Genomic DNA, 144,179 nt, shown 5'->3' with positions numbered 1-144,179 from the left:
TCTTTGAAGTAATTGGCCAGATCGTCAGCTCGGAGCTCAGTGGTTGGGGCCTGTACTCTTGGATTGAGTAGAGAATGAAAAGTGTCAAAGAGACGTTTCGGGTTATTGGACAGTGAGATGATGAGGGTGTTGAAATAGGTTTGTTTGGAGAGGTGAAGGGCAGTGTTGTATGTTCTAAGCATAAACTTAAAATGGATGAAATCTTCGTGTAGATTGGATTTTCTCCACAGACGTTCGGCGCACCTGGAGCACCGCTGCAGGAAACGTGCAAATAGATAACGTGCAGATAGTTGCCAACTTCTCTGGTTTTCTGGACTAAGCTTGTATTTCTGCTTTTGCCTCCTATGGTGACTCATTCATAACAGAATCACCCGCCATACCGCAGATCCTAGGGTCCTCAATAGCAGGAAAGAATTGTTAAAAAAAAAAAAAAAAAAAGTGTGTATATTTTTTCCTCTATATCTCTGAGGCCGTAGGGGGAATTTTTTTTTTCTCCAAATGGAGATAAAGCAATTGTCTGATCGTGTGGAGCAGCTCGCTGCGGAAGTGCGGGGAATTTCCGCCTACCTTGCTCATTCACATGCTGCTGAACCAAAGATTCCTACACCTGATGTATTTTTTGGGGATTGGTCTAAATTTTTGAATTTCAAAAATAATTGTAAATTATTTTTTGCCTTGAAGCCTAACTCGTCAGGGAGCTCCGCGCAGCAGGTTAAAATTGTCATCTCTTTGCTGCGTGGCGATCCCCAGGATTGGGCGTTTTCTTTGAAACCAGATGATCCTATTCTGACTAATGTGAACGCATTTTTTCAGGCCTTGGGGTTGTTGTATGACGAACCTAATGCCATTGATCAGGCTGAAAAGACCCTGCTGGTATTGAACAAGGGTCGTGATTCTGCAGAATTGTACTGTCAAAAATTCCGAAAGTGGGCAGTACTTACTACCTGGAATGATAATGCCTTGGCTGCTCTCTTTCGGAAGGGGTTGTCAGAAGCCGTAAAAGATACTATGGTGGGATTTCCTGTTCCCTCTGGTCTTGACGATTCTATGTCATTAGCCATTCAGGTTGATCGGCGTTTGCGCGAACGCAAGGCTGCACGAGAGGTGTTGCCACCTGTTTATCAAATGTCTGAACTTATGCAATGTGATAGAGATTTTTCCAGAGAGCAGCGTCAGGAGTTCAGAAGGCGTAATAAGTTGTGTTTTTTCTGTGGAGATGCCTCGCATATTATTTCTGTCTGTCCTAAACGAGAGAAACGCTTTGCACACACGTTTTCTGTTGGGGGTGTTCAACCCAAGTTTCTTCTGGCTATTACTCTGATCTGCTCCCTGTCCACATTTTCCGCCAAGGCTTTTGTGGATTCGGGAGCAGCCCTAAACCTAATGGACTTGGATTTTGCTAAACGTTGTGGATTTCCGATGACACCTCTGCAGACGCCTATCCCTTTGAGGGGGATTGATGCTACTCCTTTGGCTAAAAGTAAACCTCAGTTTTGGACCCAGGTGGTAATGCGGGTCGCCCCAGACCATCAAGAAAATTGCAGATTTTTGGTATTGCATAATCTGCATGATACTATTGTTCTGGGGTTTCCCTGGTTACAAATTCATAATCCAGTTTTGGATTGGAAATCTGTGTCTGTGGTGAGTTGGGGTTGTCGGTGTGCCTTTAGTGAGGCTCCGGTGTTTTCCACCTCTCCTCAGTCGCATGATGTTCCTGATTATTTGGCGGACTTTTATGATGTTTTTAGTGAGAATGAGTCTGCGTCTCTGCCTCCTCATAGGAGTTATGACTGTGCAATTGAACTGAGCCCGGGGTGTAAATTTCCCAAGGGTCGGCTCTTCAATTTATCTGTACCCGAGCACGAGGCTATGCGATCCTATATTAAGGAGGCGTTGGAGAAGGGTCATATTAGACCATCCTCGTCACCCTTAGGTGCCGGTTTTTTTTTTTGTAGCCAAAAAGGATGGATCATTAAGACCTTGTATTGATTATCGTGCCCTCAACAAAATTACTGTTAAATATCAGTATCCGTTACCCCTGATTTCTGATCTATTCTCCAGAGTTAAAGGTGCTTGCTGGTTTACCAAGCTTGACCCCAGGGGGGCGTATAATCTTATTCGCATTAAGCATGGGGACGAATGGAAGATGGCGTTTAATACTCCGGAGGGACATTTTGAGTACCTGGTGATGCCTTTTGGGCTCACTAATGCCCCTTCTGTCTTCCAGTGCTTCATGAACGATATTTTCCGAGATTTTGTAGATAAATTTTTGATTATCTATCTGGATGATATTTTGATCTTCTCCAAGGATTGGGATTCTCATGTGGAACATATTCGGACTGTGTTCCGGATCTTGAGGGAGAATTCCCTGTATGTCAAAGGATCTAAATGCCTTTTTGGAGTACAGAGGATTTCTTTTTTGGGATTTATTTTGTCCCCGTCAACTATTGAAATGGACCCGGCCAAGGTACAGGCCATTTACGATTGGGTTCAGCCCACTTCTTTGAAGGCCCTCCAGAAGTTTTAGGGTTTTGCTAATTTTTATCGGAAATTTATAACAAAATTTTCTAGTATTGCCAAGCCATTGACTGATCTGACTAAGAAGGGTGCTGATGTGTTAAATTGGTCTCCGGAGGCTGTTTCTTCCTTTCAGGAGCTGAAGCGAAGATTCACCTCCGCCCCGGTTTTGCGGCAACCTGATGTCTCACTTCCATTCCAGGTAGAGGTGGATGCTTCTGAGATTGGTGCAGGAGCTGTTTTGTCCCAAAAGGATCCTGTAACATCTAAAATGAATCCCTGTGCTTTCTTTTCCCGAAAGTTCTCTCCATCTAAACGTAACTATGATGTGGGGAATAGGGAACTGTTGGCCATGAAATGGGCATTTGAGGAGTGGAGACATTAGTTGGAGGGAGCTAAGCATCAAGTCGTGGTCCTCACTGACCACAAGAATTTGATTTACCTAGAGTCGACTAAGCGCTTGAACCCTAGACAGGCTAGGTGGGCCTTGTTTTTTACACGTTTTGATTTTGTGGTTTCTTTTCTTCCTGGAACGAAGAATGTCAAGGCAGACGCCCTCTCTAGGAGCTTCTTTGCTGATTCTCCTGTGGTGACCAAGCCTGCTACCATCTTAGGTGAAGGGGTAGTTCTTTCTGCCATCTCGCCCGATTTGAGACGTGCTCTGGAAGAGTTCCAGGAGGAAAAACCTGAGCGTTGTCCCAGTGGAAAGTTGTATGTTCCTGACCAGTGGAAGAAGAGAGTGATGTCTGAGGTTCATTGCTCTGCATTGGCTGGTCATCCAGGTATTTTTGGTACTAGAGATCTGATGAGTCGCTCTTTTTGGTGGCCCGCCTTGTCTCGTGATGTCAGGAATTTTGTGCAGTCCTGTGGGACGTGCTCCCGGTCTAAATCGTGTTCTCGCTCTAGTGGGTTGTTGATGCCTTTGCCTGTCCCCAAGAGGCCATGGACCCATATTTCAATGGATTTCATCTCTGATATGCCTGTCTCTCAAAGGATGACTGTTATTTGGGTGATTTGTGATAGGTTCTCTAAGATGGTTCATCTTGTACCACTCCCTAAGTTGCCGTCTTCCTCTGAGTTGGTGCCCCTGTTTTTACAACAGGTGGTTCGTTTGCACGGGATTCCTGAGAACATTGTATCTGACAGAGGAGTCCAGTTTGTGTCTAGATTTTGGAGAACTTTCTGTTCCAGGCTGGGAATTCAGTTGTCTTTCTCCTCTGCTTTTCACCCTCAGACCAATGGGCAGACAGAGAGAACAAACCAGACCTTGGAGTCATATTTGAGATGTTTTATTTCTGCTGATCAGGACGATTGGGTTTTATTTTTGCCTTTGGCTGATTTTGCTTTAAATAATAGAGCTAGTTCTGCCACTTTGATGTCACCTTTTTTTTGTAACTTTGGGTTTCATCCTCGATTTTCTTCAGGGCAGGTGGAGCCCTCTGCCTGCCCAGGTGTTGACATTGTGGTGGAGAGAATGCACCAGATCTGGGACCAAGTGGTGGATAAGTTATCTCTCTCCCAGGAAAAGGCCCAGCGGTTTTCAAACCGACATAGGACCATTGGTCCCCAGTTTAAGGTTGGTGATATGGTGTGGTTATCATCAAAAAATATTGCTATGAAGGTGGCTTCTCCTAAGTTTAAGCCTAGATTTATTGGACCTTACAAGATTGTGGAGATTATTAATCCGGTCTCTTTTCGTTTGGCTCTTCCTGCCACATTTAAAATCCATAATGTGTTCCATAAATCTTTGTTGAAGAGGTTTGTTGAACCTGTTGTTCCGGGGGTGGCACCTCCAGACCCTGTATTGGTTGAAGGTAACATGGAATATGAGGTAGAGAAAGTACTGGATTCCCGTCTGGCTAGACGGAGACTCCAGTATTTGGTTAAGTGGAAGGGTTATAGTCAGGAGGATAATTCCTGGGTCTCTGCCTCTGATATTCATGCCAAAAGATTGGTGCGTGCCTTTCATCGGGCTCACCCTGATCATCCTGGTGACGTAGTTGAGGGTTCGGTGACCCCTCCTCAAGGGGGAGGTACTGTTGTGAGTTCATTTTCCCCTTCATTACTGAGGCCCGAGGAACTCCCTCTTCTGGTAAAGAAAGGTAGTGAGCCTGATTATCAAACACCTGAGGCTGATGATGATGACTGGCTGAGTGGAGTTACTGACTGGATATAAGGCTGCCGACGCCCTTCTGCCCTGCTGGTGATTTCTCTGTGGGATCCTTGGAGACCAGTCTGAATTCCTGCTCCTCTAAAGCTAAGTTTGCTGCTCGGCCTTTTGCATTTGTGCTTTGACTTTGTTTTGCTTTGTTTTTCTGGATTTCTGCCGTTCCCTGCTGGGTGTGCTGAATTCCTTTAGCTCTGTCTTCTGAAAATACCTGAGTGCTGATTTAGTTTTTGAAGCCTAGCTGCTTCAGGGCCTTTTTCATATCATCTTGTTGGCTTATGTCTTTGATAGGGTTTTGGCAGATTGCAGACAGCAGCCTTCCTGTCCTTTCCTATCTAGGTAGTTTTGGGCCCTGTCTTTGCTCAGTCTATCTTTCTGTCTGTGTTAGTGTTTTCATCTTGCTTCATCGTCATTATATGTTGGGGGCTGCCTTTTGCTTTGGGGTCTGCTCTGGGGCAGTTTAGATTTCCCCTTTCTTTCTTTAGGCCTAGTTAATTCTCCGGCTGTGATCGAGGGGTCTAGGGCATCGTAGGAATCCCCCACGGCTACTGCTAGTTGTGTTGATAGGTTCAGGGGTCTGCAATCTGATAGTTGCCAACTTCTCTGGTTTTCTGGACTTAGCTTGTATTTCTGCTTTTGCCTCCTACGGTGACTCATTCATAACAGACCCCCGTCTCCGTGTGGTCATTCCCAGTTGCTAGCAACGCCCTATGAATTAATTTTGAAATCACTGGATCAACCGTGAAGGGTTAATTTATCCCTCCCTCGACAGCTTGGCGCCCAGTGGGGGCCCCCGAAGAGGGACGCCTCTGCCCCGGAGGACAGCAAGACAAAGGAACCTCGGAGCGGACACGGGTGCTGCAAAATTGGGACTGATCATCCCCCACAACAACCACGGTAAGTTGGCAGTTATACTGTTCAGACTGACTGTTGGTGTGGTTTTCCTGTGCTTGTTGCTGCAAAGAGGATCTGAGGTTTGTCCCCTGGTGGGGTGATTCATGGGTGGAATCATATAGAGGTGTAGTCCCGTTGGGGGCCCAGTGCTCGAACCGTACCGCATAAGGGACGGACACCCCGGATTGACCAGTGATTGTGGCTCTCTTTATAGTCAAAGTATCCTGAAATTCTGGATCATTGTTAGTAATCAGTCGTGGTGATGTGATCGAAGATGGGTAGGATACGTAACTCAGGTATATATAGATATATATATAACCAGAGGTGTCCGGAGGGATAATCTGAGACGCCCTCCTCCTTTCACTCAGTACCGCGAATTTTGGGCTTCCCAGAGGGGGATAGACCCAGTGGAATTGTGTGACGAAGGTGTTAGGAAGAACAGAGGAAGTGAATTCTGATTGTTTCTGTTACTCCTATGTTGAAGAAGAAAAGTCTATTATGACAGGGACGGGATGTATTGTAGTTCAAGTAAGTGACTGTGGTGTGAGAAAGTGATTGAATAAGAAGGAACTGAGATTAATGAGACTGTGTCAGGCAGAGAAATAGTTAAAAGAGATGATTTGAAAGATGAGGTCTCCCTGCTAGATGACAATTGTACAAGGAGACCGAGAGTCGCAGTCCCCACCTTTGCTATGCCTAATATTGCTAGTGGTTATGAGTATCCACCCCCTTCCATTACCAGATCCAGAGGAAAGGAAAAAAAAAGGTTTTCAGAAGACTTTAACCCGCTCTGTTCAGCAGAGAGAGAGAGAGAGAAAAAAAGCAAACAGCAGCTTCCAACCCCCACCGCAGCTGCAAGCACACAGTGTGCCCTTCAGCCCACACAGCAAACTCTCGCCCCCCCTCAGACTTCAGCTACTGGGAACCCTGCTCCTCAGCCCCTCCCTGCTAATTCTGGCGCTGTGCCCGACCCGAACATTTTCAGAGAGACTGTCATACTCCCGCTGTTTTAATCGGAGTAGATGGTAGACCCAATTAATATACTTTTATAAACCCCATAACACCCTTCCCCAAAGTTACTATTCAGTTTGTAATCTCTCCCACATGTCCAGTAAATTTACTAGGGGCAGATTTATTATCACAGTTCCGCTCCAGAAAACAATTTCAAAGTGATGGTCAGATGGTTCTTACGTTATATAATCTCTATGCAGATGAAGACAGTGAGGAAATCTGTATTTTGCATGCCTTTCCCACAGATGCCACAAGGGGCACAAAACAGTCCCAACCAGTTTACAGAGAAAAAAAATATATGAGCGAGTGTCTTTTGCCATTGTTAGCCTCCTCAAGCATCTGGCAGTACTGAACTGTCGGGTTTCAGCCTTGGGACTTCAGTTCTGCCTTGGTCAAGTGATATTCTTGGGTCACTGTCTCCTTCAGGGTGCCAGACACCTCGCAGAAGAAAGAAAAATAGCTGTCAGCTCCCTTCCTTTCCCAAAAGATGAAACTGAACTCCAGCGTTTTCTTATGCACTTCTTTTTGTCAACGGATACCGGATGCAACCCGCATAATGCAACCCCATTACAACGCCTTAAAAGACGGTATAATGAACTATAAGGAAAGATGGCAGTGATGAGGATTTTCTCCAACATGATTGTTCTCAACTTCTGATAGAAGAAACAGCTACTCCACCAAATGTCAGTAAGAATTCACTCCCAAATCCTGATCTGGTGTTATACACGGATGGTTCAAGCTATGCTGACGAGTTTGGTAGATTCCACACCGGATACGTTGTTACCACAGAGGACACTGTAGTGCACGCAGCTGCACTCCCGCCCTCACAGTCAGCACAAGAAGCAGAACTCCAGGCTCTGTCTACTGCATGTACTTTGGCCAAGAACAGACGGGCTAATATATACACGGATTCACGGTATGCATTTGGTATTGCTCACGATTTTGGGACTCTATGGGCCAATCGAGGGTTTATTACTACTGCCGGAACTCCAGTGAAAAATGCTGAAGCTGTCAAAACCCTCATGGACTCGATTAAATTACCTACTCAGGTGGCTATTATCAAAGTTAAGGCGCACAGTCCTAGGAACAGGCCACAGACTGTTGGCAACGCATTTGCGGATATGCAAGCAAAAGCCGCCGCTCTTTTACCCATTGAACCAACCATACCAACTATGGTGACCACACGCTCTCAGCGTAAACAGTTACAAGAAGCATTGACCCTACAAGAATCTGATGATCTACAACAGACTGAAGTTATCTGTCGGACCCCGCGAGACCACTTAATGATGATGCAGAGAATGTCTCCAAAGGAAGAGGTGAAGCAATGGAAGACTGATGGGGCCCGAATGGATAATGGTCTCTGGAAAAAGGACCGACTCGTGTGTCTCCCTAAGCGGATGTACCCTGCTATTGCCACATGGGCACATGGACCTACACATCGAGGAAGGAATCAGGCCCTCACACTGGTGCAAAAATTCTACTGGGCCCCGGTTCTCCAGTTGGCCGGAAGCATTCCCTGTTACCAACATGACTGCAAGGACCACAGCGAAGAAACTGGTGATGCAAGTCATATGCAGACATGGGGTTTCAGAAGTTGTTGAAAGTGATCAAGGTCCGACCTTTTCTTCTTATGTGTACCAAGAAGTTCTGACAATGCTTGGATCCACTGTAGCCCTCCATACTCCGTACCACCCACAATCCAGTGGGAAAGTTGAGAGGCTGAACGGCACACTGAAGGGACAATTGACCAAAATGATGCAGGAGACTACGGCTCCATGGCCAGAGCTCCTACCCATTGTACTATACCACATTCTACTAGGTGCTACCCCTATTACAAAATAAGGCCTGCCCCATATGAGATATTGTTTGGTACCAGGCCCCCAGTTGTAAATTTCCAGCCTCAGCAGTTATCAGAAGAAACTGACCGTGTTGTTCAATGTTATCCAGCTTAGTAAAAATCTTGCTAACACCCATGCTCTAGTTTCCTTTTCTTTTCCAGATTCAGCAGAAACCGACCCCTGTTATAACCTGAAGCCTGGTGATTTGGTAGTCGTGAAAAGGCATGTCAGGAAGCACGGGCTAGAACCCATGTATGACGGTCCCTATCAAGTCCTCCTATCACCCAACAAGCCAATAGCAAATAAGGGGGCATAATGTTTTGGTTTTCCGCATTTTCCATATTATTATTGGTAGAAGTTAAAAGTTAAAGTTAGAAGATATTCAAAGACTCAGATTAATACGATAAAGACAATGATCGTCATAAGGACAGTTGGTGGTCAGACACCTTCTCCTTTCTCAATCCAGCCAATTGATTTAAGGGAATTGGGGGCTGGATAGCTGGGATCTTACAAAGCTTGTTGCATATTGCTGCCTGTATCCTTGTTGTATACATGATACTAAAACTTGTTCTTTGGTGTATTCCTGTATGTATTAGGAAATTCTGCACTAAGACAGCTAATGATGATACCAAAGGTGTCGTTGCCCCTGCTCTTCTCTGCACCGATCTCAAAAGGCTACTTGATGAAGATGTTGAAGCCAAGCGCATGGCTGCTTTCAAAAGATCTCCACCACCGTTATCAAAAGTTGTTATTCGTGAATTGCAGTATTCAGGGGGGACGGGGGCGCCGCGACAGCCGTGACTCTTAACACGGCATCAGTCATGTGAAGACCAGTACCCCTCAAGCTTATGGCTTGGGATAGCACCTCTGATGCTGCATATGTGTTAACAAAATTTATCTAGGGGGGAATTATGAAGTACAGTATTCAGATGTACAGGACATCTTGTTCTCCGGGATCCATTTTTGTGCTTGCGACGCCATTTTGTTGTTTATGAGTTAAATTTTGTAACTTAACTAGAAGAAAGTTCACGGCTGTTATGAAACCAGACTGTTCCAGCTTGTGCAAGATATGAGATGAGACCCTAAAAGAATGTGCTATTGTTCTATTTCCTACGTCACGCAGCTAGGGACATATTCCGATTTTCTTGCAATACTATTGGCTTATAAAGTGAAGCATTACCATTATGTTATTGGTAGTTAGAACTTTGCATAATTAAGCAAAAGATTATAAAAGAAGTGACTAAAATAAAGGGGCTTGGTGATCTGCCTTGATCCTCCCATACAGAGACCCCCATCTCCGTGTGGTCATTCCCAGTTGCTAGCAACGCCCTATGAATTAATTTGGAAATCACTGGACCAACCGTGAAGGGTTAATTTAGCCCTCCCTCGACAAACCGTGTGCCGAATTTTGTCTCATTTTTCATCGCTTTGAAATCTCTTTGACAATCTCAATATGGAAGAGGCCAGGAGCCATTTGGTGAGCTGCATTTCTTGCTACATGTTCACAGACTTACCAGTGGAAAAGCCAAACTTCACATGCCAGAAACGCAAGCTTGTGTCCCTGTTGGAGGAAAAGTTGCAAAATCTCGAAGAGAGGTTAGCTACGTTGAAGATCATTAAGGAAGGTGAAGAGTTCTTAGACAGAGCAGAATTATCTCTTCATGTTACAGAAAGAGAAGAAATTCGAAGTGCACCTGAAGAAACAGAGGAATGGAAACATGTGACCCCCAGAGAAGCAGGAGGATCAGGAGGCAGTCAGCACCCATACTGCTCAGGAACCAGTACCAGGCTCTCACGCAGGAGAACCATGAAGAAATACATCAGGATAAGACTTTGCCCACAAACAGCAACCTTGTACGCCTTCAGAGTCCTCCTGGATGGAGAAAGAAAAATGTTGTGAAGAAGAAACGGAGAGTGGTGGTCATGGGGGATTCCCTGCTGAGAGGAACAGAGGCCGCTATCTGCAGACCGGACATAACTTCAAGAGAAATGTGCTGTCTTCCAGGTGCAAAAATTAAAGATGTGTCTGACAGGATATCAGGACTCTTCAGACCTACAGATGACTACCCATTCCTGCTACTACATGTGGGGACAAATGACACCGCAAGAAACGACCTGGAAACCATCTGCAGAGACTTTGAAGACTTAGGCAAGAAAGTGAAAGAACTGGGAGCGCAGGTGGTCTTCTCTTCCATCCTCCCAGTGGATGGCCATGGAACAAGGAGGTGGAATAAGACTCTGCAGGTGAACAACTGGCTACGTCGATGGTGCCGTCAGCAACGATTTGGATTTATGGATCACGGAGTGAATTACTTATACGATGGACTACTTGCTAGAGATGGGGTGCACCTTACGAAGACTGGAAAGCAGGTATTTGGAAGTCGCCTTGCTACACTTGTAAGGAGAGCTTTAACCCCTTACCTACAGTTGATGTAATATTCCGTCCATGTGACCCTGGACCTAATTACCATGGACGGAATATTACGTCACCGCGATCAGCGGCGCCCACGTGGTGAGCGCCGCTGATCGCGGCCGAGTGTCAGCTAATTATTATAGCTGACACCCGGCACAATGTGTCAGGGGCGGTCACAGACCGCCCCCGACACGTTAACCCCTTGTACACCGCAATCAAACACGATTACGGTGTACCGGGGGTTAAAGGGAAGCATCGGCAGGGAGGGGGCTCCCTCCGTGCTTCCCAGAGCCCCCCACGGCAGCGCAATGTGCAGCGCTGCTGCGGGGGGCTCCTTTCCTGCAGGTCCCCGGATCCAATATGGCGATGGGGACCTCCGGGGGCTTGCAGGAAGCTGGCTTCCTCAGTGCCTGCAAAGCGCAGGCATGAGGAAGCCTGTGCAGCGATGTCACAGGACAGTTATGTCCCCCCTGGGACATTGTAATAAAGTAAAAAAAAAAGTGTAAAAATAATTTAAAAAAATCGCTAAATAAATTAAAAAAAAAAAAAATATTCCCCAATAAATTCATTTTTTGGAAATAAAAAAACCCAAAACAATAAAAGTACACATATTTGGTATCGCCGCGTCCGTAACGACCCGCCCTATAAAACTGTCCCAATAGTTAACCGCTTAAGTGAACCCCTTAAAAAATAAAAATAAAAAATGAAGCAAAAAATAATGATTTATTATCATACCACCGAACAAAAAGTGCAATAACGCGTGATCAAAAAGACGCATATAAATATCCATGGTACCGCTGAAAACGACATCTTGTCCCGCAAAAAACGAGCCACAACACAGCATCATCAGCAAAAAAATAAAAAAGTTATAGCTCGTAGAATAAAGCAATGCAAAAATAATTATTTTTTATATAAAATTGTTTTCATTGCATAAAAGCGCCAAAACATAAAAAAAGACCTAAATGAGGTATCACTGTAACCATACTGACCCGAAGAATAAAACCACCTCATAAATTTTACCGCACCCGGAACGGCGTAAACGCACCACCCAAAAGAAATTCATGAAACGCTGTTTTTTGTAAATTCTGCGTCCCAATAAAAGAAATAAAAAGCGATCAAAAAATGTCACATGCCCGAACATGATACCAATAAAAGCGTCAACTCGTCCCGCAAAAAATAAGACCTCACATGACTCGGTGGGTCAAAATATGGAAAAATTATAGCTCTCAATATGTGGTGATGCAAAAACTATTTTTACAATAAAAAGCGTCTTTTAGCGTGCGACAGCTGCCAAACATAAAAACCGCCATAAATAGTAAATCAAACCCCCGTTATCACCCCCTTAGTTAGGGAAAAATAATAAAATTAAAAAAATGTATTTATTTCCATTTTCCCATTATGGTTAGGGTTAGGGTTAGGGCTAGGGTTAGGGTTAGGGCTAGGGTTAGGGCTAGGGTTAGGGTTAGGGCTAGGGTTGGAGTTAGAATTGGGGGTTTCCACTATTTGCGCACATCAGGTGCTCTCCAAACGCAACATGGCATCTGAGCTCAATTCCAGCCAATTCTGCGTTGAAAAAGTCAAATGGTGCTCCTTCCCTTCCAAGCTCTGCCATGCACCCAAACAGTGTTTTACCCCCTCATATGGGGTATCAGCCTACTCAGGACAATTTGCAAAACAACTTTTGGGGACCTATTTCTCCTGTTGGCCTTAGGAAAATAAAAATTTTGGGGCAAAAATATCATTTTTGTGGAAAAAAAATATTTTTTTTTTTCACGCCCGGGCGTTATAAAATTCTGTGAAGCACTTGGGAGTTCAAAGTGCTCACCACACATCTAGATAAGTTCCTTGGGGGGTCTAGTTTCCAAAATGGTGTCATTTGTGGGGGGTTTCCACTGTTTTGGTACATCAGGGGTTTTCCAATCGCGACATGGTGTCCGATCTCAATTCCAGCCAAAAACGTCAAATGGCGCTACTTTCCTTCCGAGCTCTGTCATGCGCCCAAATAGTGGTTTACCCCCACATGTGGGGTATCAGCGTACTCAGGACAAATTGCACAATATCTTTTAGGGTCCTGTTACCCTTGGGAAAATAAAAATTGGGGGTGAAAAGATCATTTTTGTGGAAAAAATATGATTTTTTAATTGTACCACTGTACGTTATAAACTTCTGTGAAGCCCTTGTGGGTTCAAAGTTCTCACCACATATCTAGATAAATTCCTTGGGGGGGTCTAGTTTCCAAAATGGGGTCACTTATGGGGGGTTTCCACTGTTTAGGTACATCAGGGGCTCTCCAAATGTGACATGGCGTCCGATAAGAATTCCAGCCAATTTTGCATTGAAAAAGTCAAACGGTGCTCCTTCCCTTTTGAGCTCTGCCATGCGCCGAAACAGTGGTTCCCCCCACATATCAGGTATCAGCGTACTCAGGACAAATTGCACAATAAATTTTGCAGTCCAATTTCTCCTCCTGTTACCTTTGGTAAAATAAAAAAAATTGAACCTGAAGTATTTTTTGTGTGAAAAAAAAGTTAAATGTTCATTTTTTTTAAATATTCAAAAAATTCCTGTGAAGCACCTGAAGGGTTAATAAACTTTTTGAATGTGGTTTTGAGCACCTTAAGGGGTGCAGTTTTTAGAATGCTGTCACTTTTGGGTATTTTCTATCATATAGACCCCTCAAAGTGGCTTCAAATGTGATGTGGTCCGTAAAAATAAAATGGTGTTGCAAAAATGAGAAATCGCTGGTCAACTTTTAACCCTTATGACTTCCTAACAAAAAAAATTTTGGTTCCAAAATTGTGCTGATGTAAAGTAAACATGTGGGAAATGTTACTTATTAAGTTTTTTGTGTGCCATATCGCTATCATTTAAGGGCATAAAAACTCAAAGTTGGAAAATTGCGAAATTTTCAAAATTTTTGCCAAATTTCCATTTTTTTCACAAATAAACGCAAGTTATATGAATGAAATTTTACCACTAACATGAAGTACAATATGTCACGAGAAAAGAATGTCAGAATCACCGGGATCCATGGAAGCATTCCAGAGTTATTACCTCATTAAGGGACAGTGGTCAGAATTGTCAAAATTGGCCCTGGAGTTAACGTGCAAACCACCCTTGGTAGTGAAGGGGTTAAGGAAACCAGGATGGATGAACACAGAACTTAAGCACATGCTAAAAAGGAAGAAAGAAATGCTTATAAAATGGAAAGAGGGAGGCATATCTAAAGAAGAATATAATGCTGTCTGCAGAACCTGCAGGGCACAAATCAGATTAGTAAAGCGGACAATGAATTGAGGCTTGCAAGAGACATCAAAAGCAATAATAAAGGATTTTACAACATGTATGTAAGTACCTGGATAAGAATGAAGTGATTAAACAGAGTCAGCATGGGTTTGTAACTAATAAGTCATGTCAGACTAACTTAATTTCCTTTTATGATGGAATCACTGACTGGGTGGATCAGGGAAATGCTGTAGATATAGTATATCTTGACTTCAGCAAAGCATTTGACAAAGTATATCACACAATCCTTATTGAAAAAATGACTAAGTATGGAATGGACAAGGCAACTGTTAGGTGGATTCATAACTGGCTTAGTGATCGGACCCAAAGAGTGGTCATAAATGGCTGCACATCCAGTTGGAAGAATGTCCCAAGTGGGTTACCACAGGGCTCTGTCCTGGGCCCTGTATTGTTCAACATCTTTATCAACGATTTAGATGAAGGAATTGAGGGTAAACTGATTAAATTTGCTGATGACACAAAGCTAGGAGGGATAGCTAATACTAGAGAATTGAGAGAGGATTCAAAAAGATATAAATAAACTGGAGAAGTGGGCAGCAACTAACAGAATGGTTTTTAACAGGGAAAAATGCAAAGTACTACATCTGGGCAATAAAAATGAAAAAATCATATACAGAATGGGAGGAATAGGGCTAAGCAACAGCACATGTGAAAAAGACTTGGGTATACTAATAGATCACAGACTGAATATGATTCAACAGTGTGATGCAGCAGCAAAAAAGGCAAATGTAATTCTAAGATATATTAACAGAAGCATACAGTCTAGATCACGTGAAGTCATTATTGCCCTCTACTCCTCTTTGGTCAGACCTCATCTGGAATACTGTGTCCAGTTTTGGGCGCCACATTTTAAAAAAGACATAAAAAAACTGGAAAAGAGCGGCTGTCATGATCCAAGGTGGATCTGACAAGTAAGTGTGCAAAAGTGAACTTTTTTCCCTTTGGCTGGGTGCCAAGGTGACGTGATTGCCCCCGGTGCCCATTAGAATTACTGCACGTGGTGTTCATTCTGAGCTGCCCGGTGGTGGTTAGTGGTATCGCACATTAGTGCCAAAGTGATGTGATTGCCCCGGTGGCCATTAGAATTATCACACGTGGTTTTTCATTCAGTTGCCCTGGTGGTGGTGGGTAGTATCGCACTTTAGGTTTAATGTGCACGTAATTATGAATCAGGTGTGGGGCTCTATAAATGAGTCTCAGGGTGTGCAATCACGGCTGGATTGATTGATTGTGTTCATTTGGGAAGGTAGCCTGGGTGAACATGGAGCTGAACATGAGTCCTGCGCAGTCAGCCAGAGGGGACGAGAGGCAGCTAATGGTGTCTGCAGGAATTGCTGGCATGGCGTGGAGGAGTCGCAGTTTATGGTGTTGGCGGGAAGTGCGTGCGTGGCTTGGTGGAGTGGCGACTATGGAGAGAGCTGCACTCGGCATGCTCGACTTGGTTGCTGAGAGCTGGACTCAAGCATGCTTAAATTCTTGGCAGAGGCTGACTCATCCTTGGGACTCTGTTATTGGACTGCTGCAACTGGTGATGGACTCTGCTCCAAGGCTGCACTATGGTGAAGGATCCGGGATCCGGGTGGAGGAGAAGATGCACACAGGTGGAGGGCTCTGTTGCTAGGAGCGCACGCAACAGAGCAAAGCTAAGTGGTGTTTCCCCTGTATTGTCTTTTTTCCTCATGTGTGTTGTTAGTGCAGTGGTGGGATTAGTCTTCGCACCGACCAAATCCCTAGTGAGGGTTTAGGGTCAGGGCGAGCAAGGGTTTTGAGGTACGCGTGCGGCGCCCGGTGCGGAGCCGGCATAGGGATCGTTAGGAGTGCAGGGACACTGGCTCAGGGGAGCTCAGGAGGTCTCCACTTCCCTATTCCCTATCGCAGGGCCCACCATTGTTAATGTTTCCCAGGTTCCCCCTTATTATTTAAATTCGCCTTACTGGAGGCGGGGTTTCCAGAATGTATTTATAACGTGCAATACCTAAATTCGTCGGTTGGAAGCGGCGTATCCAGCTGCACGTTTTATTATTTAAATTCGCTCCACTGGAGGTGGTGTATCCAGGGTCACGTGTGTTATGGGTTCGCTTTGCGGTAACTGCTGCGTCCAGACACACGTGATCGTGACAGCGACCAGAATGGTGACAGGTCTGCAGACCCTGTCCTGTGAGGAAAGGTTGCAGGATTTGGGAATGTTTAGCTTGCAGAAGAGAAGACTGAGAGGAGAATTAATAGCTGTCTACAAATATCTCAAGGGCTGTCACATTGTAGAAGGATCATCTTTATTCTCATTTGCACAAGGAAAGACTAGAAGCAATGGGATGAAACTGAATGGGAGGAGACACAGATTAGATATTAGAAAAGAGTGATCAATGAGTGGAACAGGCTGCCATGAGAGGTGGTGAGTTCTCCTCCAATGGAAGTCTTCAAACAGAGGCTGGACAGACATCTGACTGGGATGATTTAGCGAATCCTGATTTGAGCAGGGGGTTGGACCAGATGGCCCAGGAGGTCCCTTCCAACTCTACGATTCTATGATTCATCTCTTCAGAATGTAACACACAGACATCTATGGATTATTGGTTCCTGGTCACCATTTCCACTTTTCCTCCAATTCTACAATATTAGTACCTCTCTTTTATATGGTAACAGTATCCCCCAAAATAAAATACAATACAGCAATGATGCTCCTCTGCGTTCCCATTCAGTAGTAATTATGTCCCCTATTTGCCCAAATACAGTAGTATTGCCCCAATATGGCACCCATACAGTAGTAATGTCCAACTATCATGCCTTCATACAGATGTGGAATTCCTCTTTATGACCCTCAATATAGTAGTAATATTCCAAATTGTGGCCCTCATACATTAAAAATATCATCATATGTGGACCTCACTTAATAACAATGTCCTCCCATGTGGCCCCCATAAATTAATATTGTCCCTCTATGTGCCACTAATATTAATCATTTCCTCCTATGTGACCCATATACAGTAATATTGTCCCTTTCCTGGCCCCCATATAGTAAAGATGTCCCCCTATTAATACATTAATATTGGCCCCTATGTGGCACTCATCTGGTAAAACTGTCCACCTATGTGTTCATCATGAGTTAATATTGCCACCTTATGTGGCCCAGTAATAGTAATGTCTCCCTGTGGCCAACACATGAATAATGTCTCTCTGTGTCGCCCCCATACATTCATCAGTCCTTATATATTAATATTATATTAATCATATATAGATGGATGGAGCTGCTCCATGTTTAGTAGTTGCAGTTATCTGACCCATTGTGACATCACTGGTGTTCCGCTCCTCGTGATGTCACACTGAGATCTCCATTGTGACATCACTCGTGTTCCGCTCCTTGTGATGTCACAGTGAGATCTCCATTGTGACATCACGGAATGTGTGGTTATATGGAGTGACGCGGCAGGAAGAGGCTTTGTCTGACAAGACTCCCTGTGTGTTACACATTCAGCGATAACTCCCTGTGTGTTACACATTCAGCGATAACTCCCTGTGTGTTACATATTCAGCGATATTTCTCCAAGCTAAAATGCTCTTTCGATTTCTTCTAATCGTGAGTTTGCTATTAGCATCTGTGGAAGGCGCGCCTCTCATCAACCAGCGCCATGATTCCTTGCCCACGCATACGACCCCAGCAGGTAAGTACTTTTCCAAATATTCACATATTATGGGGTAACCCTCATTAGGCTGGGTGAAGGCTTACTTTTTGCGCCCTGAGTTGATATTTTTACTGATACCATTTTGGGGTAGATACTATGGGTTTTTTTTAATCGCCTTTAAATGCAATGTTGCAGCTGCCAAAAAATTTAATTCTGGCGATTTCGATTTTTTTTTTCTCATTATGCTGTTTACTCATCAGATAAATTTAGTTTAGATTTTAATAGATCGAACTTTTACAAATGCAGCGACAACAAAGGTGTATTTTGAATTTTTTTTTTTTAAGCGTTTAATTTTTAATAAACTTTTTTTCACTTCTTACTGTATTTTTACTGTACTCAATAGTCCTCTTTAGGGACTTGACGCTGCCACTGTCCGGCTGATTGTGCTATACATAGCAGGGGATAAACACTGCTATCTACAGCTAAAACCATGTTCTCCTATGAACGCCAGCTACAGGCTGACTTTCCCAAGAGGATCCTCACAACAAGCATGGGGTCTTCGGCAGACCCTCGGCCGTCATGGTGACCCATCGTTACCCCACGATCATGTCACGGACACGCTGATCAGCTTGTGATATGACACCCCCCTACTGGCACGTGTTAAATGCCACTGTCAGAGATTCATAGGATCTGGAATGCCACAAAGGACCATACATCTGACAAATATGCAGGTGGGGGCCCAGGTTACATATTTTCACCAGGACACTTCAGCCTCTACCTAAGCCACTGGATAGATCTCTATATTGTGCATTACATCTATTATATATTAATATGACATCATCCCTGAGACATAATTTAGCAAAACTACGGTCCCACAGTTTTAATCGTCTTGCTGGGTCCTACAGTCCAATAGACTATATAATAGAGTTTTTCAGCTGTGTATAAACCCGCCACAGCTTTGTGTTTCCATTGTATATTGCTGGAGGCCTGGCTGGACTAGGAGGCACAAGACCAGTTGTCCTGTAGTGATAATCGATTGCTGGTAAAACAGTGATTCTATTGAAAGAGTCCAGTAATTGACACATCGCTATAGTAAAGGTCTATGCTTCTACATTATGGTTCTCTCCGATAAGATGGCAAAAGCCTGGTGACAGATTCCCTTTATAGGACTGCTTCGATAATAATGGCAGTGAATTACAGACAAGTTATTGGATATATAGATAATATATATGTATTCTCTCTTCTTTTTCAGTGGATGGTATTGTTCCTCCAAAGATCCCTTGGAATAAAGTCATCATATGTGTTGTAGCTTTCGCCATCATCATATTCCTCCTTGGAACATTCCTTGGTGTCATCTGTAACGCCATACGTAGGTAAGTATTGTAAAGGATGATTTATATTGTACATGGGAGTCTGCAAAAAATTCCATCTTTATTACAGATGAGAGGCTCTGACAAAATTCTGCCAAATCAGCAGATTTTATTTAGAGATTCAATTCACAGCAAAATTATTCTTCACATATTGATTGTTCCTATTATGCTCTGGGGTCTCCCCAGTCCCAGATGGTAATAAATGGAAGATGTAAGGAGAAAATAGAGTTTATGTACAACCAAGCCCCTCTCCGGAAGCCCCCACTGCTCTCTGCCCGCAACTCCGGCCCAGTGTTGACTCTTGGTTGGGACTTGCATGGGCAGAGACCTTTCGGGGCCGCTTGTAGCCAAAGTTTCAGCCTAAAGGGAACACTTGGCCAGAGGTGCGGCACCATGGTAGTGTGGAAAGCTGGCCATCGGGCATAAAGCAGCGGAAGTCGGTCGGAGAAGTGAGCTCATCTTTCTGCCAGCCCTCTACTCTTCCACAAGCTGGCGGCTGCCGCTAGCTTCCACTTTGCTTTATTCGTGTGGAGTGAATTACAAAAAAATCTGTGTTCTCCAACATTCTGAGTTTTGTATGAGCAGAATTCAATTCCACTCAAATAAATCCACTCCTGTCTGATCTTCATATTACCTTACAACCCAGTACAATCCACACATATTGAACTTTCATGTACATGAGAAATTGTTGATAAATACCAAAATTGTACTGATTGCCAATGTTTCTACAGAATGGAAGAGACAAAATGAATGAAGAAACATATGAGTCTATATTTCATTCTGCAGAATAAAGATCTGTTACTTTGTAATTCACAATATACCTTCTATTTTACTTTTTTAAAGACATCTGAAAAAGGATAAATCCAGGAGAGATGCTGAATCTCAATGTTCTACTGATGGAGACAGAGAGACTCCTGCTGAACCTATTGGTGGTAAGTACAGCCTAACCAATCTGACACTAAAGCAGTTCTCCAGGATAAGAAAAACAGGGCTGCCATCTTCTTAAAAAAAAATCTGTGCCATCAAAATCTTCCGCTTGTTCATGGTATTGCAGCTCTACACCATTCCCTTCACTGGAGCTGATCTGCAATAACAGGCACAACCTGTAGACAGGGGTGGTCTTGTGTTTCATTTTTCGGATTATAAGATGCTCTGGATTATAAGACGCACCCCAAATTTTGAGGAGAAAAATAGGAAATTTTTTTTTTTTAATAAATTGGTGGTGCTTCATATATTCCATGCGTCTTATTGCTTACTGGGGGTGAAGCGGGGTCCCAGGGTCGCTGCTGGAGGAGACAGGAGTGGGGTGATGCTACAGGCAGCAGGCTGGGATGAGGCGGGGATTTTGTGCTGTGGGGTGCTCCGTGCTGTGGGGGACTCTGTGCTGTGGGGTGCTCCGTGCTGTGGGGTGCTGTGGGGTCCTCCGTGCTGTGGGGGACTCCGTGCCGCGGGGTGCTCCGTACAGCGGGGTGCTGTGGGGTCCTCCATGCTGTGGGGGACTCCGTGCTGCAGGGTGCTCCATGCTGCCGGGTGCTGTGGGGTGCTCCGTGCTGTGCAGGACTCCGTGCTGCTGGGTGCTCCATGCTGTGGGGTGCTCCGTGCTGTGGGGGACTCCGTGCTGTGGGGTGCTCCGTGCTGTGCGAGACTCTGTGCTGCGGGGTGCTCCATGCTGCGGGGTGCTGTGGGGTGCTCCGTGCTGTGCGGGACTCCGTGCTGCTGGGTGCTCCATGCTGTGGGGTGCTCCATGCTGTGGGGTGCTCCGTGCTGTGGGGTGCTCCGTGCTGTGCGGGACTCCGTGCTGCTGGGTGCTCCATGCTGTGGGGTGCTCCATGCTGTGGGGTGCTCCATGCTGTGGGGTGCTCCGTGCTGTGCGGGACTCCGTGCTGTGGGGTGCTCCATGCTGTGGGGTGCTCCGTGCTGTGGGGTGCTCCATGCTGTGGGGTGCTCCATGCTGTGGGGTGCTCCGTGCTGTGGGGGACTCCATGCTGTGGGGTGCTCCGTGCTGTGGGGTGCTCCATGCTGTGGGGGACTCCATGCTGTGGGGTGCTCCGTGCTGCGGGGGCCTCTGCCGACATTTTGTGAAAGGCCAGAGCCCCTGGCAGTAACATGGTTTCCTGTGTGGTGGACTCCGGGAAGATGGCCGACGAGGGGGGAGGCGCATGCGCAGATGGAGATCTCGGCACCAAGATCTCGGAAGATGAGATTTCAGCACTGAGATCTCATCTCACGAGATGAGCCCAGCAAGCGCCAACGTTTATCTACAGTGGGCGGTTGAGAAGGAGCAGTATACGTAATAATCCATAAGGCTATGTGCACACGTAGCAGAAAATTTCTGCTTGAAAACAGGACTCCCTTCCTAGAAACCGCGCGGTTTTTTTCAGCGTGTTTTTGCCGTGATTTTTGCGCGTTTTTGCTGCGTTTTTTGCACATTTTTCGTGCATTTTCCAAACGCATTGGACTAATCAGAAACGTGGAAAAAAACGTGAAATTAATAAGCATGCTGCGTTTTTTGCCGCGATGCGTTTTTTTCGCTGTAAAAAACGCATCAATGTGCACAAAAGGTGCAAAATGCATAGAAATGAATGGGATGCTTCTTTTTCGCAGTTTTCCCGCGGATGTTTTGGCAAATCCGCTGGAAAAACCGCGAAAAAAACGCTGTGTGTGAATACAGCCTAAGAAATGTGGAGAATATTTTAGTTAAAAAAATTATGATTTCTTTGATCTCTTTAACAGGAAGAAATGAGGATGGACCAATGGTCAATAAGACAGGTGACCTTGAGAACACCAACATTTCTTCTCCCGGTCCAGATTATGTCATCATCGATATTGAAACAGATAAGGATGTGGCCATCTCCTCTAACAGTAAGCCTGAGATGATGCCACCAGACAAGAGAGAAGCTACAGAAAACGGTACTGATCTACATAGAGAAGTGACCCCGGAGATTGCGACCCCACAAGTGGAGATGCCCGATATCGGGAACCAAGAGAACAACCTGTCTCCAGAGATCTTAACCATTCTTCAGAGCAAAGCGGAGGAAGGCTACCTAAATGACAAGATCATCAACATGGCCCAGGACCTGCTGCAGAGTCAGTTTAAGGGTTTTGATGGCCTGCAGCCCCCTTGTGCTCTTATGGTACCAAGATACAATGTACAGAAAAATGCTGTACAAATCCACTATGATGAGGGACCAATGGTCATAAAGACAGATGACCTTGAGAACACCAACATTTCTTCTCTCGGTCCAGATTATGTCGTCATCGATATTGAAACAGATAAGGATGTGGCCATCTCCTCTAACAGTAAGCCTGAGATGATGCCACCAGCCAAGAGAGAAGCTACAGAAAACGGTACTGATCTACATAGAGAAGTAACCCCGGAGATAGGGACCACACAAGTGGAGATGCCCGATATCGGGAACCAAGAGAACAACCTGCCTCCAGAGATCTTAACCATTCTTCAGAGCAAAGGGGAGGACGGCTACCTAAATGACAAGATCATCAACATGGCCCAGGACCTGCTGCAGAGTCAGTTTAAGGGTTTTGATGGCCTGCAGCCCCCTTGTGCTCTTATGGTACCAAGATACAATGTACAGAAAAATGCTGTACAAATCCACTATAATGAGGGACCAATGGTCATAAAGACAGATGACCTTGAGAACACCAACATTTCTTCTCCCGGTCCAGATTATGTCGTCATCAATATTGAAACAGATAAGGATGTGGCCATCTCCTCTAACAGTAAGCCTGAGATGATGCCACCAGCCAAGAGAGAAGCTACAGAAAACGGTACTGATCTACTTAGAGAAGTAACCCCGGAGATAGGGACCACACAAGTGGAGATGCCCGATATCGGGAACCAAGAGAACAACCTGCCTCCAGAGATCTTAACCATTCTTCAGAGCAAAGGGGAGGACGGCTACCTAAATGACAAGATCATCAGCATGGCCCAGGACCTGCTGCAGAGGCAGTTTAAGGGTTTTGATGGCCTGCAGCACCCCTGCGCTCTTTTGGTGCCAGGGTACAGCGTACTGATGAATGCTGTACAAATCCACTATGATGAGGACAGGGTGCACTGGCTGACAACCTGCTATAAAAATGGCCAAATCTTTGTAGCCGACAGCATCAGAGAACAGAATCTGTCTCCATCCATCTGTCAGCAGATTATCAATATGTACAGTGAAGTGGTCGACAATCCCCTGGAACATCTGAGGCTTATCGATGTGGATCAGCAGAAGAACGACTATGACTGTGGCGTATTCGCTATAGCGTTTGCCTATGAGCTTATGGCAGATGACGGTGAACCCACAGCTAAGTTCCAGCATGAGAAGATGAGGACTCATCTAATATCCTGCCTGCAGAACGGCAGGATCAGCGGATTTCCCAAAAAGGTCAGGGAGTGACTCCATGTCTATAAACGGCATGTAGAGTCTATGACGGTCCAAGAGATCGCCCCGACCTTCAACCGGACACGACCCGGGACAACAGACCAGTCTACGCCAGTAAGTAACCATGAACTTTTCAGAATACCCTCAATATAGTGAATATATAAATATGATGGGGGGCACGCTGCCATTATTGGGGGCATCTGATTTTCATTGTTTTTACTTTTTATTTAAGAAAGAGCATGAAGTGAGTAACTACGGTCGTCACATCCAGGCCCAGAGATGGATCGCATTGGACGCCCTCAAACTCTAAATCACGTAAGTTCCTTGTTACAGGGTTAATACAACGCCTTCTCATCTGATAATCTGTGTTTATAGGAACCAATCGGAGCTCAGCTTACATTCGTTAAGCAGCTCTGGTAGAATGAAAGCTGCATTCTGATTGGTTTCTGAGGGGAAGAAAGTCAGGATTCCTGTCAGACGTGGCGGTGAATCTCATTGTATCCTGGTGTTCTGTCTCTTTCTGTCTCACAATATTTATGTGTTTTCCTGTTTTCTGTTTGATATAGCGATGCAAGGACCCGATGCAGAACATCGCAGCAGATCGGATCCTCCATGACACCAGGCACGTGATCATCAACTCTGACAGTAAGTACTCAGGGCTTTTATGACATAAATTTAATGGAAAAACACCCTTATAAAAGAAGTCTCTTAAAGGAAACTTGAATAAACCCTAGACATAGAGGTAACTCTAGTGGTTTGGTTCATCTTTTTTATACATTACCATACCATTTAGAGGTTATAAATAAGTACTGTACATACTCGTGTATAAGCCGACCCGAGTATAAGCCGACCCCCATAATTTTGCCACAAAAAAATGGGAAAACTTATTGAGTCGTGTATAAGCCTAGGGGGGAAAATGCAGCAGCTAGTGGTAAACTTCAAAAATAAAAATAGACACCAATAAAAGTAAAATTAATTGAGACATCAGTAGGTTAGATGTTTTTCAATATCCATATTGAATCAGGAGCCTCATATAATGCTCCATACAGTTCATGATGGCCCCATAAGATGCTCAATACAAAATACACCCCATATAATGCTCCATAAAGGTTAATAATGGTCCCATAAGATGCTTCATAGAATAATATGCCCCATGTGCTGCTCCATAGAATATGCCCCATAAGATGCTCCATAGAATAGGCCCCATATGCTGCCTTATAAGATGCTCCATAGAATATGCCCCCATAAGATGCTCCATAGAATATGCCCCCATAGAATATACCCCATAAGATGCTTCATAGAATATGCCCCCATAAGATGCTACATATAATAGGCCCCCATAAGATGCCCCATAGAATATGCCCCCATAAGATGCTCCATACATTATGCCCCCATAAGATGCTCCATAGAATAGGCCCCCATAAAATGCCCCATAATATGCTCCATAGAATATACCCCATAAGATGCTTCATAGAATATACCCCCATAAGATGCTCCATAGAATACGCCCCGATAAGATGCCCATAGAATATGCCCCCATAAGATGCTCCATAGAATATGGCCCCATAAGAAGCCCCATAGAATATGCCCCCATAAGATGCTCCATAGAATAGGCCCCCTTAAGATGCCCCATAGAATATGCCCCCATAAGATGCCCCATACAATATGCCACCATAAGATGCTCCATAGAATAGGCCCCCATAAGATGCCCCATAGAATATGCCCCCATAAGATGCTCCATAGAATATTCCCCCATAAGATGCCCCATAGAATAGGCCCCCTTACGATGCCCCATAGAATAGGCCCCCATAAGATGCCCAATACAATACGCCCCCATAAGATGCTCCATAGAATAGGTCCCCATAAGATGCCCCATAGAATATGCCCCCATAAGATGCTCCATAGAATAGGTCCCCATAAGATGCTCCATAGAATAGGCCCCCATAAGATGCCCCATAGAATATACCCCATAAGATGCTTCATAGAATATGCCCCCATAAGATGCTCCATATAATAGGCCCCCATAAGATGCCCCATAGAATATGCCCCCATAAGATGCCCTATACATTATGCCCCCATAAGATGCTCCGTAGAATAGGCCCCCATAAAATGCCCCATAATATGCTCCATAGAATATACCCCATAAGATGCTTCATAGAATATGCCCCCATAAGATGCTCCATAGAATAGGCCCCCATAAGATGCCCCATAGAATATGCCCCCATAAGATGCTCCATAGAATATGCCCCCATAAGAATCCCCATAGAATATGCCCCTATAAGATGCTCCATAGAATATGCCCCCTTAAGATGCCCCATAGAATATGCCCCCATAAGATGCCCCATACAATATGCCCCATATGATGCTCCATAGAATAGGTCCCCATAAGATGCCCCATAGAATATGCCCCCATAAGTTGCTCCATAGAATAGGCCCCCATAAGATGCCCCATACAATATGCCCCCATAAGATGCTCCATACAATATGCCCCCATAAGATGCTCCATAGAATAGGCCCCCATAAGATGCCCCATAGAATATGCCCTTATAAGATGCTCCATAGAATAGGCCCCCATAAGATGCTCCATAGAATAGGCCCCCATAAAATGCCCCATAATATGTTCCATAGAATATACCCCATAAGATGCTTCATGGAATATGGCCCCATAAGATGCTCCATAGAATAGGCCCCCATAAGATGCCCCATAGAATATGCCCCCATAAGATGCTCCATAGAATATGCCCCCATAAGAATCCCCAATATAATATGCCCCCATAAGTTGCTCCATAGAATAGGCCCCCATAAGATGCCCCATAGAATATGCCCCCATAAGATGCTCCATACAATATGCCCCATAAGATGCTCCATAGAATAGGTCCCCATAAGATGCTCCATAGAATAGGCCCCCATAAGATGCCCCATAGAATAGGCCCCCATAAGATGCCCCATAGAATAGGCCCCCATAAGATGCCCCATAGAATAGGCCCCCATAAGATGCCCCATAGAATAGGCCCCCATAACATGCTCCATAGAATAGGCCCCCATAAGATGCCCCATAGAATATGCCCCCATAACATGCTCCATAGAATAGGTCCCCATAAGATGCCCCATAGAATATGCCCCCATAAGATGCTCCATAGAATAGGTCCCCATAAGATGCCCCATAGAATATGCCCCATAAGATGCTCCATAGAATAGGCCCCCATAAGATGCCCCATAGAATATACCCCATAAGATGCTTCATAGAATATGCCCCCATAAGATGCTCCATATAATAGGCCCCCATAAGATGCCCCATAGAATATGCCCCCATAAGATGCTCCATACATTATGCCCCCATAAGATGCTCCATAGAATAGGCCCCCAATAAAATGCCCCATAATATGCTCCATAGAATATACCCCATAAGATGCTTCATAGAATATGCCCGCATAAGATGCTCCATAGAATAGGCCCCCATAAGATGCCCCATAGAATATGCCCCCATAATATGCTCCATAGAATATGCCCCCATAAGAAGCCCCATAGAATATGCCCCCATAAGATGCTCCATAGAATAGGCCCCCTTAAGATGCCCCATAGAATATGCCCCCATAAGATGCCCCATACAATATGCCCCATAAGATGCTCCATAGAATAGGTCCCCATAAGATGCCCCATAGAATATGCCCCCATAAGATGCTCCATAGAATAGGCCCCCATAAGATGCCCCATAGAATAGGCCCCCATAAAATGCCCCATAATATGTTCCATAGAATATACCCCATAAGATGCTTCATGGAATATGCCCCCATAAGATGCTCCATAGAATAGGCCCCCATAAGATGCCCCATAGAATATGCCCCCATAAGATGCTCCATAGAATATGCCCCCATAAGAATCCCCAATATAATATGCCCCCATAAGTTGCTCCATAGAATAGGCCCCCATAAGATGCCCCATAGAATATGCCCCCATAAGATGCTCCATACAATATGCCCCATAAGATGCTCCATAGAATAGGTCCCCATAAGATGCTCCATAGAATAGGCCCCCATAAGATGCCCCATAGAATAGGCCCCCATAAGATGCCCCATAGAATAGGCCCCCATAAGATGCCCCATAGAATATGCCCCCATAACATGCTCCATAGAATAGGCCCCCATAAGATGCCCCATAGAATATGCCCCCATAACATGCTCCATAGAATAGGTCCCCATAAGATGCCCCATAGAATATGCCCCCATAAGATGCTCCATAGAATAGGTCCCCATAAGATGCCCCATAGAATATGCCCCATAAGATGCTCCATAGAATAGGCCCCCATAAGATGCCCCATAGAATATACCCCATAAGATGCTTCATAGAATATGCCCCCATAAGATGCTCCATATAATAGGCCCCCATAAGATGCCCCATAGAATATGCCCCCATAAGATGCTCCATACATTATGCCCCCATAAGATGCTCCATAGAATAGGCCCCCAATAAAATGCCCCATAATATGCTCCATAGAATATACCCCATAAGATGCTTCATAGAATATGCCCGCATAAGATGCTCCATAGAATAGGCCCCCATAAGATGCCCCATAGAATATGCCCCCATAATATGCTCCATAGAATATGCCCCCATAAGAAGCCCCATAGAATATGCCCCCATAAGATGCTCCATAGAATAGGCCCCCTTAAGATGCCCCATAGAATATGCCCCCATAAGATGCCCCATACAATATGCCCCATAAGATGCTCCATAGAATAGGTCCCCATAAGATGCCCCATAGAATATGCCCCCATAAGATGCTCCATAGAATAGGCCCCCATAAGATGCCCCATAGAATATGCCCCCATAAGATGCTCTATAGAATATGCCCCCATAAGATGCCCCATAGAATAGGCCCCCATAAGATGCCCCATAGAATAGGCCCCCATAAGATGCCCCATAGAATAGGCCCCCATAAGATGCCCCATAGAATTTCCCCCCCATAAGATGCCCCATAGAATATGCCCCCATAAGATTCTCCGTAGAATAGGCCCCCATAAGATGCCCCATAGAATATGCCCCCATAAGATGCTCCATACAATATGCCCCCATAAGATGCTCCATAGAATAGGCCCCCATAAGATGCCCCATAGAATATGCCCTTATAAGATGCTCCATAGAATAGGCCCCCATAAGATGCTCCATAGAATAGGCCCCCATAAGATGCTCCATAGAATATGCCCCATAAGATGCTCCATAGAATATGCCCCCATATGCCACTGCTGCAAATAAAAAAAAATGACATACTCACCTCTCCATCGCTGCTGGCTCAGGACCCGGAACCTGAGATATTCACCTGTCCCCGTTCCCACACTGCTCGCTGCTGTCTGCCACGCCGTCTGTCAGTTACGTTCGGGCAGCAGAGGGTGCGGCGCTCACTAACTACGTCACCGCGCCCTCTGCCTGAAAGACAGAGGACGTGGTAGGCAGCGGCGAACAGCGTGGGAACAGGGACAGGTGAATATCACATACACTTACCCCTTCCTGACACGGTCTCTGCAGCCCCATTCTCCCACGGTCTCCGGCGCCTGCCTTCAGCGGTCACGTGATACCGCTCATTAAAGACATGAATATGAGCATCTTCATGTCTTTAATGAGCGGTACCACGTGACAGCTGAAGGCAGGCGCCTGAGACCGTGGGACAAGCAGGGGGGCTGCAGAGATGCGCCGCGGGGGTCAGTATGGACTTTCAGCCCAAAAAAAGGGTTGAAAATCTCGGCTTATACGCGAGTATATACAGTATTTTATACAATGCCAATTTTGCAAGTTTTCCCACCTACAAAGAATGGAGAGGTCTTTAGTTTTTATTGTAGGTACACTTCACCTGTGAAAGAATCTTACAATGTGGTTTTCTGGATTTATTTTATGATTTTTACATAATTGATTTGCATTTTAGCATTTTATTGCATGAAATAAGTGTTTGATCACCTTCTAACCAGAAAGAATTCTGGCTCTCGCAGACCTGTTAGTTTTTCTTTAAGAATCCCTCCTACTCTACACTCATTACTTGTGCTAACTGCTCCTGTTTGAACTTGTTACCTGTATAAAAGACTCCTGTCCACACACTCAGTCAATCACACTCCAACCTCTCCACCATGGCCAAGACCAAAATGAAGTCTAAGGACATCAAGGACAAAATTGTAGACCTGTACAAGGCTGGGATTGGCTACAGCACAATAGGCAATTGGTGAGAAGGCAACAGCTGTTGGCACAATTATTAGAAAATGGAGGAGACACAAGATGACGGTCAATCTTCCTCGGTCTGGGGCTCTGTACGTGATCTTGCCTCATGTAGTAAGGATGATTCTGAGAAAGTTCTGGAATCAGATCACATATGAAGACCCCATTAATTAAAATATAAACCTTTACTAACCATTTATAAAAGGACTAACAACATACAAGACACACACTTAAAATGCTGGCAGGCGACAAATTGAAGAGATAAGTAGATGATGCTGGAGAGCCCCTGTGTAATCCCCTTTCCTGTCCTCCTGCCTAACAGCGGAGGTTGGCACCCCTGTGATACGACAATGGTGCCCTTGCTCCTCGGCGGCTCTCCCCAATTCCCTAGTATGCGCTATTCAGTGCTAGTTTAATCATCAATATATAGTGCCACACAAATTATACTGTATAGATGTTAGTGTGCTCCACCGAATACACAGACATATATAGACAAATAGGAGCAAGAGGGGGCGAGAAACAAACAGATTTATGAGCAGAGAAATGCTCCACCACATAAGCAACCAAACATCATCCTATGTTGGCGAGAAAGACGCTGCCACTCCATGACGGCTGACCCTGCGACACCCTGCGCTGCCCTTAATTTAGAAATAGACAATGTGTGCAGCACCAATACATCATAACTTGTAAACCGACCAGGTATGTCCTTAATTGCAAATGCATTAAACTAGAAGTGCCATGATACTCTTAGAAACCATGAGCTCAACATTCTTCAGGGTGATAAAGTAGCAATGGCGGAGATTCATCTCTATGTACCAGTCCCTTCAGTACGTTGTCATTCACCGGAAACCGGCATATGACAACGGTTCATTCATTCCATTTTCTGCAAAGGGGACAAGACGACGGCACCATATTGAAGGGAGGATAGATGGGGTCATGTATCGGGAGATTTTAGCCAACAACCTCCTTCCCTCAGTAAGAACATTAAAGATGGGTCATAGCTGGTTCTTCCATCATGACATTGACCCAAAGACACAGCCAGGGCAGCTGAGGAGAGGCTCCATGAGATGCATTATAATGTCCTGGAGGAACCTAGCCAGTCTGCAGACCTAAACCCGAAAGGAAACGTTTGGAGGGAGCTGACGCTCAATGTTACACAGCGACAGACCCGAAACCTGACAGATCTGTATGGAGGAGGGGGACAAAATCCTTGCTGCGGTGTGTGCAAACCTGGGAAAGAACTACCACATATGACCTCTGTAATTGCAACCAAAGGTTTCTGTACCAAATATTAAGTTCTGTTTTTCTACTGTATCAAATACTTATTTCATGCAATAAAATGCAAATTAGTTATGTAAAAATCATACAACGGGATTTTCTGGATTTTTTTTTTAAGATTCTGTCTCTTACAGATGAAGTGTACCTACAATAAAAATTACAGACCTCTCCATTCTTTGTAGATGGGAAAACGTGCACAATTGGCAGTGTGTCAGATGCTTATTTTCCCCACTGTATGTAGCGCCATTAATTCCACAACTTTTCTTACATTGTTATCACTGTCCCCATTGGGGCTTACAATCATAATTCCCCATCAGTATGTCTTTGGAGTGTGGGAAGAATCTGGAGGAAACCCACACAAACTCCTTGCAAATGTCTTTGGTGGGATTTTAACCTAATTTCAATATTCTACATTACAGGAAAACAGAGATATCCTCAAAAGCACCATGATCCTTATGCCTGATGCCGGTGATGAAGTAATCAACATGGGTCCAGATGAGGACGCAGTCACTGTGTGTACAGAGAAGTCTTTTATTAAGATTTTTAATAATTGTAAAAGCCCAAAAATGTTACACACAAAAGCGGGACTAACTCCTAGCCGCGGTCTACGGACCAAACATTGGGCATGGGCAGGGCCTTGGGGGCAGATCCCAAGTGCGCTCAACCATGTGAAATAGCTTACACTCAGGAACATTGAGGGATAGCGCTATCGGATAGCTCTACCTGTTCATTTCCTTTAGGAATAGAGCTATGGGATAGCTGCTCTACCCGTGCACTTTCTTCATGGATAGCGCTATCGGATAGCTCTACCCGAACAGTATTAACGACAGAGCTTTTTCATACACAAGGTAGGAGTGGCAGGAGAGGTACACCAGGTATTTATGAGCGCCCTCCCAGGGCTAGCGGGGTACTCGGTACCGGGTCCGTTGATCTCAATGGGAGTTGTCACGGAAGCTGTGACCCGGTCCGTGGCCCTGGGAGTCCATGGCAAAAAGGGGTTAGTGAACAATGGAATTGAGTTTATGAATAGTTCGTGACGCCACCTGTGGTGTTCGGCAAGTGAGATGTAAGCCGACGCTGCAGACAGATCCACTGGGACTGGTGGTGTGTTGCAGCTAAGATGGTGAAGCTCCCCACAGGTGGAGCTGTAGTCCCAGAGCAGTGTAGATGTAGGGGTAGAGGAGAGGCACAGGCGGTGTAGAAGCTGGTACCCAGATGTAGTGGTACAGGGTGTGCTAGCGCGGGAATAACTGGAGGACACCGGGGCATGTAGTTCCAAAGCTTTACTCACAGTCTGTAGTACACACAGGTGCCCGCCTCCGTGCCATGTCCTCCGGGTCAGGGGCTCAGTCAACCTCCAGGCAAGATGGAATGCTCCCTTCCAACACTCCGCCAACATGTGCCTTTCTGAACGTTTCCTCTTATAGCGCCTTTAAGTGAAGTACTCCCAGTACTGAGTTACACTGGAGTTCCTCCTGAGAGATGTTCCCATGAACTTTCCTTGTACAGCAGACAGCTGTAGCCTGCTTCGGGGAATCCTTGTTCCTGAGTCCCGGCTCACTATCCAAGTTGCTGTTGTGCCCCAAGTCTTAGATGGGAGTAGTGCATTTACAGCCCACTACTCCACCGGTGTCTGCTGCAGAACCATTAGTGTCCATACAACCTCGGGGACCGGGCCCCGGGCTTGCGCTCAGAACTTCTAGGCAGGGTTCTCCTCTAACCCACGTCCTCTGTGTTCTCTGTTACTCCTTCATTCTGTACTAGTCTTTCCTTCCCCTGGAAGATCAAGGTTCTGTTCAGTGTCTGTCTCCTTTCCTTCCTGTGCTAGCTGGCTCAGATCACTGAGGCAGCTGCAGCACTCCTTCCTCCATCCCTCTCTCCGGGACCTTCCTCTCCTTCCACTCTCTCTGACTTTACTGCCTTGAAATCCTAAACCTTCCCACTCTTTTATGTATTCTAACTCCAACCGCCTCCCAGCACGTTTCGTGTTCCAAGCAGGGAACCACCAAAGGTGCTCTGCTACACTCCAAGCAGGGAGCCGCAATGTGGCTTTGCTGCACTACTTTGTGGCGTGGGGTGCAGGTGTTGGAGTGTGGCAAGGAGTTCCCACCTTACCTGAACGGTGGGGCACCACACCTCAGGAGGAGGTGCAGTACCTCTTTGGCGACTGAAGCCTCAGGGGTGCCACATTTATGTTTGCTGTTAGTCTGCACATATGCCAGTCTGGTGCGTGGTTACACCCCATTGCAAGGTCAGTGTGGTGCGTGGTTACACCCCATTGCGAGGTCAGTCTGGTGCGTGGTTACACCCCATTGCGAGGTCAGTCTGGTGCGTGGTTACACCCCATTGCGAGGTCAGTCTGGTGCGTGGTTACACCCCATTGCGAGGTCAGTCTGGTGCGTGGTTACACCCCATTGCGAGGTCAGTCTGGTGCGTGGTTCATAATCCCAGCGCACGCCCGAAGGGCTCGCAATCACTTGTGTTCACTAAATGCTAAAACTGACCTGCCGTTATGACTCTACAGCTCATGGCAACACAAAACCCATTCATGCAATAAAAAGACAACAAAGTCATTGGCAGAAATGGCCGTGATATTTATTTAGGGTTGAATAAATTAATCCATAAAATCCTTCACATAACTTATTAAATAAAATTCACCAGTACTCCAACCAAATAAACAATCCACCCACTAACCTGGGCGATTTTCCCGCAAACAAATGTAGAATCGCGTGCCGACTCGGGTGGGGGTGGTCCCTTCCGGTTACGAAAAGACTGGAGTCAGACGCAGCTGAGCGTTCAATCAGGCCCTCTTTATTGGGTGTCTTCTCCGACATCCACAGCAATACGACAGCTCCTGCACACTGGCCTGGGCACCTGTCGCCTCCTTCTCCTGTTTGCCACGGCCCTCTAGGTTCTTTCACTGTGCCTGTCTAAGTCACCGGCCACAGCGCTTCCCCTGGTCGAGCCCGTCCGTCCGCTGCGACACTTACTACCTCTTCAGTGTTCAGCCGTTCGGTACCCCAGATGTCCTCTGTCTGCAGCTGTCCTGTCAGGGCCACCTCCCCTGACTGTCTCCATCTCCCTGGGACTCTCCCTCCTTTTATTCCCTTTCTCTGGAATTCCCCTTCTCAGCCCCTGTAACTCCCCCCACCATGACTTTGCGTTTCCTAGCTTCAGCTGCTGTTAGGTCCATTACTCACTGTCCTGTGTCTCCCTCTAGTGGCCAAAACTCAGTACTACACTGTCTTTAACTAATTCTTGCTGTTTTCCCCACTCACTTATACAAGTTATAATAAAACATTATACACCTCACATTTTACATTTTGTCTTTCTTCCATCAGACAGGTCCACATATCAGTCCACCCTCCTACACAAACATCACAACTAAAATAAAAAAGTGGAAGGGTGGGTGGGATCTTCTTTCTTCATCCAAAAACGGTTATGAGAGAAAACCTTAAAAGCAGGGCTTTTTATTTCTTCAAAAACAGCCCGCCAAAACAAACTGACCAGTCATAGGTCATAAAAAGAGCGCCAGAAAAACTGGCTAAAACTGTTTTATACATAGCCCAGATAAACGGACAAGTAGGATGACCTTTATTTGACCTCATTCTGACAGGATAAGAGGTCTATTACAACTTATAACCTATTTTGGGGTCTGTGTTGCCATGAGTCCCCCCCTCTATTTATTTTGTGCTCGGGGGGGGGGGGGGGGGGGGGAAGGGGGGGCTAACATGGCAACACAAAACCCATTCATGCAATAAAAAGACAACAAAGTAATTGCAGAAATGGCCGTGATTCGGGAAGGAGGGGACGGACCCTTTGGAATGTAGATCCTATCACCCCATTTTGTTAGTAAATGTGGTCTATAAAATACTATATATGAAACCCAAAGCCTGTATCATAGTAAATAATTCTGTATCTGAGTCTTTTTCATTACATAGGTGGACTCGTCAGGGGTGCTGTCATGTCGGACGCTGTTCACACCACAGCATCCGGCAGGCAGAGGTAGTTCCACCTCCAGCCACTATAGCCTCAGTGGCGCCGGCCTGATCTTCAGGCTCTCGGGGGTTAATCCTGCTGGAGACCAGGTTGGATGGTTAGTCACGCCCACGGTCTTTAAATAGTCATGCTGGCCTATGGGCGTCGCCGATTATAGCTTGTGTTTCATACCAAGTGGTTCCGGTCTGGAGTGGAGGTGTTCAAGAGAGAGAGATTCATATCTGGTGTCGTATGATCCGTCGTTATCCTTTCTCCTTCCCATATTTGTGTTTAGTTGTGCCCTGTTCACATTACTGTTTATTCCTGTGTGTGTGCGGCGCAGTGCAGTTTAAGTTCTCCCTGTCTGTCATTATTTGTGTGGGGGCTTTGGTGGTGACTTCTCACTGGGTGGAGGGTGGAGGGTTAAGTGCAGGGCTGAGCAGGAGATAAGGAAAGGTCGGAGGCTCAGGCATTTGCACCTTCAGCAAAAACCCTGGGTTGAGGGTCAGACAGGGTTTCCCCTAGTAAAGGGACACCACAGGGGCCCCGGGTATTTCAGCCTTAGTTGAACTAAGCCCCCGTGACATTATAATCGGCCCACATTTTTTCAGGAGTCCATGGATCCATTAGATTCCATAACCCGCCAGTTGGCGGCGCTGTCCATACAGGTCTCCGAGTTGAATGGGGCAGTTCAGCAGCAGGGCCTGGTAGTAGCAAAGGTGCAAACGGCATCTGCAGGTATCGGTGCAGAGCCGAAGTTTCCGCTGCCAGAACGATTTTCAGGCGATCGCAGCAAATTTGTCGTATTTCGGGAGGCCTGCAAATTATACTTCCGCATGCGGCCAATATCCTCAGGTAATGAGGCCCAGCGAGTAGGGCTGGTGTTGTCATTACTGAGTGGTGACCCCCAAGCATGGGCATTTTCCTTACCACCTGACTCTGCTACATTTCATTCGGTCGATAATGTTTTTTCTGCCCTCGGGCTCATTTACGATGACCCTGACCGACTGGCTCTAGCGGAATCTAAAATCCGCGCCCTCCGCCAGGGGGAGTGCTTGGCAGAAGACTATTGTTCGGAATTTCGCCGCTGGGCTGTAGACACACAGTGGAATGACCCAGCACTGCGGAGCCAGTTTATTCATGGGGTATCAGGGAGGGTGAAACAAGCCCTCCTGATGTATGAGACTCCGGCATCATTGGAGTCTGCCATGAGTTTGGTGATACGTATTGATCGCCGTTTTCGTCAGGGGGCACAGGAGACGCTACCTCTGGGGGAAAACAGAGGTGCAGGTGTGGTTGAAGTAGATGAGTCCCCTGAACCTATGCAGATTGCTGGCGTGGCACAGGTTCAGCCTCGCGCTCCGGGAGTCCGGAAGTCCGGAGCATGTTTCTACTGTGGTAAAGGAGGTCATTATGTTAACGTTTGCCCGGTACTACCTAAGAGGGTCACACCGGCGGAAAACTGTTAAGCTCAGAGGGTATGGAGGAGACCCAACTGAGCGTATGCATATCCTCCATGATGGTATCTCAATGTATGCTCCCTGCCAAGGTTATTGTCGCCGGCAGAGAGCTACCTATATCAGTGTTTGTGGATAGCGGTTCCGCCACCAATCTCATAGATGAGGAGTTTGCACACACCGCCGGGTTTAAGATTGAAAAACTTCCTCACCCCATACAGGTGGTGACCATTAATGCTGTTCCCCTCCCTCAAGGGGAGATTACTGTGTTTGTGGCAGAGGTGAAACTCCACATTGGGGTCCTACATTCTGAGTCGGTTACATGTAGCGTCCTCCGTAATCTCCCAGCTCAAATGGTCCTGGGTTTTCCATGGCTGTCCAGGCACAACCCGGTAATTGATTGGAAAACTCAGGACATAGTACAATGGAGTGGTTTCTGCCAAGACAATTGCTTGGCCACATGTGTGTCCGCCGTGACGCCCAGCCTGCCGGAGGCTTTGCAGGATTTCGCGGATGTATTCTCTGAGAAGGGTTGCTCAGAACTGCCTCCACATAGAGCCTATGACTGTGCTATTAGGTTAAAACCCGGGGCCAAATTACCTAAGGCCAGGATGTTTAATATTTCTGGTCCTGAGAGACAAGCTCTGAAAGACTACATCGCGGAGAGTCTGAGCAAAGGTCACATCCGGTCTTCGTCCTCGCCTGTAGCCGCGGGGTTTTCTTCATTAAGAAGAAAGATGGGGGGTTACGCCCGTGTCTGGATTTCCGAGAGTTAAACCAGATTACTATCCGTGATCCCTACCCAATGCCGTTGATCCCGGATTTGTTCAACCAGGTAGCGGGGGCAAAATGGTTTTCCAAGCTGGACCTCAGGGGGGCGTATAACCTCATAAGGGTCCGTCAGGGGGATGAGTGGAAGACGGCGTTTAACACTCCTGAGGGTCATTTTGAGAATCTGGTTATGCCGTTTGGGTTGACCACCGCGCCTGCCGTTTTCCAACATTTTATTAATGACGTATTTGCTCATGTCCTGGGGAAATTTGTGATTGTATACCTGGATGATATCCTCATTTATTCTAGCGATCGGGACACTCATTTAGAGCATGTCAGGCAGGTGTTACAGTTGCTCCGGGAGAACCAGCTCTATGCTAAGCTGGAAAAATGTTTATTTTTTGTCCAGGAGTTGCCCTTTTTGGGATATATTGTGTCTGCAGCTGGTTTTAAAATGGACACCGCTAAGGTGCAAGCGGTGTTGCAATGGGAGAGGCCGGAGAGTCTGAAAGCACTCCAGCGGTTCCTTGGGTTTGCGAATTATTATAGGAAATTTATAAAACACTTTTCGACTGTCGCCAAACCGCTCACGGACATGACAAAAAAGGGTGCCGATCTGGCGAACTGGCCTGAGGTGGCTATACGTGCATTTGAGCGTCTGAAGAATAGTTTTGCTTCAGCCCCCATTCTGGTGCAACCAGACGTGTCTAAACCTTTTGTGGTAGAGGTTGATGCGTCGGAGGTGGGAGTGGGGGCAGTACTGTCTCAAGGCTCGTCCTTGAGCGAGATGCATCCATGCGCCTACTTCTCCAAGAAGTTGTCGCCGGCCGAACGGAATTATGATATCGGCAACAGGGAGTTGTTGGCCATCAAACTGGCTTTTGAGGAATGGCGACACTTCTTGGAGGGGGCGGCTCACCAGGTCACAGTTATCACCGACCATAAGAATCTGCTCTACCTGGAGTCGGCCAAGCGTCTGTCTCCTAGGCAGGCTCGCTGGGCATTGTTTTTTACTCGTTTCAATTTTCTTGTGACGTACCGTCCCGGGGCTAAAAACACCAAGGCGGATGCTTTGTCTAGGTGTTTTCCGGGGGGAGAACCTCGGGAAGAGCCGGTACCCATCCTCCAGAAAGGGGTAGTGGTCCCGGCTCTCACGACTGAGGTAGAGGCGGAGATTGCCGAGGCCCAAGAGGAGGTACCACCAGGACTTCCCGCCAACAAATCATTTGTACCCCTGCATCTTCGGCCTAAGGTGTTGAAGGAACACCACGATTCGGTACTGGCTGGTCACCCAGGGGTGAAGGGCACCTTAGAGCTGGTATCGCGTCGTTTCTGGTGGCCCAAAATCCGGCAGGACGTGGTCTCGTACGTGGCAGCTTGCATCACGTGCGCTAGGGCTAAGTCACCCCGAACCCGTCCTGCTGGCACGCTACAGCCTCTGGGGGTACCCAATAGGCCATGGACAGAAATCTCCATGGATTTTATCACTGACTTGCCAGCCTCGGCAGGGAACACGGTCATCCTGGTGGTGGTTGACCGTTTTTCAAAGATGGCGCATTTTGTGGCGTTGTCCTCTTTGCCCAATGCTAAGACGTTGGCTCAGGTATTTGTGAAGGAGGTGGTCAGACTCCACGGAGTACCGTCTGACATAGTATCTGATAGGGGTACGCAATTTGTGGCGAGGTTTTGGAAAGCTTTTTGCTCAAGGTTGGGGATCAAGTTGTCACATTCATCGGCGTTTCATCCACAGTCTAATGGACAAACTGAGCGCATGAACCAAAATCTAGAACAGTATTTACGATGCTTTGTGTCCGACAACCAGGAGGAGTGGTCTACTTTCCTTCCTCTGGCTGAATTCGCATTAAATAATCACCGCCAAGAGTCATCAGGAGAGTCTCCATTCTTTTGTGTGTACGGTCAACATCCTCAGTTTTGTACCTTACGTCAGGGTGACTCCGGGGGTGTCCCGGAGGAGGATCAGCTAGGAGCCCAATTGTCATCAGTCTGGAGGCGGGTGAAACAGCGTTTGTTGAGCATGAGTGCCAGGTACAAACGGGTGGCTGACAGTAGACGCGTGCCAGGTCCGGACCTGTGTGTGGGTGAATGGGTGTGGTTAGCTACGAAGAACATAAAACTCAAAATCCCTTCTTTAAAACTGGGTCCAAGGTTTATTGGGCCTTTTAGGATTTCTGCCATCATTAACCCAGTAGCTTATCGGTTGGAACTTCCCGCGGAGTACAAGATACACAACGTGTTTCACAGGGCTTTATTGAAAAAGGTGGTAGGCTTGGTGGACACGACGCCGATGCCACCTCCAGTCATGGTGGATGGCGAGTTAGAGTTCGAGGTCGCCAAGGTAGTGGACTCTCGAGTAGTACGCCGTACTCTTCAGTATTTGGTGCACTGGCGGGGGTATGGTCCAGAGGAGAGGTCTTGGGTACCAGCCTCGGACATACATGCGGATCGGCTGGTCAGTTCTTTTCACCGTCGTCATCCGGACAAGCCGGGTCCTATGAGTCTTGAGGGCCCTGGGGTCCCTCGTAGAAGACGGGGTACTGTCATGTCGGACGCTGTTCACACCACAGCATCCGGCAGGCAGAGGTAGTTCCACCTCCAGCCACTATAGCCTCAGTGGCGCCGGCCTGATCTTCAGGCTCTCGGGGGTTAATCCTGCTGGAGACCAGGTTGGATGGTTAGTCACGCCCACGGTCTTTAAATAGTCATGCTGGCCTATGGGCGTCGCCGATTATAGCTTGTGTTTCATACCAAGTGGTTCCGGTCTGGAGTGGAGGTGTTCAAGAGAGAGAGATTCATATCTGGTGTCGTATGATCCGTCGTTATCCTTTCTCCTTCCCATATTTGTGTTTAGTTGTGCCCTGTTCACATTACTGTTTATTCCTGTGTGTGTGCGGCGCAGTGCAGTTTAAGTTCTCCCTGTCTGTCATTATTTGTGTGGGAGCTTTGGTGGTGACTTCTCACTGGGTGGAGGGTGGAGGGTTAAGTGCAGGGCTGAGCAGGAGATAAGGAAAGGTCGGAGGCTCAGGCATTTGCACCTTCAGCAAAAACCCTGGGTTGAGGGTCAGACAGGGTTTCCCCTAGTAAAGGGACACCACAGGGGCCCCGGGTATTTCAGCCTTAGTTGAACTAAGCCCCCGTGACATGTTCCCCCTTTCCCCGGCCCTCTTTGCCCTACAATACATATAAGATCTTCCTCTGGCATTAGGGGTATAGATATAGCGGGTCGGGTAGATACCATAGGTTTATATGCTGACGACAAGGTGATATTTATGGATGAAGTGGAGGAGACTCTGCCGCAAGTAATTGCCACCATAGACAGGTTCAGTAAATATTCAGGTTTATATATAAATTGGGAGAAGTCTGCCCTGTTACCCCTTTCCTCTCTCCTCGCTGTCTATTGTATCTAGTTTTAAATATTTGGGTATCTACATATCTCCTAATAGTGCGCTTGACTCACAAGTTAATATCCACCCACTGCTGGAACTAGTTAAAGTTACATTTGCAACTTGGAGCAAACTTCCGCTGTCTGTAGCCGGACACATTAACCTGATTAAAATGATATTACTCCCTAAGCTTAGCTACTCCCTTCAGCACAGTGCTGTAATGGTACCCTGTTGTGAACTCCCTTGCTCGGATTTCTGAGCTGAAGCTCCCTCTGCTCCCTCTGGTGGTTACTGAGAGTAGTGGAGCTGGCCAGGTGGATGGAGGTTCTCCACCTGACGATGATAATTGGGAATCTGGGATTGCTGGCTGGGAGCATATAATGGAGCTGGCTAGTCTTGAAGGTTGCTGGTGATTTTTTCCTATGTGTGCATTTGCAGCTCTTTTGTCCCCTGCCTGACCTGAATGTTCAGCCAAGTGATTCTTTTACTAATCCTTTGCATCTAATCTGCTTGTGTCTTTTTTCGCTTTGCTGCTAGGGTTCAGTGTGCTCCCTGCAGGGGGCAGCGCTGGGCCCTGCTTCATATGTTGCAGCTTGTTCACTTCCCTGCTATGTTAGTATCTTTTTGCTTGCTGCCAGTTTATACCAGAGTGCTGATCTAGCAGGGGTGAGATAATGTGATATCAGATTTTTTTGTATATCAGTAGTGTTGGACTTTTTCAGGGTTTTGTGCGTGATTACAGATAGTATCTTTTCTGTCCTGTCCTGTCAAGATAGTTTGGGCCCCGCCGTTTGCTCAGTCTGTTCTCTGCCTGTGTTTGTGTCCCATCTTGTCTCACCGACAATATATGTTTGGGGCTATCTATTCCTTTGCTCCGGGGCAGTTTAGATTTCATCTTTCTGTCTTTAGGCTTAGTTAGTCCTCCTGCTGTGACAAAGCGTCTAGGGCATCGTAGGTACACTCCACAGCTACTGCTAGTTGTGCGGATAGGATTAGGGGTCTGCAATCCGCTTAGTTACCAACCTCTCTGGTCTTCTGGTGGCTCAGCCTGTTCCTGCCATCCTCCTCAGTGACCCATTCATAACAGTACCCAAATCCTTCTTTGTGAATCTCAATTCCCATATCACGTCTTTTATATGGGGGGAAAACTAGACCCAAACTTAAATTGTCCACCCTACAAAGACCTAAAAAGAGAGGTGGGGTGGCGTTACCATATTTTTTTCTTGTACTATTTGGCTGGGCAGGCTAAAGCCCTAAGTAAAAGGATGCCGGGTAATTACCTCCCCAATTCTGAAAATCACCTGCTTCATGCTGCATGAACTGATTGCCCACTGGGTTTCCTTGAGTTGGAGAGGACTGATGTCCCTCGTCTACTACCCTTGCTCCAACTGGCGCGATTAGCATGGAGGCAAATTAAGAAAGTGATTGGCTTTAAAGATATTATAGCTGAAGTGCCCCTGTGGAATACTGATTATTTCCCTGAATTCCTAAATCACCCATCCACTGACTTTTGGATTCAACATAACGTCTCCTCAATGGGGGACTTGTGTGACCAGGGGACCTTAATGTCTTTTGAGCAATTACAGGTTGTGCATGATATCCCAAGATCCCAATTTTTCCGTTATTTACAGCTGAGATCGGCTCTTCAATCACACATGAGATGTAGGGGTGTGGGCTGTGCTATTTCATCTCTACCTTTGATATGAATCCTGGGAATCCCCAGGGTCTTATCTCCTCTTTATATACGAACATGCCGTCAGTGGGAGCAGAATCTGCTATAAGCTCTATTAAAGAGAAGTGGGAGAGACTCATCCCTAATACGCAGGGAGAGGAGTGGGAAGAGATCCTGGAGTCTCCGGAGTATCACCATCTATTAATAACAGAATGATACAGTTATATATAGTAAATCAATCATACTTGACTCTGACACGACTTTTTAGAAGGGGTCGATTTCAATCATCAGAATGTCCGCGATGTCACTCACCAGATGCGGATTTTATTCACATGATATGGCAGTGTCCCACTATTCTACATTACTGGAAGGAGGTGACCACACTACTGACATCCCTGGTGCAGGACCCGGTCCCTCTTGAGCCACTGGTCTGCTTGTTTGGGGTGAGGAGATTTGGGGTCACTATATCAGGATCTTTCTGCGCGAGACGCTGTTTATGGCACGGAAGGTATTGGCACTACGGTGGATGGGAAATTCATGTCCCTCCCTTAGAATTTGGATTGATTTGGTCAATTCGATTATTCCATACGAGCGCACATTATATCAAAATAGGGGAAATTTGAAAAGATTTGGGAGAGGTGGAATGCCTCTCATCTTACCCTGCAAGGCTGAGACATCACATGTGAGATAATAGGATATAGGAAGCCAGGCTGCGAGATAGTAACTACCAGTTCATATAGTTTAGGAATTTATAATTAGACTTTATTATCCGAGTAACATGATAAAGGCTTGTGAGATTTGATTGCTATACACGCTTCACAATGTATAGCCAGCTGTTCTTTGCGTATGCTTGGAGGGTTATGTGCATATTGCCTTGTATGTCAATAAGAGTGGGCAATTTGTCTGTTTTGTATTTCACAATGGATGGAAACATGTCTGCTCTACATAATGCTTACTATCCTAAGCCAATAGGTATGCTACACATTTTCTTTTTTTCTTGTTCTGAGGTTCAATAAACGAATTAAAAAAATAAATTGGTGGTGTCAGCATCATGGTTTGGGCCTGCTTTTCTTCAGCAGGGACAGGGAAGATGATTAAAATTGATGGGAAGATGGATGGAGCCAAATACAGGATCATTCTTGAAGAAAACCTATTGGGAGTCTGCAAAAGACCTGAGACTGGGACGGAGATTTGTCTTCCAACAAGACAATGATCCCAAATATAAAGCAAAATCTACAATGGAATGGTTCACAGATAAACGTATCCAGGTGTTAGAATGGCCAAGTCACAGTCCAGACCTGAATCCAATCGAGAATCTGTGGAAAGAGCTGAAAACTGCTGTTCACAAACGATCTCCATCCAACCTCACTGAGCGCGAGCTGTTTGCCAAGGAAGAATGGGCAAGAATTTCAGTCTCTCCATGTACAAAACTGATAGAGACCTACCCCAAGCGACTGCAGCTGTAATCACAGGAAAAGGTGGCGCAACAAAGTATTAAGTTACAGGGGCCGAATAATATTGCACGCCCAGCTTTTCAGGTTTTGAATTTCCACAAAAATTTAAAATAACCAATAAATTTTGTTCAACTTCACAATTGTGTCCCACTTGTTGTTGATTCTTCACCAAAAATTTACATTTGGTATCTTTATGTTTGACGCATGATATGTGGGAAAAAAGTTGAAAAGTCCCAGGGGGCCGAATACTTTTGCAAGGCACTGTAAATGCCCCTTCAACAGCCTGAGAACACCAGACCCCAGCTGTCTGCTTTAGCAAGGCTGGTTGTCAAAAATGGGGGGAACTGTACACCATTTTTTTAAATTATTTAAATAATAAAATAAAACGCATGGGTTCCACTCTATTCTTAATAACGAGCCTTGCTAATGCTGACAGCAGAGGGTTGCAGCTTGCAGCTGTTAGTTTTGCCTGACTGGTTATCAAGCATAGAGGGGAAAACACAGAAATTTTTAAATGTATTTACTTATTTATAGCGCAGGCGGCGTATGATGAATACTCCCATCAGCCGCCGCCAGCTCTCAGCTGAATACAACTCAACATTGTCCCCTGCTAGCTCTGATCGCTGCTCCAGAAGGGGAGAATAATGAGCGCTGTCTTCAGCTCCCAGCACCCGGGGAACAGCACGAACATTACCGCTGATTTCCAGGCGACCGATACGTTTGGTACTGATGGGCACATGGTTGCCACACATATGCCACAACTATTACACAAACAGACACTGATATCTCCGGTACTGTTTTTTTTTTTTTGGTACCGGAAATATCAGGACATGTGAAAGAGCCCTAAAGGGGTACAACAAGCAAAATTTGGAAACAGAAACGAGGGCTGGCTTAGCCCCCTTCACACGGCAATGGTTTGTCTATTATCAGATACAAAGAGGAAAAGGACTTGTCAGGACCGGAGTTTGCGGTTGAATAACTTTATTAGTAAGTTTCATAAAACTAAAGAATGTTTTCCCCCTCCCCTTTAAGTGGTGGAACAGGCTGTAAATCCTTTTCTTCAGGTGTGACTTTGGTTTCACAGATATTGATGCATAAAGGACTGGATCAAGAATCAGGTTTCTCTGGTGTCATCACTGACTGATCCTGGAGTCATCCCCGTGCCTGGAGGAATCTTTCCAGGGGGGGCGGGGTACAGGTTTCTCATATCGTAAAATGCCCCCCCCCACGCCTCCCTATGTGTCCTCCATACACCTGCGCTGAGTATCTGATGCACCTTCCAGGCTGTACAGATGCAGATCACTCCCTCAGGCTGATCCCGTCCCGGACAACTTATCACGGTGACAGGAGACGGCTGCGATGCTCTATACAGAAGCTCACGTTTCGCCACTGTCTTCAGGGGATGTTCCCACAACATGTTTTTTGTTTCTTGCTGCTGCAGGAATTTATTTTGTCAGTCGATCACCATATTTATTACATCCATGTGCCATTTTTGGGGGTTTTACTGAAAGCAAAGAAAAAAAGGTTTTGCATATCACAAACTTTGAACGGTTAAGGCATTAGTAAATACTTATTAAGCCATAAAATATTAAATATATAAGACATTAGACAGTGGAAAGAGCAATGAATGCTGGGAAGTGAAGAGAAAGAAAGTTCTAGTACATATAGTGCTGGCAGAACACTGATCAAGGGGAAGATATAGACGAAAGAGCATTGTATGCTGTGAAGTGAGGGAAAGAGCATTCCAGCACCTACAGTATCGGCACATGCTGAGCAAGAAGAACTGCCCTTTTGATGGTTAGTTATAGAGGAAAGAGAAATGTATGTTGGGAAGTGAAGGAACACAAGTCCCAGCACCTATAGTGCTGGAAGAATGTTGATAACGAGGAACAGGCTTTTTGATGATAACTTATAGAGGAAATAGCAATATATGCTTGGAAGTGATGGGAAAGACGTTCCAACACCTACAATACTGGCAGAATGTTAATCTAGAGGAACCACCACCTTGATAGAACATTACAAAGCATGAGAGCCAGGACACTTCCTGGACATATTATGCTGGTAGTTGCACCAAAAGCAGTGTTACCTTGTGGTTGGTGAGGACACATCTTATGACTGTATACACTTTAACAGACATGAGCGGACGAGTAGGCAAAGACCTGTCCCCACTACGTGTTACAGGATGGATCCTGACTGGCTCTGACAGATGGGGTTTCCTTTTTCAACCTCTTTAAATGCCAAAGTCACTACTGGCTGCAGCATCTAAGGGGTTAAACAGGAGTGATTGGAGCCAGCTCAGTTCCTGACCATTGCAGTGGAAGCGCTGCGGCCAATCACTGCCAGGCTTTCTGGGTGACGACATGCTGCTTGATCACCATACTGTAAATGACGCAGTGAGGCACCAGGGCCTCGTTCAGACACCCATTGTGTGTTTTTAGAGGAATAGCTTCAGATTTCCACCTTTAATGTCGCCAGTAATCTGCATAAATCTGTTAAAAAAATAAACAGAAACCTTTTCGGTTGGAAAAAGAAAAAGAAACAACTAAAATGTTGAGGTTGCATAAATCTGCACACCCTCACACTACTGTTGCAGTCCCCTGTGATTTTCTAGAAGCACTCAGTCTTTCTGGGTCTATCGGCGCGACACATCTAGAATTGCCGATCTTTGCCCGCTTCTCCTTACAGCACCTCCACATCTGTCAGATTGCGGGGGGCATCTCCTGTGTACAGCGCCTTCTTCAGGTCACCCATAGACTGTCACTTGGATTCAGGTCTGGGCTACTCCAAAAGCTTGACCGTCCTCTGGTGAAGCCATTCTTTTGCTGATTTGCAGGTCACTTAGGGTCGTTTTAGTGCTGACAGGTGAAATTCCTCTTCCTTTAGCTTTTTAGCAGAATCCTGAAGGTTTTCTGGCAAAACTGATTGATATTTGGAACTGTTTATAACTCACTCTACATTGACTCAAGCCCCAGTTCCAGCTGCTGCAAAACAGCCCCAAAACACAATGCTGCCTCCACCATGCCTCACTGTGGGTATGGTGTTCTTTTGATGCTGTGCATTGTTGGCTTTACACCTTTTAGGATTATGGGCAAAAAGTTCATCCTTGGTCTTATCAGCATATCAGGTTCCCCACACGCTTTTGGAAGACTTGATGTAGGTTTTGGCAAAACAAAGCCAAGTTTGGATGCTTTTCTTTGTAAGAAAATGCTTCTGTCTTGCCATCTGACCCCACAGGTCAGATATATGAAGGATACAGGAGATTGTTGTCACATGCAGGACACAACCAACATGTGCTAGAAATTCCTGCAGCTCCTTTAATGTTGCTGTCGGTCTCTTGTCAGCCTCCCGGACCAATATTCTTCTTGTCATTTTATCAATTTTTGTGGTCCGTCCAGTTCTAGATAATGTCATTGTTGTGCCAAATTTAAGCCACTTCTTCACAATATTCCGTGGTAGATCTGATGCCTTGAAAAAGTTTTTGTCCCCTTCTCCTGACTGATAACTTTCAGCCTTGAGACCCTTTGCTGTGTTGTCAGCTGTTTAAGGACCAGAAAACATCAGGAAAATCCTCCTAGAACAGCGAAACTTTCCCGGCATTAATCAGAATCTCTGTAAATGACGGCGGCCGAGCGCTGACTACTATGTAACATGGGGGGCAATGTGATTGGCCAATTCTGAACACAACACATCCCCAATTATCAGAGGGTGTTCACACTTATGCAACCACATTATTTTACTTTTGTTATTTTTATTTTATCCCTCAAAATGATTTCAGTTTGTTTCTTAATGGATTTGTATAGATTATGGGCGACAATGAAGGGAGAAAGTTGTTTTGTTTTTTTTAATTGATTCTTATTGGTAGGATTTTTTTCTTTTTTTTACATGTCAAAACCTTTTTGTGTAGCAGGGGGGGTGTAGACTTTTTATAGCCATTATAAGTAGTGATCAAAAAAATCACAGTCATAAAAAAATGTTTTGGGGGGTTTAAAAAATATCCAAGTAACAGAAACAAGAAGAAACGCAACTTTGTAAAAAAAAAATAAGGTTTAATATTTGAGAATAAAAATAAAAAGTATGTCGGCCTTCCTGAGCATAGTCAGAGCCATGAGAGCGGCCTCAGGCCTCGTCCACACTGTGCGTCACATGTGACTGATACTGCTGGATATTCGGTTCTCGCCTCAAGGAACAAGGAAACGATGATCCGTCTCACCCTGAGCAGCCGGGAACGTTCCCGCGTCCTGTCATTCCCACTGCAATTATGTAATGAGACGCCAGACAGAAACAGGAGGTGCGAGGTGAGGATCACTGCTGGAAATATCAGGGTGCACGGCCGCAGCCCGGAGGAGCAGATACCAGGTGTACCACCGACCACCAGGGGGCATATGCCAGGTGTACCACCGACCACCAGGGAGCATACAGGTGTACCACCGACCACCAGGGGGCATATGCCAGGTGTACCACCGACCACCAGGGAGCATACAGGTGTACCACCGACCACCAGGGGGCATACAGGTGTACCACCGACCACCAGGGGGCATATGCCAGCTGTACCACCGATCACCAGGGGGCAAATACCAGCTGTACCACCGACCACCAGGGAGCATACAGGTGTACCACCGACCACCAGGGGGCAGATACCAGGTGTACCACCGACCACCAGGGGGCATAAGCCAGCTGTACCACCGACCACCAGGGGGCAAATACCAGCTGTACCACCGACCACCAGGGAGCATATACCAGGTGTACCACCGACCACCAGGGGGCATATGCCAGCTGTACCACCGATCACCAGGGGGCATATGCCAGCTGTACCACCGACCACCAGGGAGCATATACCAGGTGTACCACCGACCACCAGGGGGCATATGCCAGCTGTACCACCGATCACCAGGGGGCATATGCCAGCTGTACCACCGACCACCAGGGAGCATATACCAGGTGTACCACCGACCACCAGGGAGCATACAGGTGTACCACCGACCACCAGGGGGCATATGCCAGGTGTACCACCGACCACCAGGGGGCATATGCCAGCTGAACCACCGACCACCAGGGAGCATATACCAGGTGTACCACCGACCACCAGGGAGCATACAGGTGTACCACCGACCACCAGGGGGCATATGCCAGGTGTACCACCGATCACCAGGGGGTATATGCCAGCTGTACCACCGACCACCAGGGAGCATATACCAGGTGTACCACCAACCACCAGGGGGCAGATACCAGGTGTACCACCGACCACCAGGGGGCAAATACCAGCTGTACCACCGACCACCAGGTGGCAGATACCAGGTGTACCACTGACCACCAGGTGGAAGATACCAGGTGTACCACTGACCACCAGGGGGCATATACCAGGTGTACCACCGACCACCAGGGGCCATATACCAGGTGTACCACCGACCACCAGGGGGTATATACCAGGTGTACCACCGACCACCAGGGGGTATATACCAGCTGTACCACCGACCACCAGGGAGAAGATACCAGGTGTACCACCGACCACCAGGGAGAAGATACCAGGTGTACCACCGACCACTAGGGGGCATATACCAGGTGTACCACTGACCACCAGGGGGCAGATACCAGGTGTACCGCCGACCACCAGGGGGCAGATACCAGGTGTACCTCCGACTACCAGGGGGCAGATACCAGGTGTACCACCGACCACCAGGGAGCATATGTCAGGTGTACCACCGACCACCAGGGGGCAGATACCAGGTGTACCGCCAACCACCAGGGGGCAGATGTAAGACATTTTGGAATAGTTGTCCAGCATGTAATAAGCGCATAGGGCTAGCTGTGAATGGTCCCCTCTTCCAGAAGTCCTCAGTCACTGACAGCTAGCAGCGCTCCTGACCGTCACTGACAGCTAGCAGCGCTCCTGACCGTCACTGACTGCTAGCAGCGCTCCTGACCGTCAATGACAGCTAGCAGCGCTCCTGACCGTCACTGACAGCTAGCAGCGCTCCTGACCGTCACTGACAGCTAGCAGCGCTCCTGACAGTCACAGACTGCTAGCAGCGCTCCTGACCGTCAATGACAGCTAGCAGCGCTCCTGACCGTCACTGACAGCTAGCAGCGCTCCTGATCGTCCCTGACAGCTAGCAGCGCTCCTGACCGTCACTGACAGCTAGCAGCGCTCCTGACCGTCACTGACAGCTAGCAGCGCTCCTGATCGTCACTGACAGCTAGCAGTGCTCCTGATCGTCCCTGACAGCTAGCAGCGCTCCTGACCGTCAATGACAGCTAGCAGCGCTCCTGATCGTCCCTGACAGCTAGCAGCGTCCCTGACTGCTAGCAGCGCTCCTGACCGTCCCTGACTGCTAGCAGCGCTCCTGACCGTCCTGTCACAGATGGACTCACACTGAACGCTGCAGCGTCGGGGATTTTTATTTCCAGGAACACTGCAGGTGCGCAGCTGAACACTAGAGGGCGCCGTCAGCTGAGAAGACGCTGCACCCCGCGGCCCGGCCTGTCACCATGGCAACACATGTTTGTGCCTCTGCAGAGGGCGGCGGCCATTTTAACTTTTCACAAACTGCCGAACAAAGTCGTCGATAGTAAGCGCGTCTGCGACCACCCGGACCCGTCTGTATCGCCGCATGTCGCCGATAATAGAAAAAAGAGAGTAAAGTAACCTGAGAGGCGAGTCACGTGACGGAAGGTAAATAGGAGTGACGTCACCCGGGGGCGGGGCCGTGCGTCACGGGGTCGGGCGGGCGGCGCAGCCTCTCACGCAGCGGACGGACGGCTCCATTCTCCTGCGCAGGAGTCAGGACAAAGCTGCGGCTCCCGGGAGGAGGAGAAGCGGAGGACGGGGCTGCGGCGGCCACAGGTGGGTCCGGGGACGGGCCCTGAGGCCGCCATGTCTGTGAGGAAAGAGAGTGGGGATGCCCGTATGTTACATGGATGTGGGGGCTCGGGAGACCCCGTGGGGGAGGGGCGGGTCCTGGGAAGACACTTCTGCAGCTTCTTGGATCCGTTCTTCACCAGTCAGGAGCTCTCTGCTGTCAGTGACTGGAGCCGGGGTCCTGCGCTCACAGCTGCGGGGTCGTTACAGTTGTATCCACTGCAGACAGATACATTGTACAAACTACTATTGTACTGGGTGCGGGTGTCACAGAGCCTCAGCTGTGAGGTGCGGGTGTCACAGAGCCTCAGCTGTGAGGTGCAGGTGTCACAGAGCCTCGGCGGTGAGGTGCGGGTGTCACAGAGCCTCAGCTGTGAGGTGCGGGTGTCACAGAGCCTCAGCTGTGAGGTGCGGGTGTCACAGAGCCTCGGCGGTGAGGTGCGGGTGTCACAGAGCCTCAGCTGTGAGGTGCGGGTGTCCTCAAAGCCTCGGCGGTGAGGTGCGGGTGTCACAGAGCCTCAGCTGTGAGGTGCGGGTGTCCTCAGAGCCTCGGCGGTGAGGTGCGGGTGTCACAGAGCCTCAGCTGTGAGGTGCGGGTGTCCTCAAAGCCTCGGCGGTGAGGTGCGGGTGTCACAGAGCCTCAGCTGTGAGGTGCGGGTGTCACAGAGCCTCGGCTGTGAGGTGCGGGTGTCACAGAGCCTCAGCTGTGAGGTGCAGGTGTCACAGAGCCTCAGCTGTGAGGTGCGGGTGTCACAGAGCCTCAGCTGTGAGGTGCGGGTGTCACAGAGCCTCAGCTGTGAGGTGCGGGTGTCCTCAAAGCCTCGGCGGTGAGGTGCGGGTGTCACAGAGCCTCAGCTGTGAGGTGCGGGTGTCACAGAGCCTCAGCTGTGAGGTGCAGGTGTCACAGAGGTGCGGGTGTCACAGAGCCTCAGCTGTGAGGTGCAGGTGTCACAGAGCCTCGGCGGTGAGGTGCGGGTGTCAGAGAGCCTCGGCTGTGAGGTGCGGGTGTCAGAGAGCCTCAGCTGTGAGGTGCGGGTGTCACGGAGCCTCAGCTGTGAGGTGCGGGTGTCACAGAGCCTCGGCGGTGAGGTGCGGGTGTCCACAGAGCCTCGGCGGTGAGGTGCGGGTGTCCACAGAGCCTCGGCGGTGAGGTGCGGGTGTCCACAGAGCCTCGGCGGTGAGGTGCGGGTGTCCTCGGAGCCTCGGCGGTGAGGTGCGGGTGTCCTCAGAGCCTCGGCGGTGAGGTGCGGGTGTCCTCAGAGCCTCGGCGGTGAGGTGCGGGTGTCCTCAGAGCCTCGGCGGTGAGGTGCGGGTGTCCTCAGAGCCTCGGCGGTGAGGTGCGGGTGTCCTCAGAGCCTCGGCGGTGAGGTGCGGGTGTCCTCAGAGCCTCGGCGGTGAGGTGCGGGTGTCCTCAGAGCCTCGGCGGTGAGGTATGGGGGAGGGGTGCTGGGGTCCCGGTCCGTCAGGGGCAGATGTTGCTCTGAGCCGGGGCGTTAGTGTGTGACCGGTTGGGTCGGAGGAGACGTCCACAACTAGGAGGGACCCCGACCTATTCTGCGATTACACCATTTGGAACCCCTCAGACTGTCAGAACAGGGGCTGCTTGAGACAGGCGGCGCTGTGCCCACCGTCCCATCAGTGGCGAGCCTCCGCTATCTGTCCCTCGATCTAGCGCTGGTCAGCGGAGACTCCGTTAATCCTGCGGCTTTTATCTACACTGATAACTTCTTATACCTGGAACACCCCTTAAGGGCCCCTTTAAGAGCGAGGTGGGGGGGGGTCTGCATCACCGATATATAGGCGCTTGATGAGTTGCATCATTTTAGCAGAACGTGTGACTTTTTTTGCTATAAAAAGTTGGTTAAAAAAAAGTTTGTTTTTCTTCTCTCCCCCCCCCCCCCCCCCCATAAAATTCAGTAACCCAGCTCTCCCATTTTTATAAGAACTTGCCAAAAACAAAGTTGACGAGTACCACAAGAACGGCCCTCGGTGTGATCGGTCGCAGCGGTGAACACGCACTGATAGAATGGCGGGCGCGGATTAATTGTGCAGGAATTCTGCAATCGTTATTATGGATTGTGATTTATTTTCCCGTGTTCACGCTACCCTTGTGACTTCCATCAAGCAATGCCGGATCTGTTGCATGACTGACCCCCGTTTTTGCGGGATGGGTAGCGTACCCTGCTCCACTCTTCCTCTTTGATGTGATGATATCTGCAATGGATGATCTTGACGGAGCCTCTGATGGTGACGATGTTCATAAATACGGTTTCTCGTGGGAGCGCTCTATGGCGGCACAGTCATTAGTGCTGATGTATAGGGGCTCAATGTGCTGCTTTGTGGGGGTCCGTGCATGCAGTTGTGCCATGTATGGGGATATAATGGCCAAAATTAATGGGATATTCAGTAAGTTCTAATACAGCTCTGCTCGTATACTGCGCCACTGATCTGCCATTGCAAATCACTCCTAAAGGATCTGTGATCACTGGGGGTGTTATCGAATTGGATTGTTCATCTCACTTCTATGTCATACTGCATGGTGATATGATCAGACATGACCTGGATGGATCAGAGGCGGCAGGTTGATGGTCTCACCGACATTTGTAAGGGTTGGCACCCAAACATGAATGTCTACCAGACCCTCGGGTGCCAAATTCCTAACATACTTTACGTATCAATCATTTTCAAGAGCTCTGCTTTCCATCAGTGAATGGAAATGTGTATAGAACTAATCAGGATCCACAACTTTTAACTCAAGCAGTAAAAATAGACCAGGGGAAGCCATAAAGGTGAGGACTCTCATCATCCCCAGTGATCTGTTATCAGGGGCAGGGCTGGTATGATGATGGGGGTGACGCACTCATTTATACCTTTTCTTCTCCGCAGGTCCTGAATGATCACAGTCCCATCATCACTTCTCCATAGCTGACGTTGGTTGTGGCTTCTATAAATGCGTTACGGGGCCAAGATGATGCCGGTGAGTACATGGAGGGGGGGGGGGGGGGGCGGTACGGATGCGGCGGTGGGGAGATGCGATGATCTCTGTATATATGATTATGGGTCGTTCTGTCCAGTGACCCCTGAGGGGAAGCCACGGTCAGCCACGCTGCGTTCTCTCATTGTAGGGCCCCCCCATGACCTCTGCACCCCTATAAGATTAGTGTTTGAGCAGTACAAGTGTGTCTGTAGTATCAGGTGAGACCCCCGACCCCTTGTTCTGCTGTCACCCGGTGTCTGACTGTGTACTGTGTTATATCTGGTTCCAGGCTTTGTAATGTAAATGGTCTGGGAGTGTAAGGTGGGAATGTGAATGTTACTCTGTGCTACTGTAGAACTACAAATCCCAGCATGCATTGTCTTTTATTACTATGGCAGCTGCGGACTCGTCCCGTACGGCTCAGGAATTTCTCCAGATGTATATGGAGAGCAGAAGAGAGCGATTGCTATAAATCCATCATGGTGGGTGCGGTGAGGTTATCCGCAGGTTACATGGGGGGGAGGCGCAGTTCATGTGCTGGAGGAATAGGTAGATATTATCTGACAGATCTGGGGCTGAAAAATGTCAGCTGTTCGCTCTGTTGCGCCCACCTGCCCTGGAACACTTGGAGACCACCCACTGATGTGAATGATCACTGTGTAATGCTTCCTGTCACCTCTGGGGGGGAGTGCTCCTTGGAAATTGACCGCTTGTAAGGTATTGCTGATTGCTGGGGGGGTCAGCAATGAGACTCCCTGTGATCAGTTATTGTCAGGGACCCACTACTATCTGCAGCCGTCTGATGAAAGCCTGATGGCGACAGATCGCCGGACACGAAACTCGCATTGTTGTTTTTGAGCAGAAAATTTGCAATCGGCCGAGCGCCAAGATCATGTTGAAAAATGCAGTGCATTGTGGGAGAGTAAAGGTCACTCCGGCAGGGACTGATATAATGCCGCAGCGGAGATTACATGTTGTATATTGGTTATCTCCAACCTGTCCCTCGCTGCCATTTTTCAGAACTACAATTCCCAGCATGCCCTGGCAGCTGCGGGCTCTTGGCTTGCTGGGAGTTTGTTTCTCCACCGGTTGGAGATCATCTTCTGCAATTTTCTGATACTTTTTTTATTTTTCCGTGCCTCATACTTAAAAATTCTGCTTGCTGTCAGCGAAAGACGAATCTGTCCACTTTGCAATGTTTTGCATTTCGGTTCTTCCCCTCTAAGAACTCTGCTTGCTGTCAGTGAAAAGTCGCTCCTCTCCAGCTTCTGACTCTGCTCGTCACGTCCAGTAGAGTTGGACACGGTCTTGTCTGGTGTTCAGGCTCCGAATGCAAAGAAGACAGTTTTGTTCTTCAATGACAGCAAGCAGAGATTTTTTTTCTAAATTGTCGAATTGAAGAAGAAAGCTGATCAGAAAGCTGCAGAACTGTGGATTACTGTCAGATCAGTCCCAATACAGGGAGCCAAGATGTTACAGGTCACCCCTATTCTCTCGGGTGCACCGTAGATTCCCCCCCCCTATGTGTCACCTGTGTTTTATAATCAGGTGACATCACTGTTGTTCCTGTGTACAGGTGGGGGGGGGGACTGCGCCCATATAACCTGTTATCTCCCCTCAGAGGCTGCTCACCCCTGTGGGATAATTACAGTAAAGAGACGTCTCCTGTTCTCAGTCCGGTGATCAGTAAATTGCTGCATTGGATCAGCTGATTGTCAGTAGGAGGATCAGAGAAGAGTCACTGTGTAATGGAGCCAGTGACATTGTGTCCTGATCTCAGGAGAAGTGGGAACAACAGGGGTAACTGCACCTGTAACACCCATCATCCATGTCCTCTACTACTCCAGTCATTACAGGAGAAGTGACTGCAGCAGCAGAATAGTGAGTGCAGCTCTGGAGTATAATACAGGATGTAACTCAGGATCAGTAATGTATGTACACAGTGACGGCACCAGCAGAATAGTGAGTGCAGTTCTAGGGTATAATGTATAATACAGGATGTAACTCAGGATCAGTAATGTAATGTATGTACATAGTGGCTGCACCAGCAGAATAGTGAGTGCAGCTCTGGAGTATAATACAGGATGTAACTCAGGATCAGTAATCTAATGTATGTACACAGTGACTGCACCAGCAGAATAGTGAGTGCAGCTCTGGAGTATAATCATTCTCTATAAAGAACTGCCAGGCTGCTCAGGTCACCCCCACTGTCCAGACTTATAGAAACACACAGGCCATTAACACCCAGAAACTTCTGAAGAACTTGCAGTCTTCATTGGCCCCTATCTCCTCCCTCTCATGTCCTGATTCTGCATTGAAGCATTACAATGAAACACTTCAAACTGCCCTGGATGAATTTGCACCCCCTATAAATAGAACACCACAACGCAGACGGCGACAACCCTGGCACACGGTGCAAACACGTTTCCTGCAGCGGTGCTCCAGGTGCGCCGAACGTCTGTGGAGAAAATCCAATCTACACGAAGATTTCATCCATTTTAAGTTTGTGCTTAGAACATACAACACTGCCCTTCACCTCTCCAAACAAACCTATTTCAACACCCTCATCATCTCACTGTCCAATAACCCGAAACGTCTCTTTGACACTTTTCATTCTCTACTCAATCCAAGAGTACAGGCCCCAACCACTGAGCTCCGAGCTGACGATCTGGCCAATTACTTCAAAGAAAAAATTGACCAGATCCGACAGGAAATTATCTCCAAATCCCCTCATACCATGCACTGTCCTCCCTCCCCCACTGCATCTAACTCACTCTCTGATTTTGAACCAGTCACAGAAGAAGAAGTAAGCAGGCTCCTTGCATCTTCTCGCCCAACTACTTGCACCAGTGACCCATTTCCGTCACATCTCCTCCAGTCCCTTTCCCCTGCTGTCACCCCTCACCTAACTAAAATATTTAACCTCTCTCTCTCTTCTGGTATTTTTCCCTCCTCATTTAAGCATGCCATCATACATCCACTACTTAAAAAACCATCCCTCGACCAAAATTGTGCCGCTAACTATAGACCTGTCTCTAATCTTCCCTTCATCTCTAAACTCCTGGAACGCCTGGTCCACTCCCGTCTTATCCGCTATCTCTCAGAAAACTCTGTTCTCGACCCTCTCCAATCCGGTTTCCGCTCTTTACACTCCACTGAAACTGCCCTCACTAAAGTCTCTAATGATCTGCTAACAGCTAAATCAAATGGTCATTACTCCATGCTAATTCTCTTGGATCTCTCTGCAGCATTCGACACTGTGGATCATCAGCTCCTCCTCACTATGCTCCGTTCCATTGGCCTCAAGGACACCGTTCTCTCCTGGTTCTCCTCCTATCTCTCCGACCGCTCCTTTACTGTTTCTTTTGCCGGTTCCTCCTCCTCTCACCTTCCTCTTACTGTTGGGGTTCCTCAAGGATCGGTTCTAGGCCCCCTCCTCTTCTCCTTGTACACTGCCCCTATTGGTCAAACAATCAGTAGATTTGGTTTCCAGTACCATCTCTATGCTGATGACACCCAATTATACGCTTCTTCTGACATCACGCCAGCCTTTCTAGAAAACACTGGCGATTGTCTAAACGCTGTGTCTAATATCATGTCCTCACTATATCTGAAACTGAACCTATCAAAGACTGAACTCCTTGTGTTTCCTCCCGCTACTAATGTACCTACACCCGACATTGCCATTTCCGTCTGTGGTTCCACTATTACTCCCCAGCAACATGCCCGCTGTCTTGGGGTCATACTTGATTCCGAGCTTTCCTTTGCCCCCCACATTCGATCACTGGCTCGCTCTTGTCATCTGCACCTCAAAAACATTTCTAGAATTCGACCTTTTCTTACTTTTGACTCTGCAAAAACTCTTACTGTTTCTCTTATTCATTCTCATCTCGACTATTGTAACTCTCTTCTAATCGGTCTCCCTCTTACAAAACTCTCCCCTCTCCAATCTTTCTTGAATGCTGCAGCCAGGATCATATTCCTCACCAATCGTTACACCGATGCCTCTACCTTGTGCCAGTCATTACACTGGCTACCCATCCACTCCAGAATTCAGTATAAACTTATTACCCTCACCCACAAAGCCCTCCATGGCTCAGCACCACCCTACATCTCCTCCCTTGTTTCAGTATACCACCCTACCCGCGCCCTCCGTTCTGCTGATGACCTGAGGTTAGTATCCTCAATAGTCAGAACCTCCCACTCCCGTCTCCAAGACTTTACACGTGCCGCGCCAATTCTTTGGAATGCACTTCCCAGGTCAATACGATTAGTCCCCAGTCCCCACAATTTTAAGCGTGTCCTGAAAACGCATTTATTCAGACTGGCCTATCGCCTCAACACATTAACCTAACCTATCCCTGTGTGGCAGAGCCAAAAGTTTTACCATAACCAGGTTCCCAGCATCATGTTCCCACATGCTTTATGCATCCATTAGCCCTCTGTGTCTGTACTGTTACACACTTAACATTATGGCTGGTCCATACAATCAGGGCAACTGTTACCACCCACCTTTCGTGTCTACCTCTTTCCTCATAGACTGTAAGCTTGCGAGCAGGGCCCTCACTCCTCTTGGTATTTGTTATAATCTACTGTATGTGATTATTGTTATGCTGTAATGTCTATTGTCTGTACAAATCCCCTCTGAAATGTAAAGTGCTGCGGAATATGTCGGCGCTATAAAAATAAAATTTATTATTATTATTATTATAATACAGGATGTAACTCAGGATCAGTAATGTAATGTATGTACACAGTGACTGCACCAGCAGAATAGTGAGTGCAGCTCTGGAGTATAATACAGGATGTAACTCAGGATCAGTAATGTATGTACACAGTGACTGCACCAGCAGAATAGTGAGTGCAGCTCTGGAGGATAATACAGGATGTAACTCAGGATCAGTAATGTATGTACACAGTGACTGCACCAGCAAAATAGTGAGTGCAACTCTAGGGTATAATGTATAATACAGGATGTAACTCAGGATCAGTAATGTAATGTATGTACACAGTGACTGCACCAGCAGAATAGTGATTGCAGCTCTGGGGTATAATACAGGATGTAAGTCAGGATCAGTAATGTACGTACACAGAGGCTGCACCAGCAGAATAGTGAGTGCAGCTCTGGAGGATAATACAGGATGTAACTCAGGATCTGTAATATATGTATACAGTGACTCCACCAGCAGAATAGTGAGTGCAGCTCTGGGGTATAATACAGGATGTAACTCAGGATCAGTAATGTATATACAAAGTGACTGCACCAGCAGACTAGTGAGTGCAGCTCTGGAGTATAATACATGATGTAACTCAGGATCAGTCATGTAATGTATGTACACAGTGACTGCACCAGCAGAATAGTGAGTGCAGCTCTGGAGTATAATAAAGGATGTAACTCAGGATCAGTAATGTAATGTATGTACACAGTGACTGCACCAGCGAAATAGTGAGTGCAGCTCTGGAGTAAAATGCGGAATGGCTAATAATAATAATAATACATTTTATTTCTATAGCGCCGACATATTCCGCAGCACTTTACATTTCAGAGGGGACTTCAGATGGGAATAATGCATGTACACAGTGACTTTGCTTCTCTGCTTTATATGTATGTCACTTCTATATGAGGTGGCATGTGGAAGTGTGCCAGGGTTCCTTCCCTCCTCCATTGATACCAGGCCTCCAGTGGTGTGTGTCCTCTGTATGGTTTGTATCCAGTTCCATTAGGTAATCTTGTGTCTTTAGATGGCAGATAAGGGACTTTGTGTAGGGCTCCTATAGATTGTGGCTGGCCACTCTGTGCTGTCAGTGTTTGTGTAGTAGAGCTGTGTACATAGAATGAGCCCCTCTTATCTGTAGGAGGAGATGGGTCCTGACACTTTGGGATTTCTGTGTACACAAGTAATTGGACAGTGACTACCTGTGTTCTGTGGTGACCACCAGGGCTGGTGCAGAGCAGGTCAGGGGCCACCTCCATGTCCGGGCAGATAAGGGCAGGATGGGTTATAAACCTGACATAAACCAGAGGCCTGAGGAGGGTCCTGGATAGAAAGGGGGGATGGGGACACATCACACCACCTCCTCCATATCTGGCCTATTGGCTGAATGGTTTGTGTTTTCAAAGGGGAGAGAGGAGAAAGTTGCTGGTTGGGGGGAGCCGGTCGGACTCCCCTGACGGAGACTTGTCAACCGAATAACAAAAGTGTTGGGTGTCAAAATGCAAACTGTCTGACCCTTTTCTCCCCCAACAGATACTGAGGCCCCCATACATATTCGGATGACCTTTGATATGTATGGGGGCTTTTTATGCCGATCCTCACATTGTGCATTTCTTGGGAAGGGTTACAGGTGTCAATTCTTGTCTAGTGCTGGCCCCTTAAATGTCATTGATTTAAAGGGATATTCTCAAGGTTGAAGTACTGGTGGGGGGCCGCCAGCGATCCTGAGACCGGAGACGAGTCCCGGCTGAAGGGAGCACAAGGTGATCTTGTGCACTGCTGCGCCAGTCACTTCTGATGGGACCGCCCGAATCCTGCATTCAGCTGAATTATTATGCATTTATATAGCGCCATTTATTCCATGGCGCTTTACAAGTGAAAAGGGGAAATATAGACAAGTATAATAAACATGTGTAAGACAAGGGACACACAAGTACATCAGGAGAGGGGACCCTGCCCGCGAGGGCTCAGTCTACAGGGGTGGGTGAGGATACACTAGGAGAGGGTAGAGCAGGTCGTGCGGTGGTTCAGTAGACCGAGGATCATTGCAGGCTGTAGGCTTGTCGGAACAGGTTGGTCTTAAGGTCCTTTTTCCGTTGATGGTGAGAGTCTGATGTGTTGGGGTACAGAGTTCCAGAGTAGGGGGGAAGCACGGGAGAAGTCTTGTATGAGGTTGTGGGAAGAAGAGATAATGACCTTATGTCAATGAATAGAGCTCAAGTCCTCATGATCGGCCTTCGCCCCTGCCCCAGGTTATGGGATTGCGGGGGCCCCAGCGGTCAGGCCCAAAGGAAGTCATCCCCTATCGTATGGGTTGTGGTTGGTTCATGATGCAAAACAGGAGCCATGATCCAGTGTGCCCCCATTATATGTAGTTTGGGTTTGTAGGTCCCTGTTTCCATCCATTGTATGCTGAATAAAGAGCGGTGGCACCAGGTGGAGGCGTCGCAGCTGAACCCTGAAGCCCTGATGCTTCACCTCCCTGATAACTTGTTACAATGTATCAATCTGGATTCCAAACTTACCATTGTGGATACATCTGTAACAAGCCGTTGGCTATCGGAAGTATCCAGTCTCTGCTGGTTCTTACCACCTGGATGTCAACGTTAGTGATCACATTCACTGACAGCAAGCAGCAACAAGATCTGGGGGAAAAAAAAAACAAAGGCCCTGATTCATCAATTGTGTTTTTTATTTATTCTATCGAAATGATGGATCCACTGCAAACATCTGAATACCAAAAGCCCAAATAGTGGAGTGAATGTGAAAAATGGTGAGGACCGAAACAGTGTGGGGAGCAAAAAAAACTAATAAATTTGGTGCAAAATTAAGAATATCTGAAAACCAAAATTTTAATCCCCAAAAATATAGGGGGTAAAAAAAAAACCCTGAGGAAACGGGGACAAACTCCAGGTCTATTAGAAAGTTGCAAATTTGGTGCAAATAAGTGACCGGACAGGATGTATCTGTGCTGTACATCCGTGTTATGGGGACATCGGGGGGGGGGAGGGGGGGATTTTCGTGTCTCTGCCCTTCTGTGGGCTATTAACCTTCATGGACTGTGCGGTGTATACGGAGCTGTAGAAGACGTCCCCACCTGTGGAGTTGTTGGATCTTCCCCATGTTTCATGGCTTTTCCTCCTGTGAATTCTGCGCTGCTCTTCAGTTTTCTTTGTGCTGACCTATAATTGATCTCCCAGGAGGCTGATTCATCCCTTTGATTCATGGCGGGGGGGGGAATAAAAAGCGTTTTCTTGGACAAACAATACCCTTCTTTATATGGGGCATCAGTCATGGGGGATCACAAATAAAAGGCGTTTCCAGCTCCTATGAAAGTCTACAGCTCTGATGGGGGTCGGTAATGAGCTGCGAAGTGACACTGAGGGATATAGCTGGAATTGCCGCCGTCTTGGTTGTCACCCAGCCTTGTTCTGCACCTTGTTTCCACTCCTTGCCAGATCTCTGCTACCTGGGGGTGAATGTAAGCATTGGTTTTTACATTTAGGGTCTGTAGGTTGGTTGCTTCTCCCAGCTGAGATTTGCGGCCACTGTTAGAACCCATTTAATGTTATTTCTCCAGCAGCAGTTACTTTCGTGTTGTTTCCCCCCCCCCCCCCCCCCCCAAGTGCCATTGTTTTCCCTGGTAAACACGTTTGGGCGCACACAATGGGTTTTTCCTTAAGTACAATTGAAAGGAAAAAGCTGTAATTTCTAATGGCATGGCAAACAATGGAGCCAGCTTTGCAGCCTGTCTTCCTGCGCTCCGCCTAGCTGAGCCGAGCCAGCGCTGGTATGAGCCGGGCGGCACTGGACCCGGTGTGCGGCTCGTATGCAGAATTAACATGACCAAATACATTCCTGATCTCCAGGCCCCGGCAGTCGCTGTCACCGGAGACTGCTTGTTTACCGGGAGCAAAGAAATTCTAGTCCGTCCTGTTGGATTGTTCCTCTTCGCATCTTCTCCCCTCACCCACCCCTGTAGATATACCCGGGACGTCTCTGATCATTGTGCCTGGGCGCTTATAATGTAAATTTGGGATCTAGTTACTCATCCTCCGGATCTAATCGGTTATGACTTCTCTGAAATCTGGAAGATGAAATTCCTGTGTTATAAAGTGATGCCAGGGTTTGATTAGTGGGGTTACTACTGTACCTCTGGGAGTGAAAATAGGGTAATGGGGCTCCCAGCACCCTGGCTTTGCATGGGACTGCAGTGCATTCCAGCTAAAGTGAATGTGGCACTTCTCTGGGTAACCGGGGGCATTGCCATACAAAGAGAAATTAGAGGGGGATCCAGTGCCTCAACCCATTTCATTCTCCATAGCATGGGAGGCGTAGAGGTTACATGTCTGCCGATCATAATTGTCTGTATCCTAGCAATATGTCGTTCATTTATAAGATGAAAATCCCTATGAGGGCTTATATATAATTAATGCGTGCAATTTAATTTTTTAATTTTTTTGCCTGCTATAACGTGCGTGCTGCACTGTCTTTTGCTGGATGCAGAATAAGTTAAAGGGAATCTGTTGTCAGGTTTTTGCTAGGTGCGGAGACCCTGATTCCATTGATGTTACTGTACTTGTTGGGCTTTGTGCCGCTGTTTCAATACATTCAGTTCTTTATTAACCCGTTATTACTAGAGGACTAGATATGTTGTGCCTCTTAGTCAACTGCTGTGTATAACCCCACTCCCACCATTGATTGGCTGCTTTCTGCCGGCTTTTTGTGTACCCTCAGTCAATGCTGTGGGCGGAGTCTACAGGGCTCTGCACTCTGAGCTCTGCTAGATCTGCGGCATTGAAAACGGATTTGTATGAAAATGACAGCAAACAGTCCAGTAAGTGACACATCGCTGGAATTAGGGTCTCTTTCCCTATATCGTGCTGCTCTCAGATTACATGGCAGAAACTTGGTGTCAGATTCCTTGTAACCGATAATCCATCAGTCAGCTGGTTATGATGGTCTGATGGGGAGTTAGTAACTCTCTTAAGCCTCTTTCACACTTAATTTTTTTTTGCATCAGTTCAAATCCGCCAAAAAGTCATCCAAAGCGGATCCGTTGTTAACTGATGTGAACGGATGGCACAGGATCCGTTTTGAGAGAGAGAGAGAGAGAGAGACAATTTTTTTTGTCCGGCACCCAGAAAGAATATCGGGTTAAATGAGTGTCGTTTTGAAATCTTTGAGGATGGTGACGGACAGGAACTTTTGGCGGATCCTCAAAAAAAACAGATGCAACGGATAGCAATCCGTCACAATCCGCCATTAATGCAAGTCAATGGGGGGGAAAAAAAACGGATCCTCAAAAAAAAATTGAGGATCCGTTTTTTTCAAAACCTGGCGGATTGTGACTGTAAAAAACGGAAGTGTGAAAGAGGCCTTATCTGTCTTTTTTGAGCTTCTCTACTAAGTTATGACCACAGAACACATCAAGCTTGAATGTGGAGGGAAACAAAGAGCCTGTAAAAACAGAAATGGAAAGTGGTGTCTGCTTCATGTTGTGCCCTTTTTTATTGCTATTTCTGCAGGATCTTTGTTCAGAAAAGATTTTGGCAGGGAGAAGTTATCTGTCCGTAGTAGCGCAGTAATAGGAAGGCTGGGAGGAGGAGGGGGCTGCAGCTGCAGGTTCTGTGCAGGCTGTGACAGGAAGCTGAAGTAGGGCGATGTCGGGATATCTGTACATGCTCACGATAAAGGACACCCCCCCCCTTCCCTAACCGGAGTTAGACCCGCACACAAATGTATGCCAGGACCTACTCGCACCAGTGCCCCATAGATTCCATTATTGAGGTGCTTGTGATTTCCCAGACCGGACCCCATCAGACCTGAATCTCCCCTCGTGCTGCCGGTAACATGATCAGGCGCTGATAATTGGGGTGGTGGTGCGTTAATCCTGTGATGTACCTCTCTCCTCCTGCACAGAGCTGTTCCTGGAATGTCTGACACGTAGATAAGGCTGTGATATGTACACAGCACACGGTGCTACTGTGACCTGTCCCCCTCCGCCCAGGACTTCATGTACTATCAAACCTGCAGCCTTATCCTAGTGCGTCCTGCTCCGAGGACGTGGCCCTGCGCCATTTCAGATGACCCTTTAATGGTCGGCTTTGTGACCGTATACCCTCCCGCATGGTGTAGTGGACAAATATGCAACCTGCACATATAATCTATGATCTGCTGATTAAAAAAAAAACCTAACTGCATACAATGGTGGCGCACCCTCCTGTGAGAAGGTTGCGGACCCGACATGTTTCAGCCTGGACAGCAAGCAGAGATCTTACTAATAGTGAAGAATAGTCGCGCACTATGACAATGTTGCATATCCTTCATTGTACAGTGATTAAATACATGTCTTGGTCATTGGAATCCCCCTTTCTGCTATGATCGGTGGGGGTCTTCCCTCTGGGATCCCAGAGAATGAAGGGGCTTCAACGCTGCTTTTGATAAGTGAATGGAGCCAGCTGCAGTTCCTCGGTAGGCCAGCGGAGGTGCTGTGCAGGGAAAACTTCACCAGTGCTGCACCCACTTCGTTCACAGGATCATTGGGGGTCTCAGACGTTACACCCCCGCTGATCATAAAAAGAGGACATATCTTGGCACAGAAGTACTTTTTGTTTTATTGGGGATGAGGGACATCAGTGAACACCACTATATTTTTCAGGCCAAAGTAGCCGGCCACTCTTACTCTAGACTCACTTATATCAGTCCTCGACTACTGACAAAGCAGTCTGATGCTGCCAGTATTGCCCATCTTCATATCTGTGCCCCCATTCTTGTCTTCAAATGGTCACCTGGAAGAGGGTTTTTTAGGGTTTTTAAAGGCCCTGTCCTTGTAAATAGGGGAATCTCTAACTTTGGGGGCTGGAGGGTGCAGGCTGGTGGTAAGGCCTCTGTGGGGGAGAGCCACCCAGCCGGATACAGGATTTCCTGGCTCTGCCGGCGTTGGTCGTATTTGGGCACCCCTTAGCCCATTTTTCCCATGTTTATGACATTATATATTTGTTATCTTCCGGATGAGGATTTTTCCGAGCCACATAGGGCAGCGATATACAGGACAGGAAGAACCAGTTATCGGGAGGAGGTGCCCGGCTCGGTGACTCATGCCGGCACCACTGTATCCTTGTTACTGGTTACATCATTGCCTGTAGGAAGATACAATGTGTTACTTTGTGTCACACCGCGTGTTACTGTGTGTACAGCCGCCCTACAATGTGCATCTCATGTGTCCTCCGGAAATCATACAGAGCTGAAATCATTGTGCTGCGGCCAGCAACAGGCGTCACTTGTAATGCCGCTACGCACAGGTGATGGCGCAAAACCCTCTGCCTTGGTGTATGTGTGTGTGTGTATATATATATATATATATATATATATATATATATATATATATATATATATATATATATATATATATATATATGTATATGACCGGGGCAACAAAGTAAACTGTGTTCCAAATTATTATGCAAAAAGTTTCGGAGTGATAAGGTTAGAATGTTTTTTGTTTGTCATTTACACTCATTGATGGTGATGTGTGTCAGGGCTCTTTATATCACTGAAAGCAATTGCAGATACCTGTGCACATTAGTTTGGCAGGTGTGTCCAAATAAAGGCAAGACTACTTAAGAAGGCTGTTCCACATTATTAAGCAGCCTACATTTTTTGCCAAAATGGGAAAGAAAAAGGATGTGTCGGCTGCTGAGAAGCAACAAATTGTGGAGTATTTAGGTCAAGGCATGACTACATTCAACATTGCCAAGACACTTCATCGTGATTATCGCACAATCAAGAAGTATGTAGCCGATTCCCAGCACACACGTGTGCGTGCTGATAAGGAAAAATTGAGGACTCTTTCCAACAGGCAATTGCGTCAGGTTAAAAGAACAGCTGCAAAAATGCCTTGTCATAGCAGCAGACAAGTTTTTGAAGCTGCTGGTGCCTCCAACGTCCCCCGAACAACAAGATGCAGGGTCCTTCAGAGGTTTGCAGCTGTGCGTAAGCCATCCTGTCGACCACCTCTATCCACTTCACACAAGCAGAAACGGCTCCAGTGGGCCAAACGAGACATGAAGACTGATGAGTGCCGAGCAACGCTCGATGGTCCAGATGGATGGAGTGGAGGATGGCTGGTTGATGGACACCCCATGAAAACACGGCTAAGGCGCCAACAAGGAGGAGGTGGAGTAATGTTTTGTGCTGGAATCATGGGGAGAGAGATTGTCGGCCCCTTTAGGATCCCTGAAGAGGTAAAGATGAACTCCATAATCTATGTGGAGTTTCGAAAACAGCACTTCCTGCCATGGTCCAAGAGGAAGAACCGTGCTTTCCGCAGCAAGATCATTTTCATGCATGATAATGCACCGTCTCATGCTGCAAATAACACATCTGCATCTCTGGCTGCTATGGGCATAAAAGAGGACAAACTTATGGTGTGGCCACCATCTTCCCCTGACCTCAACCCCATTGAGAACCTCTGGAGCATCATCAGAAGGAGTGTCTATGATGGCGGGAGGCAGGTCACATCTAAGCGACAGCTCTGGGAGGGGATTCTGTCCACATGCAAAACAACTGAAGCACAAACCATCCAAAAACTGACAAATTCAATGGACGAGAGAGTTCAGAAGCTTCTTTCCAACAAGGGTCCTATGTGCAAATGTAACATCACCGAGAAGAAAGTTTTGACTTGAAAACTGTTTGATTTCATTTTGTAATAAGCTGATAATGCTTATAACTTCACAACTGACCATTTTTTTTGTTCAAAATATAAATAAAAAGGTTAAACTCTGCTGTGCATAATAATTTGGAACATTAATTGAGTGTTTATTTTTAAAAATATACTGTTTTCATAGGCAGTTTGTTCAAAAACATTGCAATTATACTAAAATATTAGATGACTGGAAAATAACAATGCCTGCAATTCATATAGGTAATTTAGAGAAAATAGGAGGAAATATTTTTTGCATAATAATATGGAACACAGTGTAAAACCCTCTGCTGTCTGTGGCGCCCGCCGGCTGGCCTCCGTCTAAATTGTGCAATACTTTTTTTAAACTTTGTTTTTGCAGTTTGGGATTTTTATTTTTTTCCATTGTTGCATAACCTCTCCCACCCCAACAGAGGCCATAGGGTCCCTTCATCACTTGTATGGTGTCCAATGGCTAAGGTTGCTGCTTACACTGGAGAATGTCCCCCCCCCCTCATGTGCCATACACAGAGCAGATCCTGCTGTACATCCGGGTGCCTTCGGCTGCCGCCCCGCTTGCTCTCGCGGATCCCTTCGGTGCTGACAGTATCTGTTTGCTTGGCGCGCTCTGCTGATGGCTGACATTTCCATACGGCCGGGGATCTATTTATTCCCTTATTTACATGAGAAGACGAGTTGCAGAGAACACAAAATTTGTAGTAGATTTCTAGTTCTCTTGCTCCAGGGATTCCTCCTTCCTTGGTCCTCTGCAGATTAGAGATGGGAGCAGGGGCTGCGGGGGGAGACATTGGGACCCCATATGGTTCCCGTTCACCTGTAGGGAGACGACAGTATGGCGGTATTGTGCTCCATCTCTGCGGTATATTCATGGCTCTTCGCTGTCACTTACCTGCTTTTGTTCTTCTCTTTTCTGTTTTCTTCTAGATGTTTCTCACGGTCTACCTGAGTAACAATGAGCAGCATTTTAGCGAGGTGCCTGTCACCCCTGAGACCACCTGTCAAGACGTGGTAGAGTTGTGCAAGGAGCCCGGAGAGACAGACTGCCACTTGTCTGAAGTCTGGCGCGGCACAGGTATGGATCGTATGTATGAGAATGGAGCGTCCGTGGACGCTGCAGACTGTATAGGCCATGGAAATGCTGGATATATCTGGAGATCTGCAGCCGTAGACTTCACTGGTCGTGTGTCGAAGATTACCGACTGTTTCCATAATGATCAGGCTGAGTGCAAATGAATTGCCCTGCTCAGTCCCATCTCATCTCTCTACCTCTGCTCTACATTGATCTCTGATCTTTCAAGTTCTTTATTGCACTAGGCCACCAGGGATTCTGACATTACCCTCCATTTATCCTACTACATCAGAGCTGATAATAACTCCTGCACTACCTTGACTACCAGGGAAGCTGGCAGTGAACCCCTCCACTACACTAGACCACTAGGGAAGCTGGTGTATAACTCTCCTAAACCACTAAGGAAGCTTGCACTAATTTCTTGCACTACTCTCAACTACCAGGGAAGCTGGCAGTGAACACCACCACTACTGTAGATTTCCCAAGGAAGCTGCAACTGAACCTTTCCACTTAACTAGACCACCACAGAAGCAGGCAGTGAACCTTTCCACTACACTAGATCACCAGGGAACCCGGCAGTGAGCCCTTTCACTACACTAGACCACTAGTGATTCTGAAACTACATTTCAGCTATCCTAGACCACCAGGATCTAATACACTACACTAGAAAACAAGAGAAACTGGTATTCTGTCCTCCTAGGTCAGCTTATCTACCGATATAGGATACTGGTTAATCCTTCCAGCACACTACACCAGGAAAGTGGGCATTAACCCCGCTAGTACCCAAGGACACCAGGAAAGTTTGCATTAAGCTCACTAGTACCCTAGGACATCAGGAAAGTGTGCATTAACCCCACTAGTACCCGAGGACACCAGGAAAGTGGGCATTAACCCCGCTAGTACCCCAGGAAACCAGGAAAGTGGGCATTAACCCCGCTAGTACCCCAGGAAACCAGGAAAGTGGGCATTAACCCCGCTAGTACCCCAGGAAACCAGGAAAGTGGGCATTAACCCCGCTAGTACCCCAGGACACCAGGAAAGTGGGCATTAACCCCGCTAGTACCCCAGGACACCAGGAAAGTGGGCATTAACCCCGCTAGTACCCCAGGACACCAGGAAAGTGGGCATTAACCCCGCTAGTACCCCAGGACACCAGGAAAGTGGGCATTAACCCCGCTAGTACCCCAGGAGACCAGGAAAGTGGGCATTAACCCCGCTAGTACCCCAGGAGACCAGGAAAGTGGGCATTAACCCCGCTAGTACCCCAGGAGACCAGGAAAGTGGGCATTAACCCCGCTAGTACCCCAGGAGACCAGGAAATGTGGGCATTAACCCCGTTAGTACCCCAGGACACCAGGAAATGTGGGCATTAACCCTGCTAGTACCCTATGACACCAGGAAAGTATAAAATGGGTCTGGAAACCTTTTTTTCTGTTTTAGGTAGAACCTATAGTTCTGGGAATGCAGTAATGTGATGATATAGTGGTCACCTACAGATGACCATGTCCTGTCAGTGGAGCAAGGTCGGGGATGTGTCGGCGTGTGACATTGGTCGCTGACTGCTTCCCGGCTATTTTCGGCATCGTATGATTGAACACTTTGTATACACCCCATAAATCCGCATTATGCAGAGCCTTGGACGGGAGGGGGAGTTATGTGCAGATGATAACTGGGAAATAGTGCGTGTCCTGTTCTGTGGAACCAGCGGAGAAGAAAGGGCCTTTGTGTTGGCAGGTTTAGCTTTTGGCAGGATAAAGCACATTGCTCCATGCCCGTAAGTCTCTTTATTCATGGGAAGAATGTGAGGGCTGTGCTGGTGGAGCAGCATCTAGTGTAATTCTGCTCTTCCATCCACAGCTGATCAGTAACGATCTGTGCGATCCATGATGACATACATAATGTGTAGCTATCAGAAGGCCTATAAATAAATGCTCTGCAGGAAACACATGCTGGGCAGTGCCACGTAACGCTCCGCATCGGGTGCCCAGTGGGAAGGTCATCCAGTTATTCCAGAACTTGTAAGACATATAAGACTGCATTTACCTCCAGTCACACGGTGAGGACTCACAGGTAGCACAGCTGCTAGGTCAGGGTCTCGGCAGACATCTTGGAATTCGGCAATATCTAGGCCCTTCTGTAGCTTTTAACTATTTTTTTTTTTCTAAAAATATTTCAAAGTTTTCATTTTTTTTTCTTTTGTTTTGCATGTAGAAGCTGTATCCTAGAGCTCATGACGTGTTGTATGAGGTGGAGAAAGACGAGTAGAAATTCAGAGAGGGAAATGCCCTTTGCCACCATTATTTTGTGCTCGGTGTTGTTGGGGTGTGTACGGTGTGAAGTGTGTACGGTGTGCAGTGTATCCCCTGCCCCCTCCAAGACAGGAAAGACATTTGTGCAGCTCGTGTAGAAGTTCTTCCTTTGAACGTGCCATTAACTTTGTGTTCCAGAATGCCCTGTGGCCGACAACGAGCGCATGCTTGATGTTCTGCAAAAGTACGGCATGCAGAGGAATGAGGTCCGATTCTACCTGCGACACGAGCGCCCCTCATCTAGAGAATCCGGTGAGTGCTCCTCAATATAACTTTTTTTCTGTCTTGAGATCTTTCCCTTTTTTGCAGTTGTTTTTGCACTTGCTCCTTTTTCTTTTTGCACACATTTGCTCGATCTCAATCCCTTTATGTTTTGATTCTGCAGTACCGCTTATTTTATTTTGCACGTACGCTTTGTTTTTTGCGAGTGTGTTGTTGTGTTGTTGGATTTTGCCATTCTGCTTTTTTTCTTATTGCTCGTGCTTTTTTTTTTTTTTTTTTTTTATATGATCAGTCTACAATAATACAGTATATAGACGGAGGGGTAGAAAGGACATGCAACTTCAGTTTTTTTGGTTTTGTCTTTCTGTGGGACGGATGCTAAGAGAGGGGAGACGGAGACTGCAAAGCTCCAAACTAGTATGACATCCAGCAGATGTCGCCCCATGTACCAGGATAGAGACAATGGCTTTTTAATAGGCTGCAAAGCAAAGTTGGCAAAGTTGAACTTTCCTTTTAAATATTGCACCTCTATTGGTGCCACCCAGTAGTCACCTACGAGTGCTCAGTACTGCCCCCTACAGTTCGTTGTGTGCCGCGCTTTGATTTTTGCGCAGGTGGATGTGCATTGAATGTACAGAAACCTCTGGGTGTCAGTCATCCGTGTAGATAGGATCACCTGCCTGCGAAGCTGAAACTTACTTCCAAGTCTAGTAAGGGAGGCGAATGTTGCTCTGTTAAGATGCTCTTAATCCGGCATCCAGTAATCCATAATCCCCCCCGCTGCAGTGCTATAAGTGTAATACATCTTGGGGGTTTTATCTATGTACTTAGATAACATGTCCTTGCTTTAACCATTTTAGGAAATCTGCAGAGAGCCTATGATCCCAATGTGAAGCGAAATGGGGTGAAGGTTCCATCTGACCGGAGGATTGAAAATGGGGTAAGTATAATGGACGTCACCAGACCTCTGTCTGTTCCCCTTCCTACATGGGGGATACATTAAGCTGGTAGTGGGAGTTCAGCAAATAAGAAGAGCGCAGCAGTGACTGATTCCATTGCCTTAAATAGGTGAACGGCCCCAGAATGGACATGACTCTGGCTGAACTGCAGGAGATGGCAGCGAGACAACAGCAACAGATCGAGGCCCAGCAGCTAATGCTGGCCACAAAGGTACGTGAGTGCAGCAGCAGAATAGTGAGTGTAGCTCTGGAGTATAATACAGGATGTAACTCAGGATCAGTAATGTATGTACTCAGTGACTGCACCAGCAGAATAGTGAGTGCAGCTCTGCGGTATAACACAGGAGGTAACTCAGGTTCAGTAATGTATGTACACAGTGACTGCACCAGCAGAATAGTGAGTGCAGCTGTGGAGCATAATACAGGATGTAACTCAGGATCAGTAATGTGTGTACACAGTGACTGCACCAGCAGAATAGTGAGTGCAGCTCTTGGGTATAATACAGGAGGTAACTCCGGTTCAGTAATGTATTGTATGTACACAGTGACTGCACCAGCAGAATAGTGAGTGCTGCTGTGGCGCATAATACAGGATGTAACTCAGGATCAGTAATGTATGTACACAGTGAATGCACCAGCAGAATTGGGAGTGCAGCTCGTATAATACAGGATGTAACTGAGGATCAGTAATGTAATGTATGTACACAGTGACTGTACCAGCAGAATAGTGAGTGCAGCTCTGGAGGATAATACAGGATGTAACTCGGGATCAGTAATGTATGTACACAGTGACTGTACCAGCAGAATAGTGAGTGCAGCTCTGGAGGATAATACAGGATGTAACTCAGGATCAGTAATGTATGTACACAGTGACTGCACCAGCAGAATAGTGAGTGCTGTTGTGGCGCATAATACAGGATGTAACTCAGGATCAGTAATGTATGTACACAGTGAATGCACCAGCAGAATTGGGAGTGCAGCTCGTATAATACAGGATGTAACTGAGGATCAGTAATGTAATGTATGTACACAGTGACTGTACCAGCAGAATAGTGAGTGCAGCTCTGGAGGATAATACAGGATGTAACTCAGGATCAGTAATGTATGTACACAGTGACTGCACCAGCAGAATAGTGAGTGCTGCTGTGGCGCATAATACAGGATGTAACTCAGGATCAGTAATGTATGTACACAGTGAATGCACCAGCAGAATTGGGAGTGCAGCTCGTATAATACAGGATGTAACTGAGGATCAGTAATGTAATGTATGTACACAGTGACTGTACCAGCAGAATAGTGAGTGCAGCTCTGGAGTATAATACAGGATGTAACTCAGGATCAGTAATGTAATGTATGTACACATTGACTGCACCAGCAGAATAGTGAGTGCAGCTCTGGGGTATAATACAGGATGTAACTCAGGATCAGTAATGTGTGTACTGCTCACTATGATGGGGGTTTTGCTAATAACATGTTCCATGTGATAACTGTAGGAACAGCGTTTGAAGTACCTGAAGCAGCAGGATCAGCGTCAGCAGCAGCAGACCAGTGAGCAGGAAAAGCTGAAACGTCTTCGGGAGATTGCAGAAAACCAGGAGGCAAAGCTGAAGAAAGTGCGGGCATTGAAGGGTCACGTGGAGCAGAAGAGGCTCAGCAATGGCAGACTAGGTGAGCACCTATATGGATTCATTGCTCGTTGCTTCTTTTTCCATCTTTAGTAAATTTTGTGTAATTTCACCTGTTTAATAATCTTTTCTTCCTCTCCCATGTTGTTGCAGTGGAGGAAATTGAACAAATGAATAACATGTTCCAGCAGAAGCAGAAAGAGCTCATGGTGGCCGTGTCCAGAGTAGAAGAAATGAGCCGCCAGCTGGAAATGCTGAAGAATGGACGGATTGAGGGTTATCACGACAACCAGTCTGCCGTGGCCGAGCTTGATCGTCTCTACAAAGAGCTTCAGGTCAGTGATGGAGATGCGTTAATGTCCCATGGAATAGAGCTGCTGCTTCACCAACGCTTCTAGCCCAAATTAACGGGCAGTCATCCACGGCTTATACTAGTTGTCTACTTTGTGATTGGTGGGGATCCAAATTCTGAGACCCTCACATTATCCTGCTTTAGTGTTTCGTTCCCTTTGGGGTTTTTTTTGCACATTGAAAATTTGCTTCCATACACAGCCTGTGTCTGTCATTAAAGGAAGTTCATCAGATAGGGGGAGGAAAGTAGGACTCGCAGGCTTTCTCTGTGTGAGGTGGAGTAGCAGGATTCACAGGCTTCTCTGTGTGAGTGAGAGGAGCAGGACTCGCGGGCTTTCACTGAGTGCGTGGCAGGAGCAGGTCTCACAGGCTTTCACTGAGGGCGTGGCTGGAGCAGGACTCGCGGGCTTTCACTGAGTGTGTGGCTGGAGCAGGATTCGCAGGCTTTCACTGAGGGCGTGGCTGGAGCAGGTCTCGCAGGCTTTCACTGAGGGCGTGGCTGGAGCAGGTCTCGCAGGCTTTCACTGAGTGCGTGGCTGGAGCAGGTCTCGCAGGCTTTCACTGAGTGCGTGGCTGGAGCAGGACTCGCAGGCTTTCACTGAGGGCATGGCTGGAGCAGGACTCGCAGGCTTTCACTGAGGGCGTGGCTGGAGCAGGACTCGCAGGCTTTCACTGAGGGCGTGGCTGGAGCAGGACTCGCAGGCTTTCACTGAGGGCGTGGCTGGAGCAGGATTCGCAGGCTTTCACTGAGGGCGTGGCTGGAGCAGGACTCGCAGACTTTCACTGAGGGCGTGGCTGGAGCAGGACTCGCAGGCTTTCACTGAGGGCGTGGCTGGAGCAGGACTCGCAGGCTTTCACTGAGGGCGTGGCTGGAGCAGAGCTCAGGTTTCCCTTTGTGACCTAACAGCTATTAAACAACAATTTTTTTTCATGAAAATATTGAATTAAATTTGTGATAACTGTTGTCTCCGAGCTCAGTACCAGCCCTTCTTTTCAGTGGTGTCCTCATATACAGTGGCATGTAAAAGTTTTGGCACCTCTGATCAAAATAGTTATGAACAGTTAATAATGATGACAGAGTATACTCGTTGCTCGGGTTTTCCCGAGCATGCTCGGGTGTCCTCTGAGTATTTTGGAGTGCTCGGAGATTGTTTTCGTCATTTCATCTGCATGATTTGCGGCTGCTAAACAGCTTGAATACATGTGTGGAATGCCTGTTTATTAGGGAATTCCCACATGTATTCAGCCTGTTTACAAGTCGCAAATCATGCAGATTAGACAACGAAAACTAAATCTCCGAGCACGCCAAAATACTCGGAACACCCGAGCATGCTCAGGGAAACCCAAGCAACGAGTATACTCGCTCATCACTAACAGTTAAGCATGTTGAAGATGAAATGATCTCTAAAAGGGCTAAAGTGATAAATTTCCTTTGTATTTTAGGCAAAGACATGTATTCTCTTTTACATTTTAATAAATACATAAAGGAAAATGGGCCAATGCAAAAATTTGGGAACCATGCATTATTAGTACCTTGTAGCACCCCCTTTTTGCAAGTTTCACAGCTTGTAAACACTTTTTGTACCCAGAGAGTTTTTAACTTCTTGTTTTATAGATTTTCCTCCATTCTTCTTTGTAGAATTCCTCCGGTTCTGTGAGATTCCTGGGTCGTTTTTCTTTCTCTGCTATTTTGAGATCTAGCCACAGATTTTCAATTATGTCCAGATCAGGGGACTGTGAGGGCCATTGTAAAACTGTCAGCTTGCGCCTTTTGAGGTTGTCTGTTGTGGATTTTGCCGTGTGTTTAGGATCATTATCCATTTGTAGACGCCTTCAGCTTTTTACCTTCAGCTTTTTTACAGATGTTATGTTTGCATCAAGAATTTGTTGAAATTTTATTGAATCCATTCTTCCCTCTACCCGTGAAATGTTCCCCGTGCCATTGGCTGCAAAACAACACCAAAGCATGATTGATCCATCACCATGCTTAATGGTTGGCGAGATGTTCTTTACCTGAAATTCTGTGCTCTTTTATTTTCCCCACGCATACTTTTGAGCATTGTGGCCAAAGATTTCTATTTTAACCTCATCTGTCAACAGGACTTGTTTCCAAAATGCTTCAGGCTTCTTTAGATGTACTTTTGCATACTTCTCACGCTGAATTTTATGGTGAGGACGCAGGAGAGGTTTTCTTCTGATGACTCTTCCATTAAGGCCATACTTGTCCCGGTGTCTCTGAACAGTAGAACAATGTACCACAACTCCAGAGTCTGCTAAATCTTTCTGAAGGTCTTTTGCAGTCAAGCGGGGGTTCTGATTTGCTTCTCAAGCAATCCGGCGAGCAGCTCTTACTGAAATTTTGCTTGGTCTTCCAGACCTTATCTTGACCTCCACTGTTCCTAGTAACTGCCATATCTTACATTTCAAACTGAGGAAAGGGCAACTTGAAAACACTTTGCTATCTTCCTGTAGCTTTCTCCTGCTTTGTGGCCTCCACCAGTTCCATTCTCAGAGTACTAAGAAGCTGCTTAGAAGAACCCATGGCTGCTGTTTTTTGACACAAGGTTAGAAGAGGCTGGGTTTTTATAAACTGAGATATTTGCATTACCCGGCCTTTCCTAACGACTATAATGAAAAAACCGTAGCCCTGACGGGCTAATTAACGTCTGAAAGAAACCTTGGTCAAAATTATCTGAGAACACAAATCTCCAAGGGTGCCAAAAATGTTCATATGCACATTTTCCCTTTTGTAATTTTTACAATGTAAAAAATGACAATTTTATATATATATTTTTGCCAAAAAATGCAAAGGAAATGTGTTATCTTTAACGTTTAGTCCTTTTTAGATATCATTTCATCTTCAACTTGCTTAACTGTTCACAATAACAGTAATTTTGACCAGGGGTGCCCTAACTTTTACATGCCAATTTAGATTAAGACATGCCATATTAAAGGGATGTGTGACTATTCTACCACCCTGACAGCTATAACAAGTCAGGCATAATAATAATAATAATGCATGGTCACATAACTAGGGCGCTTCCTATTGACCGACAGCAGAGATCTTAAGAAATATAAGGAATTAAGTGACTAGGAAAATGGGATAAATGCTCATAAAAACATCAGGACGTCTCGGGTTAATAGTGGGATGGTTCATTGTCTGCGGGGTACCCCACTCTTTAATGGCTGCTAGCACCAGGAGTGGGTCTGGAACGTGTCTGCACTGTATGGGTGGGCTATTGATGTAATTTCTCCTGAATATAAGGTTTTTATTTGGACCCCCAGCTCCCACCGTGTTCAGATCAGACACTTTTTCACCCCCCAGAAAAACATCCAGAATTGGTGCAGCCTGTGTCGGTCTGGGAGATGGCCGTTATTCTTAGCCCCGTAATTGCTGGGTGCTCGCGCCTCTGTGGTTTGGCGATCCCACAATATCCCCCGTATAGGTAGATTTCAGGGTTTTTCAGGAAATGAAGCTGTGCTCGGCCTGGACGATTAGCATGCAGGGCTTCGCTTCGCCCGTCTTTTTGGAGCTCCTCCGTCTTAAGTGTTTGTCGTTGTGTGACTCCATTCAGTTGAGGAACAAGCTGAATCAGGAGCAGAATGCCAAACTGCAGCAGCAGCGGGAGAGCCTGAACAAGCGCAACTCCGAGGTGGCCGCCATGGACAAGCGTGTGACCGAGCTGCGGGACCGGCTCTGGAAGAAGAAAGTGGCTCTGCAGCAGAAGGAGAACGTCCCAGTAAGTGCCGCACCGTGAGAACATCTTGTGGTGACCCCCCCCCCCGCCCTGCGCTGCCTCCCTAATGAACTCCCACTCATTAATTAAAGGGACACTAAACCTGTAGCACTGTTCGCCTCCTATTAATAACCTCCCTAGAATAGATCCTGACGAGTTCCCATGCCTTCATTTACATATGTCCTGGTTAATAATAAGCCGCGCTCGTCTATAAATCAGCGCGGGTGTAGGGCGTGTGGCCCTGGGGATAATGTATTTGGCTATTTGCAGCCGTCCTGATATACCGCGGCGGGTTCACATGTCGGCTCGTGTGCTTGTGTTGTGCGGCCTCCACCTTGCCGCCTGGCAGTTCTTTGGCGGCAGTGTGTTTTTGTTTTTCATGCCCGGTGAAGGGCGAAATGACGGTGAACGGGCGCAGAAAGCACTGCTGTGAATGGCACCACATGCACAAAAGGCAACTACATCTGCTGTGTGATGTGTATGGGGCTCCTCCATAGACCCGTTCTCATATTTTGTCCCTTTATGTGTTAAAGGGGTTTACTTAAGCTTTAAGGTGGTATCCGGTGCCATCCAGAGCCGCTCACTTCCGATGTGGTGGTTTCCTTGTCGTCACCGCTCACTTTTGCCAGATAACCGCTCATAATCCTTTAATTTCTGCACATTGTGCTTCAGTTCTCCCTATTTTCAAGATCTCTGCTTGCTTTCAGTTAATTGCTGTAGACGGCTTTATTATCTGTCCAGTGGGAAAGTGATCATTGTGGATCGCGATGCTAGGACCCACTACGTTTTTCGGTATCGAGATCACCCCCATTCTATTTAGGCCTCAAGACTTTGCGTACACCTTAGATGGTCGTCCGATCCCCCTGAGAGGAATTTGGCTGACTTTAGTCTATGTATCAAGAGCATTTGAAGATAGCCAAGCAGCGCACTGCACTCGGTCAGAATTGAGCAGCAGGTCGCACGTGCAACCAGATGCCTCCGAAGAGAATCGGCTGAATGGCCACATTGCATAATACCCCTCTTCAGGAAATCGGTGGGGTTTCAAGCAGCCGGTCCCACACCGATCTAACAGTTACTTGTCCAGTGAATAGTTGGTCTACGTTATGAGAAGTTACCCGCCTGCAGTCCAGGTTGTGTACAGTTTGTGATTGAGGCAATACATAATTGCAACAAACCCTCAGATGTTCTTCTTTTTCACTGACTGCAAGCAGAGACCTTGAAATCAGATGTTAATTTCCCAGACCCTCACTATTAGAAACTTGCATAATTTTCCATTATGCAATGATTTCTCTGTGCTGAATCCGGGCTGAGAGGGTCGGGGGGGCCATCCAGAGGATGTGCGTCGTTCTGCCAGCTGCAGATGTATAGGCGGGGGGCACATACATTACTGGGCTGTCTGCCAATCATCTGCGTCCCCGGCTGACGGTGTTCTCCCCACTCTGAGTGCAGCGTAGATGTGTAATCAGCTTCTGATCGGTTATATTGGCCGGGTATTTGCCTGCTTTGCCGGCCCTCGCCCATCATGCATGCCGCCATCTTCTGCATTGTTGCCTTATTTTTTTTTTTTTTTGGGTTGAATACCTTGCCACCTCTCTTCAATTTAGATTTCATCTGACGGGAATATACCTCAGCAGGTAGCGGGCGGTTCCAGCAGAGTGGCGGCTGTCGGCCCTTACATCCAGTCCGCCACCATGCCACGTCTGCCTTCGAGGCCCGACCTGCTGGTGAAACCTCCATACACCGAGGGCCCTGCAACCACACAAGTGCCTGACGTGCCGCTGAAGTCCCAGACCTTGCCCAACATGAAGACTGCGTCCCAGGGCAAAGCGCCATCCGGTAATTATTCATCCTGCTGCAAATAATCCGCCCCGATGTTAAAGGGAAGGTATCAGCAAAGTGACACTATCCTGAACTCGTCCTGCAGAGACAACGCAGCTACGATATAGTGACCCTGTCCCTTTAATAATACCCGCTCTGCCGTGCCCACCCTGCGTCTCTATAGATCACATCCAGATGCACAATGGATCCAGTGTTTGTCTCGAGGCCCTCTGACAGCTGAAGTGCGCTTTGTGCTGATGTTCTTGTCTCCTTGTTTTTGCCAGGGGCGGGAATTCACAACATCAAACCTCAGCTGCAGCCTGGCACCGAATGGAGCGCTGTAAATGGCAACGGCCAGGGACCAACGAAGGGCGCCCCGAATACCACCACGCCAGGTGAGTCCCCAGAGCAATGCATTACAGCCTGTATGCCGCTCACAGTGGGGTCCACTCAGTGCAGGGGTCCGTTTTATGGCTCTGAATATCGGTGTCTGGACACGCCACAGCACGTAGTCTTCACTGATCGCTTCTTACTTATTACGCCGACCATAGATCTAAGTGAGGACGGAGGCTAAAAGTCAAAGGTTTGGGAATATTTGCACCCACTATATAACAGCTGGTGACCATAGATAGTCAGGATGGTGAGAGTCTGCGCCCAGATTCCCGCTGTCTGGTCACCTGTATCTGATCCCTGCGCTTTCCAGCTCCAGACATTGACCCGACTGTGAGGGATAAAGAAAAGAAGACGAGACCCAACTCAATGTTCGACTCCGTCCATCTGCTGCCGACACCACACAATTTTGGGACACTGAGGAAAAATCAGAGCAGCGAAGACCTCCTGCGAGACGCCCAGGTGGGTTTTCCATACTGTGATTTTGAATCATCCAGAAAACTCCCTTAAAGGGGGATACCACCAACATATAATATAATATGTAAAAATGTTTGAACAGTGGGATCTCCGGCCACTGATCCCAAGAAAAGGGTTGTGTTGGAGCAGTAGTGACCATGTGTGACCGCCGCTCCCACACACTGTGATTGCAGCAGTGCTCACACCTATCCTGCTGCTACATTCACATGGGAGGGACACAGGATCCCCAATCTGGGAATTTTGAGGGGTCCCAAATGTGGGACACACACAGATGCTACGTTTATCAAATGGGGCTCCCAACGATCATTCCTGCAGATTGGCGGCTCTAGCCCACCTGCTATCAACCCTCTGTAATGCCAAACTTATACATGGCGGTGAACAGGAGCGCCACCATGCAGAGAAAAACTGCGCCCCCTCCATGCTAAAGACTTATAGGGGTGTCGCTTGTGGGACCCCACCCAATTGATCTGTAAACAATGTCATATCCAAATGATACAGTATCACTTACCGAGGGTACAAGACCCCTTTAATTGGATAAACTGTTATTGCACAGAGCATGTTGCTCCGTCCTATGATTATAAAAGCCCCCTCCAATCCCTTTAAGAAAACAGCGCCACTCCTGTCCGCAGGTTGTGTGCAGTATTGTGGCAGAGTAGCCACACTGAACACAATCGGCGATCGAGAGTGATAGATGAAGGCCGCCATTGTAAATCCTTGTTTCATATAATTATATCGCTCTAAATAATCAAAATGTTTGTAACCTACAGACTAGTAAAAATGTGACGAAGGTGCCACCGCCGGTCCCTTCCAAACCCAAGCAGATAAACCTGCCTTATTATGGCCAAGCCGCTTCGTCACCGCCCGCCATTGAATCAAAGACTGACGTCCCAAGTAAGACCCCAGCTGCCGACAAGCAAAAGGGAGCAGCTCCGCAGAGGGTCCCTGCGCCTCCCAGGGAGGAGACCCCTCCTCCAGCCAAGACTGAGACTCCACCTGCACTGGCAGTGCGTCCATTCACACCACAACCAGTAAAGGAGCCGCCACCGCCGTTCCGCAAGCCTCAGACGGTGGCTGCCAGCTCTATCTATTCCATGTACACCCAGCATCAGAAGCCGGGCAAAAACTACAGTGTGCACGGAGCCCTGAGCCGAGCGCAGACCCGGCCGCACTACCCCAGCGGTAAGTCTACTGCTTTTCTGCCGGTAAATATGAACACTTCTGATTCAAGATCTCCGCTTGCTTTTAATGAATGGCTCCAATCCAGAGGCTGAGCACCTGTCCAGCTCAGGGTGTATTTACATGGCTTGTTCTTTGCTTTTTTATAACCCTTTACCTATATGGAAAATTTCCGTTTTTGTGTTTTGTTTTTTTGTTTTCCTTTCCTTTCTTTTTCGGTCCACATAGACGTATGAGGTCTTGGCTTTTGCAGGACGAGTCGTACTTTTGAATATCATTTAGTTTACCACACTGTGTATTTAAAAACAGGAAAAAGGTGTTTCAGTCCTCTTCCCCTTTCTCTTCTGACATTGTTTTTTTGGGAATTGTTTTCACGTTGTACATTGTGTGGTAAAATTGACCAGGAATCACGATTATCCAGGTCAGTATGATAACGGCGATACCAAACTTGTCCAACTCTTTATTATTTTACTAGTGAAATATAAAATATTGTAAAAAAGAAAAAAAAAAATTAGATTTTTTTTTTGCGGGAAGACACTGAGCTCTGCTGTCTCCATAACCCCAATTGAAATGGATGTTTGGGAAACAGCAGAGCTCAGTCACACCCAGCTGTTTCCGCAGCTTCACCTCCAGCGGTCAGCGCCTCTGTGGACCTGTTGAATCTAATGGCACCTTATCTTTTATTCAGTGTATGGTAAACCAGTGATCGGTGGAGGAACCACTCAGAATCAGCAGAACGGGAGCCTGTCCACAGACGGTACCCAGGTAGATAGTAAATCGGGCAGTCCAGAGCCCGAGACGGAGGTCCCCGCATCTGGTAACGAGACCCAAGAGAATGAAAGGATCCCACGTCCGCTGAGTCCGACGAAACTCCTTCCATTCTTATCCAACCCATACCGCAACCAGAGTGACGCCGACCTGGAGGCCCTCAGGAAGAAGCTCTACAATGCCCCCCGGCCTCTGAAGAAAAGGAGCTCCATCACCGAACCCGAGGGACCAAACGGCCCAAATATTCAGAAGCTCCTGTACCAGAGGACGACTCTGGCCGCCATGGAGACTATCTCTACCCCTAAACAGACTACGGTCACCTCCATCTCAGAGAATTCTGCAGAAGCGACCCAGGTATCGGCAGACATAGACACTGAGGTCTCCTCGGACACCTCTTCTACTCTACACGTCATGGACGTGGCTCCTCTGGAGGAGGATGTGATGATGTTCCCTGAGGACATTGATCTCCTGTCGCCATCGCTGGGTCCTGACAGTATACCTGAGGGCATTCCCTTTGAGGTTATCCCACCTCCTCCTGTGGAAATAGAGCTGAGTCCAGAGCTGCCACCACCTCCTGAAGACTACGTAGAGGAATACCCGCCTTATCCTCCACCTCCCTATCCCACCGCCGGAGATCAGGACATCGTGGTGGAGGATAGCAGTAACCTGAGCCCCCCGGAGATCACTGGGCAGTTCTCCCTCCCTCCAGTAAGTATTGGATGAGTGCACATTAGAGTGGGTCTAAATTATTCTCAGGATCGTGGTCCAGTGGCCACATCAGTAGTCCGAGATCACCAGACCAGCATCCCCGGGCCGTCTTCGTATCAGGGCGCCTGCTACGACCATGATGTGTGACAACGATGACGTCACACCAGGCCGACTAATCTGAGGAGGTGCAGGAGATGCTTCCTGGTCTCTAGTCCGGTGGCTGTGGTACCAGTGTGACCTCTGATCCAGATTCCTGCAAATCTTTTTCTCAATTTTTGTTTTTACAGCTTCTATGCAGATCTGTGTCTCCATGGTTACAGACTACAAACATCTTGTGTAGTCAGTTCCTGTGGTCATACTCCCCTACTTTTTATTAAAGGGGTATTTCAGACTTGGGCATTGTCACGTTGACCCGGAGTCTGACATAGGTGCGATGTGTAGACCAATATGGCCTATGGGGCAGTTTGGGAATACCCACTTTTTTAGGTTGGGCATAGGTAATGGGTGATAATTGTCAATGTAATAGGGCGCTTACATGTCACCTTTCTCATGTATAGGGTAAAAGGACAAACCTGAGGAAGAACGGCTCGGAGAGGATCAATCACGGCATGAGGGTCAGGTTTAACCCCCTGGCTCTGCTCCTCGACTCCTCACTGGAAGGAGAGTTTGACCTCGTCCAGAGAATAATCTATGAAGTAAGTGATGAGACATCCTCCATGGGTGTCATAGGGGAGCGACGGATCCTCCCACCATATGAATCGGATGTTTGTGATGTCGGACAGGTTACATTTCTACAGCAAGGTTTTTGGGACCATGAGAGAAGTTAAAAGTGCTGTGAAATTGCAAAGAAAAAGTGCAATTTTTTTTTTTTTTTTTTTTTTACCATGTTCACTAAACGCTAAAACTTGACCTACCAGGATGATTTAAAAGAAAAAAGAAAGTCGCCATTTTCTGATACCCGCTGCGTCTCCATTTTTGGTGATCTGGGGCTGGGTGAGGGCTTAGTTTTTGCACGCCGAGCTGATGGTTTTATTGATACCATTTTGGTGTAGATCTTTTGATCACCCGTTATTGCATTTAAATACGAAAAAGGAAAGCGGTTGGTCCAGCTTGAAGTCCATAATACAACGATATGAAAAAAAAAAATTTAAATCTTTATTTCAATAAGTTTGAAAGTGTGAGTGATCAGAAAAGAGAAGTGCAAGCGGAAAAGCCCTGGTAACCACGTTTAAGAACGCATTGTGTTAAAAAACGGGTCTGGTTCCTCTATATGATCCTCCTTGCCAATGTCCCTCCTCTAATTTCATCAGGTGGTATTTTTCTATTTTTCGGCTGGTTTCTTTTTCTTGTTACAAGTTGCTTTTTAATGCAATGTTGTGGCGACCAAAAGAAAAAAATATAATTATGGCTTTTTTTTATTTTCCCTCACATTTTTATGGGTCAGATTAATTCTTTTTATATCTTGGTAGATCAGGCAATTCTGAACATGGTGATACCGAATATGTATTTATTTTTATTTATTTTGAATGGGGAGTGATTTAAACTTAAATTTTTTCAATATTTTTAAAAAATTTTTTTTTACTGGTTTCATTAATCTCCACGGCAGACTAGAAACTGCGATCATCTGATCGCATGTGCTACACACATCGCGATGCTTCAAGATTTTGATGTTCATCTCCTATGAGTTTGGTGCGGCACTCGTAGCAATCCAGCAATGACAACTACAGGGGTCTCTTGCGGACCTCGGGGGGCTGTCATGCTAACCCATTAACAAGTCATGTGACACAGGCGCCAGTGGCCGGGGTTTGTGACGCACTTCCGGCGTGATCATGTTATAAATATTCCGCTTCCGTTTGACAGCGGCATATAACATGTTAAGAGCCGCAGGTGGATCGCCCGCGGCTGTTAGGGGCACATGTCAGCTGAAAAAAATCAGCTGACATGTGCCAGAAAAGTAGTGGACTCATTGCCGAAGGCAACCTTGAATGTACCTATTCGTCGTCAGTTGTAAAGGGGTTAAGAGACACGCAGGGACGTGGGTTTATAGCAGGAAGAAGTCTCCATGGAATATGTTGCACAGTGACTCTTGGCTTTGTTGCAATGCCAAAATCCACATCAAAGTTGGCACGTGATGTCTGTGGATTTGGTCACAGACTTTTTGTGAAATTCGCAGCGTGGAGGAGAGAAGCCACGTGTGGACTGTCACTACGAATTAAATCTATTGCTTTGTGAAATCCGTGGCCACATACGCACCAAAATCTGCAATAAAGTTTCCCACAGATTTTGGTGCAGATTTTACGATACGTTACACTTTATTGATTCCGAGGGAAATTATATCCAGTTTGCATTCACTTTCTGGCTGGAGACAACTCGGGTGTGAACAGACGGCTATGTGGTGAGACCCCCGCTGGCCGGTTATGTCATCCCTGCCCTGCAGCCAGATATTATACATATAATTAGAGACCCCCCTTATTAGTTTCGTCCGCTGAATGCGGCCCTTGTCCCTCCGCTCATTACCGCGGTCGTCGTCCCTTCGCTTTGATGGATGAGGTCTATTGTGCTGATGACTCCTCCGCTCTGGATTTCTGCCCAGTGACTGTGGCACTAATGTTCTATCTCCTCCATCATCCTCATCTGCAGGTGGAAGACCCCAGTCAGCCCAACGACGAGGGGATCACAGCCCTCCACAACGCCGTCTGCGCCGGCCACACCGAGATCGTCAAGTTCCTCGTACAGTTCGGAGTGAACGTGAACGCGGCAGACAGCGACGGCTGGTGAGTCCCAACTTCTGCTCACATTAAAGGGGTCATCAGAAACCCTTCCCGATTTAGAGCCCTGAGAGCACTTATTGAGCACTACCCCACTCCCGTGGCCACCACGTGACTCAGACCCCCGGCCAGATTGGATCAGTGGTAGAAAAAGATGGTGTCCTAAGAAATAGAAATGTTGAACCACTGAGAGTCTGGATGATGTAGGAGAGATGTTCTAGTTTTGGGGGGGTTTCTGTGGCGGCTTCTGTAGATTTCTCCTCTGTGTCGCCGTCAGGACCCCGCTGCACTGCGCCGCCTCCTGCAACAACGTTCAGGTGTGTAAGTTCCTGGTGGAGTCTGGAGCCGCCGTGTTCGCCATGACCTACAGCGACCGTCAGACGGCGGCAGACAAGTGCGAGGAGATGGAGGAGGGCTACAGCCAGTGCTCCCAGTTCCTGTACGGTACGTACCAGACAATCCGACCGGCCACATGGAAGAAATCATTCCAGGAGACGACACTTAAGGAGCTTTCATTTAACATTTTCTAAAATGCATATATCTTGTTTTTATTAAATACAATTTATTAAAGAATTTACAGTGAATGACTTCTGCTGGATGCAGAATGAGTTAACTGAGAATCCATCACGGAGTTTGCAAATTTTTTTTTTTTTTTTTAAACTGTCATTTTACTTAGCTTAAAAGAAAGCTGAGCAGAACATTGTGGCCACAAGTCAGCTGAGAGGAGCTCACTTACAGGTTCTCAGTTAACTCATTTCACAGCCAGCAAAGTGCAGTGAAACAAAAAAGCCTGTAATCGCCAAAGAGTGCATCATTTTTAATGCCTCCCGCTTGTAAAAATATTGGGCCCAATATACATGCATTTAATAAGTAAAAAAATGTTAATAACCTTTAAAAGGGGAAATGGCCGCTTAAACCGGATCCCTATAATTTCAGTGATGAGAGATTTTGTGGACACAGCCCAGCTCAGAGTAGAAAAACATGGCTGCTCTAGGCCAGAGACAGCGCCACATCTGCTCACAGGTGGTATTGCAGGACCCTAAGCTGTAATACCAAATACAACCCATGGGTCAGGGTGGCGCTGTTTTCACTCAGAAGAAACGTAACCATTATTTCTGCAGGATTAAGTCTTGCAGAAATTAATGTTTTTATTCCTTGACAACAAGCAAATGATGAAGAATAAAAACCCAAGGAATATAAGAAAGCGAAGCTGCTCTTTATTCCGGGCGGGACGATGAGGCTTTGATCCTCATGGTGCGAGCCTCCGTGTGAGGCTGGTCGGGGGATGTTCCTCCCCTCCTGCCCGCAGGTTACACATTGGCGGCCGCTGCTGTAGACGGATTACGATGAACGCCTGGAATGTGACAGATTATAGGGCTCCTCGCACTGCTCCGGGCTGAGAAAATAATAGTCTGCGCTGATGAGATTACTCAGAGGCGAACACACATTAACCCTGTGCGGCCGGGTCTGCAAGTCACTGACGAGGCCACAGATTATTAGTATAGTGGCAAGGTGCGCCCCGAACACTGCCCATACACAGGGGTCCCTCATATCGGGGGGAAATATGGAAAGTTTCATATAAACCCTAATGCGCCAACGTGCAGGACACAAGGGTCCAACCAGAGTCCGGTACATGACCTCCTACCAGCGAGCGAGGCTGCACCCAGCAAAGGCCATGCAGTTACAAAAGTGAGGGCCAATGTGGAGTAGTAGTTATATTCTTGTACATAGGAGCAGTATTATAGTAGTTATATTCTTGTATATAGGAGCAGTATTATAGTAGTTATATTCTTGTACATAGGGGCAGTATTATAGTTATATTCTTGTATATAGGAGCAGTATTATAGTAGTTATATTCTTGTACATAGGGGCAGTATTATAGTAGTTATATTCTTGTATATAGGAGCAGTATTATAGTAGTTATATTCTTGTACATAGGGGCAGTATTATAGTAGTTATATTCTTGTATATAGGAGCAGTATTATAGTAGTTATATTCTTGTACATAGGGGCAGTATTTTAGTAGTTATATTCATGTACATAGGGGCAGTATTATAGTAGTTATATTCTTGTATATAGGAGCAGTATTATAGTAGTTATATTCTTGTACATAGGGACAGTATTATAGTAGTTATATTCTTTTACATAGGGGCAGTATTATAGTAGTTATATTCTTGTATATAGGAGCAGTATTATAGTAGTTATATTCTTGTACATAGGGGCAGTATTATAGTAGTTATATTCTTGTATATAGGGGGCAGGATTATAGTAGTTATATTCTTGTACATAGGGGACGGTATTATAGTAGTTATACTCTTGTACATATGGGACGGTATTATAGTAGTTATACTCTTGTACATAGGGGACGGTATTATAGTAGTTATACTCTTGTACATAGGGGACGGTATTATAGTAGTTATATTCTTGTACATAGGGGCAGTATTATAGTAGTTATATTGTATATAGGAGCAGTATTATAGTAGTTATATTCTTGTACATAGGAGCAGTATTATAGTAGTTATATTATTGTACATAGGGGCAGTATTATAGTAGTTATATTCTTGTATATACAGTGCCTACAAGTAGTATTCAACCCCCTGCAGATTTAGCAGGTTTGATAAGATGCAAATAAGTTAGAGCCTTCAAACTTCACACAAGAGCAGGATTTATTAACAGATGCATAAATCTTACAAACCAAAAAGTTATGTTGCTCAGTTAAATTTTAATAAATTTTAAACATAAAAGTGTGGGTCAATTATTATTCAACCCCTAGGTTTAATATTTTGTGGAATAACCCTTGTTTGCAATTACAGCTAATAATCGTCTTTTATAAGACCTGATCAGGCCGGCACAGGTCTCTGGAGTTATCTTGGCCCACTCCTCCATGCAGATCTTCTCCAAGTTATCTAGGTTCTTTGGGTGTCTCATGTGGACTTTAATCTTGAGCTCCTTCCACAAGTTTTCAATTGGGTTAAGGTTAGGAGACTGACTAGGCCACTCCAACCAACACCTTGATTTTTTCCCTCTTGAACCAGGCCTTGGTTTTCTTGGCTGTGTGCTTTGGGCCGTTGTCTTGTTGGAAGACGAAATGACGACCCATCTTAAGATCCTTGATGGAGGAGCGGAGGTTCTTGGCCAAAATCTCCAGGTAGGCCGTGCTATCCATCTTCCCATGGATACGGACCAGATGGCCGGGCCCCTTGGCTGAGAAACAGCCCCACAGCATGATGCTGCCACCACCATGCTTGACTGTAGGGATTGTATTCTTGTGGTCGTATGCAGTGCCATCCAGTCTCCAAACGTCACGTGTGTGGTTGGCACCAAAGATCTCGATCTTGGTCTCATCAGACCAGAGAACCTTGAACCAGTCTGTCTCAGAGTCCTCCAAGTGATCATGAGCAAACTGTAGACGAGCCTTGACATGACGCTTTGAAAGTAAAGGTACCTTACGGGCTCGTCTGGAACGGAGACCATTGCGGTGGAGTACGTTACTTATGGTATTGACTGAAACCAATGTCCCCACTGCCATGAGATCTTCCCGGAGCTCCTTCCTTGTTGTCCTTGGGTTAGCCTTGACTCTTCAGACAAGCCTGGCCTCGGCACGGGAGGAAACTTTCAAAGGCTGTCCAGGCCGTGGAAGGCTAACAGTAGTTCCATAAGCCTTCCACTTCCGGATGATGCTCCCAACAGTGGAGACAGGTAGGCCCAACTCCTTGGAAAGGGTTTTGTACCCCTTGCCAGCCTTGTGACCCTCCACGATCTTGTCTCTGATGGCCTTGGAATGCTCCTTTGTCTTTCCCATGTTGACCATGTATGAGTGCTGTTCACAAGTTTGGGGAGGGTCTTAAATAGTCAGAAAAGGCTGGAAAAAGAGATAATTAATCCAAACATGTGAAGCTCATTGTTCTTTGTGCCTAAAATACTTGTTAATACTTTAGGGGAACCAAACAGAATTCTGGTGGTTTGAGGGGTTGAATAATAAATGACCCTCTGAATAAACTTTTCACAATTTAAAAAAAAATTAAACAAAGAAATAACATTCTTTTTTGCTGCAGTGCATTTCACACTTCCAGGCTGATCTACAGTCCAAATGTCACAATGCCAAGTTAATTCCGAATGTGTAAACCTGCTAAATCTGCAGGGGGTTGAATACTACTTGTAGGCACTGTAGGAGCAGTATTATAGTAGTAATATTATTGTACATAGGGGCAGTATTATAGTAGTTATATTGTATATAGGAGCAGTATTATAGTAGCTATATTCTTGTAAATAGGGGGCAGGATTATAGTAGTTATATTCTTGTACATAGGGGGCAGTATTATAGTAGTTATATTCTTGTACATAAGGGCAGTATTATAGTAGTTATATTCTTGTACATAGGGGGCAGTATTAGTTATATTCCTGTAAATAGGGGGCAGTATTATATTAGTTATATTCTTGTACATAGGAGCAGTATTATAGTAGTTATATTCTTGTACATAGGAGCAGTATTATAGTAGTTACATTCTTGTACATAGGCGCAGTATTATAGTAGTTATATTGTATATAGGAGCAGTATTATAGTAGTTACATTCTTGTACATAGGAGCAGTATTATAGTAGTTACATTCTTGTACATAGGCGCAGTATTATAGTAGTTATATTGTATATAGGAGCAGTATTATAGTAGTTATATTCTTGTAAATAGGAGCAGTATTATAGTAGTTATATTCTTGTACATAGGGGCAGTATTGTAGTTATATTATTGTACATAGAGGTAGTATTATAGTAGTTATATTATTGTACATAGGGGCAGTATTATAGTTGTTATATTCTTGTACATAGGGGGCAGTATTAGTTATATTCTTGAACATAGGGGACAGTATTATAGTAGTTATATTCTTGTACATAGGGGCAGTATTATAGTAGTTATATTCTTGTACATAGGGGGCAGTATTATATTCTTGTACATAGGGGACAGTATTATAGTAGTTATATTCTTGTACATAGGAGCAGTATTATAGTAGTTATATTCTTGTACATGGGGGGCAGTATTAGTTACATTCTTGTACATAGGGGCAGTATTATAGTAGTTATATTCTTGTACATAGGGGGCAGTATTAGTTATATTCTTGTACATAGGGGACAGTATTATAGTAGTTATATTCTTGTACATAGGAGCAGTATTATAGTAGTTATATTCTTGTACATGGGGGGCAGTATTAGTTACATTCTTGTACATAGGGGCAGTATTATAGTAGTTATATTCTTGTAAATAGGAGCAGTATTATAGTAATAGTCTTGTACATAAGGGCAGTATTATAGTAGTTATGTTATTGTACATAGGGGCAATATTATAGTAGTTATATTGTATATAGGAGCAGTATTATAGTTGATATATTCTTGTACATAGGGGCAGTATTATAGTAATTATTGACTTCAACCCAAAAATATTTCACGAATCCGTTCATTCCTCAACCAAAAATCTGCAAAAACCCTAGTCCATGCCCTCATCATCTCTCGCCTTGACTACGCAACCTCCTGCTCAGTGGCCTCCCCTCGAACACTCTCGCACCCCTCCAATCTATTCTAAACTCTGCTGCCCGACTAATCCACCTGTCCCCCCGCTATTCCCCAGCTTCTCCCCTTTGTCAATCCCTTCACTGGCTCCCCATTGCCCAGAGACTCCAGTACAAAACCCTAACCATGACATACAAAACCATCCACAACCTGGCTCCTCCATACATCTGTGACCTCGTCTCCCGGTACTTTCCTGCACGCAACCTCCGATCCTCACAAGATCTCCTTCTCTACTCCCCTCTTATCTCCTCTTCCCACAATCGCATACAAGATTTCTCTCGCGCATCACCCCTACTCTGGAACTCTCTACCACAACATATCAGACTCTCGCCTACCATCGAAACCTTCAAAAAGAGCCTGAAGACCCACCTCTTCCGACAAGCCTATAACCTGCAGTAACCACCGATCGACCAAACCGCTGCATGACCAGCTCTACCCTCGCCTACTGTATTCTCACCCATCCCTTGTAGATTGTGAGCCTTCGCGGGCAGGGTCCTCTCTCCTCCTGTACCAGTTATGACTTGTATTGTTTAACATTATTGTACTTGTTTTTATGTATACCCCTCCTTACATGTAAAGCGCCATGGAATAAATGGCGCTATAACAATAAATAATATAATTATATTCTTGTACATAGGGGGCAGTATTATAGTAGTTATATTCTTGTATATAGGAGCAGTATTATAGTAGTTATATTTTTACATACTGTAGGAGCAGAATTATAGTAGTTATATTGTACATAGGGGGCGGTATTATAGTAGTTATATTCTTGTACATAGGGGCAGTATTATAGTAGTTATATTCTTGTACATAGAGGGCAGTATTATAGTAGTTATATTCTTGTACATAGGGGGCAGTATTATAGTAGTTATATTCTTGTACATAAGGGGCAGTATTATAGTAGTTATATTCTTGTACATAAGGGGCAGTATTATAGTAGTTATATTCTTGTACATAGGGGCAGTATTATAGTAGTTATAGTGTTGTACATAGGGGCAGTATTACAATGTAGCACTGACATTTCGTGTCATGGGTTCACAGGTGTTCAGGAGAAGATGGGTATCATGAATCGGGGCGTCATCTATGCTTTATGGGACTATGAAGCTGAAAATGATGACGAATTGACCCTGAAGGAAGGAGACTGCATGACTGTTCTGCACAGGGAGGACGACAATGAAACTGACTGGTGGTGGGCCCGCTTACAGGAGCAGGATGGCTACGTCCCACGTAATCTGCTTGGGGTGAGTAGTTTTTGTAGTGCTTTTCTTCCTTTTTCTTAGAGTAAATCTCATTGAGGGCTTTATCATGTTTATCCCATTTGTGTAATTTCAGCTTTACCCAAGAATTAAACCAAGACAAAGATCTTTAGCGTAAATGCAACCCTGGGTCTTGTTCCGCTGTCGCTTTCTCCAAATAAAAAAAAAAATAAAAAGTCCAAAAAAATGAAGGATTTCAACTTTTAGACTGAAGTGTTTGGATGGATTTACAGCATCTGTATCTCCTGCTATTAATGGGACTACAGGCCTCCTGCACGCAAGGGTGCCCCCTGGAGGCCCGCTCTGTAATGTCTTTTCCTCAAGCATATCCTCATCTTGGACTTGTCTTACATCACACAGCTGTTGGACATTCAGAAGTTTGACTTTATATTTTCTATGAAAGTCATGAATTCTTTTTTTTTTTTTTTTTCCACTAATAGAACTCCTAACATTTTGCAAAGTGTAGATTTAGGTATTTTACTAAAATTGTTATATATTTATTTTACTTGTAGCTTAGACATCATAAACCCTAAAGAACGAGGAAAAAAATTTTTAATAAAAGGTCTCATTGTGATGTGTAAAAACTGACCGGATGAGATGAAAATTAATATTGCTCTGTGATGCGGGCGATGTTTGGTTCTTCTGCTTAAAACTGAACCTGTGTGTATATATAATATATTGTTGCTGCCGATTCCTTCACAATGGCTGGAAAAGGCTTAACTGCCATTGAAATTATTCAGCATTGGATCAGTCCAGCAGATCAGAAACCCACAAATGTTACCTGACTGGTGAAGCGGTGTAGTGGGGGGGTGGGGGGGTCTCCTGCTGCAATGTGCAAAGGGTTTGTGAAATGCTGCAGCCCAACTCTCCCAACGGGGAGCCCTAAACAGTGCAAGGAAGGGTGTCTTTATTAGAGATGAGCGAATAAGTTTGGAAAATGATTGCCGAATCTGCCATATTGGTACCATATTTATGCCGAGTTTGTTTGACGATAATTTCCGAACATATCTGCTCATCTCTACTCCCATGGACTCCGATGGCGTTCAGTGAGTATTGCAAATACGGCGATTGTAATCCCAACCGAATATTGAAAAATTCACTCCTCTCTATTTGACAGGTAACATGGGATCTGTCACAGATCACCTTCTCCCTCCTCCTGTACAATGACTGATAAACACCCCTATAAACAGATAAAACACGATCAGACATTCACAGTAGATATCTTTATACAGAGGTGTTGATTGGTCATTGTACAGGAGGAGGTGAGCTATGATATCACCTATTGTGAATGGTGGATCCTGTGTTATTTACTGTATATAGGTGTTATCAGTCATTGTACAGGAGGAGGAGGTGAGCTGTGATATCACCTATTGTGAATGGTGGAGCTTGTGTTATCTATTTATAGAGGTGTTAGTGGCCATAACACAGGAGCCACCATTCACAATAGGTGATATATACTGAATATAGGTGTTATTACAGCTCACCCAGACTCTATTACAAATGTCCATGGAGTTGCTATGAAGCATGTTTCTAACTGCTGCTCCGACCAGATCTCTGCCTCCACGTTGAAAAAAAATAAAGCCCCGTACATAAATGATTTAATCTCTTTATTAATCAGTAAGTAATAAAAATATCCCTGACCCTGCAGAGTCACATTCTGTATAAATATATGTATACAACCCAGCAGGATTCTGGTTTTGCATAGATACTTAGTATTAGTAACTGGATGGAGAAGTTGTCCCTGAATGCTGCTGCGCCTCTTTGATATTTAGCACATGCACAATATTTAGCTCATGCTCTACATCTCTGCACTGAATATTGCTGTATGATTGGGGCTTATTCTCTTTACACACAGCTGTATTTTTTTCTCTAATCTGTTTGTCCTTGCTCCGCACAAGTAAGGGAGAAAGTCAGCAGTGGGAGTGAATTCTTAATAGTCAATCTGAACAAGCAGAGCTGCAATATAAAGTATGGGGAGGAAAAGTGCAGAACTCTGAGCTTGTGTTCTGGGTGGGTAAATGGATTAACAACACCAGACAATGCAGCTAATCCAGATTCACCGAGCGGAGGTAACTACGTATAAGAGGGAGCATCAAGGCATTGCGGTAGAAGGCAATTGGGTGATTCCAGGTACATAGTAACGATACTGCAGCTCTGAGGCGACTCCTGTCTATACGAACATTACAGATCTCCCTGTGAGTGCAGAAAGAAACCAAACTTATAATCCCAAAAAATCCTTTTAACAATTAGACATTTTTCCCCAAAAGGCACCAAACTGCTAAATAAAAGTCCCAAGACCTATAAAAACTATTATTTACGGTAAGTGATTGGCCGTGACTCATATCAACCAATCAGATCCCTTTATGAAAAATGGCAGCTGAAACCAGATTGGCTGCTATAGGTCACATGGCATAGTTCTTGCGTTCGCGGTTTCATCATCTAGCATGGGAAGTTCTTCGGTCTCCTCACATTATCGTGTACGACAGCCACTGGAATAAAGGAAAAAAAAAAAAAAAGCACTCAATTTTCAATATCTCTGAATGGGGAACTGGTTTTACACTCAAACTGGAAAAAACCTGCACCAATATTGAACCTCTCAACTGAACGTGAGCCCCAATAATGTCAAGACGATCAGCAGCAACTCCTCCTGTCCTAATACATTGTTACTTTGTATCAGTCTGGAATCAAACGTTTACATGGTAACACCCCTTTCCCTGTAAAATAAGCTCTGGAGGCAGAATCTGGGAGCTCTACGGGCCGGACATAGATCTCCCCAAGAATCTGCCTCCAAAGCTTAATAGCTTATTTACATATTAAAGAGAAATGTGGATTTTTCTGTAATAAAAGACATCGTATCTCAGAAATAAAGGTGGTATTTTAATCCACTTCTTATGACCTACATGCCCATTTAGATGAGCTTAGGAGGGTGGATTCAACAGGATATCTTTAACCCCTTTCTGACCTCAGACAGTATAGTATGTCCGAGGTCAGATCCCCCTCTTTGATAAGGGCTCCGGCGGTGAGCCCGCATCAAAACCGGGACAGATTAGCTGTTTTGAACAGCTGCCATGTGCCTGCAATATGCGCAGGTGGAATTGCGATCCACCTGCGCCTATTAACCAGTTAAATGCCACTGTCAAACGCTGACAGCGGCATTTAACAAGCGTTCCGGCCACCGGGCCTGAAATGCGCACATTGCTGACCCCCGTCACGTGATCGGGGGGTCAGCGATGCATTGGCATAACAACCCTGTGGTCGGCGCTCACAGCAGTGCAGTAATACAGCTACATATAGGCGATCTATATGTAGCAGAGCCGATCGGGCTATGGCAGCTTCTAGCCTCCCATGGAGACTATTGAAGCATGCCAAAATGAAAAAAAAAAAATTTAAAATATAAGTTTAAATCACCCCATTCAAAATACAATAAAAAAAAATTAAAAGATTAACCCGATCGCTAAATGAGGTAGCAGGAAAAATCAAAACGCCATAGTTTTTTTTTTTTTGGTTGCCGCAACATTGCATTAAAATGCAATAACAGGCGATCAGAAGATTGTATCTGCACACAAATGGTATCCTTTAAAAAGTCAGCTCAGCGCGCAAAAAATAAACCCTCGCCCAATCCCAGATCACAAAAATGGAGACGCTACGGGTATCGGAAAATGGCGCAATTTTTTTTATTTTTTAGTAAACTTCAGGTTCTTTTATCTAAGTGGTGAAATAAAACTCTGGACAAGTTAGGTGTCTATGAACTCGTAATGATCTGGGGAATCATAATAGCAGGGCAGTTTTAGCATTTATTGAACCTAGCAAAAAAGCAAAACAAAAAACAAGTGTGGGATTGCACTATTTTTTGAAATTTCACCGCACTTGGAATTTTTTTTCCCGTTTTCGAGTACATGACATGGTAAAAGCAATGATGTCATTCAAAAGTACAACTCGTCCCGCAAAAAAAAAACCCTCATATGGCCATATTAATGGAAAAATAAAAAAGTTATGGCTCTGGGAAGAAAAGGAGCGAAAAACTAAAACGCAAAACTGAAAAAAGCTGGAGTCATTAAGGGGTTAAAAACACATCCTGAGTTGGGTCAGTTTTTCCTGGATAAAAAAAAAAAAGAAGTTATTTCTCCACCTTCTGATGGTCAATAAAATAAAACCCCAGACAGCTCACAAATCACAGTGGAGTGTTAATTTTTTTTTTACTCCAAGGACCCAGACTTGCATTTTGTCAGGCCTTCGTGATGATTTTGTAAGGACTACTGAGAGAAAAACTACCTGAACGTGTGAACAGCCCCAGTCACTATCCTGCTACATCCATAAAAAAAAAATAGAACAGGACTGATGTATGAATGAGGCCTTAGGGTGGAGGAAAGACAAGGAGCAAAAAAGTCATTACTAAAAACAGAAAGAACACCTTTTATGTGTCCTGTACACAAGGCTCGTACATAATTCCTTCTTTTCTGATGACAGTGGCATCCTCGCTGTTCAGAAAAATGCTGCACATATACAAGCTTCTAATTCTTCCCTCAATTATTTATCCCTATGCTAATGGTCAGAGCATTTGTCCCAGCTAGCGTTTCGCCTGCTTCTTCTGGTGGTCTAACGCGAAACTTCAACCAGTCTACATGAATGACTCTGTGCACTGACCATTCACAATTAGGAACAATCAAAAACTGCAGTGGTTACGCCTCCATTTTCACTGGAATAACAGCGATGTGTGCTATTACTCCTGGCTGAATCTGCAGCGGAGCCCCAGAGGCTGCCCTGAGGGGGAACCCTGCAGCCATTGCATCATAGAGATCAGTAGGACCCCCAGCATTGATGACATCGTTTGTGCTTTTACTCACAGAGGACATTGTTAGAGGCACCACACCGCTGTTTTCTGTGTCCATTTGCTTGAAAATTTCTGCAAAAAGAAAAGCAAAAAGGAGTCTTACAGGCAATGTTTAGAGGGAAAAATATCCAAATTGGCCATTCCCCCCCCCCCCCCCCCATCAAAAAATAGACGAAAGCCATCTGTCTAGTGCCACCTGCAGGTAGGGGTCACGTAAGTCAATATTGCATCATGTTACAAGGCCCTAATCAAAGTCGCCCATAAAAAGCACTAATGCTGCTTTCCGGCAGGACTGGCTGGGACTTCTGGTACAACGGCAGCTGGCTAGTTACAGATCGCCATTTTCGGCTATAGAGTGTGTTGTGTTCACCGTTGTCTGTAAATCGCCACTTACTGAACATAATCTCCAACCGAAGAAGACAGCGCACGAAGTTATCAAAGTCAACGCAGAGACTGTCGTCGGCGAAACGCGCCACTAACAGCTGATGCAGCTGGGAATTCAGCTTAAAGCCTGAAAACAGCGAAGAAATATAGTTATTAGATTAGTTTGGTCTACAGCGGAACTATACACAAAAAACTGAAGACTTTTAACCAAGTCTATATTTAAAAGTATGTTTTGTTAGTTTTTTTTGTCACCAACCTGCTTTTTCTAGAGCTTTCCTCATCTCGTGGGCGTTCATTGTCCCTGAGCGATCCACATCGATGGCCCTGTAAATTATCTAATGCACAAAAAAAAAGTAAAATGTCATGGCCATATTGCACCACTAGATGGCATCAGAGCAATACACCAAGTAAACTTATGAAAAGTGTATGATTTTCTCATACACATCGTTGCATTGGATTAATGTGGTGGCCGCCTTACCTGGTATTTCTGTAATTTTGACCATAAAATATTGAATTCTTTCAGTCCCAGTTTGCCGCTTCCATCAGCCTAGAACATTGGTGCAAGTTAAAGAAAAATTCCAAGAAAACAGTAATTTTTTTACCATATTTCTATATTTATCTGGTCACATACAAAACATTCCCATATAGATAGATCGGGGGTTCCCCTAATTGCGGACACCTCAGTATGTGGCTCCATATTTGACATGGTCTATTGAAATCAATGGGTGGCGCTACAGGAGGTGCATCAAGAAAAAACGTCTGGTCCTAGGTGACTCGTTTCCGCCTCTTATACTCAGGTTGTGTCATCACCCCAACATATCACTCAGTACTAATAGGAGGATACGTCCAGCAGGTCCACGATGGTCCTACAGGTCTCCAGACTGAAGCCGTCAGACTTGATGTCCACCTCTACAAGAAAACACAAGATAGAAGAAAAGTGATGCCGGCGGCGCCTCCATGATCACCGCACACAGGGCAGAACTAGGGCAGACGACTGGCAGCTTAGTCTTCCCATCCCATAGCCTGTGGATACATGTGGGTCCCCCCCATTGCCAGTAATGGGGGATTTCTGTCCCTCGTCTTGTGGAAGGAGAGGTTGCATTTAGCAGACATTTACGGCACGCTATCACTGTCTGAGAACAGAACACCCCCTTTAATTTCAATATGGCTGCCCGGTAGGGGTAATACCCCATAGAGGCACACGTACACTCCTATCATCCGCCGGTCTGTACATAAAGATGGGGGCGTTTCTAGGAACGATGGAAGAGTAACAGTAGCGTGGATGACACGGCCAGAGTTTCAAAACTTACGTTTGGAAATCACTTTCTTCAGGATGTTACAAAGTTCAAAAGCCGAAATCTCTGCGTCCTGCGGAGAGAAGACGACGTGAGGTTGTGACAGTGACGTCTCCTTTGTGGGGTGTGCAGGGAAACCCAGGGGCCAGTACCGGAAGGGCTTATTAGTCTGTGATGGTCAAGTTATGAGGTGCATGTTTTGTATTTAAATCATTTTTTGGAAAAATTGTGTCATATACTGCAACATGGGAAAACGTCAAAAAGTACCAAAAGGATACGAGGATAATGACAACTGGGGTAAATCTCCTGAAGACACCACTAGTGGGAGCTCACAGCATACAGATTTATACCGTCACCACTAGAGGGAGCTCACTGCATACAGATTTATACCGTCACGACTAGAGGGAGCTCACTGCATACATATTTATACAGTCACCACTAGGAGGAGCTCACTACATATAGATTTATACAGCCACCACTAGGGGGGCTCACTACATAGATTTATAGAGGCACCACTAGGAGGAGCTCACTACATACAGAATTATACAGTCACCACTAGAGGGCGCTCACTACATACAGATTTATACAGTCATCACTAGAGGGAGCGCACTACATACAGATTTATACAGCCACCACTAGAGGGAGCGCACTGCATACAGATTTATACAGTCACCACTGTATATGGATTTATACTGCTCCCACTAAAGTCAATAGCAGCAATGCACGAGTGATATTTACATTAGCAGAGATTCATTACGACTGTAAACATCTTGCAATGCACCCTGGGATATAGGGTATCGCTGATCATCTCAGGGTCACATTGCAGACAGCTGATCTCACCGCACACAACCTCAAAATGAAAGAAAACCTATTGACCTACATCTGAGAACATGCGTATGAACACAGGGCACATGCAAGAGGATACGGCTTTAACATCTTAAACAAGATGTTAAAAAATATGAACACCTTCAAGGGCTTTTTTTTTTTTTACTTGAAAGAATGCATTTTTGGCTAAAAATAACTTTCGTGATGGGCTGATAGAAAATTTTGGAATATTTAGTTTCTATGTTTTACAGTACACAGCAGACTACAGAATGAGAGCTTGTTCTTCTCCATCTTCTAAGATGATTTATAACCAGATGAAAGTTGAACAATATATTTTGGCTATTGTGACGACACAGCATTTAATCATAATTATCCAGGCATCTATTTTCAGCAAGCCAGGAGGCATAGACTGTTATCTTTATGTTGTCTCTTGTAGGTTGAATTATTTGTAAATTGATGAATGGTGGTTATCTACCTCATATCAGCTCCTACAGTTTATTGCATGGTTATCTTTGCAAAACAGGGATGCAGGGTCATTGAACAATGATGTTTACTGATATGTTGATGACACATTATACCAGGCCATGCAGTTTGTTGACTTGCATACATTGAAGGATAAACTGAATAATCAAACAAGGCGGGTTAATCTCATCACACCTTCCCCTTTGACCTGTGAATAATGACTTGAAGAACAGTTGTGAACTATAAAAAGGGGAATATGCCTGTGTAGCAATGTACATCCAGACATCCAAGAGATCCAAAGAACCAGAGACTCTTTACAAACCACAGCTAGGAACACTCTGAAGGATAGCTGCCAGATCATGGCTCCATCACAACACAGATTTTACATTCTACAGGATGCCAGCTTTGGGGACCATGGCCCCGGCTGAAAGAACACAAGTCTGATCCACTGATCATCAGTGAACCCAAAGACACATTTGGGGTAGTCAGAATTTGGACCCACCGCTCACCTGGGCACCATGGATTCATTTGGGAAAGCCAGGATTAGGACCCACCGGTCACCTGGCTCCATTAAGATGTTCAGAGAAGCCAGGTCACTGGCCTTGTACCTCAATGGATTGTCCTCATCCTAAGCTTGTCGTTACCTCCTCTCTATGCTTGCAACAGGTGGGGTAGTCGGCCCTGAAAGCTCTGAAGTCACAGCTGCTCTTATATCGAAGAGTCAGCGGAAGGGCGAAATGCTGTAATTTCCACCATCTTGACTATTTTGCTGGACTATTGTATGTTATTTGCCCGTTTTGTGATTCAATAAAGTATTGTCTCCTCAGCCATAATTCAGCTTAGAGCTTACTGACGGCTTCACTGCTGGTATCTCATTCAGCAGTATGCCATATACAGTATTGTCATACATAAAGGCTGGAGAAACCAAATGGCACATCATTTTTAACAAAACCCTACTGCAAAAATGTTTTTTAAGCCAAAAATAAATGCATTGAAAGAAACAAAATAATGTCCCTAAAAGTGTCCCATATCTCATAAATATACGCATAAAAGGTGGCAAGCAGCACCCGAAAAAGCGTGAAAAGACTGTGGAAATGCACACACTGTCCGTCATACCTCTGCTTTGGTCTATACCGATGGCAAGAAAATCCAGAATAATGCAGTTAGAGGCAGAATGATAAAGAATTAGTGCTGATGAAGACTATTAGCTGTGAGAGTTAGTGGACCATAAACAGTCGCGATTGGCGGCAGCGCAGTGATTTACAGGGGACTGACATAAACTCAGTCATGGGTGAAAATGTTGGCACCCTTGATATTGTTCCACAAAATGAATTACTTCTTCTAGAAAATTACTACAATTACACATGTTTTGCTATACATATGTTTATTTCCCTTGTGTGTATTGGAATAACACAAAAACATAGAGGGGAAAAAAAAAGGCAAATTGTACATAATTTCAGACAAAACCCCCAAGATGGGCCAGACAAAAGTGTTGGCACCCTCAGCTTAATATTTGGTTGCAATCCTTTGGAATAATTGTAATCACGTCTGTGGAGACAAGGGGGGGGGGGGGGGTGTCAGTGGGTGCGCTAGTTCGCTGGCCCGAGACCGCATGTACCAGGGATCATCCCACCAAACACCCGCTCTCCTTTTACTGTGGGCATAATGCTACTCAGACAACACAGGGTGAGGGTAAAGCAGTGTGGCAATAACTTATTGAACCACAGAACAGGCAAATAGCACAGAACATTCCCAGCAAAATTCACAAGATGGTGCAAATTCCAGAGTCTCACCCTTCCGCTGACTCACTGGGATAAGAGCAGCTGAGACTTCCAGGCCGACTATTCCATATGTGACATGAACACAGAGAGGAGGTAACGACAAGCTTAGGAAGATGATAGTCCATTGAGGTACAAGGCAAGGTGACTGGAGTCACAACCTGGCTTCTCTGAACATCTCCATAGAGCCAGGCGACCAGTGCATTCCCATCCTGGTTCCCTAAACGTATCCCAGCTTAAGGACCACGTCCCCGGCCGGAAGAATACAGATCTGCTCCATTGACCATCACTGAACCCATAGATACATTTGGGGAAAGCAGGTTGGGACCCTCCGCTCATCTGGTTCCATGGATAAGCTTGGAGAAGCCAGGTTATGACCATCCAGTCACCTGGCCACGGGCCTCAATGGACTGTCATCTTCCTAGGCTCGTCGTTACCTCCTCTCTGTGCGTGCTACAGGTGGGGTACTCGGCCCTGGAGGCTCTGAAGTCACAGCTGCTCTAATCTTGGATAGTCAGTAGAAGGGTGAGACTCAGTAATTTGCACCATCATGGGTATTTGCTGAGACTGTTCTATGTGTTATCTGCCTGTTTTGTGGTTCAGTGAAGTATTGCCACATTGGTCTACCCTCACGCTGTGTTTTCTGATTAGCATTACACCTATGGGAAACGAGAGCGGACGTTCAGTGCGATGATCCCTGGTCCATGAGGTCTCAGGCCAGCGGACTACAGCACCCGCTGACCCTCCGCCCCACGTGGCTCCACAGCCTCATTCCGCTTTCGGTAAACAGTGGAATGATGTGCTTTACCAAAAATCTCACAAGATACTTTCCTCTTTGACAATTTTGGAGAGGAGCCAACAATTTTGTCCGGACCATTTTAGGGGTTTTGGAGTGTGAAATTATGTCCAATTTGTCTTTTTTCTCCCTCTGTTTTTTTTGCGCTGTTCCAATATACAAAAAGGAAATAAACAGGTGTATAACAAAACATGAATAATTGCAATAATTTTCTGGGAGAAATACCGTATTTATCGGATTATAAGACGCACTCCCCTCCCCCCAAATTTGGGGTGGAAAATGAGGGTGCGTCTTATAATCTGCAAAATGCGGTACTTCATTTTCTGGAACCATTTAAAGGGTGTCACCACCTTCGGCAATGACTGTAAAGCTCAATCCTTGTATACTGGAATACTAGCACAATCATTTCCAATTCTGCTGCCTATTAAAAGGTAATAAAAAAGCTATACAGATCTAATACTTAACACAGCTGAGGGTTTGCTACAGTTGTATCTAGCCTAGACCATCCTCATACTGAACACCAAAATAATATGTGTTGCAATGTATCAGTGCAGATGAAACCTATGTAGACAGAAGAGATCTGGGCTACTAAGGTGTTTAACCTGGCAGAGTATTGCCTAGACTGATAAACCATTGTAGCAAACCCCCAGCTGTAGATTAGGTCTCGGCGGGTTGTGAGATCCTGTAAAAGAGGAGTAGGTTATACACAGATTATGATGGAAATTCTCATTATACCAGAATTCAATTTTATTTTTTATAAATCCAGAAAACCCCATAAAACCCGACTGTGCACACAGAGGACTGCGAGAGCAGACTACACCAGCGTTGTTTGTAGTCTGTTACCATGGAGACACACGGGTGTTTCACCACTTTTCAAAATGTTTCTATTTCTTATTTTAGAAGCATCAAATCATTAAAAAAAAATGATTTAAGGGCGTTTTCTTGTGTGACGTGGCATGCAGTATAATCGATGAGCGCTGTATGCACGGTTATATACTGCCTGAGAATAATTCAGTCACTTTTCTCCAAGTTACACCATCAACGAGGACACTTATATAATGTAACTACTCATACAGCGGTGAAGCTTAAAAGGATATGCACAGTGTTGGGTTTTTTGTTTTTTTTTTTCATTTTTGGATAAAATTAAATTTTGCTAATTAATCTTTTTTATAACAGCTTTCTGCAGCCTTTATGTATCACAGTACATAGGAGACTGCAGAAGGAATTACCAGTGAATTAGCAAGGTCTCTCCTGAACTCTTTCATGCCATTTTATGACCTGTTACAGACCAGACATGTGCTCGCTGACTATGTCACTGGCAACTCTTTCTACAGTCTGCTATATTACTAAGATACAGCTCTGGCAAAAATTAAGAGACCACTGCACAGTTTTATACAAATCAGCTTCTCTCCATGTCTGACAGCCATTCCATTCCTGTGTCAGTAGAATTCCATCCAGAATCCACCTCATTCTACTTAATGTGCTTCTGATTAGGTGATCGCCTGAACCAAATCTTATTCCACGAAGGAAAGTATAAAAACCCTGCTGTGGTGTTCACAATCTTCTTGCAATAGGACAAGCTGGATGGCAAAACAAGTGCTAGTAATATCCCAAAAATAATACGAGTAAAAAAATAACTTAACCATGCCAAAGGAGATGAAAAGAAAAGTCTTGAGTGAGGAAAAGAAGGGCTCAATTCTGGCTTTACTACAGAGGGATACAGTGAGCGTCATGTTGCCTCCATCTTTAAAATTTCTAAGACGGCAGTCCATTACAACAAGGTCAAGGGGCAGACAGTGGGGACAACAAAGCTACAGACCAGCAGAGGGCGAAAACGACTCTCCACTGACCGGGATCACAGTCGTCTTATTCGAATGTCACTCAGCAACCGCAGGATGACATCAAGTGACCTACAAAATGAATGGCAAATGGCAGCTGAGATGAAGTGCATGGCAAGAACAGTTCGTAACAGGCTCCTAGAGTCAGGGCTCAAGTCATGTAAAGCTAGAAAAAAGCCTTTCATCAATGAGAAGCAAAGGAGAGCCAGGTTGAAGTTTGCCAAAGACCAAAGGATTGGACCACAGAGGACTGGAGTAAGGTAATCTTCTCTGATGAGTCTAGTTTTCAGCTTTGCCCAACACCTGGTCGTCTAATGGTTAAACGGAGACCTGGAGAGGCGTACAAGCCACAGTGTCTTGCACCCACTGAGAAATTACCAGGAGTGGCATAAGGTCACCCAAAAGCCGTGTGAAATACTGGAGGAAAGCAGTCAAGATGCAGGAAAGCTGTGATTAACAATCATGGTTATTCCACAGAATACTGATTTCTGAACTCTTCCTGAGTTAAAACATTAGTATTGTTGTTTCTAAATGATTATGAACTTGTTTTCTTAGCATTATTTGAGGTCTGCATTTTTTTGTTATTTTGACCATTTCTCACTTTCTGAAAATAAATACAAAATTTAATGCTTGGAAATTCGGAGACATGTTGTCAGTAGTTTATAGAATAAAAGAGAAATTTACATTTTACTCAAAAATATAAAGAGAAAAATCAGACAAACTGAAAATTTTGCAGTGGTCTCTTAATTTTTGCCAGAGCTGTATATACGGGATGCAGAAGCGTTATTGTGCATAAGTTATAATGAAGCTCTAAAGCAAAAATAATTTTTTAGATTAAACAAAAATAAATATATGCATTTTAGTTGTCTATATCCATTTTAATGGAGCATATCAACCCTCTTATCTGTATAAAAGAGGCCGAGTCCTCACCTCTCCAGCGAGCTGCAAAAACAATCTCCTGAAGTTGGGATCAATGTGATCTTCATCAAGGTCAGGCTACAAAAAAAACATAAGAGACAGGGGCATTACCTCTGGTCGGCCATTATTTGGTTTAAAAGTTGGGCCCCAATAGTAAAACCCCTGTCTGTATGACCTATGAGCCGCATAGAGAAGGGGCCTGGCTTGGGACCCCCCAGCTATTAGCTACACAGACAGAGCAGCTGTAGGATTAAACATTCATGCAATACCACATCGATCCTGAGATGACAGCTGTAACATCACTATGGGGTCAGTCCATGTCTGGGTTACTTTGTCTATGGTAATACATTTTCCCTATTGCTTCTCAGTTATGGGGTCTGGCAGATATTCTCTGAAAACCAGGAAACTGGAGGGGTGAAAGGAAATCTATCAGCAGGTTTTTGCTATGTAATGATATAAGGGCAGAGACTCTGATTCCAGCAATGTGTTGCTGCTTCAGTGCAATCAGCAGAAGATTATCACTACAGGACTGGGCGTCTCATGCCTCCTAGTCCAGCCACTGATAAAGAGCTTTCTATCACTATACAGTGTACACAGAAAGCTGCCAATCAGTGGCGTGGGCGGAGTTATATACAGAAAGCTGCCAATCAGTGGCATGGGCGGAGTTATATACAGAAAGCTGCCAATCAGTGGTGTGGGCGAGTTATATACAGAAAGCTGCCAGTGATGTGGGCGGGGTTATATACTACTCAGCTTTCCGAGCTCTGCTAGATCTGCAGCAGAGAAAAACAAGGATTGTATCACAACCGTTGCACTCCGTAAAACTAAGTGATATATCGCTGGAATCAGGATCTCTGCCCGTACATCGTGCTACTCTCAGATTACAAAGCAAAAACCTGCTACCAGATTCCCTTTAAATATGGCACCAACTCATCTTTTGGCTATAGACCCCCATCCGGTACAGTTCGTAGATTACCTCGTCAATGTTTGCCTCAATGTCATCATCGATAACTCTAAAATCATTGAGAAAAAAAAAAAAAGATTAAAAATCACAGCCAAGTATTAAATAAAAGCTCAGATTATTATGGTGGACAGGAAGCTCGGGGTATGTATTGTCTGTAAGGTTACCCAGTGGGTACAAGTGAAAGGGTCCAGCGGCCACCGAACGATTACAATACAATGCAGGAATGTTAGGGCACCTGTTCACATTAGTCGGCTAGACGCGCTGATTTTCGTTGGCCGTCTGGAAGAGACAGATGGATCCACAGAGGACAAAGGGGCCCGGACGGGACAGAGTCATACGTGTATGCTTAAGGGGGTGGAGGTCACGGTAATTGCGGGTGTTTAGTTCACGGTATATGAGGGGAGTGACGATCGCGCAGGACGAGGACACCACACCCCGCTCCGGACACTTACTGAGACTCCGCATTCTTTTCGGAGAAAACACGAAGACAGAAGTCCCCTAATTTATTAGGCTCAAACGTGGAGGGGACGATGACGTATTCTCCGGCAGGAAGGCGGAATCTATTCAGCACTTCTCGTAGATTTATGAAGGTATCCGATCGATCTCGCGCCTTGTTCCTCAAGAAGAAGTCTTTGCTCAAGTGCACATTGGTCTGACCCCGCAGCTGGAGAAAAGAATTAACCTATTAACAACCACTGGGAGAGATGTGATAAGTGTCCAATGTATCCCTTTAATAAAGGCTCTAATGTACTGGATAGTAACACAATACATCCAAACATGTCTGTATGCGGCTCCGCTGTCACTCCCTGGTCCTCGGGGGCCGGACTTCATCACTCCCTTGAGAGTGCATGGATTCCCATTTATTACACCAGATGTTTTTGGATGATTCATCAATTCTGATGTTTTAAAAAGTTGCTAAATTTTTGCAAAAAAATGTATTCCACAATCCATTCCCCATGGAGTGATTTCATGTCAGCCTGAAATTTTGGCTCAGTTTTAGCGGAACATGAATTTTTTTTTTTTTTTCACTAAAAAGTCGCAATAAAGACTATAGAGTAAAAATCAAGTGTATTTTGGAGTTTGTACAAAATATATGCAGTGTCCATAATTTTAAAGAATTCGATGCAAAAAAAAAAATAGAAAAAAGAAAAAAGAAAAAAAAAGCCTGCATAAATATATATAGTGAGAAAAAGAAAAAAAAGTCTATAAATATTATAATGCCGCCCCTGCGGAGCAGAACTCTTGTATTTTGCGATGGAAGGTGATTATTTCTGCACTTACCTTCCAGTAGAGTGAAGGTGCACAATGTACGTACCTGTGCTGGGACCTGTGGGCAGAAGACAACCACATTACTACACGGCACAAGCAGCCTATAATCTCGTCTTTAGATCTCGTTTTTTAGAGGGCGCTTCTGACTTATGAAATATCAAGGACATCTTAAATCTTCAACCTGCCTCATAGATCGCAAATCCAATGGTGTGCATGTCCTCGCCCATCTTCCTCGCCTTCCTGCGGTTCTTCTGGATCAGGCCCACAATGAAGGTGCAGCCTTCCTCCCCGTCGTCCGGGTCATCGTCTTCTTCCTCTAGCTTTATCAGGTACTGTGGGTTCATCCAGAAAGTGTCTGCGAGAGAAACAAATAGTACAGGTCGTATGCTGTAGGTCTCGTCTCCTGAAATACTCTGCGCTGCTGGGAAACTCCGCTTCTTCCACTGTGTGACTCTCGGGCCTGCGACCGCCCAAGCTATCCTCAGGTCAGGACACTCCCACGAGGGGCCACCACATCTGTCCCTGCTCCTCTGCTGGAGAAAAAGGCCAAGTGACGCCCCTATGATATGGTCACCTGGATAATTCCGGCAGCCTCCGGCGGTCGATCCTCGCCTCCACATGCCGTCCATCTTTACTAGGCTCCACTTCTTGTATTTGTCTGAGGACAGGGTGTCTGGGGTGAGGTTGCAGATTTCCAGCCTCGAGTATTGTCTTAAGAAATCATTATAAGACATCCTGACGGGAAAACAAACAAACAGATGAGTTAGGGCACAATAAGGGGGACCGAAATCCTTATGGGCTTCAGTGCTGCCGGATATGTATATAAACAAAGCCTAAAAGAAAGTAAATGAACCCCCCGGTACAAATGTGGAGTGAAGAGACCATTATAAATGTGCATACGTCAGTCTTAAAGGCACTGGCACAACATTACGTATCACATCCACTTTATAGACCGTAAATTAAAAAAAAAACAAAAAAAAACAATATTTGCCATTTACATGCTGTTAAAAAAACGATCCAGTGAGGAGTTCTGACTTTTTAACATAGTATGGCGCCACCTAGTGTTCACAGTGTATAGGAATGTGCACGTCCGACTAACGAGCTGGACATAAGTGCAAACTTCAGAGGAAGGCAGCCAACAAAATGCAGACAGAGACAAAAAGTTTCTATTGACAAACTATGCAATCACCCGGCTGTGGAGAGAGAGACTGAGCATGTGCGACCACCAACGCTCCGTTCACAAGGTGGTCGTGTATGTTTTTATGTACTCTGAACACCAGGTGGCGCCCTATAACGTAAGAAAATGTCAATTTCCTCTTGGATAATTTACTAAATAATGAAGAAAGTGCAAATATTTTATTTTTTTTTATAGACTGGATGTGATATGTAATGGCAAGCCAACCCCTTTAACTACTTTCGATCTCAACTATGGCCAACTTTTTTTTTTAATTTGGTTTGTCGCTTCATTTTCTGTGGCTTATTTCTTTCTATAGCTGATGGAGCAGTGTTGATTCATGTTTTCATGCAAGGCAAGCAGTAGATTTACTCATTTTGGGCATATACAACTTTTTAAAAAGTTTTCATTCAATTTTTTTTTTGGGGGAAAGCAAAGTTTTTACAAATATATATATATAAAAAAAAAATAAATAAATTATATATATATATATATATATATATATATATATATATATATATAAATAAATAAAACACCACTCCGATTTTCCTCATTTACAAAAAAAAAAAATTAAAAAGAAAATTGTCTTGGAACAGGAAGGGGTTAATACAGCGGTCATATTAGTGGTGGACGGTGCACTTTGCCCTCCTATGACACTAATGGATCTGGCACAGGGTGGACTGTGGTTCCCAGCAGAGCAGTGATCGTTACTGCTGCCTTTGTAGTCAGACAGGCATTTCCTGCTCTCCAGGGCGAGGTTCTGTGACTCTGCTCTGGTTTTATGTTTTTTTGTTTCTTCTTTTACTTCTGACATAGGAGAGGACTCGCCCTCCGGGGCACTATTCAGCTGTTCAGGTCTTTACAATAACTTGTACGGCTGAATAGTAACAGGAGCCGACGCTGCAGTCATTCTATCATCCTAAGAAAACTTTCCCTTAACCCCGGAATTCTGTAGAAAGTAAATAAACCCACTGCATTTTTATTTTTATTAAATAATAGGGGGTTCTCCTCTTTAGATAATCCCTTTTCATCAGTGGTAATCTCAGCGATCATCTAAAAAGGAAGCCTGACATTAAGTGTTCAATTTCCCTGCAGCACTCCCGCAGGAGAAATATAGTATTACAGAGTTACCACTTGTCTGTGTAATGCACGCCCTCCAAACCCCCCTGGGTCCTCCAAACCAAGAGTAGCTCTTTTATAACCACTCTCACTGCTCTGGTAAATAGCAGGGAAATGCTGGGAGTTGTTGTTTTGCAACAGTTGGACACCACAACGAGCAAATAAAGCGATAAGACAGGATGTCTTACCAAAACTCTCCGTCGTCGCAGCGTTTAATCAGTCTGTCTCTTTCCCGTGGATCCACGTTATTCCATTCACTAGAACTGGATGGGAAATCATCAGATTATTTATTGTGCAAGATCAGCGTTTACAGTATCAATACCGCTATGTAGGGAGATAAGATAATTGCTCATAACTTGCTGAAAATCCCTCAATCTGCGATTATTCAGTGCGCCGATGACAAACGCATACAATAGACTTGAGTATTTTATATATTATAATCCAGAGCTGCATTCATAATTCTGCAAACTACTGATTTCTTCAATTCCCTGCAAATCTGGGCAACAAAGAATTAGTTATATCTCTGTACACCAAATGTTCTACAGTGTTTCATTGTGGGAGACCATTTTATTTTAGGTCATTTGCTACAGAGCTGTACTCATAATTCTGCCAACTTCCTCTCAGTTCACTGTAATTCTATACAATCCACATTTATATGCCAGTACACAGCATGCGCTCCATTAGGTGCTATTGTACGTAAATTACTTCAGAGCTGTATTCATAACTCTTCCAACTTCCTATCAGTTCACTAAAAATCTGTACAACCCCCTGTTATACCTGTACGCGGCACATTTGTCCATTTTGCATTGTGAGATGTGTCATGATCCATGCTGGATTATGACAGGTTTTTGTATAAGTAACCTTTTTTTTTTCCTTTGAGCTGTTTGCTCAGGGTTCCTTTTGCCCCGGTGGCCACTGGGATTATTGCAGCTTTTGGCCCCTGATCATTTGACCATTCCCTTTTCCTATATAGGGTCACATGGTCTATGAGCAGGTGTTGGTGATAGCGTCTTTTTGGGATTCCTACCACCTTGAAGGGAGCAGCTGGCTGAGGTGTGAAGCCACTGCAGAAACCTGGTGAAGTGAGCAGCTGGCTGGAAGGTTGGAGCCACTGCTGAAACTGGTGTGAACACTGTCTGCCCGGTGTCTGCAGCAGAGTGAGATGGTGAAGGTGGCAGCTGGCTCTGAGGTGTCGAGCCACTGCGAAAAGTTAATCCGGTGATGCACTCTGCTGATGGTGCTGCAGCAGAGCAAGATAAGTGTTTTTAGTGTTTCCCCTGGTGTGAATTAGTACAGCGGTGGGGCCAGTGCCTGCACCACCCAGCTCCCTAGTAAGGGATAGGTGTAGGGTGTGCTAGGGTGACAGGTGAGGAGCCTGTATAGGGAATGTTAGGAGTGTTAGGGACACAGACTCAGGGGAGTGCAGGAGGTCTCCATGTCCCCCGTTCCCTATCGCAGGGCCCACCGTTGTAACTGTTTCCCCCTTCCCCCGTGTCTTGTTGTCTTAGTTAACGGCCTGCGAGCCGTGTCACACAGTACAGTTTCACGTGCAGTGTCTTGTTGTTTCATTACCGGCCTGCGGGCCGTGTCACACAGGATGGGTCATCGTGACAATATGTAGTGTAATATCCCAGTAAATGTAGAAACTCAGCTGAGCTTCAAGATTTGCGACTGTCGACACAATGCTTAAACTCTAAGTTGCATTCTGCTCAATTTTAAAAGCAGCTCTGGAGTAGAAAGTAGCTCGACCAGAAATAGTAAAGTCGCAGAAAACCTCCTTTAACAGTGGAGCGTCAATATGATCAAAGGTGAATGTTTACATCATTTTCTTCTCTTGCGCTTACTTATCGTTCCACGCTCCGGTCCACTCCACCTCTCCCCAGGGATTTCGTATCCTAATGAGTTTTTCCTGGCTTCCTCTGTAGTTTACCTGGTTGGATAGCAAATAGGTGTATGGAAAATAGAAAAAAAAATAAACAAAATAAAACTATGTAGAAAAATTGAGCATTCGCACCTCTTCTGCGGCGGTCACCGAGTATGCGTGTCCCTTCACCAGCTTCTGGTGGGTGATTGCTTCGGTCTCGGCAGCACTTGTGATCTGAAATATACAAATCGTTGTGTCACCTGGGAAATACAATTTTGGAAACGTATTCTAGAGGAATTGTACCACTTATGTCATTGAGCAGAGAAGATCCTAATGGCAGGAGAAGAGTATTCTTGGGATCCCCTGCTAATCGCACCTCTTACACATGATGGACAGCTCTTGATCTTATGTTACACAGAAACTCCTGCGCATGCGCATTAATAACAGATTTGTGTACTGCGCATGCGCCTGAGTTTTGTGTCCAATGGGATCAGATGTTTTCCACAGATGAATGAAAGGACAGTACATCTGGAGATTCCTTGTCTGCAAGCAATGCGCATAATTTCATGTGAGGTTGCAGGAATTTAGATGCAGAAAGAAATGTCAATCAGAAGAGTTATTGTTTGCAGTGCATGTGCAACAGAGGAGTCCCATGCCCAACGCTGATGTCTGTATACACTTGGTGCAACCCACCAGCAGGTTGTAGCAATACAGAAAAATCCAGGAACCAGACGTCCTCCTTTTGGTAACCTTATTAATGGCGAAAAATCACAATGTTTCGGCCATGCAGGGCCTTTATCAAGCCACAGAAAGAGAAATATGCATGTGCATTGTGATGTCCCGCATCTAATTAGTGTACAGACTTTAAAGTCTGATTTTTATGGAATGAGGTGGTGTTTGGGAATGGGAAGGATGCCCTTCTATAACCTGGGAGTGAGGATGACGAGTTCCCCTTGATACGTGGACGCAGCCATCCCTCTTCTTTAGAACCTCCTTAAAAAAAAAGTGCCAACTAGTAATAAACACAGGAACGTGAGCTTCTAGTTAATTGCTTTACCATCTGCTACAAGGAACATTATATTTCCAAAAAGACAATCAAGACCTTTCCTATTAGGAAGTAGTAAGTGCACCCAATGGACTGGTAACATTTCTATAAAGACGTCAAAGTTTTGTCGAGATAGTCAAAGTTTAAGATAGTTGACCACACACTTTCAGTGGCTGGCGGACTTAGCGTTCTTGACCCCTTTCTGATGATCGTACAGGTGTTGTGCATGGGCACAGGGGAATACACCCCTGACAGACATCTACAGTGTGGGCTTATATTTCCTGAGAACAAAAGGTCCAGTCACATTGAATTCCAACTGTCTGAGTCTTATCTGTTGTGTTGCCTGCTTTGGTGGTTTTCGAGAGGCCCCCCCCCCATACACAATGAAAGGTTGACGGATGGTCCCAGGATAGGTGACAATAATCTAAGGAATATTGGCAGCTTAGGCCAACGAGTCAACTCTAATGGTCTATTTCGCATACAAGTGTTCCTAGACATCTAATCAGACTGCTGATCAATCCACGTCATCCGTTCATCAGGTGAAATGATCTATTGGTTTGCACCAAAGATCATCTATCTCGGCAGCACATCGTCCTGTGTAAACTGGACCTGCCTCTCCAGGTCAATTAGGGAAGATGATGCAATGAATTACCAACGTCAAGACGACCCGGACTACGGTCACCAAAGTTCATCGTAGACTACATAAATTGTCACCATTAAAAGGACCTCCAATTTTCAAGTTTTAGAACGTGCTGACAGTATGACGAATGTGAGGTTTTCTTCGGGCATCTTCTTACAGGACAATATTAGTGATGTCTCAGTCCACAAAATCTTTTCGCTCAATGATTACAGATCAATAAACTCAAACATAAGTCGCCACGAAGAACGGAGATTTATCAATGGTGTAAAAGAGAGCGAAACGAAAAACTGAGATCAGCGATGGCCATATTATGGACATGTGCAGTTCATCTAGTGGCCAAAATGATGGATGGATAATGGTACAGGTTGTGTGCTATGATCCGTCATGCGCCACCAGAACAAACCAAATACCACCATGTGAATGCTTTCACCTGTCTACTACTTTCATACCGTCCAGTGGGTGAAAGACACAAGGAAGCTGATAGAATTTAAGCTTCCAAATGGATCCTGGACTCTACATAGACCAGTCAGAATTGGGACCACAAGAGAGGGATTGCATAAAACTCTTCTGTTTGTACACTTTTACTTATCTAACAAACATTGTATCGTCTTCATAGATGCACATGGTGTTCCCGGCCGACCATCTAATGTACATGAAACAATTGTTCAGAATATAGTTTCCAAAGATAAATGGGGATAGGCATGTCAAATTGCAGCATGGTAAAGGACAGAAGCAACTTAAGACCTTGAACCCTTTATACACATTAGATGGCTTTCGGCTACGGTGATTGGGCTGGTAGCCATGTTTCCTACCTCCTCCATACACAGGAGCGCTCGGCTCAGTGCATTTGTGTGCTCTATGAGAGAGCGGCTGGCAACTCATCTGGCGGTGGATTATGTCACAGGGAACAAAAGGATCGGCTGTTATAAGTCCAATGTGCCAATCCTTCAATTTCTCAGCATTATGTTGAGAGACATTCGGTAGGTCCCCGCACACATTAACCTGTTGGTCGAGCCCTCTCTGATCGGAGAGTTCAGTAAGCTTTAGGCTTATGTGTATGTAAGCATGTCAAGCCAATCATTAGTTCTTTGGATGATCGAGTGGTTATTTGGCCCAAAAATTATGTTTACATTGAAAGATGTGCCACCGATAAAAGTGACGCATCTTCATTACATATATTAAACCTAGACTATGACAAAGTATGGAACTATGAGCACCGTTACCCCAAAACCAAAGATGGAAGTATAGCATCAGACTCACATCTATGGAGCAGCCCAGAAGAGACCCGGTCCTGAGCGCCTTTTGTATGATCTTGAATAGATTGGCGGGAGCCTTCTTCAGTTCATACCACTCTGCCAGACCACCGGTGAAATCTTCAAAGCCCTCGGTTGTGGCACCACCAGATAATGCTTCGTAAGATCCATTCAGCCTTAATGCAAAGTCACACAAGTCACAACTGAACTTAGCTACTCGCGTCCCTCCACGACTTGACTTCAAAGGAGACTAATGTTTGGAGTATACAACTTCTACGCAGACTTAAAGGTCTATCATATAGAAATAACCCCAGTTCATACACCTGATTACCTCATTAGGCATACTAGCCAACCCTCATGAAACATCTGGGAAGTCCCTGGAAAAAAGGCAGTTCTCGGAAGAGTTGGCAAATTCCCCAATTGTTTATTAAATGTGCCCCCCAACAAATTGGGAGAACATCAGGCCCTTGAACCCTGTTCCAAGAGGTTAGGTGGCAGTGTATGTCTATGGGGTCCCAAAATGGTTGAATGCGTGTCCCTTGGATGGATAGTGTGCATGGTCTTACTTGGCGTAGGCCTTCTCCATCAGGGCACTCCAAAATTCAGTCCCTTCGGCAGAATGAACAAAGACAAGCTCATCGTTTTTTGTAGGCAGTCGATCATCTATAACCACGTCCACCCATTCTCCGAACTGCCAGAACTGGAATGCGAAGGGAACAAGTCATAAAAAAGAAAAGACATTAAAGGCGTTAACCCACAGACATCATTTATCACTTATACACAAGTGTGACCTCCTGGGACCCCCAACGATCCCGAGGAAAGGGCCTCAATCCTAGTATGAATGGAGTAGTAGAGAGCATGTGCCACCACCACTACCATAGACCCAATCTGATCCAATCACACAAGTTCTCGAGATCACTGGGGGTCCGAGGGTGTATATTGGGTTTTGGGTTGATGAAATCTATTTATTGTAGAATTCCTCATAATTTTCAAGATCTCCGCCAGAAGTCAGTGAACAGAAGCATGCCCTGAAAACCAATGGTGTAACTCCACTGGAGACAAACCAGACCACGCAATCACTAGTTGAGAGGGGTCCGGAGCCGAATGACTGTGCTCCCTTTTCCCAACATCTCCCAGGAGTTATATGTGCAGACTCCACTCTATACCTGGTGGGTGCAAGCTGTTTTGCACAGCATACATCTGCCAGTAACTTGCTGTAATTGAAGTCGGCTTTGCTTGCAGAAACTTAACCCCTTTGATGCCTTAGTGAACAGCGACCATAGCACCTTAGTGGTTAAGTTCATAAGTAAAGTCAGAAAAATATTCAGGATTGAGAGTCCTCAGTAGTTGATACCTTTTAATGGCTAACTGAAAAGATGGTAATACATTGCAAGCTTTCGAGACTACTCAGGTCTCTTCATCAGGCTAGACTAATACAAAATCTGAAGTCACATATTTATGCACAATACAGCCTAGAAAAAATGCAATAGATAAGACAAGTGACGTGAAGCAGAACTATCAATATGGGAGAGGGAGAAACATAAATATAAACATTGGACCAGTTCATAGATAAGGAGTCTGGATGTTTTATGGTCCTCTGATTGGGGTCTAGTTCTGTGTTGCCCTGCAAGGTTTTAAAAGGAAATTCCTTAATTGATGTAAAAAGACATAAATCCATGCGACACATTCATTCATTCATTCACTGTCGCATGGATTTATGTCTTTTTACATCAATTAAGGAATTTCCTTTTAAAACCTTGCAGGGCAACACAGAACTAGACCCCAATCAGAGGACCATAAAACATCCAGACTCCTTATCTATGAACTGGTCCAATGTTTATATTTATGTTTCTCCCTCTCCCATATTGATAGTTCTGCTTCACGTCACTTGTCTTATCTATTGCATTTTTTCTAGGCTGTATTGTGCATAAATATGTGACTTCAGATTTTGTATTAGTCTAGCCTGATGAAGAGACCTGAGTAGTCTCGAAAGCTTGCAATGTGTTACCATCTTTTCAGTTAGCCATTAAAAGGTATCAACTACTGAGGACTCTCAATCCTGAATATTTTTCTATCTACTGGCTAACACGGTACAAAGATATACATCTTTCCTGTAAGTAAAGTCAGAATTTTTGCTATAGATCCCCTTTATTGCTATGTAGACCCCTCTCGAAAATCTGTGCAGATCAATTACCCGCTGCGTGTAAGCAATGCCCTCACTGGCTGACAGTGCAGATTTTAAAAAATTTAAACAAAAATAAATAAAAAATATAATATTCACTTTTTTTTTTATCAACTTTTAGGTCATTTTGTTAGCCAGTCAAGTTCTCATTCCTACTGATATTTTACCTGGAAATGGAAAATTCCTGCATAATTCTCCTGGAAACTTTGGTCTTTAGGGACGACACGATACAGGATCTGCTCATTGAGCGTGAGAGAAGCGATGGCGGCCAGCAGCCAGCAGTCACCTGGAGGACGATGAATAGCTTATTTCAGGCACAAGAAACTCCTGTGTGCACAGCGAGAACGGCTGTAATACAGATTCAGCATCAGGGATACACTGCAGACACTATTACAAATACCGATGGAGCAGAGCTGCTCACGACACAACCCAATGCACCTCATGAATGCTGCTGCTCTCTGCAGATCCCCTTTCTATACCTGTACTATAATCAGAAATCCACTCAGCTTCTAAACAACTCAGTTTAAAACAGTAAGTAAGTAGAAGTAGGGGAGGAGGGGGATGCAGCTGCAGCTTCGCACCAGTGTTTCTGTAGGTGTTGGAGATAGGAGTAGCACTAGGAGATATCAGAGTCCGGATAAAATACTGCCCTGTACTTATTTCTATCAGATATGCTTTTTTGCAGCACAGCTGATTAGTATATGATTTTCCAATGCAAATTAAGGAGGTTTCATACTAATATTTTGACACAGAATCTGCATTGAAACTTATGTAATAATCTGGCAAGTAGATGAATTCAGCTTTTCTACAAAACTAAAGACAGTAGAGGCTTTCTCTGGGGCTCTTAGGAAATAAGAGGCTTACGTGTGTCTACCCTGCTACAAGGGAAGGGGTGTACTCCCGAGGCTGACTGTGATGATACAGCATTTAATCTTAATTATACAGATGTCCATTTTCAGTAGGCCAGGAGACATAGGCTATTGTCTGAACTTGAGTGAATGATGATGGTCTTGTTGAGACCAATATGCATCGCAAGGAAACCTCTGTCAACTCATTGCTGCACGCATCGTCATCTCACCCTGTCTCCACAATCAACGCTATTCCGACGGGCCAGTTTCTCCGAGCACGGAGAATCTGCACCACTGATGTGGTGTTCGAGGGACAGGCGAGGGATCTGAGGCAGATTTAGTGATCGCGGGTACAGCAACAGGAGCGTCAAGAAGGGCTATCTGAGAGCGAAGAATACCAAGAGAGGTGAGCTTCTAGCCATGCAAAAAAAATAGGAGGAAGGTCAAAGATGGTGACGGTAAAATCAGATATATTTCCACTTATAATCAACAGTGGAATATGATGCGAACTGTCCTTAAAAAACATTGGTCGGTCCTTATGACGGACCCAGTGCTTAGTCAGGGACTTTCTCCTGCTCCACTGATGACAGCACGTAGGAGCAAAAATCTAAAGGATATGTTGGTTTCCAGTCATTAATGTATACTGCAAAGTCGCACTCTCTCTTTGGATCAAGGGGTAGGAACACTGGTTTCTTCCCATGTGGGAAATGTTTGACCTACAGAAATCATGTCAGATCCACATCCTTCACATCATCCGACGGCCTACGAATGTTCCAGATTGGGGACTACATAACATGCTCGACCACACATGTGACCTACTATGCCACGTGTAGTTGCAAGTTGATCTATGTTGGTCTAACTTCACGTGAGCTACGTGTTAGAACCCGGGAGCATGTACGAGATATTGAGGCTGCTCGGGATGTGGGGCTGTTAAAAACTTTACCCAGGCATTTTAAATTAAAACATAAATGCAATCCCGATTCCCTTCAAATTAGAGGCATTGACCATGTAAATATGGGAATTCGTGGCGGTGATAGTATACGCGCTCTTAATCAAAAAGAGTGCCGGTGGATTGTGACACTGGGGACCATGGCTCCTGCGGGCCTTAATGAAATGTTGAGTTTCTCCTCCTATCTGTGAGCGGTTGTCGTTCCTGTACTGATGGTCACTCTTTTAATCATATTTGTTTTTAATTTGATATTTTTCTGTTCATTCTTTCAGTCTATGATGCAATATTTACATCATTCCTTATTTGGTGCTCCGGTGAATCCTTGTGGTGGATGAAGATATTGCTCTGATCCAGTGATTAAGTGATGATACATCTGTGACCTATGTATGACGATGTAGACACTTCAAATGCAGTGACTATCATTATATGTGGTCTTATTATTCTTTTTATTTTTTCTATAGGTCGTAGATTGCGCTAAAAATATATTATTAGTGCTAATGCTGATAGATATTTGTACTTTTTGGAATTATCCCAGCATGTCTATAGTGCGCATGCGTGCGATAAGCAGTATTTATGAATTCGATATACCTTGTATATAGCATTATGTCTTTATTAACACCACAGACGTATTTGGGCGATATTGCACTATATATACACCTTTTGTGGGCAAGAATGGGGAGGTGTTATTAGCATTAGAAAAGGTCTCCCCCTGCCCACAATCAAGATGGCGCCTAGTATTGTGGTCCACTTGTGCACATGTCCCCGGTCTGGTGGCGCCGCCTACAGCATTGCCGGCATCGCGGGACGGCGTGTGATTCTCGTTGACACTCTCGTGTCTCGCGGGAGTTGCGTCGCCATCTTGACGCCGGGACGGCTGACTGGCACCGCCTCCACATGCCGGTAACATGCGCCAATTAAAGTGAACCTAAGCACGGTATTTAAGGAGGTTTGGAGGGACACCAATGACATCAACACCCCCCAAGGAAGCTATCGCGAAACGCGCGTAGGGGTACACGCTTGCACATGGACACTAGCACAGGTAATGGCTGAACCCTTTTGTTAACTATTGATTCCCCTCTCCCCTCCCTCTGTGGATCAGATATGTATATACCTTTTTAGAACATAACTATTGCTACTTTTGGCCATAGATGTGGGGGTTTCTAAAGGTGGAGGAGGGATCTGATCCCATGACATCCATTTATTTGGGCCATTGATGCTACTGTCCTTTTAGGACGCATTATACAATTTTTTGGATATACATGTGGGGTCTTTAGGGTAATATGTTGGCCTTATCCTGATGTTTTGGTGCTCATTTTGCAGCACGTTTTTTATTTCAAACTTTGGTGCATTCTGACCTGTGTCAAATGGCTTTGTCTTTGTTTGTTAACATTTTGTGATGACTTTTAAATGACTTTTTGTATTAATAAAAGCAAGTTTTATATTGACTTGTCATGTTTATGGACTTTTTGCTCCGTTTCCTGTGTTTTCTACTGTCTGAACTTAGACTACTGAATTTGTGTGTTTTTCTTTGGTTGATCAAAAAAAAAACAGACTGTCGTCATATGAGACATAGGCTATTGTCTGAATGTTGACTACTGAAATTGAGGCTTGTGGATTTTTGAATGGCTGCTACTTGCCTTTTATATCAGTTCCTACAGGATATTATATGAGATCTTTGCAAGAAAGGTACGCTGGATCTTTGCACAATCAATGTTTGCTAGTATGTTGATTACACATTGTACCAGGCCATGTAGTTTGTTGACCTGCAAAACAGGAGGACACACTATGCAAATTGATTAAATACTCAATGTTAGATGAGCCCCTGCCACCTTCCCCCAATCGTGTGGAAAAATGCCTGAATAAGAGCTGTGAACTATAAAAGAGGGAACCTGCCCCTGTATCAAGGAACTCTTTACAAAACCACAGCCAGCAACATGCTATAGGACAGCTATCTGGACACCATGGCTACATCAAGATGGACAAAGATTTCACATTCTACAGCAGTGATCCCCAACTCCAGTCCTCAAGAGCCACCAACAGATAATGTTTTCAGGATTTCATCAGTATTGCCCAGGTGATGGAATTATTGCTTGTGCAGGTATTGCAATTATCACCTGGGCCATACTAAGGAAATCCTGAAAACATGAACCGTTGGTGGCTCTTGAAGACTGGAGTTGGGGAACACTGTTCTACAGGATGTCAGCTTGAGGATCACGGCCATAAATGGAACAATACAGATTTCTTCCATTGACCACCACTGAACCCATGGATACATTTGGGGAAGCCAGGTTGTGACCCTCAGGTCAGATGGCCCCATCGTAACAAATTTGGGGAAAAACAAGTTGGGACCATCCAGTCACCTGACCCCCATGGATACGTTTGCAGAAGCCAGGTTGGGACCATCCAGTCACCTGACCCCCATGGATACGTTTGCAGAAGCCAGGTTGGGACCATCCGGTCACCTGACCACCATGGATACATTTGCAGAAGCCAGGTTGGGACCATCCGGTCCCCTGGCCATGTGCCTCCATGGACAATCAGATTCCTAGGCTTGTCATTACCTTCTCTTTGTGGTTGCCCGGCAAAAGCAGGGAGCCACTGGTAGGGATAGTGAGCCCTGAAGTGTCGTGTGTTCTAATCCCGGCTAGTCAGTGGAAGGTTGAGACTCTGCAATTTTGCACCATTTTGGGTATTTTGCTGGGACTGTTTTATATGTTTTTGTCTGTTTGGTGGTTCATTAAAGTGTTACCACGTGTTTTACAATCAGATTGTGTTGTCTGAGTAGTGTTATGCAGGCGTTGACAGTGGGCTTTCACTGGTATGAGCCCTGGTCCGTGCGGTCTTGGGCCAGCAGATGAGATCACCCATTGACCGCCATGTCTCCACACTGACCAAGTTGACAATAATGCCAGGATTAGAGGGGCTTGATCTGGAGGCTGACCTGTGTAACAATGCCGTCCGGAACAGGACGGCAGGCTCTTGAGGTTGCTTTGCAACTTCGCCAGGGTAAGAACATCTTACTTTGGAGGCTGCCCTGCAACAACACAGCCAAGGAACGAGTGCCCAGGGGAAGAAAAAAAACAAGGAAAAGGGCGGCTTGCTGTGGATGCTGACATGAGACAACACTGCCAGAGGAAGAGGGTCTTGCTCTACATGGTGGAATATATTGATGATATGGTGGTATCTATATCAATGAAAACTATACTGTAAAGTGATATTATGGTTCTATGTCCCCCATTTTCTGGGGTTGCTTGGGATCAGGAAATGCTTAGAACTGCTGATTTTTTTTCCTTTTTCCAGAATAAGCACCTCTACTGTCTATAGGGAATGTCTAAGTGGGGTCCAAGCAGAAATACCAGGTAGAATGAAGGAGGGAGACCCCATAAAAGAATGCCCTTGCAGCGGCCAGTGCAGCCCCTCTTTCCCAGGCAATGCTGTCATGATGGCTCAATGAATGGGGGTCTTGAGTGGAGATCTCCTCCATGACTAAAGAGGCATAAGAGCAATAAAAACACATATAAAAATATATTAGTGCTAATAATATAAGTATCACACTAAATAACAATAAAATCTCCAATAATTTATAAGATACAAAATTCTGCATCTGTACGAGAATATGCGACCATAAAACCCCGCAGGAGGAATAATGAGGATTCTGCAGGAGGAAAAATGTGAGACTGATCTGATGAAAAGGAGGTCTGTGCCGCCGGCTGAACATGAATCACAAAACTGCATTCCAGGCGTGATGGAAAACTCCAGAAACATTCAGCCGCAGAAGAAAACACAGAGGAGGAAATTCCCATGTGGGTAAAAGGTAGGCAATCCCCGCTCACAGCTACAGTGCTGTACAGAGAGATGGGCCCCTAGGCACTAAAGTTCTTGGGGCCCATCCCACACCCTTTACCAAGGAACACTTACGATCAGCAGATCAGTGTGCGCAAAGGGGAGTGAGCATCTAAGTCTTCAGGAAGGGCAGATCACACAAGCTGCACTGTGTTACTGCGAGAAGCAGGAGGACAAAATACGCAGTGCAATCTGGAGAAGGTGAAATCACACATGTGGTAGATCAGTGATGAAAGGTGAGACAGCGCCTGCAAAAGAGATGGAACTTTTACCCGCATTCCGCCCTTGAAGACACATGTGTTGTTGTAATGTACTTAAATATGTGAAGCGGTTAGTGACATGAGTTATTAGTGTTGATGTTCTGTTCTGCTCAACAGTAGAGAGTTAAGATTAATGATTGGGAATACCCCAGAGTGGGAGAGGCTAAAATGAAGGGACTGGGACAACTTCCTGCCAGGAGGGCAGATAGGGCCTAGCGTGTAGCAGAAGCAGACCTAAGGTCTGACCAGAGATAGGAGACTGAGGCGATGGCGAGCGTGATCCAGGGTGGAGACGAGGAAAAGTTATAGAAGGAGTGAGCGATTCTCCAGAGACGGGATCTGGGCCAGAAGGCCTAGCATGACGTTCGCAAGCCAAAAATGCAATGGGACGAACTGGAGCATGCGAAAAGAAGAGAGTGCCCCATGTGGTAATTCCAAGGAGTCGGCAAGCAGAGAAGTTAAATTATTGGCATAAGTAGCTCCCATAACGGGAAAAGGACACGGAATCACGGGTTGAGATATAGGACTCTTGCTTGCTGGACTGCAGTGCTGTTTTTGGGGGACAAGGAAGGCTCCTGAAGCACAGTGGTGGCTTGTGGTGAAGCCAGAGGAACTGACTGAGACCGAGTGAGATTAGGAAGGAAATGAAAGAACGTGTAGGAAGATATTCTGTGTTTAGAGAATCGTCCATAAAGACTCGCACCCGCTATCCACTGTGCAATATTATTCAGGAAGAAAAAAAGTTTATTTTTCCGTAGTGGTCTCCCTCAGTGAATGTTACAACATCTGATCCTGGCTAGCTGAAGTCATCCGGCATCATGTGGCCTGCAAGAGCGTAGCGCCCCCATAGACAAGGTCCACAAACCCAGCCACAATCTCCATTTTCACGTAGTGGGCCTGGGTGTGAAAGACGAGTACCTCGCCCACGTCACATGGTAGAATCTGCAGAGACAGGGATTGAAAGATTTCATACTCCACAGCATCGGGGTTTATCACCACAACGGAGTAGAGATTCATCATGAGCTGTCAAAAGAAAAAAAAACACTCCAGGAACGACGCCGAGCTGATATATAAAAGCCTGTAAAACCAGCAGCATCCTGGAACCCCCCCCCCCCCCCCCCCCCCCCATTTTTTACTGGGCAAGGGACCCCCAAGAGAAGAGTCTGCAACTAGGAGCAGGCTGCACACTGAATATCAGGGGTCCTGAAAATGAATGAAGATATGAAGATCGCAGACTGAAACTCAGCGCAACTTCTTTTTTCCTTTTGTTCCATTCTTTGGTTCCTATAGAAATAAGGGTGCAGATAGGACTATATAAATATACACTTTTTTTTTTTTTACAAAAGATGATGTTTGATATTTTTGCATAGCTTCCCAGTGACTCAGAGATTGAATCATAGTGAAAAAAAAAATGAAAAAGCACCAAGAGGAAACCACATTGTTATTCGTGCGTTTGCTATGACAACCTGCTAGAATATCCACTGACAACCAGTCGCCAACAAGTAGCTGCTGTTACACTGTATCACTAAAACACCTGGGATGTGTTATGAAGGGTTTTTTGATTTACTTTAAATAATGCAAAAGATTTTCCTGCACAAATTATTTGGTTACACAACTGCAGTTTATCAAAGCCACATGCAAATCACATCTGCTGCCAGGAGAAGAGGCAGGGTTTTGGATGTGAACAATAAAAACTTCCATTTCCTGAGGACAAGGAGAGATTATTAGCACAGTAAGAAATTAATTTATATTCTGTTTCACAGAACTTTTCATTTGATTTTTTTTTTACTTTTATGACTATTTTAGATCAATGTTAGATAAGAGTCCGATCCAACCTGACAACTACTGTGCTTGAGAAAACAAAGCCTCAAATGTACAACTGCGTGCGAGCTGAGAATGAGAAATGGTCTATGGTAATCCTGCATTATACTCCAGAGCTGCACTCACTATTCTGCTGGTGCAGTCACTGTGTATATACATTACATTACTGATCCTGAGTTATATCCTGTATTATACTCCAGAGCTGCACTCACTATTCTGCTGGTGCAGACACTGTACATACATTACATTACTGATCCTGAGTTATATCCTGTATTATACTCCAGAGCTGCACTCACTATTCTGCTGGTGCAGTCACTGTGTACATACATTACATTACTGATCCTGAGTTACATCCTGTATTATTCCCCATAGCTGCACTCACTATTCTGCTGGTGCAGTCACTGTGCACATACATTACATTACTGATCCTGAGTTACAATCTTTTTTATACCCCAGAGCTGCACTCACTATTCTGCTAGTGCAGTCACTGTGTACATACATTACTGATCCTGAGTTACATCCTGTATTATACCCCAGAGCTGCACTCACTATTCTGCTGGTGCAGTCACTGTGTACATACACATACATTATATTACTGATCATGAGTTACAGCCTGTATTAAACCCCAGAGCTGCACTCACTATTCTGCTGGTGCAGTCACTGTGTACATTCATTACATTACTAATCCTGAGTTACATCCTGTATTATACCCCAGAGCTGCACTCACTATTCTGCTGGTGCAGTCACTGTGTACATACATTACATTACTAATCCTGAGTTACATCCTGTATTATACTCCAGAGCTGCACTCACTATTCTGCTGGTGCAGTCACTGTGTACATACATTACATTACTGATCCTGAGTTACATCCTGTATTATACTCCAGAGCTGCACTCACTATTCTGCTGGTGCAGTCACTGTGTACATACATTACATTACTAATCCTGAGTTACATCCTGTATTATACTCCAGAGCTGCACTCACTATTCTGCTGGTGCAGTCACTGTGTACATACATTACATTACTAATCCTGAGTTACATCCTGTATTATACTCCAGAGCTGCACTCACTATTCTGCTGGTGCAGTCACTGTGTACATACATTACATTACTGATCCTGAGTTACATCCTGTATTATACTCCAGAGCTGCACTCACTATTCTGCTGGTGCAGTCACTGTGTACAAACATTACTGATCCAGAGTTATATCCTATATACTTCACAGCTGCACTCATCCATACAATGTCTTGTGTGACGGCTAAAAGCTTGTTTGTTGTGATCAAATCTTTGATGAGGGGATATACGGTAATTATTATTGTGTGGTAGCACATTTCATAAGTTGATCAGGAATGTGCTACTGACAGTAATGTAAAGTGTATGACGGGGAACTAACGATCACACAAACTATCAAAGTTACATGTAAGGCTAAGTGCACACGTAGCAGAAAATTTCTGCTGGAAAACCTGACTCCCTTCCCAGAAACCGCGCGTTTTTTCTGCGCGTTTTCCGTTTTTACCGTGGTTTTTATGCGTTTTTTCCGCGCGTTTTCTAAACGCATGGAAATAATCAGAAACGTGGAAAAGTCTGCAAAATTAATGAGCATGCTGCGTTTTTTACCGAGATGCGTTTTTTTTCGCGGTAAAAAACGCATCAATGTGCACAAAAAGTGGAAATGTATAGAAATGAATGGGAAGCTTATTTTTCGCGTTTTTCCCCGCGGATTTTTTGGCAAATCCGCGGGAAAAACCGCAAAAAAATGCTGTGTGTGAACACAGCCTAAATGTTACAATGTTATTTAAGTCGGAGTCCGACTCCCATCCTCTGCCCCGGGGTGCTAGGTGTTTGTCCTCCCCATGCAGTTATGATGCATGTACATTTTAGAGCCGCTGATTCATAGTCCTGCGGAGTTTCCATGTCGGGTGTGTATGGACAGGTCACACCTGCTCCATTAAGAAACAGGTTACACAGATTTTGTAACACAAGGAATGAATTAGGGAAAAATTAGTTGAGAAAGAAACAATATACTGAGAAACCACAAAATCCTCTGCACATAAATCCACAGCGAGCAAGTACAATAAATGGTTCAAGAAGCACAGAAATCCTGTATACACACCGGGGCCCAGGTCATCCACCAGGGTACACACTGGGGCCCAGGTCATCCACCAGGGTACATACTGGGGCCCAGGGTACACACCAGGGTACACACTGGGGCCCAGGTCATCCACAAGGGTACATACTGGGGCCCAGGGTACACACCGGGGTACACACTGGGGCCCAGGGTACACACCGGGGCCCAGGTCATCCACCAGGGTACACACCGGCGCCCAGGTCATCCACCAGGGTACACACCGGCGCCCAGGTCATCCACCAGGGTACACACCGGCGCCCAGGTCATCCACCAGGGTACACACCGAGGCCCAGGTCATCCACCAGGGTACACACCGAGGCCCAGGTCATCCACCAGGGTACACACCGAGGCCCACGTCATCCACCAGGGTACACACTAGGGCCCAGGGTACACACCGGGGCCCAGGTCATCCACCAGGGTACACACCGGCGCCCAGGTCATCCACCAGGGTACACACCGAGGCCCAGGTCATCCACCAGGGTACACACCGAGGCCCAGGTCATCCACCAGGGTACACACCGAGGCCCAGGTCATCCACCAGGGTACACACTAGGGCCCAGGGTACACACCGGGGCCCAGGTCATCCACCAGGGTACACACCGGCGCCCAGGTCATCCACCAGGGTACACACCGGCGCCCAGGTCATCCACCAGGGTACACACCGGCGCCCAGGTCATCCACCAGGGTACACACCGGCGCCCAGGTCATCCACCAGGGTACACACCGAGGCCCAGGTCATCCACCAGGGTACACACTAGGGCCCAGGGTACACACCGGGGCCCAGGTCATCCAAGAGGGTACACACCGGGGCCCAGGTCATCCACCTGTTACTCTACTCTGTAACCATGGAAACACATACAATTGCATAAGGGCTGTATACACGAAATGGTACAGAATTTTTAATTAAGGCTTTTATTCTTGATACATCAAAGTAATATAAAGTGTAGCTGCAAAAGTCTACACGCCGTTTAAATGCAAATAGAAAGTTCAGGAATCACTGACGTGTGAGTTTCATGGGATGTATACTCTGTAGATAAGAGCACTTAAAATGTACTTGGGCAAAATATACATACCTGCTCCACAGTGTGAAAAACAAATGCTCCACAAAGAGTTGTACAGGGTTTCATCCAGAACTAGCACCACACCTGGCAGTGTCTGGCATAGCAGGTCAGATATTTGAAGAGAATGCAATTACTGCAATTCCGCACAGAACCTGTAGACAGGCGTGGCGCTGTTTTTGGAAAGAAGCCACCCAGTTTACATGTAGAACCTCTTTATGATGCATCTTCTCAAGTTTAACTAGAAGTAATGAAACATTTCTCATATCGGTCTTACCCAGAGATCCTTGGCGAATATCGGTACGTGTGGCTCCTCCGCTGATGAACTGTGGGTTGGAACACAGCTCCTGAAACAGAAAAAAAATAAAAGTCTAAAAAAATCCTATTAATTTCCAGGGGACTCAAACTGGAGAATTACATGAATCACTGTGTGACACCGGTTAGAAAAATGCAGCTCTCCAGAGGATGTAATATTACGATGCCCAGCATGCCCTGACAGTCACAAGCAGGACGTCGTAGTTTCTCAAGAGCTGGACTGCTGCAGGTTGCCGCAGACACAACTAATTAATATTTGCTATAAGTCTGATCCCTGGGAATCCCACCGATCTTGAGAATGAAGTGGAAGCAGAATTTGTATCCCACTCAGTGCACTTTTAGGATGTTTGCTCCCCGCTGCATTCATCCAATTGTGCCGAGTACTGGCGCTCGGACCTACTTTGATCAACAGGTTATCACTGAATAACCCCTATAAGTGATAGGAAACTCTAGCTATTCACAAATATGGGAATATAAATGTATTATCGGCATTAGGCCGGGGTCAGACTTACGAGAAACTCGGACGAGTCTCGCACGTCAATACCCGGCACTGCCGCTGGCACTCGGATCGGAGTGTTCAGCTGCATAGAAATACATGCAGCTGAGCGCTCCGATCCGAGTGCCGGGTATTCCGAGTGCCGGTGGCAGTGCCGGGTATTGAGGTGCGCGACTCGTCCAAGTTTCTTGCAAGTCTGACCCCGGTGTTGTGCGTATGGTTACTGTGTGGCATTATCTATATGGGCACTTTTTGGCATCATTTAATCATTGTGTGGTATTATTTATACGGGCACGGTGGCATTTTTCAGAGCCATAACTGGAATGCATATCCATGTATAGTCTCTTTCTTTACCTCCAATTTCATAAAGGAACACATGAGAGTTGACATAAGGATAAGTTGTGGCCTAGTCCTCGCATTCTGCATGTACAAAAGTGCTGATTTGCTTTTGCTTATCTCGAAGGTTGTTTGGTCCCCGTCTCCATGCAGCCATAAAAAAAAAAATTAACAAAAAAAGTGCTGCAAGTGCTTTAAAAAAGTTGCAAACTCAAAGGATATTGATAGTTATGTAAAACATTTGCCGTATATTAAATTATCATGAATCCCACGAGGATTGAGACAGGAAAGTGTCTGCTCACTCAGAGCATTATAATAACCTAAATATATCAATCCCCGGAGCGGCGCTGCGCTGTACACTTCATGCTCTGCACAGTCCGTCCATTAATCGATCACTGTTAATGGAGGACTGCTGACTTCTAAGCTTTAGCCTGGGATCCGGTTTTTAGTGTGATGATATCATCAGGCCAGATCAGCAATTATCAGTCAGAGATTGGAGATAAAGGGCCTTTACGGTTTTATGTAAATGAGCCTAAAACTTTATTAAAATTTAGGTTTGATGATATGAATGTCCCCAACATCCAGACCTGATGAATTTTTTGGGTTGTACGTTTCAAGTGAATTTACCAAGGTGCGTGCTTGACCCCCTCGTCAAGTCAAACTCCTCCTTGAGGTGGTCTTAGGTTTGAGAAGGTCTGGGGATCGATGGAGGACCTAATGGACAGGCCCCACTCCAGGACCCTATGGCTTAGACAAATCTGGAGAACATATGGCCTCCTGCCCCTCTCCGTTCAGCCGGTTTCAGAGGCACCGAGCAGAGAGTCTTCATCTACCACTCACAAAGGCCTTCACCCCACAATCAGCAGGTCTAATGTCGGATCCCCACACATGCTTCACTATGGGCGGTCCGCAGTAAATACGTTCCGTGGTTACGTAGCCTTACAGGATGGTTCTGGCCACAGAAAGGCCCTCCATGAATTAAAAGGGTGTGTCACTGTGAATGGAGACACTACTGCCCTGGAGAGGTCGTCCATTCCCTGCTGTTGCTAGGTGACAACCTGAACATAATGGCGTGTCACTAGTACACAGTGTATAATTCATCACACCGCTAATTATTTATTACAGAGGCAGACGTACAGTAAATGTAATAATAATTACACAAGAGACTGTTCTTTAGCATAATTTAAGCCTCCGCCATCACATATGGCGTTTGATGCAACAACTAAGGCCGGACCTGGGGACAACGGTCACTTGATAGTTAAAATAGGGAAACCTCTACTACAAAAAAGCCCCGGCCTAAAACAATTAGACATAATGGTCCAGGACGGAGCCGCAAGGAGATCTGTGTCATGTAATAACACCCGTCTTCTGGCCGCACTGTAAACAAGAGGACGGTGTTTGTTCATGGAGTCGCCGCTCTCCAGTCATAACTGGTACGACCCGATGAGATCAAAGTCGGTATGACGCCCCCTGGAGTCATTGTGTGCTCCAACAGGTGGCTATCGTACATTGCAAAAGCCGACCGGCGCACCCAGGAGCAGCGCTCGTGTCATAGATACACTAATGAGATGTGTCATCCATCTTGACACTATAGTAACAAGACTTAGATGACGTCTCGGGGGAGCTCCTTACACAGTCCAGAAATGGCATCCACACTACCCTTTATAATCACTTTCTAGGGAATCGTTACTTGATGAGATTTTACCTCATAATTAGCCAGATTATGTGTATTTTACCTCATAATTAGCCAGATTATGTGTATTTTACCTCATAATACACAGGTCTGAGTAGCTACCTCCAGTCACTTCCCTTTCCATCCTCTCGTTCCAAATATGGCAGACAAGGTGGGGCCTTCAATAGGCCCGAGGCTGCCATGACGAGGCCATGGGCAATCCTCAGTCATATTGTGGCTATATAAAACATCTCCCGAGCCTGCTCCACACATGCAGTGCACATTAATGGTTGTGGATGCTAAGGCTATGTGCAAACGCTGCGGATTCACCTGCGGGTTTTTCCGCGCGGATCCGCAGGTAAAGTGACCTGCGGTTTTCCTGCAGACTAGCCTGCGGTTTCGCACCTCTACTATGTTAAAGGCGTGAAACCGCTGCGGAATCCGCACAAAGAATCGACATGCTGCGGTTTGTAAACTGCGCGGAAAAAACCGCAGCGTGAGCACAGCGGATTTGAAATGCCATAGGCTAACATGGTACTGTACCATGTCTGCGGAACGCAGCAGAATCCGCAACGTGTGCACATCGCCTAAGTCTGTGCAAAGTGGGCTCCTACATGCTGCGGGCCTCCACATTTGCCCTTGTCTACCAAACCCTACATGTCTGTTTTCCAGATTTGTGCTGTATGTTTACTCCATGATACATCATATTTTACCCTCGAGACATTAAGTCAAGGAACAGGCGACAATTATGGTGGATTTTTACCAAATCTGTGAAGGAAAATAAGTCTTTGTGCAATTTCTATGAAATGTGAGGTATATGGCGGCACAGTATGGACCTATATTACAGATCCGTGTCATATAATAAGGCCTAATGCCGCATTCAGATTTCTTCACAATGCAATTTTCATTACTATAAATGTGGGTGAGGGCTTTAAAAAACAAAATTGCAACGGATGCACATCTAGTGCCCGGAACTAGCTGCGTCGCGGGGATCTGTACACTTATGCATAGCTGGACCACCAATACCAGATTTTTTCTGTCTGATTCAGAGTTATTTTATAGAATATGTCCTTAATATGGAGTAAAAAAAAAAAGGCACTATACTGCGGCTAAGACTGGCTCCAGATTCATGCAGTCTCCTCTTGGTATTCGATTTTTCCTCCTCATATTCCATTTAATCGGTAACATTTTGGTGTCCATCTCTGATTTTTTTATTGCAGTTTTTTTGTGAGTTGAAGTAACCAAAGAAGCAGTGATTCTACGATTCTGACTTTGTCTTCCTCAGCATTCACGGTATGAAATAATATGTATTTTATTAGTTCATTTTTTTTAACGTTCCAAGAAAAGGGGGGTGATAGAAACTATGTAGACTCATTTTCAATTATTTTTACAATATCTAATATTCCCTATCCGACTTAAATTTACGATGGACTGTACTATACTGCGGTGTATTGTAAAACTACCGCCCTCCTATGAAGCCGCTCAACCACAAGTTTACGTGGTCGCCTTCAGCAGGCCCATGGTTGCGATCCGAATCCCATTTCCAACCGCTTAAGCGCAGTTGTCAAACTAGACAGTGGCATCTATGGAGTTACACTGATGCATATGAATCTTGCTAGAAACACAGCACGCAGGTCTGGGTGGGCCTCCTGGTTGTGGTGGGCCTCCTGGATGTGCTGGGCCCTGACACTTTGCTGGATGCTGACTCCAGCCATTACTTTAGTACACCAAATGGCTCCACAGTGCAGGAGTACAAGGACTCCATGTTTTCTCATACGTACAGCTCTGCCATACAGGTCATAATATTCTGGCTCATTGCCTAGTAATTGCTGAATGGTTTGGATTTTCTACCACATGATATGATATACAACTTCACACCACTCTGAAAATAACAGTATAAATGAGCGTAATAAAACATCGGCGTCCAGCGCTCCGTGTATCACATCAGTGATCCATTTTGTAGCAGACAATGGCTATATCATGAAATGCTAGAGTTGGAAGGGACCCCCGGGGTCATCGTGTCCAACCCCCTGCTCAATGCAGGAGTCACTAAACCATCTCAGACAGATGTGTGTCCAGCCTCTGTTTGAAGACTTCCATTGATGGAGAACTCACCACCTCTCATGGCAGCCTGGTCCACTCATTGATCACCCTCACTGTCAAAAAGTTTTTTTCTAATATCTAATCTGTATCTTCTCCCTTTCAGTTTCATTCCATAGCTTCTCGTGTTTCCATGTGCAATGAGAATAATGATGATCCCTCTACACTGTGACGCCAATGATGCTGTTAGTTCAGATCACCAGACCTGCGGTTAACAATGGACTTAGGATCAGACTACAGAAAAGGAAATCCACCCGCTGTACACACGCGAATTAGCCCTTTGTTTTGTATTTAAATCTGAGTTGGTGCCGCACTTTATAGTCATAATCTATGCGTCATGTTCTGGTTCTACATAGCATTTTGGGGGTTTCTCCAACAGGAACAGCGCTCCCTTATACCTTTGTTCTACGATATCCCATGGCAAGCTATATAAAAAAAAAGGGGACTGTCGTATGAGATTTGTACAGAGTCTGTAAGTTTATGGGCGGCCTATAATGGCCCCGTTCACGACATTGTGTGGAGTCATAATACCGCCGTTTGCATAACGCCTTATCATTGCTGAGCCGATGTTATACCTCCGGACTCTGCAAAGCGGTGGTGACTTTTCTGCCCTCTGCTCCTCAGCATTCGGCCCCCCATTCTGTAACTTTACGGGGTCTCCACTTTGTCGCCGAGTTGCTGCGGTTCCTTCCACTTCTCAATAATATCACTTGCAGGTGATGGAGGATTTGCTACCTCGGTAGCTATTATTACAGGACCACACAGGCATCGCTGACTTCTGAACCACCAGCAAATGTTATTGTGGGGGCCGGAAGTTATACGGGGGCGTTGGGGTGAAACTTCTGTGTTAAGTAGTTCAAGCACAGTGAATGTGATTTAATTAAAATTTGTGCCTACTAAGCGTTTAAAGGTTCGTGCATTTTTTTTCTTCTATGCGGAGGCGAAAAAAAAAACGTAAATGCATTTTCTGGCCATAATCACAGCAAAAGCGCAGGTGAAAAAGAACATTTTTTTTCACACGTTAGGCTATGTGCACACGGTGCAGATTCTGCTGCGGATCCGCAGCGTTTCTGCAGCTGCGGGTCCGCAGCAGATTTAGCTGCGTTGTACAGTACCATTGTTTTCAATGGTAAACTGGAAAACGCTGTGCACATGCTGCAGATTTTTCCACGCGGTTTTGCTGCGGTTTACAATCTGCAGCATGTCAATTCTTTAGGCTATGTGCACACGTTGTGGATTCCGCGCAGAAACGCAGGTAAAACCGCAGGTAAAGTGACCTGCGGATTTGCCCTGCGGTTTCACACCTCTACTATGTTAAAGATGTGAAACCGCTGCGGAATCCGCCCAAACAATTGACATGCTGCGGTTTGTAAACATCAGCAAAACCGCACGGAAAAAACCGCACCGTGAGCACAGCGTTTTTTAAACCCCATAGGGTTTCATTGTACTGTACCATGTCAGCGGCAAAACCACTGCGGAAACGCAGCAGAATCCGCAACGTGTGCACACAGCCTAATAAATATGAAGTCACATTCGCACTGGTCACACCATTACAGTATATTCACTCACAAAGTTTTGCTGCCAGTAATGGAGGGTGCTGGAAGGAAGAGACGCAACCAGAGAATTCTGCATATTAACCTAGCAATAGTCCTGATCCATAGCTGGCACATATCATACAGCACCACTATGCGCTCCTAGGACTGGGACACTACGAGGTTACTGCCATTATGAGACTTGTAGTTCCACAGCAGCATTCACTCATAGACATATACCACATACCGTGGGTCTTTTCCACACCACGCCCTGGACCTTCGACGAGTTCTGCCCCAGTTCATTGAACCCTAAGGAAGAATGGATGGCGGGGAAGTAGGTGTCTTTAAAGAGGGTCCCAGACTGGAGACATTCATCCCTCAGCGCCTCGTAGTCCTGGTTCAGATATTTCATGGCCTTCTCATTGGTGCCATATCCGTCAGCCAGAGCCCTATCATGGGCCACTTGAGCAGCTACTCCACTCATCCCTGCACGGTCCCGGGACTGCTGGCTGCACTCACTAAGCGCCTGAGAGCTGCCGCCCCTCCTCACTGCTCAGCTGCAGGGTGTGCCCTGTCTGTGGGCTGCTGCAGGGATTATGTCACTTCCACTGACACTGACACATAACCAAAGCAGCTCCCGGCCTGGAGGAAGCTCCATCTGGAAGTAAGAATACCCAGCAATGGAGAGAATATATACTGATCTACATCACTATGCACAACGTACACAATGACACCACAGCCCACCGTGCAACGGTGCACACCCATGTATCTGTACCCCGAGTGTCAGTGTCATCATCCTGTACCCCCAGTGTCAGTGTCATCATCCTGTACCCCCAGTGTCAGTGTCATCGTCCTGTACCCCGAGTGTCAGTGTCATCATCCTGTACCCCGAGTGTCAGTGTCACCATCCTGTACCCCAAGTGTCAGTCATCATCCTGTACCCCGAGTGTCAGTGTCATCATCCTGTACCCCAAGTGTCAGTGTCATCGTCCTGTACCCCGAGTGTCAGTGTCATCATCCTGTACCCCGAGTGTCAGTGTCATCATCCTGTACCCCCAGTGTCAGTGTCATCATCCTGTACCCCGAGTGTCAGTGTCATCATCCTGTACCCCGAGTGTCAGTGTCATCATCCTGTACCCCGAGTGTCAGTGTCATCATCCTGTACCCCGAGTATCAGTGTCATCATCCTGTACCCCGAGTGTCAGTGTCATCGTCCTGTACCCCGAGTGTCAGTGTCATCATCCTGTACCCCGAGTGTCAGTGTCATTATCCTGTACCCCGAGTATCAGTGTCATTATCCTGTACCCCGAGTGTCAGTGTCATCGTCCTGTACCCCGAGTGTCAGTGTCATCGTCCTGTACCCCGAGTGTCAGTGTCATCGTCCTGTACCCCGAGTGTCAGTGTCATCGTCCTGTACCCCGAGTGTCAGTGTCATCGTCCTGTACCCCGAGTGTCAGTGTCATCCCTGTAGAATTGCAGAGATCGAGATGTCGTCACAGACAGGAGGCAGATCAAGAGTTAACAAATTTACTAACAGATGTATACTCCTCGCAGGGAGAAAGTGAATATGGGAGGAAGGGTATATAGCAAAACTGGAACTGGAGGGATGAATAGGAAGGAAAGGGGCTAAGCGAATGTTCAAGGAAGGAAAAGGGTAAACTTATCAGTCTGTCGGTTTCTTGATTGCAGCATCTCAGTCTCCAACTCGTCGCACCGACAACAGCGGCACGTGATGTCTCGGGGTCATCCAGGGTAGCCGAAGGTTCGGTTCGACAATGCAGGCAGAGTGTCTTTGCTGGGCTAGGCGGGTTCTCGTACCCGCGGTTTCCTGGTACTGATCTCTGCTGTGTATACGATACCGCCGGAGCGTGGCTCTGCTCCGCGGTGCATGTGTAAGAAGATGAGTCAAGACGGAGTCAACGGTGTGCGGTGCCCTTTAAGACCGTAACGATCGGGGCTGTCACCACTGTTGACGGGGGAGTTTTCCTCTGAGAGGGAGAGACCTTTTTGTCAGACAGCAGGGGGCGCGGGGTACAAAAGGAGACCTGAGCGTGGGAACGGGGCAGACTTGGCGGAAAGACGACAGGAGACGGTTGACTCCATCTCCAATACTTCTTGGGTCGCCCTCACACCCAGGGCAGCGGGGTACTCGGTATCGGGCTGGTGTCAGGGGGATGTGTCACAGCATCGGTGACCCGGTCCGTGGCCCTGGGCGCCCAATATCAATGGCGGTGATGTCAATAGTGTTATAGCTTAGTTGAATAGTTTGTGACGCCACCCGTGGTGTTTAGCAAGTAAGATGTTGAGCCAATGCTGCATGCAGATCCGCTGGGACTGATGGTATGGTGCAACAAAGATGGTGTAGCTCCCCACAGGTGGAGCTGTAGTCCCAGGGCAGTGTGGGTGCAATGGATGAGGAGAGGTGCAGAATGGTATAGATGCTGGACCCAGATGTAGCGGTGCTGAAGGTGTTAGCAACGAATGAATGGAGGACACCAGGGCTTGTAGTTTCCAAGCTTTACTCACAGTTCGTGGTACCCACTGGTGCCCGCCTCCATGCCGTGTCCTCTGGGGTAGAGACTCAATCAACCTCCCGGGCAAGTCAGGCTTCTCCTCTCCAACACTCCGCCAACATGTGCCTTTCCTGAACGACTCCTCTATTGCGCCTTTTAATGTGAAGAGCTCCAGTACCGTAGTTCTCTGGAATTCCTCCTGTCAGATGTTCCTAGAACCTTATTTGTATGACAGACAGCTGTAGCCTGATCAGGGACCTCCTGGATCCCGGCTCTATATTCGTGTTCCTGTTGTGTCCCAAGTCTTGGATGGGAGTAGTGCATTTACAGCCAACTACTCCACCGGTGTCTGCTGCAGAACTATAAGTGTCCATACAACCTCGGGGACTGGGCCCCGGCCTTGCGTTGAGAACCTATAGGCAGGGTTCCTCTTCCAACCCACAACTCCTCTCTGTTCTCCTACTCCTTTGTTCCACGCTGTTCCTTCTCTCTCTTATGGAAGCTTAGGTTGCAGTTCTACGTCTTTCTCCTTCTGTTCCTTTCCTAGGGAGCTCGTTCCACTAAGACCAGTCCTCAGCCTCGCCTGACTGACTGTCTTCCTCCGCCTTGAGCTCCCGTCAGGCTGACCTCATGTTAGCCTGCTCTCTGACTCAGACTCTTCTCAGACTGATCTGTAATTCTAAACTTTCCCACTCTTTTATATCTAACTCCACCCACCTCCCAGCACATCTCGTGTTACGAAGCAAGGACCCACGAAAGGTGCTCTGCTATCTCTAAACATGGAGCCGCAATCTGGTCCATTGCTGATCTATCCTGTGTCCTGTGTGTGTGCAGGTGTTGGAGTGTGGAAAGGAGTTCCCAACTTACCTAGGCGGTGGGGCACTACACCTTAGGAGAAGGTGCAGCACCTCTGTGGCGACTGAGCCTCAGGGGCACCACATTCTACTGACAACTCGACTTTTCCTAGTCCTCCGTGTGCTGACCTTGAGACTCCTCGTGACACTATTAAGTTACCGTCTGTACCCGCACCGTTGGATACCTCTGTTTTGTCCGAGATCACGGAACAACTGTTTAGAGACTACTCCGAGAGACCGCGGGTTGTTGTGGCTTGTACACGTGCTCGCGGCCTGTGCCCGGTGCCATCTCCAAGGCATTCGCACAAAGGACTATTTCCACGATCCAGCGTACCCAAGACATGGAGGACTGAATCCATCGGCACTGTCGGATGGCAGTGTTATTTGTTTCTCCGCAGCAGAGCCAGAGACTTTGTACATCGTTGGAGACGCCGCCAGGAGATATTACAACCTTCCTCTTGCCATAACTGCAACCGATAAGTGTCCCATTTATTTTATATGCTCTATTGCCATTTCTTGTGCCATTACCGGCACAAGAGAGATACCCCCGGTCCGGTTCATCTTCTTACATCCCAAACGTTTGCTATTATCCTGTACCCCAAATGCCAGTGTCATAATACTGTACCCCAAGGGTCTACCATTATCCGGTACCCCAAATGTCAGTATCATTATTCTGTACCCCAAGTATCAGTATCATTATGCTGTACCCCAAGTGTCAGTGTCATCTGTTGTGAGTTCATTCTCCCCTTCATCACTGAGGCCCGAGGAACTCCCTCTTCTGGTTAGGAGAGGTAGTGAGTCTGATTATCAGACACCTGAGATTAATGATGATGACTGGCTGAGTGGAGTCACAGACTGGATATAAGGCTGCCTACGCCCATTCTCCCTGCGGGTGATTTCTCTGTGGTATCCTTGGAGTCCAGTCTGAATTCCTGCTCTGCTAAAGCTAAGTTTTCTTCCTTGCTTTTTGCATTTGTGCCTTGCTTTGTTTTTTTCTGGATTTCAGCCATTCCCTGCTGGGGTGAGCTGAACTCCTTAGCTCTGTCTCCTGAAAACACCAGAGTGCTGATTTAGTTTTGAAGCTTAGTTGCTTCAGGGTCTTTTTCCATTTCAGCTTGCTGGCCTATGTTTTTGATAGGGTTTTTTGCCGATTGCAGACAGCAGCTTTCCTTTCCTTTCCTGTTTAGATTAGATTGGGCCCCAACGTTTGCTCAGCCTATCTTTCTATCTGTGTCAGTGTTTTTTCATCTTGCTTCACCATCATTATATGTTGGGGGCTGCCTTTTACTTTGGGGTCTGCTCTGGGGCAGTTTAGATTTCCCTTTCTATCTTTAGGCTATATAGTTCTCCGGCTGTGTCCGAGGGGTCTAGGGCACCGTAGGTACCCCCCACGGCTACTGCTAGTTGTGTTGATAGGTTCAGGGGTCTGCAATCTGATAGTTGCCAGCTCCTCTGGTTTTCTGGACGTAGCTTCTATTTTTGTGTTTGCCTCCTACGGTCACTCAATCATAACAGTCATCATCTGTAGCGTCAGGTTGTGCATGTGCCCTTAAAAGTCTGGAGATACCGTAATATCTTCATCACTGGGCACAGGGCGAAAGGAGGAACATACGTCCCATTTCTGGTGTTCAGTGAGACCTCTGAGACTATATCAGTCCTTTTCATGTTTTTTTTTTTTTTGGACAATGATGCACCTAGTAGTTGTTATTGGACAAAACATTCAACACACCCAATCGATTTTTAAATTAAAAAAATAATAAGTGTTCTGCTTGCTTAGGGCGAAAACACTTTGGTCATTTTATGGACACATTAGTGCTCTCCATATGATTATTAGTGTTATAGTCAGATGATTATGTGGCTCCCAGAAGGAGCTCCCGTCACTAGTAAGAATAAATGTTTAGATCTATCAAATCAAATGGGTAGCACAAGCTGCAAATTTTCGGGGCAAGACAAGTATTGTCTTGATGGACAGGGAACTGTTGTGAACTCATTTTCTGGTTTACCTCTGGCTTCTGGTGAGGGTGGTGGAGCTGGCTGTGTTGACAGAGGAGTTGTGAGTTCTCCATCCGGGCTCCCTCTAGTGGTGACAGTAGGTAATGAAGCTGATCTAAATGTCAGAGACCTGCCACCTGAGGAGGAGGACTGTGAGTGGACATCAGGAGTCTCTGACCGGACTTAAGTCAGCCGACTCCCTAGTTTTGTGCTGGTGATTTTTTCCTGCCCTGAGGTTCTGGTTTCCAGTTCTGTTCCTGCCTTCTCAAGCTAAGTGTGCTCTGCTATTTTCTCACATGAGATTTGGTCTGGTTTACTCAGTTTTTGTGGTCAGCCAGCCCCTGCTGGGGCTGTGCTGAATTTTCCATTCTTATGTCTCTGTTTATGCCAGTTTGCTTTTTGTCCCTGATCAGACTGGTCTCTTTTTGCTCTGTCTTCAGAATATACCAGAGTGCTGATATAGGGAATTGAAGTCTAGCGACTTCAGGGTTTTTGTTATAAGAAAGTGTTGCACATTTTTTGGCAGGGTTTAGTGCGTGATTGCAGACAGCATCTTTCCTTCCCTGACCTTTCTAGTTAGTGTGGGCCCCATCGTTTGCTCAGCCTATTTTTCTATCTGTGTTTGTGTTTTCATCTTGTCTCACCGACAATACATGTTTGGGGGCTGTCTATTGCTTTGGGGTCTGCTCTGGGGCAGTTTAGATTTCCCCTTTTCTTGCTTTAGGCTTATTTAGTTCTCCGGCTGTGATGAGGCGTCTGTTATGGTCGGCGGAACGCACCAGATATAAAATAATAAGAGGTGCGTTCGCCGAACGGGGTCCACCGTGCGGTAGTTGGTAAGACCGCTGCTGGGCAATGGCAGATGCACCAGAAGGTGATGTAGTGCGCACGGGTTAACGTCACCCGAACGCTAGGAGCGGCTCTGTTCAGACACAGAGTCGCTTGGCAGAAATATATGCAAAGGCGCTGGCCCTGTTATCGTCACAGGAGTCAGCGTGTGGCGTCGCAGCCGCGAACACCAATAGCTGCTGTTAATGCAGCGCAGCGACAACTATAGCCGCAAGTGTCGGCGCCGAGGACCGGGCACCGACGGACGCTAGTGTAGGCGAAGGAGCACTGTGGCGTAGCTTGCCTCTACCTGGTGCTGACCTAAGAACACACTCTGTCACCAATCGTATTATCCGAGGGAAGGGGTTTCATAATGAGTCAGCCACCAGTCCATGCATCCGTCACCATTCACACACATAGCAAGATAAGTCTACACTAGCGCATCGCCGAGCCGCCCTTCGGGCTTTTTATAGCGATGCGCTTCCGGAACCTTCCATTAGCTTGGGAAGGACCAATCAGATCCGACGCAGGACCTGAGCATGTGACCCCTGCTCTCCAGTGAGAGGTCAAGTTGCGGGCATGCCCAGTAGCACGGCATGAGGACTTAGCCTCAGGAGCGGTTCCCTGCAAAGCAGGTTGCGCTGCCATTGCTGCACCAGAGGTGGCAGCAACATCCAAGCTGTCAGAGCGAGTCTGAGCAGCAAGCCTGGCTCGCCGTGTTTGCTGAGCAACACCCAGAGTGGTTGAGGAAGAATGGGAGACCGCAGGATGTCTGGCTCTGGATTCCCGCTGTGCAGTGCCAGGAATCCGACGCCTAACATTACCCCCCCTCCTAGGGCCCCCTCCCCTCTGAGCCTCACTGCGCTCAAAAGCCACGATCAGGAGCGGTGCATGAATGTTCTCCACCGGCTCCCAGGTCCGAGCCTCGGGACCATGACCCTTCCAGTCCACCAAATAAAACTTTTTGCCACGGACAAACCTGCGCCCCACGATGGCGTTAACCTCAAACTCGTCAGACGATAAGTCTGATGACCCGGTGGATGGTTCAGAAAACCGGACCATGTGAACTGTTTTGAGGAGGGACACATGAAAACACGTCCGATATGGCCAAATGTGGAGGAAGAGCCAGGCGGTAGACCACTGAGCTTAGTCGCTCAAGGACCTTGAACGGTCCAATGTAACGTGGTGCGAATTTGGGAGACTCGACCCGCAGTTTGATATTCCGGGTGGAGAGCCACACCATGTCGCCAGGGGAGAAGCTTGGTGCGGGTCGCCGATGCGTGTCGGCGGACGCACTCATCCTTTCTTTAGATGCCCGGATAGCATCCTGCGTGCGATCCCAAATGTCCCGAGCCTCCACTGCCCAGTCTGCCACCCTGGAGTCAGCGGAGGGCACCGGCATTGGGACAGGGACGCGAGGGTGTTGACCATAATTTAGGAGAAAAGGCGTCTGACCAGTGGAAACGGCCACCGCATTGTTTAGGGCAAACTCAGCACAAGGCAGCAAGGATGCCCAGTCATCCTGCCTGGCAGAGACAAAATGTCGTAGATAGGTGACCAAGGTCTGATTGGCCCTTTCGACCAAGCCATTCGTCTCGGGATGGTAGGCGGAAGACAGATTTAGCTCGATGCTGAGTAAGCTGCAGAGCTCCCTCCAAAAACGAGACGCAAACTGGGGACCTCGGTCACTTACGATTTTGTCCGGCATACCATGTAAACGGAATACATGCTTAATGAACAGGACGGCCAGACCTCGGGCGGAGGGTAGGCGTGCAAGTGGCACCAGATGTTCCATTTTGGAAAAATGGTCGGTAACCACCCAGATGACCGTACTGCCACTGGACTTGGGCAGGCCAACTATAAAGTCCATGCCCACCATTTCCCATGGTCTATCCGCTACTGGCAGGGGAAACAAGAGCCCCGCCGGCCTCTGTCTAGAGGGCCTGTTCCGGGCACACGAGACGCATGCTTTCACGTATGCCTTGACGTCTCGAGCCATATGCGGCCACCAATATGACCTTGCCAGGAGTTCGGTGGTCCGTTTATTACCAAAATGGCCACCTAGCCTGGAGGCATGTGCCCAAGCAAGAACCTCCGGCCGTAGCCGAGGGGGCACTAAGGTCTTGCCTGGTGGTACCGACTCGAGAGCGATAGGAGCCACGGTCGTAAAACTCTCCGGAGGGAGAATTAACCGAGGCTCCGCTTCTCCCTCCTCCGCTGAGACCACCGAGCGTGAGAGGGCATCTGCTCGGACGTTCTTCTCCCCGGAGAGGTAGTGTAGGGTGAAGCGGAAGCGAGAAAAGAAGAGCGACCACCTGGCCTGACGGGAATTCAGGCGTTGGGCCGTCTGAAGATAGACCAGGTTTTTATGGTCTGTGAAGACCTGAAAGGGGAACCGGGCTCCCTCCAGGAGATGTCTCCACTCGGAAAAAGCCAATTTCATGGCCAGCAGCTCCCTGTCGCCGATGGAGTAATTTTTCTCCGCCGGTGAGAAGGTCTTAGAATAGAAGAAGCAGGGATGCTTCCGACCTTGAGCATCCTTTTGGTAAAGGACTGCTCCTGCACCGACGGAAGAAGCGTCTACCTCAAGGATAAACGGCTTATCCACATCGGGACGGTGTAAAATGGGAGCGCCTGCAAAGTGGGACTTTATGGAGGAAAAGGCCTTAGAAATCTGTTTGGTCCACGCCTTAGGATTAGCTCCTTTTTTCGTGAGAGCAACCAAAGGAGCTACCAGGGTGGAAAAGTGGGGTATAAACTGGTGATAATAGTTAACGAACCCTAAAAAGCGCTGCACCGCTTTAAGAGAATGGGGTTCCTGCCAGTCCATAACTGCTTGCAGTTTGGCCGGATCCATAGCCAACCCCTGGGCCGAGATGATGTAGCCCAGAAATGGCAAGGACTCCTGCTCGAACTGACACTTCTCCAGCTTGGCGAACAGGGAATTCGCCCATAGGCGGTCAAATACCCTGCAGACATCTTTCCGGTGGGTGGGCAAATCTGGCGAAAAGATGAGGATGTCATCCAGATAGACCACCACCGAGGTAGAAAGCATGTCACGGAAGACGTCGTTGACGAAGTCCTGGAAGACAGCGGGCGCATTACAAAGGCCGAAGGGCACGACCAGATATTCATAATGGCCATCCCGAGTATTAAAAGCTGTCTTCCACTCGTCTCCCTCGCGAATACGGATCAGGTTGTATGCCCCTCGTAGATCTAGCTTAGTAAAGAGTTGCGCCCCACGCAACCTGTCGAACAACTCGGAGATCAACGGGAGAGGGTACTTATTCTTTACCGTGATGGCATCGAGACCCCGGTAGTCGATGCAAGGGCGTAACTCTCCGCTCTTCTTCTGAACGAAGAAGAAGCCTGCCCCGGCCGGTGACACCGACTTCCTGATAAAGCCCCGTGCCAGGTTCTCCCGGATGTATTGGGACATTGCCTCCGTCTCCGGGAGAGATAATGAGTAAACACAACCTCGAGGAGGTTCTGTGCCTGGCAGGAGGTCAATCGGGCAGTCATAGGGACGGTGCGGCGGGAGTGTCTCCGCGGACTTCTTAGAGAAGACGTCCGCATATTGATGGTAAGGTTCAGGGAGCGTGGAGAGGTCTGTAGGCAGCTCCGTAGACGCTACCTGAAGACTGTCCCTGAGACACCTACCCTCGCAGTCCTTGCTCCAGCCCAATATTCTCCCCGAAGCCCAATCAATGTGAGGGGAGTGACAACGAAGCCAGGGAACCCCAAGGAGTACCTGATCAATGCCATGAGGCATAATAAGCAAGGACAGGGTCTCCCGATGTGAGGGGGACATGGCGAGACCGA

At 46.1% G+C, this 144,179-nt stretch overlaps 2 protein-coding genes and 2 long non-coding RNA genes across 5 annotated transcripts; 2 read left to right on the top strand and 2 right to left on the bottom strand.

Moving 5' to 3' along the window:
- Positions 1-44,697: 44,697 nt before the first annotated feature.
- Positions 44,698-50,516, bottom strand: LOC141060118 (uncharacterized). Its single transcript, XR_012222665.1, has 2 exons — positions 50,378-50,516; positions 44,698-45,237 (listed from the first exon to the last, which is right to left on the bottom strand). It is a non-coding gene; the product is annotated as an uncharacterized lncRNA (long non-coding RNA).
- TP53BP2 (tumor protein p53 binding protein 2) lies at positions 50,437-92,783 on the top strand. Of its 2 annotated transcripts, none has more exons than XM_073556396.1 (19): positions 50,437-50,574; positions 53,476-53,566; positions 67,910-68,057; positions 70,502-70,615; positions 71,446-71,525; positions 71,654-71,755; positions 73,038-73,212; positions 73,323-73,504; positions 77,096-77,260; positions 78,889-79,093; positions 79,360-79,470; positions 79,779-79,927; positions 80,710-81,121; positions 81,807-82,594; positions 83,152-83,289; positions 85,235-85,368; positions 85,640-85,806; positions 91,961-92,160; positions 92,252-92,783. In XM_073556396.1, the coding sequence occupies exons 2-19, from the start codon at positions 53,540-53,542 to the stop codon at positions 92,291-92,293; spliced, it is 3,339 nt and encodes a 1,112-aa protein (XP_073412497.1). In that variant the 5' UTR covers positions 50,437-50,574; positions 53,476-53,539; the 3' UTR covers positions 92,294-92,783. The 2 variants fall into 2 exon arrangements, with proteins under 2 accessions (XP_073412497.1, XP_073412496.1); XM_073556395.1 differs by having other exon boundaries at positions 78,862-79,093.
- A 982-nt stretch (positions 92,784-93,765) lies between these two features.
- CAPN2 (calpain 2) lies at positions 93,766-134,815 on the bottom strand. The gene is made up of 21 exons (XM_073556398.1): positions 134,418-134,815; positions 127,997-128,066; positions 116,980-117,098; positions 115,197-115,330; positions 114,638-114,806; positions 111,843-111,926; positions 111,673-111,758; positions 110,017-110,091; positions 108,110-108,270; positions 107,721-107,890; positions 107,582-107,593; positions 106,719-106,930; positions 106,279-106,315; positions 105,315-105,380; positions 98,701-98,758; positions 98,235-98,299; positions 97,869-97,937; positions 97,647-97,725; positions 97,401-97,517; positions 97,020-97,078; positions 93,766-94,664 (listed from the first exon to the last, which is right to left on the bottom strand). Exons 1-21 carry the CDS (start codon positions 134,652-134,654, stop codon positions 94,641-94,643), a joined length of 2,103 nt encoding a protein of 700 aa, XP_073412499.1. The 5' UTR covers positions 134,655-134,815; the 3' UTR covers positions 93,766-94,640.
- LOC141060117 (uncharacterized) lies at positions 122,239-133,539 on the top strand. The gene is made up of 3 exons (XR_012222664.1): positions 122,239-124,444; positions 131,759-131,831; positions 132,745-133,539. It is a non-coding gene; the product is annotated as an uncharacterized lncRNA (long non-coding RNA).
- Positions 134,816-144,179: the final 9,364 nt, after the last annotated feature.

Source organism: Dendrobates tinctorius, unplaced genomic scaffold, assembly GCF_039654945.1.
Source record: "Dendrobates tinctorius isolate UK_male_01 unplaced genomic scaffold, ASM3965494v1 ptg000232l, whole genome shotgun sequence".
Taxonomy (NCBI): Eukaryota; Metazoa; Chordata; class Amphibia; order Anura; family Dendrobatidae; genus Dendrobates; species Dendrobates tinctorius.
The sequence above is the reverse complement of the archived record's forward strand: the minus strand, read 5'-3'. Positions and strand labels throughout refer to the sequence as shown.

Excerpts from the sequence above, each read along its gene's own strand:
- TP53BP2 (XM_073556395.1), top strand. The coding sequence starts at position 53,540 with ATGCGTTACGGGGCCAAGATGATGCCG. Across the intron at positions 79,094-79,359 it reads CCAGGGCAAAGCGCCATCCG|GGGCGGGAATTCACAACATC; the intron begins GTAATTATTCAT and ends TGTTTTTGCCAG. Across the intron at positions 81,122-81,806 it reads CCGGCCGCACTACCCCAGCG|TGTATGGTAAACCAGTGATC; the intron begins GTAAGTCTACTG and ends TCTTTTATTCAG.
- CAPN2 (XM_073556398.1), bottom strand. The coding sequence starts at position 134,654 with ATGAGTGGAGTAGCTGCTCAAGTGGCCCATGATAGGGCTCTGGCTGAC. Across the intron at positions 98,300-98,700 it reads GAAGAAAGTGATTTCCAAAC|AGGTGGACATCAAGTCTGAC; the intron begins GTAAGTTTTGAA and ends GTTTTCTTGTAG. Across the intron at positions 97,518-97,646 it reads GAAAGCTCTAGAAAAAGCAG|GCTTTAAGCTGAATTCCCAG; the intron begins GTTGGTGACAAA and ends CGCTGTTTTCAG.